Source organism: Chlorocebus sabaeus, chromosome 20 (assembly GCF_047675955.1).
Source record: "Chlorocebus sabaeus isolate Y175 chromosome 20, mChlSab1.0.hap1, whole genome shotgun sequence".
In the NCBI taxonomy this organism is placed as follows: domain Eukaryota; kingdom Metazoa; phylum Chordata; class Mammalia; order Primates; family Cercopithecidae; genus Chlorocebus; species Chlorocebus sabaeus.
The window spans coordinates 103,967,562-104,110,605 of record NC_132923.1 but is presented as its reverse complement, the minus strand read 5'-3'; the positions used below and the strand labels follow the sequence as shown (position 1 = coordinate 104,110,605).

Below are 143,044 nucleotides of genomic sequence, written 5' to 3'. Positions count from 1 at the left end.
TTCAACATGAGGAGTCCTGTCCCTACTGCCCCTAAGACCAGAGACATTTTCTCTGTGAGGTCTGAGCCCAGCTATCGTGGAATGGCCTGATTCTCATGAAAATGTGGAAATAGAAAACATCTGGGGGGGCTGTGGTTGCCAGGCAACAACCAGCCATTCACTGTCTTGCCAGAATCAAGGAGGCTGTCTGATGCTGACAGAGATAGCTGGATCTGAGGTCTGGAGACCTAGATTTTGGTTCTGATTTGCTGTGTGGTCTTGGGCAAGTCCCTGCCTTTCTCTGAGCCTTCGTTTCCCATCTTTTATGTAAAGAGCAGTCAGACTTACAAGTGACAAGATGAACAGGCACCAGGTGGTCAGAATTAGAGTGAGAGTATGGCACAGGCAGAGGACCGGGGCAGGTCATGGGTGAGGGAAGACTCAGTTCTCCCTTTCATCCTGCCCTAGGCTATCCTGACTCTGGTTACTAGCTAGGGGCAAAGGACATTTCCTTTCCCGCCCTGAGCTAATTCAGGCCACCCAGACTCCATCCCAGGCTCAACCTTGCAGCTCAGAGTCTAGGAATTGTCTTCACACCCACAAATTAGCACAGCCACCACCTACTCGGCCAACTTTTCCCCATGGGGAGTTTCCTCAGTTTCTGCTGAAGTGAAGCTACACAGCTTTGGGTGTTTCCCTGGACACCCATCAGAGGACCTTCTGACAGTTTGCAGGGATTGCACTGATGGTAAACCCTGAGGGTGGTGTGTTTCGCAGCAATCAGAAGAGTTAACATTTTCTGTTTCACATCCATTACAAAATATGACAGCAGCTGCCATTTGCTGGGCCTGGCACAGCCTCAAATGCTTTATGTCTGTAATCTCATTTAATCCTCATATAAATCAGGGGGATAGGAATGAAGGTCCTATTGTACAGATGAGGAAATGGAGCCTCAGAGAGGAGAAGTGATTTGCCCAAGGTCCCAGTAAATGGTGCAGGCAAGACTCCCACTCAGGGCCACAGCCTGGGGTTTAACCACTACAGGTCACTGCTTCCTCACAGTCCCACCAGACAGCATCAGAGCTGGAAGGGTTCCACCTGCTCCCAACTTTACAGATGGATAAATCAAGGCCCAGAGGGAAGAAGTGACTGGCCCACAGTCATGTAACAAGTTAATGCTAGAGCAGATTCTAGGACCACTCTGCTCAAAGGCTCACCACACTATTCCAGAAAACAAAAAGTACCCCAGGCTGAAACAGCGGATAAATCAGAAATCTTATTTTAAGAAATCCATAGCATTTCCTAGGAAGTCAAACAGTGCATGAGGTTCACAAGACAAGGATCTCACAGAGGTTCTTGAGGTTAGGGCAGAGTCCCAGCATTCCTCTAGGCAGTAAGGGGCCTGTGGGTGTCACTCTTTTGATCCTACAGATGAAGCTGCAACTCCAGCTACTGGCGGAGGTGATATGTCCAGAATGTCCTCAACTGCCTTGCCTAGCTAATGACTACCTGTTTTCTTTTTTTTTTTTTTTTTTTTGAGACGGAGTCTTGCTCTGTTGCCCGGGCTGGAGTGCAGTGGCCGGATCTCAGCTCACTGCAAGCTCCGCCTCCCGGGTTTACGCCATTCTCCTGCCTCAGCCTCCCAAGTAGCGGGGACTACAGGCGCCCGCCACCTCGCCTGGCTAGTTTTTTGTGTTTTTAGTAGAGACAGGGTTTCACTGTGTTAGCCAGGATGGTCTCGATCTCCTGACCTCGTGATCCGCCCGTCTCGGCCTCCCAAAGTGCTGGGATTACAGGCTTGAGCCACCGCGCCCGGCCATGACTACCTGTTTTCAAGTGTTAGTTCGAGGTCACTTCCTCTGGGAAGGCCTCTGTGAACCCCTAAGCTTGCCCCACTATAGATTCTCATGGCCCCCGCTCTTTTCCATAAGAGCACTGACCTCGGTTTGCCCTGTGGACTCATATCAGAGGCACATTTAACTAACACCAGCTTTACAACTTATCCTCCAACCACTGACCTCCAAAGATGCCACCCCAGAATTTGGTATTATCCTCACAAAACCAAACTCATCTTTTAGCATGCGCTAAGCTGATAGATGCTGAATATAGTAACAAATTGGAGTCACCCCTGCAGATACCAGGAGCACTCCTGAATTCTCTGCTCAACCTCAATGCATCCCTAGAGATGGGGTCATTTTCTTAAAGGCAGAGAGGCTTCAATGTCCAGGTATCTCAAGACAGCCTTTCCTTTAGTTGCTTATTTTAGCATACAAAAGAATGTGAAGATGGAAGAGGGGACAACCAGCCCAGGAATGCAGCCCAAGAAGCTGGAAAAGTTATGAAAACCAATTCTCATTGAGCACACGAAAGAATTATTGTGCAGTACAGGTAATTTAAGGGCTTTATTTTATTTTATTTTTTGAGACAGAGTCTCGCTCTGTTGCCCAGGCTGGAGATGGTGTGGTCTCGGCTCACTGCAACCTCTGCTTCCCAGGTTCAAGCAATTCTCTTGCCTCAGCCTCCCGAGTAGCTGGGATTACAGGCGCCCATCACTATGCCCAGCTAATTTTTGTATTTTTAATAGAGACGGGGTTTCACTGTGTTGACCACGCTGGTCTCGAACTCCTGACTCCAGGTGATCTGCCCGCCTCGGCCTCCCAAAATGTTGGGATTACAGGTGTGAGCCACTGCACCTAGCCCTAAGAGCTTTAAATGTAGTTTTGTCTTTTCTACCTGACTGCTGACTTTAAAACTGAACCCCGTTCAGAGACACCCTCATTATGATTATAAATATGAAAGAGTATTGAATTTCTACACACACCTCTCTCCACAGACCCAAAGTCCCATGATAACTTGTTTGGTTCATCTCACTGTAGCCACACCTAGCATCATGCTGGACACAAAACAGGTACTCAGTAAATGTTTACTGAAGGAACAAATCAAACATGCTTACTTGTGAAAATAAGACCAGAGTGGTTTGTGTGGGTCTAGGTGGCTCCAGGTGCTCTCACTCTTCAAGACAAGAAGCCACATATGCACCACTGTGCACCTGTTCCTCCAAGTACACCAGGCCAGAGGCAGAGTGAAGGTGAATGTGGATTTGTATGTGTTTATTCACTCCACACTATGGGAAAACCGGAGCCAGTTTTCTATAATATTTTTGGCAATTACATCTGTATCAGTTTCACAAATTACCACAAATTTGTGGCTTAAAACAAGACGATTTTATTGTCTTACAGTTCTAGAAGTCAGAAGTCCAAAATGGGTCTTATGGAGGCTAAAATCAAAGTGTCAGCAGGGCTGCATTCCTTCTGGAGGCTCTAGGGGAGAACTGGTTTTCATAACTTTTCCAGCTTCTTGGGCTGCACTCCTTGGCTGGTGGTCCCCTCTTCCATCTTCAAAGCCTGCAACACAGCATCTTTAAATCTCTCTTTGTTCTATCTTCATACACTATCTTCTAAGGACCCTTGTGATTACATCAGGCCCACTAGGATAATCATCCAGGATGATCTCTCCATTTTAAGATCCTTAATGTAATCATATCTGCAAAATCTCTTTACCATCCGAGGTAACCTTCACAGGTTCTGGGGATTAGGACCTGATATCTTTAGGTGGTCATTACTCAGCCTACCGCAGGATATCATATTTTGCTTTGTTGAGCAAGATGCTCAATACGTTTGGTGAATTGCATTGTAACAGAAAGAAAAAGTACTGCCCCAGCAGAGAGCCCACAACCTGAGTACCCTGGAGCTGTAAGAGCTGAGCAATCATGGGCATAGCATAACCCAAAGCTCTCCCAACATACAGGGGAGGAGCTGAATCACTAAGCTCCCCAACACTCAGGGCATTGCTATTTCTCTTTCCCCCGATACTGGTCACTCCTGCTCCAACCTCTTCCAGGGATCAAAATTTCTGTTCTTATATCTTGAAGAAATAACTTGCATGTGTTATTGTTATTAAACAATTTAAATCTTTTTTTTTTGGAGACAGAGTCTCACTCTGTTGCCCAGGCTGGAGCGCAGTGGCGTGATCTCAGCTCACTGCAACCTCCACCTCCCAGGTTCAAGTGATTCTCCTGCCTCAGCCTCCCGAGTAGCTGGGACTACAGGTACACGACTGGCTAATTTTTTTGTATTTTTAGTAAAGACAGGGTTTTACCATGTTGGACACAACAGTGTCCAACAGTGGCTCATGCCTGTAATCCCAGCACTTTGGGAGGCCGAGGCGGGCGGATCACAAGGTCAGGAGTTTGAGACCAGTCTGGCCGACATAGCGAAACCCTGTCTCTACTAAAAATACAATAAATTAGCTGGGTGTGGTGGCATGCGCCTGTAGTCCCAGCTACCCGGGAGGCAGAAGTTGCAGTGAGCCAAGATGGCGCCACTGCACAGCCTGGGCAACAGAGACTCCATCTCAAAAAAAAAAAAAAAAAAAAAAGAGCTGAGAAATCATGGGCATAGCATAACCCAAAGCTGCACTGCCACCTGGGCAACTTCGCCAAGGTCACCTTTGATGCCATCTCCAAGAATTATAGCTATCTGACCCCCAACCTTTGGAGAGACACCATATTCATCAAGTCTCCCAATCAGGAGTTCACTGACCATCTCATCAAGATCCAGACCAGAGTCTCTGTGCGGAGGACCCAGGTTCCAGCTATGTATACAAGATAGAGTTTTGTTTTGTTTTTTGAGACAGGGTTTCCTGGGCTGGAGTGCAGTGGCATGACCTCCAGGGCTCAAGCAATCCTCCTGCCTCAGCCACTCCCCAACCCTAGTAGCTGGGACTACAGGCATGCACCACCGTCCCCAGCTAATTTTTTGTGTGTTTTTTGTAGAGACAGGGTTTGCCATGGTGTCCAGGCTGGTCTGGAATTCCTGGGCTCAAGTGATCCGTATGCCTCGGCCTCCCAAAGTGCTAAGATTACAGGTGTGAATCACTGCCCCTGGTCAACAGAGTTTTTACACAAGAAAAAATAAAATGAATTAAGCCTGCCTAAAAAAAAAAAATCTGGCCGGGCGCGGTGGCTCAAGCCTGTAATCCCAGCACTTTGGGAGGCCGAGATGGGTGGATCACGAGGTCAGGAGATCGAGACCATCCTGGCTAACACGGTGAAACCCCATCTCTACTAAAAATACAAAAAAATTAGCCGGGCGTGGTGGCAGGCGCCTGTAGTCCCAGCTACTCGGGAGGCTGAGGCAGGAGAATGGCGTGAACCCAGGAGGCGGAGCTTGCAGTGAGCCGAGATAGTGCCACTGCACTCCAGCCTGGGCGACAGAGCAAGACTCCACCTCAAAAAAAAAAAAAAAAAAAAAAAATCTGGATTCAAAGATCTTGGTTATACTACTTACTAGCTATAAATAGTAATTTTAACTCTGAGAAGCCTCAGATGATGTTTTTGTTTCATTTTTTTTTTGACCTGGAAAATAGAGATAACAGAACCTCCATTATAAGGTGGGTGTGACAAATAAATAAGATCATGTATATCAAAGTGTAGTCTCCAGACCAGCTGCATTAACATCACCTGTGAAGTAGCCCCACTTCTGACATACTGTATCAGAAACCCTGGGCATGGGGCCCAGCAATCTGTGTTACAACACACCCTCCAGGAAATTCTGGTGTAGTTCAAGTTTGAAAACCACTGATATCTATGTAATACGCCTAGTACCCAATTGGTACTCAACAAATGATTCTGTCACCACTATTGCTTACTACTGACAGTTCTAGCATATTCCCTCTGAGATGTTAAGTTGGTTATCTATCTTTTCCCCCTCATGTCCTACAAATGCTGTCTGTCTTAATATTTGGGTTGTCTGCTAATGCAGTCTATCACCCACACAAATGCCCTTTAATATAAGGTAGTCTTCTGGTCTTTCCTTGAGTACTTCCAGTAATAGGTAGCTCACTATTTATCTGGGCAGGGTAAACCCCCTGGTCAAGCCTGTTCATACAGGCATGCCAACTGCGTATGCACTGTAAAGACCTCTTCTCCAAGGTCCCTCAGCTGTGCTTAGGTCTCTCTTCAGCTTTAGGGTAGCTCTCCTGTATGTCTGAGCCTCAAATGAAGCTTGATCAGCCCTGAGGAGCAGGGGAGGTTTCCTTCTCAAATCTGGGACCGTGTTTCTACTTGCTTGCCTGGTGTTTTGGCAGCCACTTCACCCCGCTGACTCACTCTGGTTTGAGGTCACCCAAAACCCCCAAGCCTTCTTCTCAGGAACTGCAGGCACTTGCGTCGGCTGGGTCACTCCAGTCCTTGATGTGTGCAATTCATTTCTTAAAAATAACATTACTTTCAAATTATGAAAGACATACTTGATATAGTAAGTTAGGAAAACACAAAGGGGAAAAAAATCTCACTGGTAATGGTCATTCTAAAATTGACATCTGACTTTCAAAAAAAGGATCCTGTATTTTTGTATTCAAGAAAAAAAAAACAAAACACCTACTTAGGCAATTTCCATTTCTGGGGCAAAGAAAAGAATCAGAGAAAACGAAACTAATGTACCATAGGAATCATTGTGAATTCCAGCATATATGGACATCTCTTGTCTCATAATTCAAATGTACATCAATGCATAACAATGTAAACTCATCCCCCCAGAGACTACCATTGTTAATCTTTTGGATATAGCCTCCAGTCCTTTGCAGTTACCATCCTGTATTTTTTAACTTAACTCTAGGTCTAAATTTAGCACTGAATTTGGAGATAGACAAACCTGGTTCAAATTCTGGCTTTTGAGTTATACCACTTTGGAAATTCATTTAACCTCTTGGAGCCTCAATTTCCTCATCTGTAAAAAGGGGCTGATAATATCTGCTTCCCAGGTTTGTTGTAAAGATGGAAATTAATGAGGGCCAGGTGAGGTGGCTCATGTCTGTAATCCCAGCACTTTGGGAGGCTGAGGTGAGAGGATCAGCTGAGGTCAGGAGTTCGAGACCAGCCTGGCCAACACGGTGAAACCCTGTCTCTACTAAAAATACAAAAATTAGCTGGGCATGGGGGCGCATGCCTGTAATCCCAGCTACTCAGGAGGCTGAGGCAGGAGAATCACTTGAACTTGGGAGGCGGAGGATGCATTGAGTGGAGGTCGTGCCACTGCACTCTAGCCTGGGTGACAGAGTGAGAGTGCATCTCAAAAAAAAAAAAGAAAAAGGAAAAAGAAATTAATGAGAATAAAGCTTCTGGCACACAGTAAATGCCTGCAGAGTTTGTATTGGGGTTGCTACTATTAACTCTTCATCTGGCCAACTACTGCTCCCTTCTTCCTCCAAGGCAGATGCTGTCCTCCTTTGTATCTTTCCCTGCCTTGCTGCTCCCATACATCACACTCCCTCTCTGTCTTGCTGCTGTCCCATGTCTATCTTTGTGTTATAGCATCAGACACATGACACAGTGCTCCTCTACCCTCTAAGCTCCTCCAGGGCAGGACCATGTCCACCTTATTCATTTCTGTGTCCCCAGGGTCCAGCAGAGGGCATGACCCAGTGTGGCTGTCAGGTTAGAAGGGGCTGGATAAGAATTTGCGATGGAGGCCGGGTGTTGTGACTCGTGCCTGTAATCCCAGCACTTTAGGAGGCTGAAGTGGGTGGATTACCTGAGGTCAGGCATTTGAGACCAGCCTGGCCAACATAGCGAAACCCTACCTCTACTAAAAATACAAAAAAAAAAAAAAAAAAAAAAAAAAAAATTAGCTGGGTGTGGTGGTGCGTATCTGTAATTCCAGCTACTCAGGAGGCTGAGGCAGGAGAATCGCTTGAACCCACGAGGTGGAGGCTGCAGTGAGCCGAGATAATGCCACTGCACTCCAACCTGGGCAAGAGAGCCAGACTCCATCTCAAAAAACAAACAAACAAAAAGAATGTGTTGAAGGAATGAATAAACTTAGAAGAGACTGAATGCATGAATGAGTCAGTAACAGCAGATATCCACCAGCAGAATCCTCCTTCTCCTAACGATAGAATCCTTCACCTCCCAGACTCCATCTCAAAAACAAACAAAAGGAACGTGTTGATGGGAGACCGAGGTGGGCGAATCATGAGGTCAGATCGAGACCATTCTGGCCAACATGGTGAAACCCTGGCTCTACTAAAAATACAAAAATTAGCTGGACGTGGTGGCATATGCCTGTAATCCTAGCTACTTGGGAGGATGAGGCAGGAGAATCTCTTGAACCAGGGAGTCAGAGGTTGCAGTGAGCCAGGATCATGCCACTGCACTCCAGCCTAGCGACAGACAGCGACTCGGTCTCAAAAAAAATAAAAAAACAAAAAACTGTTGATGGAATGAATAAACTTAGAAGAGACTGAATGCATGAATGAGTCAGTAATAGCAGGTGTCATCCACCAGCAGAATCCTCTTTCTCCTAGAGACAGAATCCTCCACCTCCCAAGGTGGGTCCTGCCACGTGTGGGATCAGGGCTTCTGCCTGACACAGGCTGGGATGAGAGGCTCTGCCCCTCATAGCGAGAGCGTCGCTAGGGGCAGAGCCATCCTGGGTCAGGAGTGAAGGGAGGGGGCAGGGTGGGGCTGGAGTGGTGGGAAACTTGTAGCAAAGGTGGGGGGTGCCCTTGCCTAACTAGGCGGGGCTGGAACCCGAGTACTGATGCAACCAAGATGGTTTCCTACTGCAGCCGCACTCCGGCTCCCACAGTCTGTCACCCCATCACTGATGACTGAGGCGTGACCTCCAGGAGGGCCTGGCCTACACAGCAGAGAAACAGAGGCCTTAGGGTGGCAGCCTGGCTGGCCGGCCGATGACTCCAGGTCCAAGCTCAGCGGGTACTTCCTGCCGCCAGGTCCAGCACCAGCCAGTTCACCTGCTGTGCAACTTTAGCTAAGACATGTCTCCTCCCGCTGCCTCAGTTTCCCCATCCTGGGGGACTCTTCCTGCCTTGGCATCATTAGAAGTCTTACCTATTTGCCAGACATCTTCAAAAAATTTTCTGATAGCAGAACAAAAACCAAAACCTGATACTCAATACCGTTTTTGAGTCCACTGAGCAGCCCCTTAAGAGAAGCAGACAGCTCAGAGTCAGGCTGAAAAGCTGTGTCACCCTAAGTTACTTCCCTGTCTTCAGTTTCCTTTTCTGTAAAATGGCCATTGATAATGACTATTTCCATCCCCACAAAACAGCTGTGAGGATTAAGTGAGCGAGTGGATGTAAACTGCTTTGCAAGGGTTGGGAGCATTACTCTTACTCTCAGAGGCGGTAGCTCCAGGCCCAACCTTTACTGAGGCTAGTCCCCGACACGCCCTCAGCTTGTGGCAGCAGCAGAGATGGGAGGGCCTCCTGGGACATTCCTGAGCCTGGTGTGGCCACAGCTGAAGAAGCAAGTCTGCATGTACTCTGTGGTGAGAGCCTAGCTGGTCTCAGGGCTTGCAGGGAAGGGACTTTTTAGAGAAGGAAATGGTTGTGGTGAGACAGAATGATGGAGCAACTTCTTGGGGATCTGGGTGGAAAGCCCCCACTCCTGGTGTGTTCTCATGGTGGGACGTGGAGCAGATAATGCAGCCCTGCACCAACATCAATCACCATCAGAAAGTACCTGGTGTTCGCCGACTGCTGGGTTAGAGCAGAAACAGGTTTTAACGTGAAACCTCAGACCACTTGCCATTTCTAGGCCTCAGAACCTCCCTCCCTGCAAGCAATTACTAGGGTCATCTGGAGGCTGGTCCCACCAGCCAAGTCTCTATTCCACTACTGAAAGGGATGGGCCAGGAAAACAGCCTTTGGAGTTAGCTCCTGATTTGCTGGTGACATGGGATGTCCTTTCCCCTCTTTGGACCTTGGTACTGGATGTGATGGAGTTGTATCTGGTTTGGCAGTGGCATAACCTTGAACCCAAGATACTGTGGCCATGCCAAGTATTTTGTAAACTCTGGGCTGTTGGACAGTAGAAAGGCCAAGTGCTGCGGAGGAATGAAGAAAACACCCGGGACAATCGAGGGCTTGATCACTTTTCACTGAGCAGCTTGAAGGAGACGCAACCTTCCACTTCCTCATCAGCAGAATGGGGACATTTCTTTTTTCGTGGTGGTTGTTTGTTTGAGACAAGCTCTCGCTCTGTCATCCAGGCTGGAGTACAGTGGCACGATCATAGCTCACTATAGCCTCCATTTCCCGGGCTCAAGTGATCCTCCAACCTGTGCTTCCTGAGTAGCTGGGACCACACGCATGCACCACCACATCTGGCAATTTTTGTTTTTGTAGAGATGGAGTTTTGCCCTATTGCCCAGGCTGGTCTTGAACTCCTGGACTCAAGTGATCTGCCCACCTCAGCCTCCCAAAGTGCTGGGATTAACAGGCATGAGCCACTGTGCTTGGCTGGGACATTCCTCTTTAGGTCTCTCCTCCTTTCTCTGTAGAACAGGAGGAATGTGAGCTTCCAGGGTCCTGGGCCCTGTGATTCTGCTTCTCAGCTGTGACCTTGGGCAAGTCACTTCACCTTCACCTCTCTGCATCTTGGTTTCTCCATCTGTCCAATGGGTATTTTCCCCCGCCCCACTCTCGGAGTTGCTGAGGTGAAATGGGGTCATGAGCACTAAGGTGTTTTGAACAGAAAAAGTGAAAAGAGCTTCTGCAGGGCAGCTCCTTTGAAGCCCCAACCTCCTTGCCCTCACCTGTCCTCCCAAGAAGGTGTAAAGCCTTTTGTGGAGTTCCACCTAAAACAGAGGCCCCTGGTTAGCTCCTTCCTCAAGCCCTGCTGGGTTATCTGACAGGCCCATAGCCTAACCTGGCTGGTGTGGTGACTGGCTGCTTCTCTCTAGCTGGCACAACCCTGGAGTCCAGGCTAGGACAGAAGAGGCCTGGGTCTCTGCCCAGTGGCTTCTGCAGCAAAGGGTTTTCTAGTCAGATAGAATGGGGTTTGAGCCCCAGCTATGCCACTTTTTAGCTGTAGTTTTAGCCATTTCACAATTTTGATGGTGTCAGTCCGACTGCACCATGGGATACCCAGATAACTTTGGACTCGGACTGGAACTAAACCACTCTCCTGGGTCTCCAGCTTGCAGATGCACTCTGCAGATCTTGGGACTTGCTGGCCTAGCGTGATAATATATAGAGCCTATTGGCTCTGTTTCCCTGACTGGTAGAGAGGCCTTGGGCAATTTGCTGCTCCTTCTGAGTCTCTGTTTTTAAATCTGTAAAAAATATAATAATTTCTAGCACAAGGACCACTTCCCTGCTTTAGAATTCCCATTATTGGCCGGGTGCGGTGGCTCATGCCTGTAATCCCAGCACTTTGGGAGGCTGAGGTGGGCGGATCACAAGGTCAGGAGTTCAAGACCAGCCTGACTAACATGGTGAAACCCCGTTTCTACTAAAAATACAAAAATTAGCTGGGTGTGGTAGTACCCGCATGTAATCCCAGCTACTCAGGAGGCTGAGGCGGAGAATCACTTGAACCTGGGAGGCAGAGATTGCAGTGAGCTGAGATCAGACCACTGCACTCCAGCCTGGGCAACAGAGTGAGACTTCGTTTTTTTTTTTTTTTTAAAGAATAATTACCATTATTTACCGAAAAGAACTCTAAATCTTCTTTGCAAGTATTTCAAGGCCATGCTCTGCTCTGCCCTACCTTGCCAAAACTGATTTTGTCCATCACTGACTGGACACTCTCACTGGACACCATTCCTTTTCCAGCCTCCATGACTTTGTACAAGCTGTTCCCTCCCTTGAAATACACATATTCTCTTTCGTCTACCTGGTAAACTTTCACATGTCCTCAGGACCCATCTCCAATGTGTGTTCTCAAGGATTTCCCTGACTCCCCTAGGAGTTGTCTGTGCCCTCACAATGCCTGTCACATCCTTTGGCTATTGCATTATCCATGTCACATTGGGGCTTGGGGTCTGTATGTCTGCCTCCCTCCAAACTGTGACCCCTTGGAAGGCCTGGGTCCAAATCACTCATCTCTATATAAAACAATAGAGTGGTAGTTTCCCCTTCCTCGTGTTCTTTCAACATTTTTCAGTTTCTGGAGCACTGTTAAGATCCTTCATCTCACTGAAACTCACTGCAACTCTGGGAAGGAGACAGAGCCAAGATTAAAGCCCCCAGGCCTTCCAGGCCAGGGCTTTTTCAGAAAGGAGATGTCCAGTGGGGAGTGGGGGTTACTTCTTTGGTATCTAAGGTTTCCAGCTCAGCAGGAGGTTGGGACCTGCAGGTTGGTGGATGGTGCAAGGGCAGATGGAGGCGACAGGAAAGGGTCAGGTCTAGGGTAGGTAGGAAACGGCTGGATCTGATTTCAGATGTGTATCTCTCTGTGGGGCCTTAGGCAGCACTCATTTCTTCTTTTCCTTTTCTTCTCTCTTCCTCCTCTTTCTTCTTCTTCCCTTCCTGCCTCCCTTCCTTCTACTCTTCATTTCTTCCTCCTTTTCCTTCTTTTTTTTTTTTTTTTTGGGACAGGGTCTTGCTCTGTCACCCGGGCTGGAGAGCAGTGGCACGATCTTGGCTCACTGCAACTTCTGTGTCCCAGGTTCAAGCGATTCTCCTGCCTCAGCCTCCCAAGTAGCTGGGATTACAGGCATGCTAATCCAGGATTACTGGCTAATTTTTGTATTTTTAGTAGAGATGGCATTTCACCATGTTGGCCAGGCTGGTCTCGAACTCCTGACCTCAAGTGATCCACCCACCTTGGCCCCCCAAAGTGCTGGGATTACAGGTGTGAACCACCGCAGCCGGCCTTCTTCTTTTTTATTTTTTTGAGGCAGGGTCTTGCTCTGTCACTCAGGCTGGAGTGCAGTGGCACAATCTCGGCTCATTGCAACCTTGACTTTCAGGGCTCAAGCAATCCTCCCACCTCAGCCTCTCAAGTAGCTAGGACTACAGGTATATGCCACCACACCTGGCTGATTTTTTACTTTTTTGTAGAGATAAGGTCCCACTATGCTGCCCAGGCTGGTCTTGATCTCTTGGGCTCAAGCAATCCTCCCGCACTGGCCTCTCAAAGTGCTGAGATTACAAGCGTGAGCCACCGTGCCCAGCCTGCAATTTTCATTTCTATCTTCCATCTCTTGAATTGTTTTTAGCTCCATAAAAGGCAGCTCTGAGGGTCAAAGTGGAATGTATAAGATAATCAAAGTGTGGGTGCTCTGGGAATGAAAGGGACTGAAGAAACTATAGACATGGCAAATACATGACCCTAAATATATTCAAACACTTCAACTGCTCCCAGCTTGCTGACAAGTGATCTGTTATTGTTAGAACCCCCTCCCAGGTCCTCTAAAAACTCGTCACCAGAACCCAATTCTTTTCCTTAAGGGCCTAGAGGCCCTCCCAGTACCACAAAAGCTCTTGAATGGGATCAAGACCCTCTTAGGGCCCAAAGATACCCCCTCCCACTTCAGGGCTTCAGGATGCAGTGTTGAAGGGCTTGGAGCTTCCTATAGCTTACAGGTCTCTGATGGTGGCACCCACATCCCTTAGAGAGATTAGAGGGGCCTGCACTGCTTGCCTGGAATGGAGCTCATGCTCCATTTCATCCAAAAGCAGTTCTGTTTGCAATCTCAAGTGCAGAAATACCATAATTTGCTCTGAATGTCTGCTGTGAGCTCTGGGGACCCTGGGCACCCTCGGGATCAGAACAGGGTTGCTCCCAAGTCGAACATATCTCTCAGGCCACTATGGTATTCCTCCAGGAAGTTGTTTTCCAGGAAAGTCCCTGGGAAACAACTGGGAACGTGTGTCTGTCATTCAGGGGTAGCCTGGCTCAGGGCAAGGCTGGGAAAGACAGCAACAATTTTCCTCCATGATCTCACCAGGTTATCCTAGAGCCCAGAGATGTGTGTTCTCATCCTAGTTCTGACCTTGTTGTAACCACGGATGAATCACTTAGACTTCCCAGGTCTGTATGCCTCTGACTAGGGAGAGTGGGCCCTATCTCACAGAGGATCCAGCAATATTAAAGATATGAAAATTCTTTGCTGTTGACATTTGAATAATGGGAGAAAAATACCAGTGGGAGGGAACTGCAAATTAGTGGGCCTTGAGTCAGACAGATCAGAGTGTTGGCCCCAGACCTCCCTTACACTGGCCAGATGACCTGAAACAAGTCATCTTGTACTTGGTAACACTCTTTCTGTGCTGCTTCAGGACGCCGGTCCTCTAGAACCTCATGTTCAAACTGCAACTCAGGGATACCTTCCCTGTCTGTGCAGGGAGGTCAGCTTATTGGTATGATCACATCTTTAGCATTTGTCTTCCCAGCCAGACTGAGGGCTCCCAGCAAGAATTTTGTCTGACCTGTGCTCCAGAGGCCAACATGGGGCCTGGCCCATAGGTGCTCCCTGTTTCTGTATCACCTATAAGTTCTTTCAGTCTCGACTGCCTCACTAGGCTGCTGGAGAAACCCAGAAGGTAGACGATGAGACCCACAAATATGAGGCATACGGAATGCATGGGCTACCCTGTGAAGAACTTTACCTGAGGTTGGAAGGGGGCAGAGTGCCCTGAACAGGAAGGCACAGGGTGGCCTTTGGCCTCCAGGAAAGGGAGGAAGTATGAGACACGGGGAAATGCAAACAGCAGGAGGAACAGTGTTACCAAGCTGGGACTCCAGAGGCTCAAGGCCCTCCCCAGTGCCTGTGAAGCCTGTGTGTGGGCTCTGCTCCTTGTAGCCTTGTAGCCTTGAGCTGTGGCTCAGGAACTTGGTACTCAATCCAGTCCCTGCTGCCTCCCACCTGCCCTGTAGCCCCATCTCCTTGCACTCACACACTCTCCCCACCATCTGCAACACGGAGCTCACCCTTTCCTCAACGCACCTGGTCTTTTCTGTCTCCAGACCATTGTGCAGGTTGTTCCCTCAATAGGAATGCACATCCCCTTCTCTACCTGGAAGATGCAGTAGCTCCATGTCCTTCCTATACGGAAGCCATCCAGGACATTGCAGGCAGTCAGTTGCTCTTTCCATGGAGCCCTGCAGTTCCTTGGGCATCCTTCTCGCTACGCAGTGCAGTACTTCCTTCTCTGTATGCAGTGCAGCATTTCCTTCTCTCTATGCAGTGCAGCACTTACCACACTGGGTTGATGGCTCGTTTTCCTGTCTGTCTCGCTCCACCTGCCCCCTACCCCCAACTCCTATCACCCCCTGACAACCAACTGGGAGCTACTTGAAGGCAGGGATCAGCTCAGCTCCTCTCTGTGGCCCCAGTGCCCAGCAGGGCTTGGTACCAAGGAGAGATCCTAAATAACCTGGGGCCTGGGTTCTCTGCAGGAGGGACTACTTTGTGGTATCCCAAATGTCCAGCCTCTCATAGATGATATGAGGGAGGAAGGTCACGGACAGGAGCAATCTTATTCAACTGCCTTCCAGGAAACTGAGGCCAATGAAGGGGTAGGGATTTGCCCAAGGTCCCGCAGCACATCAGCCATGAAGTTGGGCCTGGAACTCAGGGGTCCTGGTGCTTGGTCCCCAGCTCTGGCTGCAGCAGCCTTGAACAGTGTCCAGGCATTGAGCCAGGGTGTCTGGAGGCCCCAGGGGCCCACCTATGCAGCTGCTCACTCCACTCTGGCTCAGCCCCTCTGGCCCGGCTCTCAGCCAAAGGCAGCACGAGGCTCTGGCTGCCCCTGCCAAAGGTCATGACATCAGGAATTTGAGGAGGGGGCCAGGCCACTTCCCTATGGGCAGCTCAGACACAGCAAGACCTGGAGTAGCGTCTCTATTGGACTGTGGGCTCTGAGGCTGGTCTCCCAGGTGGATAGTGTCCTTGCCAACCTGATTAGAATCTGGTTAAACCCGAGGTAACAATCTGCAGCCCACAGAGCAAAACACAGTATGGAATATGAGTTCGACAAATGTTCATTAGCATATCATTATTACTGTGACGATGATGAGATCCTACCCAGCACAGTAACTAAAAGCACAGGCCCTGAAGTGAGCCAGTCAGAGTGCAGTCAGGCCCACCATTTACCAAGTTATGCTAGTTATTTAATTTTTTTATGCCTCAGTTTTTGAACCTTAAAGTGAGAATAACAGTATCTGTCTCATAGGGCCCTAGGAGAATGAAATCATTTAAAATGCATAAGGTGGCTGGGCATGGTGGCTCATGCCTGTAATCCCAGCACTTTGGGAGGCCAAGGTGAGTGGACTGCTTGAGGCCAGGAGTTCGAGACCAGCCTGGCCAACATGGCGAAACCCCATCTTTACTAAAAATATGAAAATTAGCTGGGCATGGTGGTGTGCGCCTACAGTCTCAGTTACTTGGGAGGCTGAGGCATGAGAATCACTTGAACCCAGGAGGTGCAGGTTGCAGTGAGTGGAGATTATGCCACTGCACTCCAGCCTGGGCAACACAGTAAGGCTCTATGTCAAAAAAATAAAATAAAATAAATGCATAAGGTAATTAGAATGGGGCCTGCAGAGAGTAATCAGAGTTAAGTGTTAACTGTTCTTAATACTATTAAGTGGCCAAAATCCTTGGGCTAACAGAACAACCCTGGCCTCTCTCTCCTACTCCACATTAAAACACAAACTAACTACATCATCCCTTCCCTGCTTGAAAAGCTTCAATAACGGGCTCTAAAATGTGTCCAAACCCTTCGCATGACAGTAAGGTCTGCTATTCCTCGTCCTCTGCCTGCTTCCCTAGCTGCTTCTCCCAACCACTTCCATTCTTCCCAAGTTCCTTCAGCCATACGCATACTGACCCTGGAACCTGCTGTGCTTTTTCATGCTTCCATGCCTCGTACAAGCTCTAGTGTCTTTCTTTCACCACCTAGCAGATTCCTGCTCAATTTCCCGTGTGCCCAAAGTAGCTGATCTCTCCTGTGTCCCCTTCATGCTCCAGATATCCTTTCATCCCAGCACACATCACCCAGTATTACAATGGACTGTTTACATGTGAGTTTCTCTCTGGACTGTGAATGCTTCCAGGGTTGGATTGTACCCTTTGCTTCCTGAATTCTTTTTGCCTGACTTGATGCCAGCAGGCCTGTGGCAGAACCTCAATGTTTGTGGAAGAAGTGAGACTCCTAACTACCCATCCCTGCATCAGAGATGCAGCCCTGATCAGTCGGTGCTAGGCATGGCAGGGTGGAGACTGGGACCTACTCTTTGTCTTTGAAGGAGCCCCAGTCCCCTGGAGAAGATGAGTCCATGTATTTACAAATAAAAGGGTGCAGAGGCTGCATGAGTGGAGTGTGGGCCAATTACATTTCCAGGAGACAAATTAGAGGTTGCCAGGTGGGTGTGGAGAGGAAGGAGACATAGGAGGAGAAACAGGGAGGTACTGATTTCATGGAACTCTAGATGGTTGTTTTGCTTAAACGTAAAATTAAGAGAAACATGAAGCCAGACAGGCCTTGTGTGGCAAGATGATGAGCCTAGACTTTAGCATGCAGGCAAAACTCTTCCCCGGTCCCTAATTCTAGGAACTCTTGGCCCAGGGAGGGGTTTCTAGGGCATTTCTTTGTCTCCTACAGCAGCAATGCAAGCTGAGGTATGAACCTAGAAGGGAAAGGCAGCCCAATTTATAAAACACATTTAATTTGACACAGCTTATCTGATTCTCACAAAACTCTGCCCTCAGTGGCTGCCTGGCAAACTCCTACTAACCCTTCAAGGTGTGGCTCAGATGTTCCCTACTTTGAGGCCTTCCCAGATCCACTTAAGCTAAGTTGATCGCTTCCTGATCTGTTTTCCACTGCTCTCCACAAGTCTCTCCGATTTTATACCCATCTCCTCTGCTAGACTGAGAGGTCCCTGAGGGCAGGCAATGTCTCATTCATCTTTGTTTCTTGGTCTCCCAGGCCCAGCAAAGATAAGGCAAGAGTAAATCTGTTGAATTAATAAATGTGGTATTACTGTGTCTATTTTGCAAATGGAGAAACTGAGGCTCAAAGAGTGTGAGTGATACATTCAAGGCCACCTAAGTGAGGAGCAGAATCAGGACCTAGACCTGGTCTGAAGAATCCATCTGGTGAGGAGGGAAGGCACAAGGTTTCACATAGTTAAGGTCAGAGTTTGGCAAACTTTCAAAGGAACTGTGCTTCGGTTCTGATCCCTGCTGCCCTGAAATCAGCACAGCTGAGGGAAGAACTTCACATTCTGCACTACCTCTGTGATGACCTGAGGTCAGGCCACTTCCTTCACTAATGCAAACTTCCCAGGTGACCACTGTCTACTTTACTCACCAGCTTTATAGCTCTAGGCACAAGCTTCTCAGCCAGACAGGCTGGGTCCCAGTCTCAACCTCAACACTTACTATGTGACCCCTGGGTTTCAGTTTCTCATCTGTAAAATGGGGATAATGATGATACCAAACTTGCAGGTCACTGTAAGGGTTAATTGAGATAATGCATACAGAGAATTTTTTTTTTGAGATGGAGTTTTGCTTTATTGCCCAGGCTGGAGTGCAGTGGCACAATCTTGGCTCACTGCAACCTCTGCCTCCCAGGTTCAGGCAATGCCCCCACCTCAGTCTCCTGAGTAGCTGGGACTAAAGGAGTGCACCACCATGCCTGGCTAATTTTTGTATTTTTGTAAGAGACAGGGTTTCGCCATGTTGGCTAATCTTGTCTCGAACTCCTGACCTCAGGTGATCCACCATGCCTGGCATACAGAGGGTTCAGCATGATGTCTGGCACATGGGAAATGCTCCTTCCTTTCCACCTCCCTACCCCACTGCCCAAATCTTTTATCTCTTCAGGGTTTGGCTCCAGTCTCTCATCCTCCATGAAGCCTCCCTGCTCTGACTGCTGCAACCTTCACTCATTGCCCTCTAACTCCTGCAGCCCTTATTTATGCCACACAATTCAGGGTATTCAATCGAGCTGGATTCCTGTTGGTTACATCCTCAGGATCCGGACTGCTTTCCCCTTCCCCAAAGTCTCAGTTCCCAATAGGAATCCATGTAGTTTCAGGGAAGCTGATTCTACTTTCTCCTTCCCCTATCCCCCCAATTATAAGGGCAAGGCACATGATCTAGGCTAAGCCAGTAAACAACTCTTGCCACTAATTGCTGATTCAGAGGTGGGCATGTAATCTTATTCAGTTCAGTGACTCTCAGGGCTTTTGCTGGGAGTTCTGTGATACAGGGTCTCTGTATTTTCTCTCTTGTTCTGGATGTTGTGGAGTACTGATGTGACGTCTGGAACTGCTGCAGTCATTTTGCTACCATGAGAGAGACAAGCCTGATGATACCAAGGGGGCAGTCATGAGACTGGCACATAAGTGAAGTCCTGACCACACCATGCCTGACTGCTGGGCTCCACTAGACTTTCAGTTGCATGAGTCAACAAATGTCCTTTATTAAGCCAGTTTTCTGTTATTTACAACTCAAAGCATTCTGATTTAAACATCTAGTTAAATGATTTTGTTTAGGTCACCAAGAGATGTATTTATTCACTTATATGTTGACTAGGTCCCTGCTATATACAAGTACTGTGCTGGATGCTAGGATTTAACAATGAATAGCATTAATGTGGTACTATTCTCATCAGGGAGCCCAAGCATGATGTATAGTATGGCAAAAAGAATTGGAGATTAAAATGCCTGTGTTTAGGGGATGGCTCTGATGTTGTATTTAACTTCCTCAGTATCCATCTTACCTCCTTTGGATAGTAGAACCCTGACTTTTCTTTGAGAAGCCATCTAAAGGCCTGGTCAGTGGACCCAAGACTGGCCAAGAGGCATATTCCATGCTCCTGGCCACAGCAACTAATTCAGCGATGGGCATAAAAGTCAGCCCTGAGACTGTAAACTTTAAAAACAGGTCCTGTCCTGCTGGGGTCACTAAACTGGGGAAACATAAGCCTGGGTTTCCTTAAGCTGCAAAAGAGTGCTAAGACTAGTTAATCTCTGAGAGTTGGTAGCAATAAACTTCTCTGACTTCACCCATTATTGAACTAGACATTATCAGTGCCTCCTCCCATGCCTGGCCCTGGGCTGCATGATAGGGAAAGAGGGATGAGGCAGACTTATTCATTTGCCCTCTTTAGCTGAGTCTTGAAAGGACTCAGCTAAACATACACAGTATAGCCATACAAGTGGTAATCAGAGGGCACCACTCAGCCTGAGTTGTTAGTTTTGTATTTTAAAAGTATGTGACATGTTAAACACAGAAAAATTAGAAGACATACTAAAAATTTTAAAACAAAAATCTCCCTTAGTTCAACCACTCAGTTATGATCATTGTTAATATTTTCACCTATATGCACCCGGATGCTTTTCTATGTACATAAACTTTTAAATTAAAAAAAAAAAAAAAAACCAAATGCAATGGAGCCTGGATGGAAAAGACATTAGTGGAAAAGCTAGTGAAAACCAAATACTGTCAGTCTAGTAATGTACCAATGTTAATCTCTTAGTTTTGACAAATGTACCATATTCAAGTAAAATGTTAACATTAGGGGAAACTAGGTGAAGTATATACAGAAACTATACTATTTTTAGAACCTTTCTATAAACTTAAAATTACTCCAAAATACAATGTTTCCTTTTAAAAATAGATCCATTCTTTACCCAGACATGGTGGTGCACAAGACCAGCCTGGACAACATATGGAGATCCTGTCTCCATGAGGAAGAAAAAAAAAAAAAAAGCAAATTCCATTCTGTATTGTTTTAAAGCCTTTGTTTATTCACTTAATACATTTATCATAAAATCTTTCTGTCTTAAAATGACTTATTTCGTGATCACATACGATTCCATCCCATGAATGAATCAGCCAATCTCCCCTTCTGTTGGAAATTTAGGTTGTTTCCAATTCTAACCCTGTTATAAAGAATGCTTTCTGCACATACTTAGTCATTTCCTTGGGGTACATGTACAAACTGGAATTGCTGAGCCGGAGCTGCTAGCTAGGAAACACTTACTGAGCACTATGGGCATCACTGTTCTAAAACACCTGATAGACATGAACTCATCCTGTCAACAGCACGAAGAGAGAGGCACTGTTCTCATTCCCTTACCACAGGACAATTTTCAAAAATTTCCAAAACATGAGCCAACATATTCTCACTAAAGACTCTCTCAGCCCACTCCAGCACCTCACTGGTGTTGAACATGTACCCCATCATGATCTTTTGTGCTCCCTCCTATTTTGGCCTCAAGATAGGAGCAGGTACAGCTAGGCCAAGGTATGGTTTCAGCAGTTGAAGATGCGCCCCTCATCTTCAACTACAGAATGTCCTACTCTCAGTAAGCTTTGCGGGTGACAAGACCATCACTATCTGGTTGGCTGCTGTGTCAGGACCACAATGTCTCCTGCCAGCCTGGAGTAGAATCAGCATCCCTGGGGAAGATAACACTGATTCCCATCTCCACTCAGGGGCACAGTTGGTAGCTCAGGAAACACCCCAGTGAAAAGCAACCTGTTCGGGTTTGGTACAGAATTCCAGGGGGATGAGGTGCCACTGAGGAATAGGAATGGGTAAAGATACCTATTCTGAAATAGCTGGTAGCCATGGTTAAGGTCCTTTTTTCCTCAGCAAATGGCCTTGGGAAACGACATAGAAAGGATCATTTATTGGGTAGCTGCTATTTCTCAATTCATATGAACTTCACCACTCTTCTAGATGAGTGCTATGACCCTCATTTTACAGATGAGTTCATTGAGGCTTACAGGTTAAGTGTCTCCCTCAAGGCACACAGTAAGCTACTGTCAGGGCCAAGATCTAACCACAGACCATCTTTGTCATCCCCAGAACTCATGCCCACACCACTAGACACATGACTGGGAAAGAGAGCTGACAGTAAAACTGAGGCACTTCCCCCACTTCAGCCCCACAGCAAAGGATTGCCTGATTCATGGTCAAAGCACAGACTGTGGTGTGTTTAGGGGAGGGAGGAAGAGTGGCACATGGGCTGAGCTTAAAGCAGCCCATCAAATCTCTATGTACATATCCTTGTCTTTCGCTCTTCTGCATTCTTGACATTATTCATGAGTTGAAAAGCTTCCCTTCTACCGTCACTGTGCTTTGTTTGAAAACTTATCTCTAACCAGATACAGATTTCCCAAGAACTCTGGTAAGGGTTCTCTAGGTCAGCAGTCCCCCAACATTTTTGGCACCAGGGACTAGTTTCATGGAAGATAATTTTTCCACAGACCAGGATGAAACTGTTCCACCTCAGATAATCAGGCATTAATTAGATTCTCACAAGGAGCAGGCAACCTACATTCCTCGCATGCACAGTTCACAATAGGGTTTGTGCTTCTATGAGAATCTAATGCCACTGCTGATCTGACAGGAGGTGGAGCTCAGGCGGTAATGCTCACTTGCCTGTCGCTCACCTCCTGCTGGTGGTAGTCGTAGCCTGGGAGTTGGGGACCCCTGCTTGAGACCCCCGCTTGAGGTTAAAGCAGCCCAGAGCACCAGTGGCCGCTGTACCTTCCCTTGTGCTGTGCCCTCAGCTGGAATGCTGCCACCCTCTGCATGGAGTCACCCAGATCCCACCTCCTTCACAAAGCTACCTTCTTCTCTGCAGTCTGACCTCCTGTACTGCATAACTAGCCCTTCCTTTACACTCTGCTTCCTTCCAAAATAGACTCAAGGCAGTTTACAACACACGAGTACAAAAATGCTAAACACAGAACTAAGATTGGGCTGGCGTTGGAATTTCATTAAGAAACCATGGCTGACGAATGATTAACAACTGAACACAAGACGTAGTTCTGAGTTTCCTCACAGCCAGGGCAAGAAGGAAAACAGTAGAAAATGAAGCATTTCTTTTTTTTTTTGAGACAGAGTCTCACCCTGTCGCCTAGGCTGGAGTGCAATGGTGCGATCTCAGCTCACTGCAACCTACACCTCCCGGGTTCAAGCAATTCTCCTGCCTCAAACTCCTGAATAGTTGCTATTACAGGTGCATGCCACCACACCCAGCTGATTTTTTTTTGTATATTTAGTAGAGACAGGGTTTCACCATGTTGGCCAAGGTGGGCTCAAACTCTTGACCTTGTGATCCACATACCCCAGCCTCCCAAAGTGCTGGGATTACAGGCATGAGCTACTGTGCTCGGCCAAAAATGAAGCATTTCTTATCTAGTAGAAGAAAGACCAGCTAAACAGGAAGCATAATGAACTCCTAGCTAAGCTCAGAGGAATTTGTCTGGAAAACCCTTACAGAACACCACACAATCAAATTATTTGCTCCATAGCAACTTTACCCCCAAAGTGCAGATCTGTTTGGCTTATTGGCTTGAGGACTATCTGCACAGGATCTAGACCCATGTTGTCTTGCCCTTTGATACTTTGTCTTTCCATTCCCACCTGCTTTCTGCTGGGGGCACCTCAATCTGGACTGGGCACCTGGAAGGGGCCCTCTGTGAGAGCAGCTCATCATCACACTGCCATGGATGACTCCAAAGACAGAGCTGCTGCATTCCCAAGACATCAGAAGCACACTGCTCCCTCTGGAGTTATGAATAATGCAACACCATCAGCCACACAGAGCTGTAGTCTGAGAGAGCTGCCTGTGCCTCAAGAGCCTGCATACACACCCTCCCCTGGCCACCTTTTCCAGAACCAGGAGACAGTCGTGGAGGACAGGGGATGGGAACCAGCTCCTTTCCCCCAACATAACTCGCCCCTCTGGCCTTTCTGGAATATGGGTGATTCTAGGAGCTATGCAAATCCAGCACATTGGAGCTTGAGTACCAACAATAAGGAAACAACAGAGGATGACAAAATAGAAAAAGGTCTTCTTACCTGTGGCAGGTCCTTCACTGTAACACAGCAAACCTACTCGAGTTTCTCCTTTTGTTTAGATCCATGGCTCATAGCCTTTTCTGTATCATGAGTGTCTTTGAGATCATTTCCTCTCTCCCCAGCAAAGTGTCAAAGCAATTGGTACAGTGGTAAGAGGTTGGGGTGTGGAGCCAGACTTGGGCTCATGCTCTGGTTCTGCCATTATCAGATGTCTGAACCTCAAAGTCCACAGACATAAAGATAATAGCAGTACTTACCTCCATGGGGTTATTGAGAAGAATAAATGAGATAATGCATGCAGAACCTCTCACACAGTTAGCACTTAATACGTTAGACTATTATTAATTATGAAAACACATAAAGAATTCTGCATATAATTTCAGAGGTTTGATTTCTAGGCGATCCTTAGCCTGGTTCCAGATGGTCAGTAAGACAACTTTCATCAATGCCTACATTTTCCCTCTGAATTCCATCTGTGTTTACCAAGCATCTGCTGTGTCCTGGGCAGTCCAACCCACATGAGTATCTTGGTCACTAGTGTCATCAGCACCTTTGAGGGGTAGGGATCATTCCCATTCTACTGATGAGGTGAGATAACTTGCCCAAGTTCGCATGGTGAAGTTGCTGTTGAAATCTGTCTTCTGACTCGCTCTGTCTTCATCTGAGGAAAGACTTGTGAGGCTTCTGAAGAGGCTGCTCTCCATCCTGCTGTGTTCCATCAGTGACACTTTGTGCACACAGGAGATCCTAAGACACATACCCTAGGCCCTCAGAGCCGGCAGTGACTTCTTTAAAATCAGTTCTGGCAGTGCTGAGTGTCCATGGAAAAGAGCTCTTATTCAGAGCAGCCCTTCCTGTCTACAGAGCTACGCAAGTAATTAAATCACTTCTGCAACAAGGTCAAGGGGACAGATGAGTGTTAGAGACTGTGTTTCAGTCCTGACTGCCTCTTATGCATGACCTCAGGAATGCCACTTCACCTCTCTGAGTCTAGTTTCCTCACCTATAAAAGTGAAGGACAGTTCTGACTCCACAGGGTGCTGTGTGAGGGTTACCTGAAGTCGAGGGTTACACGAAGCCTTTGCATAGTACCTGGCATAATGTCAGTCTTCTGGGAGTGGTAGGACTAGTCTGCATTCTTGGTTTGCAGATTGGAAGAGGAAACCCAGGCCCAAAGAAGCAAACAAACAATAGCTCACCCAGTCTTCTCTGTTTATTCTTCTCACTACACCATGCTGCTTCGCAGGCTGGTTTGACAAACATTTCCCCGCAATTAGATGCATGATGACCGACGGAGGAAAGAAAATTTTCATAGGGCGTTTAAAAAGCTCAGGGAACAAACAGATCAGTACAAATCAGTAAGGCTGACACCTGAAAATGACTCTGCAGAGGTGAGGAAGTGGAGCAGAAGAAGGAGAGGCTGGTTCAGGGAACAGGATTTAATATGTCAGTGAAGATCCTGCCTCTCTCTGTAACAAGATGCCTAAAGAAGAATAGTGGTGCTTCCAGCCAGCTCCCTCTTGTTTTGGGAACAACAGTCATTTCTCAGAAAACTCACTTGCAAAGGCAGCCCTTCCAAAAGCATAAGAGCTTTAGTTTGGACAAATGATTTAAGCTCACTTTTGCTGGAGAGGAAATGAATTTAAACTAGGACACACAGAGAAGCAACAAAGAGTGCTAAAGAAGCAACTGAAAAGGTAGTCAAAGATCTGGCTTAGGGATTAGAAGCACTGGCTTTCTAGACTATGGACAAGTGTCCATTCAACAATTATCCAGTCTGGCAGGAAGCAGGTATTTTTCTGTGTATATCTGGATCCAACTAACATTTATCCATTGTCTGTTGCGTGCCAGGTACTGAGCAAAAACCTTCTTCCTATAAATTTCATTTAATGCCATTAAGGCCAAGAAGGTGGCATAACCAACTTCCTTTTTCAGCTGAGGAAACAGGAGCAGAATGAATAACTAACTGGCTGGGATTTGTCCTAGGTCCCCTAAACTCCAAGCACAGTGCTAGCTCCACTAGACCAAGCTGCCTTGTCTCTGGGCTCAAGAAAAGCCTGCATAGGAGCTGAAGGTCCAGAGGTTGCAAGCTTATCTTATGTGCACATACTTGGACCTCCCTACCACACAGCTGTCAGTGACCATAAGAAAGGGCTTCTTTTCCTTCCAAGCCAGGTCCAGAATTCAGTATCATTTTTCTAGCTTAGATTATCTTAAAAAATGCCACAACAGGGGATACAAATTTTAACATTTTATTGATTAGGGGCCAAACAAGGCAGCATTTGGTCAGTTAAGAAAGGCACCTCATTGAAAATAATACATCACAGTGCTGTTGAGTGATCCCAGTCACAGGATTTGATAATGGAAAGGACAATCTTTGGATGACATAGCTTAGGACACTTGCTCATTTATTTAAAAGAGTCCCTTCACACACTGCAGATAAAAGAAGGCAAGAGCATGGGATTGTGGCATGTGCTGCGTAGCTGTGAGGTTACTCATGAGAGTAGGTAGCCTAGTAAATCAGTGGTAAGTCAGGGGAAGGGAATCAGCCTCCCTTTTCATTCCATTCCCTTCCCCCTCCCCTTGATTCCAGTATGCTTGATTTGTTGAGCCACCATCCCTGTGAATACACCTTACATCTCTTTCAAATGTGGAGATGGTTTTTTGATCTTACAGTGTGTGGAACCAGGGTCAGTAATCAAAGCCTCCCTGTTGCAAGCTATAGACACACAGGACAACAATTTGATTTCCTGTACTCTTGGTCTGGAACCCATGGGGTTCTGAGATAAAAGCTGAGGTCTTAGTGCACTGGCTTTAAAAAATATTTTCACCAGTCCAGAGTAAATGAAAACCCGATTCCTTAGAAATAATACTGTATCTCTCTATTTCTACCCCCACCCTCCAAGTATGGTATTTTTTAAAAAATTAATTTTTCCCTTACACTTTAAAAACTCCCACCTATGTATAAAAGAAACTGCCACACTACAATAACACTGCTGGTGTTCCAACTATTCCTTTGAGCCCCTCACCAGCCCTCCCTCACCATCCTCACCCTGACCACCCTTCCCTTCTGCCCAGCACCTAAGAGCAGGGATCACGCCGCAGGGTGATGAGCAGTGGTGTAGTCTCGCCTGGCCTTCTGATACTAGGCTGAAATAGAGAGGAAACAAGAGAGAACAAAATGGGTTTTTAAAAACCAAGTACATATCAAAGGAGGCTGGCATGTAAGCCCCAGCAACCAAATGCATTAAACACTGGACATTTCTCTGACAGGTAAAAGCAGAACCTGCTGAGGCTAAGACTCTGGAATTAAACAAAGTAAAAACAGAATTCTAACCATTCTGAGAAGGGTATATGCATTCCCTATGAATCTTCTAGTTCTCATGGGCAGCCCAAATATTACTTGCACATGTTGTATGCACACATGAATCTATGTGGATGGATGACAAATATTTGGGCAAGGATCATGCATATTCAATTAGCAAACATTCAGGGACCTCAACTTTGAGGCCAAGTGCTTACAATTGTCCCTAGTTCAAGGGAAGCTGATTCCAAGATTCATGATGCCACTGTCACCCAGAGAAGGATCCCAGGCCAGGCACACATCGCTGACAGTTTTTGTTTCACTCCTCTTCCTTGCCCATTCCCAGAAGTCATGTGCTTCCCAGAAACACACAAAGCCAGACTGAGTTTCCATTAAGAGTGGGTGGAGTTTAGAGCCAGGAAGACAAGGCAGGACAGAGGCAGCAGACATTCACTTGGACCAGGCAAAGAGGGAAGCAAGGTGGCCACGTACTCATGCCCAGTTGCCATGTGGACGGTAGATAAGACAAGACCTCTGGTAGTCTCACAGATGGCAGGAGAGCTCAGGTCAGAAGGAAGCTGGGCACTTTAGAGCCCACTAAATCGAGTCAGCAGCAGATTATGCTGAGGCAGGCGACATTATTTACTGGATCTGCCACTGACTTTCTAATGGTTTTTCCAGAGGCTGCTGTTTTTGTGGTCCTTCATAGTAGTCTGTTACTTCATCTGTTTGCCACAAATCAAACCAGAGACCAAAAGACATAGCAGGGAACTTAGAAAATGCTCAATAGTTGGGAAGCTAAGGTTATGAATAAAAGCTGGTTACTGTCACAGGTGGTCTTATTTCCGGGTGATCTTTTCTCGGGGAAGTCCATGGCTATAGCCATCATAAAATTAGGGGTGAAGGGTTGGATCTAGAAGGCAGAGGGTTTGGGCTTAAAAAGAACATATCTGATTTCAGTTTTATGTCCTGGAGAGAGACTGGGTTTGAGTAAATACTGATCAAAATAAATCCAAGAATAGATCACACACTGTTTTGTCGACACTTGGAAACAGGCAAACATTAAAAATAAAAGCAAATAAACCTACCCTGGTCTCTCTTTGGGGAAGTAGATTTGACTGCTCTCAGATGCTCAGCCTCCATGTTCAGAAGACAATCTGAATTCAAAAGGACCTTTCACCTGGTTTAATTCTCTGGCAACAATTCAGTTTTCAAACCCAATTCCCAAATAATCGCTACTTTTCAGCATCATGATGCAGATCACAAAAACATTCTAATTTGGCCTGGCTCTTTTTATGACGTCTCCCAGTAATTTCTATAACCTGCAACGTAAGCGCCTTTTTCCTTCCACCTAGGGGGAAAAAAATTTATGATCCCTGTTCACATGTTGACTCATATGGGTTTTCATTATGGGTTAGAAAACAAATGGAATTCTCTGTCCATAATGTACCATCAGGAACTGAGACCCTGCCTGACTTCACATGATCCTGGACTTCTAATCAGCTGCTGGAAATGGAAGAAATACTATGAGGTTTTGGAATTGTGGCCCCTGGAAGATTACCTGGGTTAGTTTATTTTGGTCAAAAAATAAAATCAAAAGTATGGTTAAAGTAAACAGCTGGGCCGGATGTGATGGCTCACATCTGTGATCCTGGCACTTTGGGAGGCCAAGGTGGGTGGATTGCTTAAGCCCAGGAGTTCAAGACCAGCCTTGGCAACTTGGCAAAACCCTGTCTCTGCAAAAAGTACAAAAATTAGCCAGGTGTTATGGCGTGCACCTGTAGTCCCAGCTGCTCAGGAGGCTGAGGCGGGAGAATTGCTTGAGCCCCAGGAGGCAGAGGTTGCTGTGAACCAAGATCACGCCACTGCACTCCAGCCTGGGTGGCAGAGTGAAATCCTGTCTCAAAACAACAACAAAAAAGAAGTAAACAGCTGGTAAAGCAACCTAGCCTAAAACTTAGAAAGTAGGAGAGTGAACACATATGTACACACACACACACAACACACATACACACAGATGAGATGAGAGTAGCACACATGCCAAAGATAAATCAAGCAAGTGCTTTTTTAATCAATACATCAAATGATATTTTTGCTAGCGGGAGGAAGCTTCTCTTTGCCTGTCCTATCATTCCCACCCATTCTCTCACAGAGATAGGAAGAAATTCCTTCTTGGACCCAACATTAGATAAACATAACCAAGTCTTTACATGTGGCTTTGGAGAAGGCTGCTAGGATGCTTGCGAACACGACATCAGGGGTCTGGGATGCATCGATAGCAGAGTGGATCCCCCGTTTCCTGTAGTACTCTATGAGCGGGGTGGTTTGAGTGTGGTAAGCTTGCAGGCGGATTTTCAAGGCCTTCTCATTATCATCTGATCGACGAATCAAGGGTTCCCCAGTGATCTGAGAATAGGAAGACAGCAATGAAAGGCTGGGACTGTTAGCAAGGTTTTCTTATTCCATGCCAGATGCAGATTTGAGATGGGACCATTCTGCCCAGGATGCTGTCTGTTCCCAAAGCCCATAAGAAGCAAAGACAGGCAATCCAGACCTTCTCCAATGAAGAACTTGCTACTCCCAGGAGCAGAGCAGCTGGTGAACAGAAGTCAGAGAGTTTGTCAGAAACACCAACTGTGAGGAAAGGGGCTCATGAGGGGAAGATAGGCAATGACTTTCTCATCTTTGTGCTCAGGTGATCCAGCTTCAAGATAAACACTTCTAGGGTCAAAAGTAAGGAAGTCAAAGGCCCCTAAGACCAGGAGAATACATCAAAATCAAAGATACATTAGCAGTTGTAATCTTAGTTGCTTAAATATTTAGCATATGTACTAGAGTGTCACCCATCAACATTTTAAAAGTGGCAAGTAAAATGAGAAAGAACTTTGGATGGTAGAATTAGCAGCTTTGCAAAATGTGACTATGTTGCCATAACGGCTCTGGAACCTGTATTTATAGAACCTGGATGACCTAATGAACTTGTTTCATAGGACGAAGGTAAACCCAGGAAATTCTTACTGTTGTCTGCATGCTTTAAAACAGACCATATAGACTCTTTATGGCAAATGGTGCAGTGACCATGTATGAAACCCCAAGACAGAGTACAGCCGCAGTAACTATAAAAAGAGAATATTTTTCTGGAGGACTGGTCATCAAACTTCTCTTCAGTGCCACACTCTTCCCACTCTCCAATTCTAGGCTTTTAAGAAACCTTCTCCTGATTAGCTGATCACTTAGGTGGCCATGATGCCAGAAAGGGGCTGCTCTTGACAGAAGACAGGTACAATCTGGGCACTGCAAAAAGCTGGCACCACTGGTAGCAACCTTGAGGCCAAGCAATAAACCACCTAAGGAGACACTGAACAGATCTGACACAGGCCATGATTTACTTGATAGTGTTATTTTTCATGACTAAGTTAGCAATATTGGTAGAAATAAAAGGAAGATGGAACGAATAAAGGAAAAAGAAAACAGTGAAGAAAGGGGAAGGAAAGAAAAGGAAATTTTTTGTCTGAGTTTACATACGTCATCTTTCATGGGCTCTTTTGGAGGGTTGAACTCCTCATGGTAGGAACGGCCACTCTTGGGGTGAATCAGCCTGAAGGACAGCAAATGAATATGAGTTAGGTTAACTGATAGTACGCACCTGCACTCCACTCTAGGGGGCTCCGGAATGACAAGCAGAGACAGGGACCCTGGATGCAAGGACCCAGCACCCAACAGAAAATCCAGCTAAATAACTGGGCTTTCCAGAGAGCTTATGCCAGTGGCAGAGTATATTTTCTATTTTGACCAAACATTGTCATGAGTATCTGGTTGAAGAGCAAACGGGCTGGCATAACTACCTAATTCAGGACTTGAGAGAAGGAACTCTGGTGCTGGTCTCACACAGCCATCTATTCTATTCACCCATTTACTCGACAAACATTAATAAGTATCCCATTCAAGCCTTAAGCTGAATTCAGAGGCTACAAAGCAATGAGTAATGATCCCTGTTCACAAGTAGTGCTTAGTGGGAGACAAATGTGGAAATAAATAACAAACGTGATAATCCTTTAACAGATTTGTACAAAGTGCTATGGGGGACAGAGGACAAATAAATGAACTCTATTTCCTAACCTAGTTTGGTTACAAAACCAGGAAGGTACTAACAGGAAAAATAATTCCCATGGATGCAAACACTGCCAGATAATGCAACACATCTTTTCGATCACACAGATAAAAGATAGGCTAACCCTGATGACTTGAATTTTGGTTGGTACTTGAGACCAATCCCATTTTGAGAACTTGGAGAGTGGGGTTTCTTTCATTTACCAAAAGTGGTATTTGTGAATGGCAAAAGAGCAGTGTGTGGGAGTCATATTTATTGCAGCCTGGCTGCTATGTGCCTGGCTGCTAACCCTAACCCAGGGTTAGCAATATTCAAGTCAGCAGGAAAAATGACTTATTAAACAAGTTATGGAATATAGAGTTCAATAAAAGGCATTTATTTGGCACTGAATGTATAGCAGGTAGCTGCATCTCTGCTGAGTCCCCACAGGCAACAAGCCCATGTTCCTGACTGGGAATGGCCACACCACAGGAGCCTAGCAACCTAAGGAAAGGAGGCAGGCCAAGCTCTGCTCAGCAGCCAGGCCTTGCTTCAGTTCTGTGGTTTCTCAATTCTCTGCCAACCAAGTGTTTGTTTGCTTATTTAACTAATGGTTGCTCTTCTCATGAAGGTCTATTAGACTAGAGCTCCCTAATATTTTTCACCATTTGGCAGGCATAGCAATATTATGCCTGTGATGCCAACACTTTGGAAGGCCAAGGGGGGCAGATCACCTGAGGTCAGGAGTTTGAGACCAGTCTGACCAACATGGTGAAACTCCGTTTCTACTAAAAATATGAAAAATTTAGCAGGGTGGCAGGCACCTGTAATCCCAGCTACTTGGGACGCTGAGGCAGGAGGATCGCTTGAACCTGGGGGTGGAGGTGGCAGTGAACCGAGATCACACCATTGCACTCCAGCCTGAGTGACAGAGCAAGACTTTGTTTCAAAAAAATGAAATAAATAAATAAATAAAAAATCTATTCAATTCTATTTAGGTTATTGAAGTAGCACCTCTGTAAAATGTGCTACTTTCTTTTATGTTAACCACAGCATATTTTGGGGGACAAGATGGTCCATTTATGGCATAAAGTGGCACTGGATTATGGGCAGGAGGGAGGTGACAGTAGAGAAAATAAGCTATACAGTCATCCCTTGGTATCCACGGGGGAATTGTTCCAGAAGCCCCCTCTGTGGATACCAAAATCCACAGATGCTCAAGTCCCTGATATAAAATGGTACAGCATTTCCATATAACCTATGCATATCCTCCTGTGTACTTTATTTATTTTATTTCTATTTATTTTTGAGACAGACTCTCGCTCTGTCACCCAGGCTGGAGTACAGTGGTGCGGTCTCTGCTCACTGCAAGTTTCGCCTCCCGGGTTCACGCCATTCTCCTGCCTCAGCCTCCCAAGTAGCTGGGACTACAGGCGCCCACCACCAAGCCTGGCTAATTTTTTGTATATTTAGTAGAGACAGGGTTTCACCATGTTAGCCAGGCTGGTCTCGAACTCCTGACCTCGTGATCTACCCACCTCGGCCTACGAAAGTGTTAGGATTACAGGCGTGAGCCACCACGCCCAGTCTAATTTTTTAATTTTTTGTAGAGATGAGGTCTCATCATATTGCCCACGCTGGTTGTCCTGCATACTTTAAATCATCTCTAGATTATTTATACCTAATACAATGTAAATTCCATGTAAATAATTGCTATACTGCATTTTAAAACTTGTATTATTTTTTATTTTCTTCAGCTTTCCCACGTTATATTTATTGGTGGTTATGTTCTGAATTTTTTTTTTTTTGAGACGGAGTCTCACTCTGTCGCCCAGGCTGGAGTGCAGTGGCGCCATCTCAGCTCACTGCAAGCTCCACCTCCCAGGTTCATGCCATTCTCCTGCCTCAGCCTCCTGAGTAGCTGGGACTACAGGCACCTGCCACCACACCCACCTAATTTTTTGTATTTTTAGTAGAGACAGGGTTTCAGCGTGTTAGCCAGGATGGTCTCGATCTCCTGACCTCGTGATCCACCCGCCTTGGCCTCCCAAAGTGCTGGGATTACAGGTGTGAGCCACCGCACCCAGTCTGGTTCTGAATATTTTTAATTCACAAACGCTTGAATCCATGGATATGGAAGGCCAACTGAACAATGGAGAAAAGGTTCCTGTGACTGCAGTCATGTACTGTGAGGTTGCACTTTCCAGTATTTGAGTGCCTGGAAGGATTCCTCTGACGCATTCATTCAGAAATGGCATCCACTGGGAGACCCAGGGAGAGGAGAGAGCAGGCTGCTAGGCTCAGCAGCAGCAACTTTGGGAAGGGCTAAGGGCATGAGATGTGGACCAGGATATTTTTTTACCTTCTAGAGAGCACAGGGCACATAGCAGCCAGGCTGCAACAAATATGACTCCCACACACTGCTCTTTTGCCATTCACAAATACCACTTTTGGTAAATGAAAGAAACCCCACTCTCCAAGTTCTCAAAATGGGACTGGTCTCAAGTACCAACCAAAATAGCTCCATGGGCCACTGAGTCTGGCTCGGCGGTACCATCAGGGCTGGGAATCTACAATCACTGCTACTGTGAGTATAATACTTTATTTTTATTTTTTTTGAGATAGAGTTTTGCTCTGTCACTCAGGCTGGAGTCCAATGGCCTAATCATGGCTCAGTGCAGCCTCGACCTTCCTGGCTCAAGCAGTCCTCCCACTTCAGCCTCCCAAGTAGTTGGGACCACCAACACAGGTGCATACCACCACACTTGGCTAACTTTTTTTTGCTTTATAGTAGAGACGAGGTCTTGCTATGTTGCTCAAGCTGGTCTCAAATTCCTGGCCTCAAGTAATCCTCCTGTTTAGGCCCCCCCCCCAAATGCTGTGATCACGGGCATGAACCACTGTGCCCAACATTCAGTGTGACACTTTAAACACCTGTTTTCTCATCCACAAAATTGGGATGCACCAGGTATTAAGATAATACCAGAGAGCCAACTGGTAGGATAATTAGGATATGAGAGAGACAATATAGAATAAGTTTAAAAACAAAAACAAAAACAAAAAAAAACCACCAACTATTCATATTCAAGAAACAGAACAATGACTCAAAATTACTAGAAGTGATGTCAGAACTAATTCAGAAAATTGTTACAATGGGGTCCGTATCATCTCAGACTTGAAAAAGATCCTGTGTGAGGTCTGGGGTTCATTCCCCAGCATCTCCAAACAGCTAACATCTGTGTCCAACCTGGGCAACAGAGTGAGACTCTGTCTCAAAACAAACAAACAACAACAACAACAAAAACAAAAATCAAAAAACAAAAACAAGATCTGTATTAAACTGACTAATTCCTGCCTCATTTTCTTCTAATCATCAACATGTTTGACTAGGAGGCAGAAAGCAGGCTTCCAGGGCTAACCCTGCCACTCATCTGCTGGGTAAACTTGGAAAAACACCTTCAGCAGTGACATGCTCTGTGAGGAAGGAGGTCCTTTTCTCTGTGAGGGAGGAAGTTACAGTAACTACCTACTTCCAAATGGAGGGACTGAGTCTTCTCTCTTTCACCCTTTACAGCAACCCTGCTGTTTGTTCTTCAGAATTTCTCTGTTCTCTCCCACCCAACCTCAGTTAGAAACCTCCATCACATCATGTGGATCATAAACAGGCTCCTAGATGGTATCCCTATCTGTTTATCCTTGCCCTAATTTACCTTGTACACCAGGACCAAGCTAATGTTCTTAGAATACTGTTTTTGCCACAACACCCAGTGGCTCGAGAATATCTCATGAGTCCTGAACTCCATCAAGTCTACCCTCTTTGGTTTGGCAGATCTCCCCAGTAAAGCTCTTCTCAACAGCATTCCTTCTACCATCCTGCCCCCAAGGCCACTGGACAGACACATCTGCTACTAGCCTCAGCGAAAGCCTAACCCATACTCATTCTGGCTTCTACTCCCTTCTGGGAAAGTCTCACTGAAATACTCTTCATCCAGGAAGAGTTTGATGTTATCTCTATCCCAGGCAGCCTTTCCTCCCTGTCCCCAGGCTTTCTTCTTGGACTTCCTACTACACTGAACAGCCAAAGTTTCATACACGACTCTCTGAGGTCAGAGATGGGTATCACTATATGGTTATCCTAGAGCCTCTTGTGGTCCTCTGCTCCCAGGGTCTAGTACTGTGCTATGCAGGAAGCAGGTACACAGGAAGCTGGGCCCATAGAATCAAAGGTCCCCAGTGTCACCTGGTTCTGCTAATATGTGCTTGGTGCCTCAGAGACCCCAGGCCTAGTGATGTCTTTACTGTTAACCCTACTGCTTCTTGACCTACATCAACTTTGTCTACTGTGTGCCCAGTAGGGATACAAAGAAACAGAAGTTCCTGCATTAAAGGAGCCTGTGGAATAGCCAGAGACATGTAACCTGGACATTTGAAAAGAAAATGAATACAAAGTAGAGCCCACTGTATTTCATATTGCTTTCCAGGATAATAGTGCTAACCTTGTACTGTCTATTCACATGTTTGTCTCTGTCCTTGAAGGTGTGGACTACAAACACATGGAAAAGACATTCAACCTCATTAGGAAATCAAAGTAATAACGTCTGAAATAAGAAAACATTTTTTCCCTAATCTAAAAATTTACATGCATTATGATGGCCATAGTATCATTTTAACAGTGGCTAACTGGAAGAAACACAAATATACAACAATAAGGAAATAAGTAAACAATGTTTTGCCTACTGTGAAATATCACACAGCAATTAAAAGTAATGGTCATGGATGCCTGGTTCAAGATGGTGGGCTGACCACTTTCCTGAGACACCATTAAAATGACAAAGACATAAAAAAGCTACAGCCCATGATAAAGAGGGGAATGGAGGGTCCATTTGCAGTTGAAAGCTTCTGACATACTTATGGAAGGCACAAAGCACACTGCAGTGATTAGTGAAATAGGGTAAAGAAAACCGTAGCCTAAAGCAGTGTTGGTCTGTCAGAACAAAGGAATCCAGAAGCAGAGGCATTTCTGTGTTCAATGCTATTATAGAGAAACAAACATGTTAAAACACACACACACACACACACACACACACACAAAGTGGCTGTACTATAAGCAAATTCTTCCTCCATTTTCTAAACTTTGCACAGATGGTTATATGATTTTTATAATTAATAAAAAGCCAGCAAAGTATGGCAACTCCAGCTGAAATCAGATTTAAGCAGCACTAAAATGGAGGAGATACACATGTAAAGAAATTAACATTTCTTAAGCACCTAATATAGGCAAGGCTTTGAACTATGCATTTCATATTACCTAACACGTGCAATACCTCCTCAAAGCAGGTGTTATCAACCCCCTTCTACAGATGAGGAAACAGCCTCAGACAGGTTAAGAAATGTGCCTAGTTAAAAAGTGACACAGTTAAAAAGTGACAAGAAGGGGGGTGCAGTGGTTCACGCCTGTAATCCCAGCACTTTGGGAGGCCAAGGTGGGTGGATCTCTTAAGGTTAGAAGTTTTGAGACCAGCATGGCCAACATGGTGAAGCCCTGTCTCTACTAAAAATACAAAAATTAGTCGGGGATGGTGGCGCATGCCTGTAGTCCCAGTTACTTGGGAGGCTGAGACAGGAGAATTACTTGAACGCGGGAGGCAGAGGTTGCAGTGAGCCAAAATTGCGCCACTGCACTCCAGCCTGGGTGACAGAGTGAGAGTCTGTCTCAAAAAAAAGACTAAAAAAAAAAAAGCGACAAGAGTTGGGAGCAGTGGCTCACGCTTGTAATCCTAGCACTTTGGGAGGCCGAGACAGGCAGATCACTTGAGGTCAGTTCAAAACCAGCCAGGCCAACATGGTGAAACTCTGTCTCTACTAAAAATACAAAAAAATTAGCCAGCCCTGGTGGCAGACACCTGTAATCCCAGCTACTTGGGAGGTTCAGGTAGGAGAATTGCTTGAACCCAGGAGGTGGAGGTTGCAGTGAGCCGAGATAGCGCCACTGCACTCCAGCCTGGGAGACAGAGTGAGACTCCGTCTAAAAAAAAAAAAAAAAAAGACAAGAATGAGATGCTGTTTGACTTCAAATCCCTTGCTCTTCTTTCCATATCCCAATCCCATCTCACCACTTCAGTGGATGTCACCAAATAAAATCAATCCGTGTTGAAATGGATATGGCACTAAGCTTCATGGCTGGGATTAAGCACGAGCAATTCTCAGAGTTTGACAAAGCTCTGAGAAGCATGAAAAGGGACCTTCAAGGGACAAATACCTTCCTGTGATTCTTCGGATCAGCAGAGAGTCTGGGATGCTGAATTCAATCACAGAATCAAGCTTCTCTTTCCGCTTCTCCATGAGGTCATCGAGCTGTAAAAGAATGTGTGGCCCACCTAAGTTACCAGAGCTTGGTCAGACCCATCTCCTTCAAAGGAATTAAGAGAAAACAAAGGGCAAGAGTGTGCTCTCATACAGAAGTAATATAAAAACTAAGCTACCCACCATTTCTGCCTGCCTCACAGTCCGAGGGAAGCCATCCAGAAGAAAACCATTTTTGCACAAGGGGGTCTCCAAATTCTTCTCAATGAGTTCCACTACCATTTCATCACTCACCTGGAAGTTAGGAACAAAATAGCCTTGGGTTTAAATCCATTACCTAGGTGACTGACATTAGCCCAACTCCATAGCCAAAAGTTTGTGTATATAACCTTATTACTAAATAGCAAGTTTTCTTGAACCCAAAGAAGCAAAAATAAGAGCAAATGTGAAATGGCTCCATTTGGAAGATCCAGTTTCACAATTTTATCTCTGTGGTTGCCAAATGCACATTCTCATCTCTCGAAATTCCCCTGTATCCCAAAAAATCTGGGTGAGGGAAGACAGATTCCATTACTTGTTACCTCACCAGGAGAGCTTTGTATCTCAGGTCCTGAAGGCCCCTCCTGCCACTAGAGTCCAGAGTCCAAACTGTCAGATAACAGTTCATCAGCAATCAGTAATCCTCAAGGCACAAGAAATGTGAGGACAAATGGCTGAGAGACCACCTGAGAGAGTGCCAGGAGAGAATGGGGTTGACCAAAACACAGGCATCAGCTTTCCCTGTTTCACAGCTGTCATTAGGCTAACAGTAACGTGACTGATGTGTGTACTTGGTTACACATCTGGGCCATCCTGGACATGAGGAAAAATAGAAGTTCACTGAATTGGCAAGATTGGGTCAGAACCAAGGAATTAAGGAGCCAAGCCAACACTCTTCCCTCACTTTTTTTTTTTTTTTTTTTTTGAGACAGTCTCATTCTGTTGCCCAGGCTGGAGTACAGTGGAACAATCTCCCCTCACTGCAACCTCTGCCTTCCAGGTTCAGATGATTCACGTGCCTCAGCCTCCCAAGCAGCAGGGACTACAGGTGCGCAGGACCATGCCCAGCTAATTTTTTGTATTCTTAATAGAGACGGGGTTTCATCATGTTGGCCAGGCTGGTCTCGAACTCCTGACCTCAAGTGATCTGCCTGCCTCAGTCTCCCAAAGTGTTAGGATTACAGGAGTGAGCCACTGCATCCAGCCCAAGGCCAACACACTTCTGAGTCTCTCTAAAACCCCAATGAGGACCTCTTCCAGTTTTTAGAAACTGGTTTTTCTTTTCTTTTTTTTTGAGACGGAGTCTCGCTTTGTTGCCCAGGCTGGAGTGCAGTGGCGTGATCTTGGCTCACTGCAACCTCCGCCTCCAGGGTTCACTCCATTCTCCTGCCTCAGCCTCCTGAGTAGCTGGGACTACAGGCGCCTGCCACCACGCCCAGCTAATATTTTTGTATTTTTAGTAGAGATGGTGTTTCACCATGTTAGCCAGGATGGTCTTGATCTCCTGACCTCGTGATCCACCCACCTCAGCCTCCCAAAGTGCTGGGATTACAGGCGTGAGCCACTGCGCCCGGCAGAAACTGGTTTTTCTCTTGGGCTGTTATAGAAAGAAAGGTCTCCAGCCTGTAGTGAAACCTGCCCATCTTGGCAGCTAATGGTCTTATTTATTGGTGCTAACTGTGAACTTGGGGACAAAGTACATGCTCTGCAACTAAGTGAAGGTTGGAGATAAGCAATTTCATTGCCACATCTCAATTTTTTCTTAGTACAGAGTCTTCTGTCAAGACTCAAAGTCCAAAATATCTAGCTTTCTGGTTTGACTCAGAGATTCAGTTACATGAAGGGAAAACTAGAGAAATGGGCAGGCAGGTGGGCAGGCAGAGGTATCATTTGATACAGCTACAGAATCTCAAAGCCTAACAGAAGGTAACTTGAGAATTAAAGCAAAGCCCAGTTCCTTCCCCAACTAACATTCTAAGATAAAAAAAGACCAGAAGACCAAGCACAAAATGACATCTGAAGGTGATTCTCAGAGGCCAAGTTCCAGAATAACTCAGTTATAATTAATCTAGAGATCTTCTTTGATTAGTGCCAGAAAATAATAGATTATATTTGTCCAATCAGGTCAACTGGCTTAAAGAAGAGAAAATGTGGCTGGGCATGGCAGCTCACACCTACAATCCCAGCACTTTGAGAGGCTGGGGCAGGAGGACTGCTCCTGGGTTAAGCTCAGTTTAAAACCAGTGTGGGCAACACAGTGAGACCCCGTCTCTACAACAATAACAAAAAGTAGCAGGTCGTGGTGATGTGTGCCTGTAGTTCTAGCTACTCATCAGGCCGAAGTGGGAGGATCACTTGAGCCCAGGAGGTTGAGGTTGTAGTGAGCCATGATTGCGCCACTGCATACCAGCCTGGGTCTCAGGAAAAAAAAGAGAGAAAATGCAATTATAGTCCCCAAAGAGAAAGGATTACCTTTGTCACAACTGCAAAGTAATTGCTTTGGTACAGAAACAGAACACAGCCACAAAGCAGGTTAAAAAAACACTTCTGTGACTTCCTAAATCCTCTCTTGAATACATCTCTGAGTTCTGGCCTAGGATAGCAGTTTCATTTCTGGCTCTAAAATTTGGGTATATAACAAAATACATCAGCACAGAAAAACTTCAAGAATACTATGAATGAGTGCCATAAATTCAGAACAAACAAAGTAACTTGCGCTCTAAAAAGTCTTATAAGGCCAAGCGCGGTGGCTCACGCCTGTAATCCCAGCACTTTGGGAGGCCAGGGCAGGTGGATCACCTGAGGTTAGGAGTTTGAGACCAGCCTGGCCAACTTGGTGAAACCCCGTCTCTACTAAAAATACAAAAATATTAGTCGGGCGTGGTGGCGGGCGCCTGTAGTCCCAGCTACTCAGGAGGCTGAGGCAGGAGAATGGAGTGAACCCGGAAGGCAGATGTTGCAGTGAGCCAAGATCGCGCCACTGCACTCCAGCCTGGGTGACAGAGTGAGATTTTGTCTCAAATAAATAAATAAATAAATAAAATTCCTATAATCTGCCACTTTGTTAAAACACCCTCTAGCACATGGTTGTCCAAGAGAATTTTGTTTGATGATGGAAAGTTCTGTACCAGTGAAGGCTGGTAAATACTTGAAATATGGCTAGTGCAACTGAGGAATTGATTTTTACATTAATTAAATTTAAATTAATCTAAATAGCCACCTGTGGTTGGTGGCTACCATATTGGACAGTGCAGATCTAGATTCTGAGGAATATCAACACTCATTGGTACCACCAAACCTACCAGTTTCCCAGCATCCATAGTTGCCTTCAGCTTTTTTCCTAGCTCTGAGCCAGAAGCCACCATGGCCCTCAGCATGTCCCCAGTAGCCAAATGGCAGACACAGAAGTTTTCAGCCAATCTGGGTGCCTATGGAGAGGAAGACAAAAACCAAGATTCAGTTACATTACAGGCTGTGGAGTCAGACTACCTAGGTGGGAACCTGGCCCTGCAACTTACTGGCTATGTAAACTTGGGCAAATGCCTACTTCCTTACCTGTAATGGGGATAAAAGCACCTTATGTTACAATCTAACGTACAATGATTATAGGGTGATGGTAAGAATTACATGAAATAATATATGTAAAGCACTTGAAACAGTACAACTAGCACACAGGAAGCAGTCATAAATATTAGCTATTATCACTATTTCCACTCAACACACTAGTGACAAGTAAGTTTCAGTTTCCCTATTATAAATGGGAAGACTTGCCAGGCATGGTGGCTCACACCTGTAACCCTAGCACTTTGGGAGGCTGAGATGGGCGGATCACGAGGTCAGAAGTTCGAGACCAGCCTGACCAACATGGTGAAACCCTGTCTCTACTAAAAATACACAAATTAGCTGGGTGTGGTGGCGTGTGCCTGGAATTACAGCTACTCAGGAGGCTGAGGTAGGAGAATTATTTGAATCCGGAAGGCAGAGGTTGCAGTGAACCGAGATTGCACCACTGCACTCCAGCTCCAGCCTGGGCGACAGTAAGACTCCGTCTCAAGGAAAAGAAAGAAAAAAAAAAAGGGCAGGGGGGTTGGCGCTGTGGCTCACGCCTGTAATTTCAGCACTTTGGGACGCCAAGGCAGGTGGATCACTTGAGGTCGGAAGTTCAAGACCAGACTGGCCAAGATGGTGAAACCCCATCTCTACTAAAAATACAAAAGTAGCCAGGTGCAGTGGCAGGTGCCTGTAATCCCAGCTACTTGGGAGGCTGAGGCAGGAGAATCGGTTGAACCTGGGTGGCAGAGGTTGCAGTGAGGCAATATTGCGCCACTGCACTCCAGCCTGGGTGACAGAGTGAGACTCCATCTTAAAAAAAAAAAAAAAAAAAAAAAAAAAAAAAAAAGGAAGAATAAAAATAGTACCAACAGGCCGGGCGCGGTGGCTCAAGCCTGTAATCCCAGCACTTTGGGAGGCCGAGACGGGCGGATCACGAGGTCAGGAGATCGAGACCATCCTGGCTAACCCGGTGAAACCCCGTCTCTACTAAAAAAATACAAAAAACTAGCCGGGCGAGGTGGCGGGCGCCTGTAGTCCCAGCTACTCGGGAGGCTGAGGCAGGAGAATGGCATGAACCTGGGAGGCGGAGCTTGCAGTGAGCAGAGATCCGGCCACTGCACTCCAGCCTGGGCGACAGAGCGAGACTCCGTCTCAAAAAAAAAAAAAAAAAAATAGTACCAACATTTCACATGGTTGCTGTGAGGTTTAATGAGGTCATGTATATAATGTACTCGGCACACTGCCTGGCACATAACATGTGCTGAATAAACATTTGCAAAGGGATGAATGTGTAACTGCCATGTACTACAGTTACTGGGTCAGGGAGGCAACTAGGAGCTGTTTGCCCCCAGGCAGAACTGGGTTTTCCCCCTTCCCTGTCACTAAGCAGCTGTATTATCTTGGCCACCTCACTTTTCAGTTTCCTTATCTGTTTAAAATGAAGGCAAAAAAGGCTCCATCTCATAAGGTAGCTGTGAGGATTAGCTGAGATATATACAAGGAATACTTGGCATACAATAAGCACTTACATACTAGTTTTAGGAGGCATTATAGCATTTTGGTCCAGAGCATAGGCTTGAGAGTTAAACTGCCTGGTTTTCAGACTCCACGTCCACTAACCATTACGTAAAATTGACTTAAGAAGTCACTTCACCTTTCTAAGTTTCAAATTTCCTCTAAGTAAAATGGAGATGGTAATAGTATCTATATCACTGGGTTGATGAGATTATATAGAATTCAGTATTTGCAGGCCCTGGCACATAGTAAGCACTCAGTGGGCACTGACTGTTACCATAACCCCTGTCCTAATCCTACATTCATTCATACAGAAAGAAAACATTTACTAATGCCTTTTCCAAGAACCCTGTTGGGAGCCTGGGAAACAGATGAATAAAAGGCATAGACTATGTTCTTAAAGAGCTTATATTTGGTGAACTGTATATGAGAATGCAGAATTAGAACAGGGAGAGAACCTAGACAGCTCAACACTGGCTTTGCAGTGGGAAAAAAAAATGCAGAATTCACAAGGAATAAAATCAGTTCAAGGAGCTCAATCTTAGCTTTTTCCATCCAATTGTTTTATAAACTAAGTAGGTTTAGATCCCGATTCAAACAAATCAGTTCACTGGGAGTTTTCTTTTCTTTTCTTTTTTTTTTGAGACAGTTTCACTCTATCACCCAGGCTGGAGTGCAATGGCACGATCATGGCTCACTGCAGCCACAAACTCCCTGGGCTCAGGTGATTCTCCTGCCTCAGCCTCCCAGTAGCTGGGATTGCAGGCACATGCCACATGCCTGACTAATTTTTATATAATTGGGAGTTTTCTTAGGTGCATGCTTAGGTGCACACAATAAAAGGTACATAGATAGGGTTGGTTTCTGATTCACGGACTGATTCAGTTAAAGCAAAGAAATGACTTTGTAGCAAAATGGAATCTAGAGAGAAGGCATTAAAAACTCTGTACTTTGGCTCAGGCGTGGTGGCTCATGCCTGTAATCCCAGCACTTTGGGAGGCCAAGGCGGGTGGATCACCTGAGGTCAGGAGTTCGAGACTAGCCTGGCCAACATGGTGAAATCCCATCTCTATTAAAAATACAAAAATCAGCTGGGCTTCCTGGCATGTGCCTGTAATCCTAGCTACTTGGGAGGCCGAGGCAGGAGAACTGCTTGCACCCAGGAGGTAGAGGTTGCAGTGAGCCGAGATCCAGCCCAGGCGAAGCAGCAAGACTACGTCTCAAAAAAAACACAAAAAAAACCAACAAAAAACAAAACAACACCAAAATTCTGTACTTCGCAAAACCAGTGAATGTCAGGAGCCCTGACAATGAAAAACCAGGCTGGCACTGTGGCCATATATCCAGAGAGTGCTTTTTGCCAATCTTTCTCATTGCTGTTGAAATTAACCTGGGTAAACAATTTGGAGGTCAGGCTTGCTCAAGTGGAAAGGCTGACCAAAACACCAGAGAAGAGCTGTTAGCACAGAACCTGTTCTATTTTTGTCACTCCCAAACTGCAGGACTCTTATGCACTGTTCCAGGTGATTGGATTCTACAGCTGGATGAAAGAACACACACCAATAGGGAAGAAAACTAATTCCTGGCTGGGCACAGTGGCTCACGCCTGTAATCCCAGCACTTTGGGAGGCTGAGGCAGGTGGATCACCTGAGGTCGGGAGTTCAAGACCAGCCTGGCCAAGATGGTGAAACCCCGTCTCTACTAAAAATACAAAAATTAGCCGAGTGGTGGTGGTGGGCACTTGTAATCCCAGCTACTCAGGAGGCCGTGGCAGAGAATTGCTTGAACCCGTGAGATGGAGGTTGCAGTGAGTCGAGATCATGCCATTGTACTCCAGCCTGGGTGACAGAGCGAGACTCTGTCTCAAAAAAAAAAAAAAAAAAAAGAAAAGAAAAGAAAACTAATTCTTTCATTTCCTGCTTGTTGCCTGGGAGTCAGTGTGGTAGGCTGTAAAGAGCATGTACGGGTTTCAAAGTCAGACAGATATTTATACTTGATTCCTAGCTAAGGCACCCAGTAGCTGTGTGATCTTGGGCTCAGTACTTAACTTCTCAGAGTGTCAGTTTCCTCATCAGTTGAATGGGGATAATGACTACTTCACAGGGTTTTTATGAGGATAAATGAAATAAAGTACCAAAAACATCAGACATGCAATAGGTATTCAATAAATAAACGGCTCCTTTCCATGGTCTTTCTTCTTTGCATTACTCTTTATTTACAGACTACAGAAACTTAATGAAATAACTTTATTATAGTGCCCTCACACTTCAAACTTATGCTTTAGAGCAGCCATTCACAGATTCTAAATCACTGGAGGAATGTTGTTAAAATGCAGATTCCGGCCAGGCACAGTGGCTCACACCTGTAATCCCAGCATTCTGGGATGCCAAAGCAGGCAGATCATCTGAGGTTGGGAGTTCAAGACCAGCATGACCAACATGGAGAAACCCCGTCTCTACTAAAAATACAAAATTAGCTGGGCGTGGTGGCACATTCCTGTAATCCCAGTTACTAGGGAGGCTGAGGCAGAACTGCTTGAACCCGGGAGGCGGAGGTTGTGGTAAGCTGAGATTGAGATCGGGTCATTGCACTCCAGCCTGGGCAACAAAAGTGAAACTCCGTCTTAAAAAAAAAAAAAAAATGCAGACTCTGGTTCAATAGGGTACGGCCTAAGTACCTGCATTTCAAGCAAACTTCCTGGCCTGGATAAGTGGCTAGGCTCTAAACTACACTTTGAAGAGTAGGGGTCTGAGTCCACACTCAGTCACAGTCTGTTGCTGTGAGTCAAAGACTGTTGCTGAGCCCAAGAAACAGGCTCATCACCTCTATGAAAACTCTGTGGGGTGGAGGACTCTGGGATAATTGATGGGAATGCTAAAACCACTAGAGAGACAGCATGGTGGGCTGAGTGGTTCTCAAATTTCAGTGTATTATCAATCATCTGGGGCATTTGCTAGACCCACCTTTAAAGTTTATGACTGAGTGGCTCTCAAGCAGCACCTCAGGTTCTGATGCATATACAGTTTATGAAGCCCTGATGTAGTGGCAGAGACTGAGTTTTGTAGTGGTACAGATCTAGGTTAGGAAACAGGCTCTACTGTGTATTCACTGCGTCATCCTGAACAAATTACGTTACCTTTCCTAAGGTCTCGGTTTCTTTATCCATAGAACAGAAAACAGTGTCTATCTGCAGAACTGTTGAGGGGATTTAATAAGATTATATATGCAAAAACATCCAGCATGACCTGACAATTAGGAAATAAAGGAAAAGTATCAGTCCTAGAGATTTGGTTTAATCCCAAATTCACCTGTCTTCTGATCTTGCAACCATCATCTTTTCCTTAGGTTTTTTTTTAGAAATGAGGTCTTGTTATATTGCCCAGGGTGGAGCACAGTGGCTTCACAAGTGTTAGCCCACTACACATCAGCATGGGATTTTTGGCCTGCTCTTTTTCTGACTTGGGCCGATTCACCTCTCCTTAGGCAACCTAGTGGTCTCCTGCTCCTGGGAGGTCAACATATTGATGGTGAACTTTTTTTTTTTTTTTTTGAGATAGGGTCTCACTCTACTGCCTGTTGCCCAGGCTAGAGTGCAGTGGCATGTTCATAGTTCACTGTGGCCTCAAACTCCTGGACTCAAGCAATTTTCCTGCTTTAGTCTCCCAGGTAGGTGGGACTACAGGCATGTAGTACCATGCCCGGCTAATTACTGTATTTTTTGTAGAGATGGGGTTTCGTCATGTTGTCCAGGCTGGTCTCCAACTCCTGAGCTCAAGCGAGCTGCCTGCCTCAGCCTCCCAAAGTGCCGGAATTATAGGCACAAGCCACCGTACCCGGCCTGATGCTGAATTTAGTGCAGATACCTGATCAGCATAGCACACCACAGCCCCAAACTCCTGTGCCCAAGCAATCCTCCCACCACAGCTTCTGGAGTAGTTGGGACTATAGGCGCATACCACTGTGCCTGGCACAATCACCTTTGTGCCTCCAGTCTTTGTCATTCCTGCTGTCAATGTTCCTACACATGCAGCTAGAATCGGAGGATGAATGGGAGACCTTCAGCAAATTGTAGTTCTTATTTTATCCCTGAACTAACCCAACATTCATCAAAATCACTCATCTGATATCTTAAAACACTGTTGGATATGCTACCTGCCCCCCAACACATACACATTCCAAAGCCTTCAACATCTCTGTGGTGCAATAGGGGAAGAGCCCAAATATCTTAGCCTGGCACTCAGCTGTCCTCCACAATCAACTTCTAAAACCTGCCAAGCCCTCCCAACTTACTTCCACAAGTGCCCTGTGTTTACGTACTGCATCACTGCAGACAAACTGCTTTTATGCATGGTTCCCAAATACATAGCATAAATGCCTCTCCAAGGACCTCAACTCAAGCTCCTCACTCCACAGGAATGCCCTCTCTGCTCCAATATTGGTCTAAGCCTTTTCTGTACTACACTTCTGAGTACATTTCTCCCATCGAAAGCCTAACTGGGCTGGAAGCAGTGGCTCACGTCTGTAATCCCAGCACTCTGGGAGGATCATTTGAGGCCAAAAGTTTGAGACCAGTCCAGGCAACACAGTCATACCCCATTTCTACAATTTTTTTTTTTAATTAGCTGGGCATGGTGGCAGGTACTTGTAGTCCAGCTACTTAGGAGGCTGAGGTGGGAGGACCGTTTGAGCCCAGGAGTTCGAGGCTTCAATGAACTATGACCGTGCCATTGCACTCCAGCCTGAGTGACAGAGTGAGACCCTGTCTCTCTTTTTTTTTTTTTTTTTTTTTTTGAGATGGAGTCTCGCTCTGTCGCCTAGGCTGGAGTGCAGTGGCCAGATCTCAGCTCACTGCAAGCTCCGCCTCCCGGGTTCACGCCATTCTCCTGCCTCAGCCTCCCGAGTAGCTGGGACTACAGGCGCCCGCCACCTCGCCCAGCTAATTTTTTGTATTTTTTAGTAGAGACGGGGTTTCACTGTGTTAGCCAGGATGGTCTCGATCTCCTGACCTTGTGATCCACCCGTCTCGGCCTCCCAAAGTGCTGGGATTACAGGCTTGAGCCACCGCGCCCAGCCAACCCTGTCTCTTAAAACAAAAACACCTCCCCAACTACCCCTTCTCCCGCTGAGGAATCATATTAACATTAACTAACTTTCAGCATCTGCATCATGCCAAGCAATCTTCCATGCACTGTTTTACGGTACTTAGCATGCATAATACATAACAAACCCATGAGGTAGAAACTATTTTTAACTGCATTTTACAGATGAAATTCAGGGACTAAGTTGCCCAAGATCACAGAGCTAGTAAAAGAACTGGCAACAGGCCAGATCACCAAGCCCTAGCTCTTAGCCATGACACTATAAGGCTTTAAGACAAACAACCCACAGAGCCTTAGTGGCTATCCTCCTGGAAGGGAGCACAAGGAGGACTTCAAAGTGCTGGCAATATTCTGTTTCTTGATAATGGGTGTAAGCTACACAAATGTGTTCACATTGTAAAATAAATCAAGCTGTTCACTTATGATATTTGCACTTTTTTCTAGGTATCTTATAGCTTAAGTTTTTTTTTTGTTTTTTTTAAATCCCAGAAACCTGTGTTTGCATTTCAGCTGTCTCTTAACTTATTGGAGAAATCATTACCAGCCTCACTGGGTGAATAGGAGGATGAACGGGAGACCTTCAGCAAATTGTAGTTCTTGTTCTATTCCTGAACTAACCCAACATTCATCAAAGTCACTCATCTGATGCTTCCCACCTGGCACCCTGCACTTGTATGTATTTTTCCATTCATATTCATTTCTGCCTCTGCATCTAGATTACACAGCAACAATGTAAAATAATGACTACTCAAGAGTCAGATAGACATGAGTTCAAATCCTACCTTTGCTACTTACTACATGTGTGTCCTGGGGCAAGATACAGCCTCTGAGCCTCAGTTTCTCTGTCAGTAAAAAGGATCTCTCTCCTAGTGTTATAGGATTAAATGAGATGATGCATGTAAAATCTTTAGCTTGGGGGCCTGTCACATAACTGAGCAATGGGTGACTATGTTGAAATTATTACTCCCTCCTGACATGCATAGGGTAGGAGAAAAATCTAACCTGGGGCAGTAGATAGCAGCAGAAAGAGCAGGAGCTTTGGAGTCATTCAGATGCAAGCTCTGTAAATTACTTGCTATGTAGCCTAGAGAACAAGCCATTCAAACTTCAGTTTCTCCAACTGTAAAAGGGGAAATAAGAGTGTGGGTCTCAGAGTTGTTGCGAGTATCACTGCAATGACATAACGGATGCGTCTGACCCATAAGACTGCCTAAGCATGCCTGGCCTCGAAGAATTGGGCCTAAGTTTGACACATGGAAGAAATGAGGAGGCGCTGGCAAAAAAGAAAAACAAGAAACATACCTTTGGTTTTGACCACACTGAAGGAACATCCAACCCCAAAAGGGAGGCAAGGAAATAAAGTTATTTAAATAAAACAACAAACCCAGGTATTATAGATGTTTTAAAACATTACATTGATGCATAAGCGGGTAGTTTTGAAATATTTAACTACTTTAGTTAAAAGTAAGGAGTTTTAAAAGGAAACTATTTCAGCCATGCAACATAAAGCATATAAAATACTGAGTTACGCAGGTATAACAAAGTATAGCAAGAAGAAAACAAACATTACTGAGCAGGCACTAGGCACTAACCCCAGGTTAGGGATTTTTCATGTAAGATTGCAAACATCTGCCAATGGGAGCCAAGCAGGCAATGCAACTGTGTGAAATGAGTCAAATGTAAGCAACAGGCAGTGAAGAGGACCGTGCAGGGGACAGGAAGACACATAGACCATCCAAAGCAGCAATGCCATACAACTGCAAGTGACTGCTGCCACACTGGAATGGAGGCATCACTGCCAGGTCTTCTGGTTTCTCAAGAGAAACTGGAGCTCTGGATTTTTAAGAGAAATTGCATAACTGAAAACACTCTGTGGTCAACTTACTATTTTGAAAGCTGACAAAGAGAATAAATGAAGCATTTATCCTGACTTTTCTATACCAACCACATCACAGGGTAACCAAACAGTAGATGAGGGGAAGTTTCTGTTTATAGAAATATTTCAGCTAATAAATGACCAGGGAACAATAAAAGTATTAGAATACCACCATTTCACCATCCATAATGAATTACTGAACCTAGACACTGAACAGCATGACTATAAACACCACAGAGACAAGCAAATACCATGTGCCTCCTCAGGGAGAGCACAGCACCCACCACCTGTGAAGTAGTTGGGCCAAAAAATTGAACCTGAATTGAATTAAGTATATAGTAATTAAGAATAAACCACCAATTTACAGGAAATAGAGAGGGCAGAGGAAGATGTTAAGTACACCAGAGAAATACAACTGAAAATTTCCAGACAGTGGTATAATACACCCAGGAAAAATAATCCCATTTCTTTGGCAAAACCATAAGAAAAAAGAGAGAAGGGGAACTTATAAATTAAAAGAAAGGATGGGCACAGTGGCACATGCCTGTAGTCCCCGCTACTTGGGTGGCTGAGGGAGGAGCCCAATAGTTCAAGACCAGCTTGAGCAACATGGCAGGACGACCATCTTTAAAACACTAGAAAAGTTAGCCAGGCATGGTGGCATGCACCTATAATCCTAGCTATTCAGGAAGCTGAGGTGGGAGGATTGAGGCTGCCATGAGCTATGATTGGGCCACTATACCCCAGCTTGGGCAACTGAGCAAGACCTTGTCTGTAAAAAAATAAATAAACAAAAGAAACGTAAAATTATCACATTGGTAACACAAAAGAAAATTTGAATAAAAATTGTTAATTTTTTAAAGGATATTATGCTTATGTTTTAAAAAATTATCTTTTAGCAATACATACTAAAACATCTACAAATGAAATGTTATGATGCCTGGGAGGTGCTTTATAATAATTTGTGAAGGGAGAATGGCTGGAGAAGCAATGACCACCAGTTAATGGTTGGGGCTGGGTAAGGGCTCATTATACCATCCTGTCTTCTTTTGTGTATTCAACATTCTTCATAATAAAAAGTTAAGGTGTATGGAACGTCTCTGCAGGCTACATGTTATTGTAGGCTACCATTTGCAACCTCTGATTTATGATCTTTTTTTTTGAGACAAGGTCTTACTCTGTTGCCCAGGCTGGAGCACAATGGTGAGATCTCAGCTCACTACAACCTCTGCCTCCAAGGCTCAAGTGATCCTCCCACCTCAGCCTCCTGAATATCTGGGACTACAGGCATGCACTACCATGCCTAGCTAATTTTTGCATTTTTTTGTAGAGATGGGGTTTCGCCACGTTGCCCAGGCTTGAACTTTTTTTAAAACTCCACAAAAATACATACAACCACCAATATTCCTATTGTTACAACTCTGGAAAGTGTACAGAGGTTAAATGACTTGTGTAAATCTTATCCTTTCAACTCCCAGCTCTAATCACATCTCCTCTATTTCTAAAAAGCCTTCTCTGACCAACTCTCACCATCATGCACCCTTATCAATCAACTCATTAATATAATGTTCTTCTAAACTTCCTGATAAATCATGTCTTACACTGAAATACATCCAAGTTGAAGGAGGGGAGGGGAGATGTGTTACTAAGATAAAAGGGAGTCAAAATTTACTGAGTACTTACTATATAATAGGTTGTCATCTAGGTTGTGGGTGCTTGATACACACACACACATATATATATCATAATCTTCCAGTATCGTTGTGAATGTTTAGTTGATGAGGACAGGAACTTTATCAGTCTTGCCCGATGCTTTATCTCCAACGTTAGGTGCTCATGAAATGTTGAATGAGCAAGGTAGGTATTATCCCCATTTTTCAGGTAAGAACACTGAGGCTCAGAAGTTACATAGCTTGCTAGATTATAAAACCCTTGTACCAGTACTATACTAGGACAGGTTGTTCATTCCATAATTACTGAAATTATTAACTTCAATATGAGTTAAGGAAAAAAAATCTCAGGGCACAGTGGCTTGTGCCTATAATCCCTGCACTTTGGGAGGCCAAGGCAGGAAGATCACTTGTGTCCAGGAGTTCAAGACCAGCCTGGGCAACATAGCAAGACCCTGTCTCTATAAAAAATTGTTTAAAAATCAGCTGGGCGTGGTGGCATGTGCCTGTAGTCCCAGCTACCTGGGAGGCTGAGGTGGGAGGATGGCTTGAGCTCACACCACTGCACTCCAACCTGGGCAACAGAGGGAGACCCTGTCTCAAAAGAAAAGAAAAGAGAAAAGGAAAGAAAAGAAAAGAAAAACAACGAAGCATTTGAGCTACTCTGATTATATTTGATCACTCACAGTAAAAGTCTGCAGAGTCTAATATTAAACATCCCGAAGCTGCAGATTACCCAATAAATGAGTGTGGCAGCAACAGGAAAGAGATGTCAACAATGCTGAGGATAAAGGATAAAGGGATCAGGTACAGGTAAGCTCCAAAGAATCATCATCTCAGTCTGTGGAGAGAAAAGAAAATTGTCTTTTCTGACCTAGTGCCCAGGTCACAGGAATGAATGAAGTGTTCCAGAACTTCTTTCCTTAACACCCACATTAATCTGTGACATTCATCCGCTTCCACTAACCCCCCAAGAGACAAGTAATGTGCCATAGGGGGTACCAAGAATGAGTAAGATGGTCTGTTTGCCAAGATTTTTAAAACTTGGCAAGTGCTAGGAGGAGAAAAGCGGGCATAGGGCAGTCCCCAGATTCCCTTTCATTTGGGAGTTGACTTCCCTCTTTAGAGCCTAACAACAGGCAAGAGACAGAGGCTTAGGGCCCCAGGGGCCATGCCAGACCCCAAGCAAGAAGGGGACATCGATAATCCAACCTATGGGCTTCCAGATCCTAAATGAGATCATCGATCCCAACCCTAACCTATGGCCCCATTATGTCCCAGATCTAGAAGGGGCCCAGATGCCAAGTGAGGCCCCTGTTGCCTGTTAGGGCAGACGGTAACTTCAGACTCTAACTCCATGGCTCCTGAGGTCTCAGGCTCATGAAACTCATTTCACTAACTTGGGAAAGCCACCTGACCTTTCTGGGCCTGTTTTTTAACCTGTTGATTGATAAAGTTAAAATTTCAAGTTCCCTATAAACAACAACAACAAACAACAACAAAATTTTTTTAAACAGGAAAAAAAAAATTAAAAACCAAAGGGAAAGAAGATATAAACAAACAAAAATAATAAAATAAAAAATAAAAAAAATTCAAGTTCCTTCTCATCTAAAATCATTTGAGTCATCCCAAACTGCTTAGCCTCAGTAGCCTCAGGTCCTAACTCCAAGCCAGGTCCCATGAGCACTCCCAACCCTTATTGTGGACACTACTCAAAGTGCGACTCATGGCTCTCCAGGCTATAAACCAGTTCTACACATTAACCTGCAACTTTCAAACAGGGGGAGCCTTAGGTTTCTTCCCATCTCTATTCAACTGGCTCACACAGCACATGTCAGCTCTCCGCCCCACGTGTTGGAGATGCTCCTCCTCCCCTCCCCCTAAGTCATAAATCATTATCAAAATCTCCCGACCTCCAGTCCCTAGAATGTAACCCTGATTCTGGACAATTCACCTCCAACTCGCAGGGAACCTGGGCCATAAAGCTAATTGCCTCCATTCAGCCTGTAATCTAGATGCTTCGGCCCAGGGCTCACTCTACCCCTCAAACCTTTCCAGTCTCCGGCCCCTTAGTGCAACTAATCGGCCCTTAGATTCCCTAACACAACACCTCAACACTGAATCCCTCGGCCACTCCAATCCTAACTCAGACTGCCTCGACCTCCAATTTGGACCCTCCCGGAAATGCCTCACCAGAACCGAGACCCCGGCCAGCATTCCCCGCAGGCCTCAGTGCCCGGCCCGCTCCAGGCAGGTCCAGGGCTTCTGGATCTCTGGCCGCCTTGACCTTGGAGTTGGGCAGGCTCCGCCGCCAAGCCCAGTCCTGCCGCTCACCTGGGTGCCTTTACCGGCCCCGGGAGGCCCCAGCAGCACGGCCCGGATGCCTTTAGGATACTCGGGTTCTGCCGCTGGCACGCTGGGAGCCATGTCCGCCGAAGTCTCTCACTGCTACCAGCTCGCACACCTCACAAGTCCAGTGCTTCCCAGGCCAACGCACGCACGCCACGCACGTTCCACTCGCCGCTCACACTGGCCCATCGCCGCGTCCGTCAGCCCGTTCCACCCGCCCCTGGGCACGATGGACACTTCACCTTACCAACTGCACGGCGATACTGAGGAAGTTTGCTTTTGATTGGACAGAATTGGTGCGTGTTAAGGAAGGGGCGGGCCAGCATGGACTGAGGGCGGTGGGTGTGCGGAGTGGGCGGGAAAACGCGAAGGAGGACAGGAGGTCTGGCGGAAAGGTATAGTTTGTCGTTTGACGGTTGATGACACCAGCAACTCCATCGAAATCCTATTAAATTGCGCGTGGGAGTTTAAATGGGTAAAATCACTCTTAGAAGACAAATTGGCAATATGTTTCAAATACTCTTTGGTCCGGCAATTCCACTTCCACGAATTCAATGGGTAAAATCAAGGATACGAGTAAAAGATTCGTGTAACAAAGATGTTAATTGCAACACTTAGCCCAAAAGCCTGAGACAAACCATAAAACAAAGGCAATTAAATAAATTACAACACATTTGTATCCTGGAATACCCCTGTTGTATAAGATAATTTTATCATGCAGGAAAATGTTCGCCAAGCAAGATACAAAATTGCAGTTACAACAAAATCCGAATTTTGGCCGGACGCGGTGGCTCACGCCTATAATCCCAGCACTTTGGGAGACCAAGGCAAGCGGATCACCTGAGGTCAGAAGTTTGAGACCAGCCTGACCAACGTGATGAAACCCCATCTCTACTAAAAATACAAAATTAGCTGGGAATGGTGGCGCATGCCTGTAATCCCAGCTACTTGGGAGGCTGAGGCAGGAGAACTGCTTGAACCCGGGAAGCGGAGGTTGCAGTGACCCCAGATTGAACCATTGCACTCCACCCTGGGCAACAGGAGTGAAACTCCGTCCCTCCTCCAAAAAAAAAAAAAAAATCCCTATTTTGTTTGTTATAAGTGGAGACGGTTGTGTAGTGTGATTAGAGGAGCACCTCTGCTTTGTACATTTTATTTTAAAAAGTTCTATAGTACATTCTTAATAAGTTTAAAACAAGTTTTACCTTTATAATAAGAAAAACGTTAACCTTTTAAAGTCAGGAAAAGATAGTTTTTCTCAAAAGCGATTACCCTCTTGGATAGGGAAATAATTTCTACAGCTTTTTGGTATGTGAAAGTCCCATCTAGCCCCGAGGGCCCCTTTGAACCTTTAGTTAAGAGTGTGTAATGAAACCATATGCTTCCCCACAGGCTCCTAGCAACTCATTTTCTACATCTTAGTGATGAATTTGCTATCCCTTCAGCTGTGGTCTCTCTCTTTTTTTTTTTTTTTTTTTTTTTTTTTTTGAGTCGGAGCCTTGCTCTTTCGCCCAGGCTGGAGCTCAGTGGCACGATCTCGGCTCACTGCAAGCTCCGCCTCCCGGGTTCACGCCATTCTCCTGCCTCAGCCTTCTGAGTAGCTGGGACTACAGGTGCCCGCCACCACGCCTGGCTAATTTTTAAAATATTTTTAGTAGAGACGGGGTTTCACCGTATGAGTCAGGATGGTCTCGATTCTTCTAAAGAAGAAATTTTACCGGCTTCTTCACCAGACACTCCCTTCAAGGCAAGTTAACCTAATTCCTGGAAAGTTAACAGACACCACGTGTTTCTTTCCTCTTTCTTAACTCTTACACTAGCTACTTGGGAGGCTGAAGTGTGGGAATCACTTGCAGCAGGCGGTTGAGGCTGCAGTAAACTATAATTAGGCCACTGCACTCCAGCCCAGGTGACAGAGCAAGACCCTGTGTCTAAAAACAAAACAAAAGCAAGTTTTCCACCTTTAGAAAACTCTCCACTTTGGGCTGGGCACGGTGGTTCACACCTGTAATGCCAGCACTTCGAGAGGCCGAGGCAGGCGCATCACCTGAGGTCAGGAGTTTGAGACCAGCGTGGTCAACATGGTGAAACCCTGTCTCTACTAAAAATACCAAAATTAGCCAGGTGTGGTGGCGCATGCCTGTAATCCCAGCTACTCAGGAGGCTGAGGCAGGAGAATCGCTTGAACCTGGGAGGCAGAGGTTGTAGTGAGCTGAGATTGCACCACTGCACTCTAGCCTGGGTGACAGAGCGAGACACCATCTCAAGAAAAAAAGAAGAAAAAAGAGAGAAAGAAAACTCTCCACTTCTACAGAACTTGCAGTCAAGGGGGGAAAAAAATAAGACATTGATGGAGGCTGTGCTGGGGAAGGTACAGGCTTCAGTAACAATACAATAGAGGAGCCCCTAGCTCAGATTTGCAGGGAAATGATGTGGAAGTGAGACGAAACCTTAAGAACAAGGAGGATTTGCTTAGAGAAGAGAGGGAAGAAGGGTATTCTAGACAAAGGGAATGGCATGTGCAAAGGTCTGGAGTCAAGAAAGATTAGGACAAGAGGCTGGGCGTGGTGGCTCATGCCTGTAATCTCAACACTTTGGGAGACCGAGGTGGGCAGATCACCTGAGGTCAGGAGTTCAGGACTAGCCTGGCCAACATGGTGAAACCCCATCTCTACTAAAAATACAAAAATTAGCCACGTATGGTGGTGGGCATCTGTAATCCCAGCTACTCGGGAGGCTGAGGCATGAGAATCACTTGAACCTGGGAGGCGGAGGTTGCAGTGAGCTGAGATCGCGCCACTGCACTCCAGCCTGAGGGATAGAGCAACACCCTGTCTCCGGAGGAAAAAGAAAAAGAACGAAAGATTATAGAAAGTTGAGGGGAACTGTGATATTCAGCAGAGGAACACCCCTCTTGTGTTGTGGAAACCCTTTATTGCAAGGAATTTGGGGAAAAACAGAGCCACCCTGAAGAAGCTGAAAGGGCAGACTCTTGCCTGCCTTCTTGGCAACAGGGGAGTTAGCACGCAACCAGGCTTGGCCAGTGGGGTGTCCTACCCAGGACTTTGACTCTTGAGGGAGAGAGAGGAAGGGACAGGGCCTGTTCTTGGTGGGGAGGTGAGAGTCCAGCCACAGTGGGGGGACCATGGACAGTGGTGGCTGTCCAGGTAGGCTTTTACTGTGCCATGTCTTTGGCTGTGTTCTTAGCCTAATTGCTTTTGGTTCCTACTCATGTTTGGAATTGGTGAGAACCTCACAGTATTCAATAAATTCCTTCGCTGCTTAGGTTTGCCACCAAGACTTCTGTTTGGTACAGAGTTGAAAGAGGGTCAGTCTGGCTGGAGTTACAACTCAAGAGGGTAAGGAAAGAAAAAAGGGGGAGAGGAGATAGGGTCCTATAGGAAATTCTCTTGGGGGCTTTTGTGGGAGGCTTTGCTTTCCAGGAAAAAGGGATCCACAAGAAGAAAAACCCCCTTCCTGCCCGGCTCAGGGATGATGCAGCGCTTAAAATGTAACAGCTATCTTGGGAGCAGGAGGGGAGAGCTGTGAGACTCAGAGGGAAGCTGACCTAGGGTCTGACATCACTGAGCTGCTGAATTAAGCAACTCAGATGTCACCTTCTTCCACACCTCTTGTGATGAGAGATGAACCCCTAATGTTCAAGCCGCATCAATGTCGGTATTCTGATACCCACTGCCCAAAGCACCTTATGTGACACTGCAAGTCACTTAACCCTGCTGGGCCTCAATTTCTCTTCGCAAAATCAGGATGCCAATACCCTCTGCACAGGATCACTGTAAGTATCAGATTAGATAACGGATATAAAGTACTTAGCACAGTGCCCTACTCATGGTAAGCACTCAGTAAATGTTAACTATTACTACCTGTGTCAAAGACATAGAGGAGATGAGTTTGTTTTGTGGGAGGGTAGAGAGAAGAGAATGACGACTAAAAGCTGGGAAGCCAATACTTGAGGGGAAAGAAGTCAGAGAATGACTAGAGACTAAAGAAGAAAACCTGAAATTTCATTCTACCCACCACATCCTTTTTTTTTTTTTTTTTTGACACGGAGTCTCACTCTGTTGTCCAGGCTGGAGTGCAGTGGTGCCACCTCGGCTCACTGTAACCTCCGCCTCCCAGGTTCAAGCAATTCTCCTGCCTCAGCCCCCTGAATAGCAGGGATTACAGGCACCTGCTACCATGCCTGGTTAATTTTTGTATTTTTAGTAGAGGTGGGTTTTCACCATGTTGGCCAGGTTAGTCTTGAACTCCTGACCTCAGATGATCCACCCACCTTAGCCTCCCAAAGTGCTGGGATTACAGGTGTGAGCCACTGCGCACGGCCACCACATTCTTTTTCTTTTTCTTTTCTGAAACGGAGTCTCACTCTGTTGCCCAGCCTGGAGTGCAGTGGCTCAATCTCAGCTCACTGCAACCTCCACCTCCTGGGTTCAAGCGATTCTCCTGCCTTAGCTTCCCGAGTAGCTAGGATTACAGGGACCCACCAACAGACTCGGCTAATTTTTGTATTTTTAGTATAGACGAGTTTCACCATGTTGGCCAGGCTGGTCTTGAAAACCTGACCTCAAGTGATCCACCCACCTTGGCCTCCCAAAGTGCTGGGATTACAAGCATGAGCCAATGCGCTTGTCCCATTCTATCAATTTTTATCTGCCCTGGGTAAGGCCTTTGTTGATCTCTCCTTCCTTCCCAAGCCTGGCCTTTGTCCCATCTCTTCACTTAACTGTGTTAAATGTGGGGTTCATGATATCAGCTTGACAATCCCAGATTCTTTCATTCAGGAATTCTCTGGACGTGTATCAAATATATCTCTTGGAGACACTCTCATTTCCAGGAGTTCCCAGTTGATACGCAAATTAGGCTTCTATAGTTACTTCCAGACACTTGGAAACTGTGAGTAAAGCTTCTCCAGTCTGCCTTTCCTGTCTGTACTATTAACCACTATGCTATGTTGTCTCTCATATGTAGTGGGACACTGATTAGTGTTTATTGATTGAAATGATGAAGAAGGAGTGTTACCAAAGCCAAATAAAAAGTTTCAGGGAGTGTATTAGTCAGCTTCAGCTAAGTTATATTGTAGCGACAAATAACCCCAAAATATCAGCTTACAGAAAGGGTTACATGTTAGCTGCAGGTCAGTTATGTCTCTGCTATACACTGGGGATGCAGGCTGAAGGTTCTGTTCTTGAAAGAGAGGGAAAATGGTATGCTGGTATAACTTGCATTAGAGAAAGCTGATAGTGTATATCTCTTCCCAACTTTGTGCTCAATGATGTAACATTGGTAGCTTGAAATCAGTCATGGTGGAAGTACTTATACTACAGCAAGTGGCAAATATTTTCCCCCCAGAAGAGCTGGTTGTTAAATGTTTACCAGCACAGTACTGGAAAAAAGGAAAATGATGGGGATCTCTTGTTGACCCTTAAACCTTCTGCCTAGAAATGGCATAGGCCATGGAATTGCTACAGGTCACATGCACTCACACTGTACTTGTCAAAGCAATTCTCATGGACAAGCTGCAGTCAATGGGGCCAGGGATGTACTTCTTCCACTGAGAGGGACTCAGTAGGGGAGGCAGGGAATATTCATGAACGATAACACAATCTGCCTTCGTGGAGGAGTCAAAGGTGAGGACTGAGAAAAGTCCCTTGGAATTGGCCTCAAGGAGTTTGCCCGTGACTGGGCAACATGAGAGCAGTTTCAGCTGAAGGAAGTGACTTATTTTACCCTTGCCTGTGGTGATCAGAGTTCTCCACAGATTAATTTTTAAAAGTTACCATTTACTGAGCAAGGATTGGTACCAAGCCCTGTGATCAGATCTCTACATACAGTCTCACTGAGTCATCACAATACTCTTGCTATGTCAAAACTTTTTTTTTTTTTTTTTTTTTTGAGATGGAGTTTTGCTCTGTTGCTGAGGCTGGAGTGCAGTGGTGCGATCTTGGCTCACTGCCATCTCCACCTCCCAGGTTCAAGCGATTCCCCTGCCTCAGCCTCCTGAGTAGCTGGGACTACATGCACGTGCCACCACACCCGGCTAATTTGTCAGAACTATTATATCCCTATTTGATGCATGGGAAAACTGAGGCTTAACTCAGCATAGTTAATTGGCTTTCTCAAAATCACACAGCTAGTGAAATCTCCCACCACACAGCATTTTCTTTTGTGGCAGACTGTACTGTTTTCCACAAGTTTTTGATGTCTCTCCCTATGAAAGGATTATTTGTTTCTGTTCTGTTGAACTTGGGTGAGGGCATATGACTTGCACTGGCCAATGAAATGCAAACAGAAGTGTTGTGCATGACAATTCAAGGGAGAAGCTTTTGAGAGCCAGAGCAGGATTCACATGTTCTTTTGGCCTCAGCAGTCATGGCAGACTCTGTTGCGATGGAACCTCCACCAGACTAGGTCCCTGAGAGACAAACCACCTGCAGCAGAGCCCCCTGGTCAATCCAAATGAGCATGTAGCATGAGCAAGGGTTTTATTTATTTTTATTTATTTTTTATTTTTTGAGATGGAGTCTCGCTCTGTCACCCAGGTTGGAGTGCAGTGGCACTATCTCAGCTCACTGCAACCTCCGCCTCCCGGGTTAAAGCAGTTCTCCTGCCTCAGCCTCCCGAGTAGCTGGGATTACAGGCACATGCCACCATGCCTGGCTAATTTTTGTGTTTTTAGTAGTGACAAGGTTTTGCCATGTTGGCCAGGCTGGTCTCGAACTCCTGACATCAGATGATCCACCTGCCTTGGCCCCTCAAAGTGCTAGGATTATAGGCGTGAGCCACTGTGCCCAGCCTTATTTTGTTATTTTTAAGCTACAGAGGTCCAGTAGCTTAAATTTTCCCTAGTTGTTTCTTCAGCGAAACCTTACCCATCCCAACTGTTCTATCCCTCGTGAGGGTCAGACCAAGAGGCTGGACAGGAAGCTCTTGCTGAGTATGGCAAGACCTACTTACCTTGGTCAGTAGAGATGTAGACTGAGTTCCAGGGGGTTTGTGGACTTTAAGTTCCAGTTGCCTACACAGACCAACTCCCTCCCACCTGGCAGAGTGCATCTCTCCTGTGCCTTTTTTGGGCTTCACAAACCCACTTGACCTAGGGCCCCTTCCCAATCTCTGTAACAATCTCTTCCTGTTCCTTTGTCTCCCGAACCACAACCATGAGATGTGGTTTTCTAAAGAACTGGCTAAGCCCAAGCCACCTCAACAAGCAAAGCCTTTCTACTACTGTTTTGAGGTCACTGTGGCCAAATTCTGATTTCCATAAAAGTCACCAGCTTCCAAGAAAAGGCTTATGATATTAACAGCAACAAAAACACCCTCAGCTGGGAAATGTTACATATTGGACACGGCCCATGAGGAAATCCTTGTGGAGGGAATCAAAGTGCTGGGAATACAGGTGTGAGCCACCATGCCTGGCCTAACATTTAATTTATAAATTAGGGCCAGGCATAGTGGCTTGCAGCTGTAATCCCAGCACTTTGGGAGGCTGAGGAGGGAGGATTGCTTGAGGTCAAGAGTTTGAGACTAGCCTGGGCAACATGGTAAAACTACATCTCTACAAAAAACACAAAAGTTAGCCAGGCATGGTGGCATGGACCTGTAGTGCTGGCTACTCGGGAGGGTTAAGTGGGAGGATTGCTTGAGCCTAGGGGGTTGAGGCTGCAGTGAGCTGTGATTGTGCCGCTGCACTCCATCCTGGGCAACAGAATGAGACCTTGTCTCAAAAAGAAAAAAAAATTATGAATTGGGCACAGCAAGAGATTAATAACAATAACTAATAATAAAACAATTATAGCAATACACTATAATTATGTGAATATAATCCCTTTCTCTCTCAAAATATCTTACTGTGCTCTGCTCACCCTTCTTGTGATCTGTTGATCTGATAACTAGGACAGCTACTAAGTTATTAGCTGGTGGGTGGTGTATACAGCATGGGTATGCTGGACAAAGGGATGATTCACATCCTGGATGAGATGGCTCCAGATTTCATCATGCTGCTCATAAAAGCATGCAATTTACAACTTATGAGTTGTTTATTTCTGGAATTTTCCCATGTAATATTTTTGGATCACATTTGTCCTTGGGTAAGTGAAACTGCAGAAAGAGAAACTGGATAATAGGAAATTACTGTGGTTAGGAAACAGGCTCAGCTACTATAACAGGGACTCCAAAATAACAATGACTTAGACAAGATAGGCGTTTACTTCTTGCTTATGTCAAAACCCTGGCAGGCAAGCGGGAGTGGATATGGTGGCTCTACCATCAGGGAACTCTGGCTTTTTCTGTTCTCCCTTTTTTTTTTTTTTTTTTTTTTTTTTTTTTTGAGGCGGAGTCTTGCTCTGTCGCCCAGGCTGGAGTGCAGTGGCACTATCTCGGCTCACTGCAAGCTCCGCCTCCTGGGTTCACGCCATTCTCCTGCCTCAGCCTCCCGAGTAGCAGGGACTACAGGCGCCTGCCACCACGCCCGGCTAATTTTTTTGTATTTTTAGTAGAGATGGGGTTTCACCGTGTTAGCCAGGATGGTCTCGATCTCCTGACCTCGTGATCCACCCATCTCGGCCTCCCAAAGTGCTGGGATTACAGGCTTGAGCCACCGCGCCCGGCCTTTCTGTTCTCCTTAGTTTGACATCAACATGCAGCTTCCTTCCTGTGGTCCAAAAGGGCAGCTCCAGCTCATACCATCACTTCTGCATTTCAGCCAGCAGGAAGGAGTAACAGGGCAGTGGGGGATGTCCCCCTTCCCTCTAAAGGCATAACCTGGAATTGCACCACTACTTTCATTCTCATGGCACTGGCCAAAACTTAGTTACAAATGCCACAACTAGTGGCCAGGGTGCTGGGAAATGTAGCTTTTATTCTGGACAGACATGTGCCTAGCCAACAAGGTAGAGGCTGTATTACTAAAGGAAGAATAGATGCTGGGGAACAATTAGCTGTGTGCAAAAGAGAGTTTACCTTTTGGAAAGATCTCTTGGGGGAAGGGTAGAGAAACGGCTGGATGGTAGGAGATCAGAGCCAAGGAAATAACCTGAACCAAGGCAGACATCCAGGATGGAGAGAAGCGGCAGAAGGCTTAGGAGATATGGAAGTTGAATGGACAGGATGTGTGACTAATTGGCTATACTTCTAATTAACTGTACTTATCATAGCCTGTATTTGTGTGATTAGCTATTTAATATCTCCCTCTCAGGCTGGGCTCACACCTGTAATCCCAGCACTTTGGGAGGCCGAGGTAGGCAAATCATGAGGTCAGGAGATAGAGACCATCCTTGCCAACATGGTGAAACCCTGTTTCCACTAAAAACACAAAAATTAGCTGGGTGTGGTGGTGTGTGCCTGTCATCAGGAGGCTGAGGCTCAAGAATCACTTGAACCCAGGAGGCGGAGGTTGCAGTGAGCAGAGATCATGCCACTGTACTCCAGCTTGGCGACAGAGCGACTCCATCTCAAAAAAAAAAAAAAAAGGCTGGGCGCGGTGGCTCACACCTGTAATCCCAACATTTTGGGAGGCCAAGGCGGGCAGATTACAAGGTCAGGAGTTTGAAACCAACCTGGCCAACATAGTGAAACCTCATCTCTACTAAAAATATACAAAAAAAAAAAATAGCCGGGCATGGTGGTGGGCACCTTTAATCCCAGCTACTTGGGAGACTGAGGCAAGGAGAATAGCTTGAACCTGGGAGGCGGAAGTTGCAGTGAGCCAAGATTGCCACTACACTCCAGCCCAATCAACAGTGCAAGACTCTGTCTCAAAAAACAAAAACAAACAAACAAACAAAAATCTCCCTCTCCAAGAGGATTATAAGCTCCATGAAGACAGAGATTGAGTCTGTTTTACTTATCACAGATTCCCAGGGCCAGTGTATGCACAGTGCCTGGCATACACTAAGTGCTTATGTGTGAGTGAATGAATGAGGTAAAAGAGGAGCAGCCAAGGACAGTAACAACAATAACTCTGGGGATAAGTTTGATTGAGACAAATCAAAATCTTAAAGTAAATATCAAACAATTTTTTTTTTTTTTGAGACAGGGTCTTACTCTATTGACCGGGCTAGAGTTTAGTGGCACGGTCACAGATCCCTTCAGCCTCAACCTCTCCAAGTAGCTGGGACTATGCTACAGGTGGGCACCGCCACCTCCAGCTGATTTTTGTATTTTTCTTTTTCTTTTTTTTTGAGACGGAGTCTTGCTCTGTCACCAGGCTGGATGCTGCAGTGGCTTGATCTTGGTTCACTACAACCTCCCCCTCCCGGGTTCAAGCAATTCTCCTGCCTCAGCCTCCTGAGTAGCTGGGATTACAGGTGTGTGCCACCATGCCCAGCTACTTTTTGTGTTTTTAGTAGAGATGGGGTTTTGCCATGTTGGCCAGCCTGGTCTTGAACTCCTGACCTCAGGTGATCCACTCATCTCAGCCTCCCAAAGTGTTGGGATTACAGGCATGAGCCACAGCACCTGACCTAACAGTTATTTTTAAAAATAATTTCTACTGACTGTAATCTGTCATCCCCTTTCCTGATGGACATTTGTCCCCCTTGGTGACATCTCCAGCTGGTTCCAAAACTTTTCAGTCATTTTTAGTTATTAATGCAGTCTCTTGTTTCAGCCATTAACTTGGTCTTTCCATTTTCAAAGGTCAGTCTCCTTTGGGACTCACAGTCCAGCAGGCAGGCCTTGTGGCATGGAGAGGAGATAGGTCTGCTCTCTCTTCTCTGCCCTCTGGTGGGGCAAAACAAGAAGGAAAAAAGGGACTTGTTTCCTTAGGTGTCCCCTGCTGGCCCTTGGCTGATCTCTTCTTTGCTTCTTGAGAGGTGTCTGTGTTCCTGACCTCTCGGACATCATAGCTGCTCAGCTCCTTATCTATAGACACAGGGTGATGGAGTAGCACGCTGCGAAAGGGCTTGCTGCCAAGTCACTCTCTTCTGCAGGTGGCCTCTGGCTCACCCTTCACAGTGCACCTCTTTGCCCCCCACAGGCCTGCTCCCCCATCACATCTACCCTCTGCTGCCCCAGCCCTGGGACCTGTGGACAGAGGCCTGTCTCAGAAAAAATCTCAGAATCCATCTTTCTGCCACTCCTTGCCACCTGATCACATCCTTGGCTTTCCCTTTCCATGCCCTTTCCCCTATTTCCATAGCACCAGGGCAGGTTGGCAACTGTAGTCGCTCAGCAAACATCATCAGGGAAGGAGAAGTCAGACGCCCTCTGGTGGCACCCCACGCCTGATGAATGATTCTTTTGGCTCTGTTCCAGTTAGCTACTGTCCTAGTTAGCTCTGTTCCAGTTAGCTTGTGTAACTGTAACGGATCAGCCTCAACTTCGAGGTATAACACAATCACCATTTCATCATGGTCATGGAATCTGTGGGTCACGAGTTTCACAAGGCACAGTGGGGATGGCTGGTCTCTGCTTACGGTAGGTGGCCTCCAAGATGGCTCCCAAAGACCCCTCCCCGCTGGTATTTACCCCCTTGTGTAGTCCCCTTCCACACCATATCAGGTTGGTCTGTGTGACCAACAGAATATGGCAGAAGTGATAGTATGTTGCTTTTGAGGCTAGGTTGTGGAAGATATTGTGAAGCTGGGCGTGGTGTCTTATGCTTATAATCCCAGCACTTGGGGAGGCCAAGGTAGAAGGATCGCTTGAAGCTGGGAGTTTGAGACCAGCCTGGGCAACATAAGGAGACCCTGTTTCTACAAAAAAAAAATTTTTTTTTTCTTTTTCTTTTTTTTTTGAGACTGAGCCTTGCTCTGTTGCCCAGGCTGGAGTGCAGTGGCATGATCTCGGCTCACTGCAAGCTCCGCCTCCCGGGCTCACGCCATTCTCCTGCCTCAGCCTCCAGAGTAGCTGGGACTACAGGCGCCTGCCACCACGCCTGGAAAATTTTTTTTTGTATTTTTAGTGGAGACGGGGTTTCACTGTGTTAGCCAGGATGGTCTCAATCTCCTGACCTCGTGATCCGCCCACCTCGGCCTCCCAAAGTGCTGGGATTACAGGCATGAACCACCGCGCCCAGCCTCTACAAAAAATTTTTAAAAAATTAGCCAGTGCAGAACAAGACTCGGTCTCAAAAAAAAAAAGAAAAAAAGAAAAGGTAGCCAGTGCAATGACTCACACCTGTAGTCCCACCTAGTTGGGAGGCTGAGGCAGGAGGATTGCTTGAGCGCAGGAGGTAGAGGCTGTAGTGATCTGTGATTGTGCCACTCTGCACTCTAGCCTGGCTGACAGAGCAAGACCCTGTCTCAGAAAAAAAAAAAAAAATTGTGGCTTCTGCCTCTCTGTCTCTTGGATCACTCCCTGGGGGAAGCCACATGCCGGGTTGTGAGGCCAGCTGCCTCTATGGAGAGGCCCACCTGGAGAGGAACTGAGGCTTCCTGCCAATGGTCACATGAATGAGCTTGGAAATGGATCCTGTGGCCCCAGAGAAAGTAGATGACTGCATCCCTGGTCAACAGCTTAACTGCAATTTCATGAGAGACTTCGAGTCAGAATCACCCAGATATGTTGCTCTTGGATTCCTGACTATCAGAAACTGTGTGAGATGGTAAATATTTGTTGTTTTAAGCTGTTACATTCTGAGGGTAACTTGCCATGCAACAGTACATAACTAATACACTGCGTCATGATGTCTGGGACCTTAGCTGGGAAGACTCAAATGGCTGGGGGCTGAAATCACCTGGAGGTTGCTTCACTCATATGACCGGTGCCTGAGCTGGGACTGTCACCTGGAGAACCTAAACGTGGCCTCCCCATGTGACTTGGCTTCTCACAGCATAGCACCTGGGTACCAAGAAGGAGTGCCTATAGGTTGAGCTTTCTAAGAGACCAAGGAAGAAGTTACAAAATTTCTTTTGGCCTAGCCTGAGAAATTGTGCATTGTAACTTCTGCTGCATTCTCTAGGTTAGCGGCAGTCACCAAGGCCAGCCCGTATTCAATGGGAGGAGAATTTGACTGGTCCCCTTGACAAAGTAATAAGGTCATATTGCAGAACCTGTCTTGCGGGAATTGCCTGCTGTACCCTGAGGGAGACAGGGACAGGTGGCTTCTTTTCACAAGCCCTGTATAGCTCCAGCACTGTACGTAGTGCTAGTTCTGCTGAAATAGCACTTCCTATCAACCCTTGAGGGGAGCTTCTGAGCTTGGAAGGTGGAGAATTTCTCAGCTTTTGTTCTCAGTTGTGCACTCTGGTGTTAATTCTTTTTTTTTTTTTTTTTTTTGAGACGGAGCCTTGCTCTGTCACCCAGCCTGGAGTGCAGTGGCGATGTGATCTTGGCTCACTGCAGCCCCCACCTCCTGCGTTCTAGCAATTCTCCTGCCTCACCCTCCCAGGTAGCTGGGATTGCAGGCATGCGTCACCATGCCCAGCTAATTTTTGTATTTTTAGTAGAGACGGGGCTTTACCATGTTGGTCAGGGTGGTCTCGAACTCCTGACCTCAGGTGATCTGCCCGCCTTGGCCTCCCAAAGTGCTGGGATTATAGGCATGAGCCACCTCGCTTGGCCCTCTGGTGCTAATTCTACCTTTCTGGAAAAACAGAGAAGGTCTCACAGGCTCCTCCCACCACCAAGTCACCCCATCCTTTCTCAGCCACTGCACTTAGCCCTCTACTTCTGTCAGGTAAGTAGCCCTTTACCTACTCTGCTAGCTGGAATTATGGCCCTGTTTTACAGAGGAGGAAGTAATCTGGCCAAGGTCACACAGACAGAGGGTGATAGAGCAGGAACTCAGTGCCAGCTCTGACCCCTAGGTCCATGCTTTAGGGCTTCTGGGATTCCAGAAAGCCTGCAGGTGTTGGAGCCTCAACCCTCATCTCCTCATGGCCCTGCTGAGGGTGGGACCAGTGTGAGCAGCATGAAAGGGTGGATCTGGAGGGGTCAGGGGCTTCAAACTGTGCCTGAGGGTTGGATCTAGTTGTCAGGTGCACTCTCTGGGTGAAAGGGGAAGAGAAGCAAGTGAGAGAAAATAGATTTTTACTTTCTTTTCAGGCCCATCCCCAGTTGGTGAGTTTTCCAGTGGCCGGAAGACGGAACCCTAGAGTAACAGCTGTGGACTTACTGCCCACTCTGTGTTTCATTGGGCTGGAACCCCCTTTCTGTCCTGGAACTTCTGGTTGGAGGGTCCTCTGAGCTCGTGGGGCCCATGGATGGTGGGTCTTGGAGTGATTTCCAGTCCCAGTGATCAGGTCTCCTGTCAGTGCCCCTCAACTCCCTGAGGTTCCCTACTCCCCATCACACCAACTCTCAAGTTCCAGGATGTGACAGTTTCCAGGTCTACTGCCTTCCAGGCACTGAGCTTATGTTGGGGACCCAGAAATAAATGAGATACACACAACCTCTGTCCTTGAGCGGGTCACAGTCTAGTAGGTCACAGTCTAGTAGAAGTAGAAATGAAGAGTTAACTGCCAGATGTCATGTTATAGAGCACATTTAATAAGGGTGAGAACCACACAAAGGTGGGAGTGCCTACCCAACAATCAAAAGAAATGAACCATTGATACACAATGACATAGATGAATCTCAAATCATTATGTGAACAAAAGAAGCTAGACACAAAAGAGTATATACTCTATGACTCCAATGTTATCACATTATAGACCAGGCAAAACTGTGGATTATACAGAAATGGAAATAAGGTCAGTAGTTACTTGGGGTGAGAGGGGATTGACTGGGAAGGGGATGAGAGAACGTTCTGATGTAACAAAAATGTTCGAAACCTTGCTAGGAGTGTGGGTTATATCAGAATATTCCATTGTTGGGCTGGGGCACGGTGGCTCACGCCTGTAATCCCAGCACTTTGGGAGCCTGAGGTGGGTGGATCACGAGATCAAGAGTTCGAAACCAGCCTGGCCGACATGGTGAAACCCTGTCTCTACCAAGAATACAAAAATTAGCCTGACATGGTGGCGCACTCCTATAATCCCAGCTACTCGGGAGGCTGAGGCAGGATAATTGCTTGAACCTGGGAGGTGGAGGTTGCTGTGAGCTGAGATTGCACCATTACACTCTAGCCTAGGAGAAAAGAGTGAAACTCCATTTCAAAAAAAGGAAAAAAGACACTGCAGTTCTGTCTTGGTCTCAATCTCTCTTTCCCTCGGGTCACTTATTCTGGAGAACCCATGTGTTGGGCATCCCTGTGAAAAAATCCAAGGGGCAAGAAACTAAAGCCTCCTGCCAACAGCTATGTGAGTGAGCTTGCAAGTGGATTCTTCAGCTCCAGCTAAAGCTTTCAGATGTTGGCAGCCCTAGCTGTCTGTTTGACCACAAACTCATGGGAGATCCTGAGCCAGGCCACGTGGCTAAGCTGCCTCCTGATTCCTGGCCTTCAGAAACTGGGTGAGGTAATCAATGTTTGTTGTTTTAAACTACTAAGTTTTTAGGTTGTTATGCAGCAATAAATGATGAATATAATATTTCACTAAAAGAGACATGTAGGGAAAAATATTTAAGTGCTCCTGGCCCAGATGGCTTTCCCAGGGACTTTCAAGTGCTTTCTATGACTCAGACTTCTGGGCTCAGCCTCTATGCTGGGGAGATGGTGGCCTTAGGGAACTCTGTCTAGACAATAGGACCAAAATAGCCACAGACTCTGCCCACCAAACCAGCCCCACAGCAGCTGTACACAGGGCTCAGGCCCACACTTGCTATGCAGAGAGGACTCCAGAAATGCTCCCTGACCATGTGGTCACAGCTGCACCAGGAATCCACTCAGAGCTCAGATGCTGCCATGGTTTGAATGTTTGTCCCCTCCGAAGCTCATGTTGAAGGTTAATCCCGAGTGTGGCAATACTGAGAGGTGGGGCCTTTGAGAGGTGATTGGGCCATCAGGCCTCGGCCCTAATGAATGGATTAATTCATTCATGGATTAATGGATTGAGGGAGTAATGGGTTCTCAGGAAATGGAACTGGTGGCTTCATAAGAAGAGGAAGAGAGACCTGAACTGGCTTGCACAGCCCCCTTGTCATGCAATGCCCTGTACCACATTGAGACTCTGCAGAAAGTCCCCACCAGCAGAAAGGTCCTCATCAGATGCAGCTCCTCCACCTTGGACTTAACAGCCTCCATAACTCTAAGAAATAAATTCCTTTTCTTTATAAATTACCCAGGTTCAGGGATTCTGTTATAAGCAACAGAAAATGGATTAAGACAGATGCTAATAACAGCTGCTATTTTTGGAACCTTTCTGTGTCCCAGGTAATAGGCAAAGTGCTTTGCATGCATCTTTTTTTTTTTTTTTTTTGAGACGGAGTCTCGCTCTGTCGCCCAGGCTGGAGTGCAGTGGCCTGATCTCAGCTCACTGCAAGCTCCGCCTCCCGGGTTCACGCCATTCTCCTGCCTCAGCCTCCTGAGTAGCTGGGACTACAGGCCCCCACCACCGCGCCCAGCTAATTTTTTGTATTTTTAGTAGAGACGGGGTTTCACTGTGGTCTCGATCTCCTGACCTTGTGATCCGCCTGCCTCGGCCTCCCAAAGTGCTGGGATTACAGGTGTGAGCCACCGCGCCCAACCTTGCATGCATCTTTTTATTTACTCCTTCCAACAGCCCTCCAGAGAAGATATTATTTAATCTACTTTACAGTGGAGAAAACTGAGACTCAGAAAACTGAAGCAAATTGGTAGGGTCATAGAACTACTAAGTGATGTGGCAGCTTTAGATAGAAATCCAGATTTGTCTAGTTCTCAAACCCAGAGGCAGGGAAGCAGTAACCATAGACTTGAAAACACTTCTTTCATCTATTCTCTGTGATGCTTTTCATGGGAGAAGGAGCCACACATTCTGCTATCAGGGAAAAGTCTGCAAATCTCAACCCAGACTCCCTAGGTCAATGTATAAAGAGATTAGACTGGCAGATGCTATCAGAGTCACCAAGAGCCTCAGAGATCATGGGAATCTCAGAGTGGGGAACTGAGACCCAAAGAGGCAAGTGACTCCTTTCTAAGGACTCCCTGCCCAGTGTCTTTGCACCACTTTGCCCTGCCTCTTGCCACATGAGACGGAAATAGTTGCCATGTGGGAGAAACATTAGGGCAAAGAGTGGTTTTGGAGTGGGGAAAGCGGTGAAAAGGGGAAGTCAGGCTGGGCGCAGTGGCTTATGCCTGTAATCCCAGCACTCTGGGACGCCAAGGTGGGCAGATCACAAGGTCAGGGGTTCAAGACCAGCGTGGCCAACATGGTGAAACCCCATCTCTACTAAAAAAAAATACAAAAATTATTAGCCAGGCGTGGTGGCACTTGCCTGTAATCCTAGCTACTCGGGAGGCTGAGGCAGGAGAATCACTTGAACCCAGGAGGCAGAGATTTCAGTGAGCCGAGATCACACCAGGGCAACAAGAGCGAAACTCCATCTCAAAAAGAAAGAAAGAAAGAAAGAAAAACACCCCAAAAACAAAAATTAGCTGGGCATGGTGGCATGCGCCTGTAATCCCAGCCACTCGGGAGGCTGAGGAAGGAAAATCGCTTGCACCTGGGAGGCGGAGGTTGCAGTGAGCCAAGATCACACCATTGCACTCCAGCCTGGGCAAAAGAGTGAGACTCTGTCTCAAAAAAAAAAAAAAAAAAAAAAAAGAAAAGAAAAGAAAAAAGAAACATCAGAGGTAACAATGACAAAATTGAGAGCTCATAATTTTGTTTTGGGTCACCCCCACAATGGCTAGAGGCTACGTAAAAAAGTGTCATGGATGGGCCCATTGAGAGCCTAGGCAGCCCCAGAGGAGGTCACAGAAGAGCTCTGAGGGCAGTGACTGACCTGTGATAGGTTCAGATGAAAGCACTGTGCCACTCACTCACTATGACCTTGGGTTACCCCATTTATTCATTCATTCAATAGGTATTTATGAACCATCTGCTGTGTGCCAAGCACTGCATTAGGAGCTTGGGATATATCAGTAAACAAAAAGTTCAAAGATTCCTGTCCTTAGGGAACTTAAATTATATACAGATTTAACCTATAAATTTTACAGTATCCTAGAAAGTGAAAGGTGTTGTTGAAGAAGAAAAAGTAGAGAGCAGTAAGAGGATTGAGAGTGACAACAGTGCACAGAAAGGCGGGTTGAAATTTTAAAGGGGTGATTGGGTAGGCCTCCTTGAGAAGGTGACATTTGAACAAAGACTTGCAGGAAGTGAGGGTGTGCTGTGTGCAGAGTGAGCCATAGGATATCTGGAGGAGACACATTCTAGATAAAATACACATGGACGTATTTAGGTGTAAAGTGGCATTATGTCTGCAACTTACTCTTTAACAGTTTAGAAAAATAATTTATATCTCTATCTGTCTATCCATATCTATCCATCCATGTATTCATACACACACACATACATATATTATGTGTATATATATTTTATATATATATATGAATGGAAAGCAAAATTGTTAAAATGTTAACATTTGGGGAATCTGGGTGAAAGATATGTACTATTTTTGGAAAGTTTCTGTATGAATTTCAAGATAAAACTTTTTTAAAAAACAGGATTTATAGGCCGGGTGCAGTGGCTCATGCCTGTAATCCCAGCACTTTGGGAGACTAAGGCGGGCAGATTGCTTGAGGTCAGGAGTTCAAGACCAGCCTGGACAACATAGTGAAACCCCATCTTTACTAAAAATACAAAAACTAGCTGGGCTTGGTGATGTGAACCTGTAATCCCAACTACTTGGGAGGCTGAGGCATGAGAATTGCTTGAACCCAAGAGACAGAGGTTACTGTGAGCTGAGATCATGCCACCTTACTCCAGCCTGGGCGATAGAGCAAGACTCCGTCTCAACAACAACAAAAAAAGCAAAAAGGATTTATATTATTATATATTTTTAAAAAGCATTTCAGGCAGAAGGGGTAGCCTGTGCAAAGATCCTAAGGCAAAAGAGTGCCCCGGGGCTGGGTGCAGTGGTAGGGGGATTACTTAAGCCCGGAAGTCCAAGACCAGTCTGGGTAACATAGGGAGACCCTCTGCTCTACAAAAAAAAAAAAAATTCAAAAACTAGCTAGGCATGGTGGTGCATGCCCGTAGTCCCAGCTACTCAGGAGGCTAAGGTGGGAGGATCATTAGAGCCTGGGAGATAGAGGGTGGAGTGAGCCGTGATTATGTCAGTGCACTTCAGCCGGGGGAACAGAGCAAGACCTTGTCTCAAACAAAAACAAAAAGAAAAAACAACCCCCAAACAACAACGACAAAATAAACAAACAATAATAAAAAATGAAAAGAGTGCCCCAGTATGTAAGGGCAACACTCAGGGTGCTGACAAACAGAATAAGCAAATCCATTGGCACTTTTTTCCTGGCTAGAATTCATCCTCCCTTTTCAGGTTACAATACCCCATTTTTCTACTGGAGAACCATACCTTCCCCACTCTCATTCCATATGGTAAGAATGGGCTGATCTCATCTTGGGCAAGGGGCTCAAGCCCCAGGTCTGGCCAATCAGAGATGTGCACGTCGAGGAACCTGGCTTAGGAGGCAGTGGCTGGGGTCCAGGGTGGAGTGGAGGATAAGGGTGTGTGTGTGTTGGGGGGGGGGGCGCGCTGAGAGCCTGCCTGAGGTAGAAGCCCACTCTAAGGAAGGCAGCACTGAGACTTGAAGCAGAACAGATCCCCAATGACATTTTTGAGCTCTTGGATTTAGTCTTTGTGTCAACTTTTATCCCTCAGTGACTTTGTCACATAAGGCAATGAATGCCCTTTTTGCTTGAGACAGTTTGAGTTGGGTTTTCCTCTACTCAAAATGAAGAAATGTATTGAGTGATCCAAATCATCAGGGATAGTCTCTCTGAGGAAAGGACATTTCAGCCAAGACCTAAAGGATGAGCAGCAGTTGGTCAGATGAAGAGGTGGAAAAAATGGTCCAGAGGAACAGCAAGTGCAGAGGTCCCAGGAAAGGAAGGAGCATGGCAGGTTCAATAAATTGGAAATGCTGGGTGCGGTGGCTCGTGTCTGTAGTCCCAGCTACTTGGCAGGCTGAGAGGGGAGGATCACTGGAGCCCAGGAGTTCGAGACCAGCCTGGGCAACACAGTTAGACTCTCATCACTAAAAAAAATTGCCAGGCATGGTGGCACATGCCTGTAGTCCCAGCTACTTGGAGGCTGAGGTGGAAGGACCCTTCAGCCCAGGAGTCTGAGGCTGCAATGACTTGTGATTGCATCACTGCCCTCCAGCTTAGGTGTAGGTGAGGGAGAGAGGCCTATCTCAAAGAAGAAGAAGGAGAAAGAGATGAAGAAAAGTAGCAGCAGCAAGAAGAAGAAAAGGAAGAAGAGAAGAAGAGGAAGAAGAGGAAAAGGAGGAAGAAGAGGAAGAGGAAAAAGAAGAGGAAGAGCAAGAGGAAGAAGAGGAAGAAGAAGGAAGAAGAGGAAGAAGAAGGAAGAAGAGGAAGAGGAAAAAGAAGAGGAAGAGCAAGAGGAAGAAGAGGAAGAAGAAGGAAGAAGAGGAAGAAGAAGGAAGAAGAGGAAGAAGAAAAGAAAGGAGGAGGAAGAGGAAGAAGGAAGAGGAAGAGGAAGAAGGAAGAGGAAGAAAGAAGAGGAAGAAGAGGAAGAAAAGAAGAAGAAAGAAGCAGCAGCAGCAGCTAGAGGAGGGCTGGGAAAATGGTGGCCGGGGAGAGTGTCCGGTAGAGGTGAGGCTCGGGCAGGGTCCCGGATGAAGGGCCTTGTAGGCTTTGTTAAAGATCTGAGACTTTGCCCCAAGAGCAAAAGGAGGTCATTGCAGGGTTTTTAATAGGCAAAATCTTTATTTAATTTGCATTTTGATATCACCTTCATAAGAACACCCTGTCTGCAGTGTTTGGGCTAGATTGGTGGAAGGTTAAGAGCAATACAGGGAAATTATTTAGAAAATTATTGCAGACCTCCAGGCTAGGGATGATGACTTTGACAGGGTAGGGACAGTGGACACATAGACATTGGATGGATTTTATGGCAGCTAGTCTCCAAAAATGAACCGCGCCTCCCAATATATGTGCCTTGTGTAGTCCCATCTCACATTGAATCTGGGACAACTCTCTGACCCACTTTAACCAGTAGAATGCAGAGAAAGTGATGCTGAGCCAGTTCTGAACCTGAGATTTTCAGGAGACCTGGCAAGCTCTGCCTTTGAGTTCTTAGGGGTCCTGTTCCGCCAGATAAGAGGTCCAGCTCCCCTGCTGTGAGACCAAGTGAAACCCCATAGTGGGGCCCTGACATACATAAAAAGGGAGAAAGGCCCAGCTATCCCAGTGTCCCAGTTGAGCCTCTAGGTGACTCTAGTTCAGGCTGCCATCTGATTACAACCACATAAGAGTCCTGTCTTAGTCTATTTGTGCTGCTATAACAAAATGCCTGAGGCTGGGTCATTTATAAACAACAGAAATGTATTGCTCCCAGCTCTGGAGGTTAGGAAATCCAAGATCAACATGCCAGCAGATTTTTTTTTTTTTTTTTTTGGACGCAGGGTCTCGCTCAGTTGTCCAGGCTGGAGTCTAGTAGCACAATCATGGCTCACTGCAGCCTTGACTTCCTGGGCTCAAGTGATCCTCCCACCTCAACTTCCCCACCTTTTTTTTTTTTCTGTATTTTTTGTAGAGACAGGGTTTTGCCATATTGCCCAGGATGGTCTTGAACTCCTGGGTTCAAGTGATCCACCCGCCTCTGCCTCTCAAAGTGCTGGGATTACAGGCGTGAGCCACCACACCCCAGCCCGTGCCAGTAGATTTGATGTCTGGTGAGAACTTGCTCTCTCCTTCAAAGATGACACTTTCTGCTGCATGCTTACATGGTGAAAGACTCAAGGACCTCCCTTAATGATTTAATCACCTCTCAATGGCTCCCCCTCTTAATACTATCAAACTGGGTATCAGTTTCTAACATATGAATTTTGGGAGGACACCAACATTCAGACTAGAGCACATGGTTACCTCTTTGCTTACCATATCAACCCCATGAAATAGGCAGTTTTATTATCTCCATCCTACAGATGAGGACAATGAGGCACAGAGAGGCTAGGTAACTTCCCCAGGGTCACATTATTGGATAAATGGTGGAGCCTGGGTTGAAGAGTAGGAAGCATGACTACTTGTGTCCTTGTGGTTGAGGACTCTGCTGTACTGCCTCTGTGAGGGAGGCTTCCTGAAAGGACTCAGAATCTCTCAGGGACACCAGGAATGGCTGGAAGCCTCAGAGACAGAGGCAAACTCTGGCTCTCTCTCGAGGGGACTCCACTGACCCCAGATCTCACTCTATCACCCGACTCCAGTCGCTGTGTCACTGATTGGTCCGCTAACTGGAGGCATAGGGATATGGTGCCCAATTATGAGTCCATCAGCAGTGGGGGAGGTGAGCAGAGCATCTGTAGACATGGATGCCTGGGTCTGCTCTTTCTTGGCGTGAGTGAACAGCTTTCCGAGAGAACATGACTACTATAGCAGTTTAGAAAGAGGCCCAACTTGGGTCGGGCTTGCATGACTCAGTGCTCTGCACATCAACCTCTGCCCCTGTGAAAACGCAAGGGGAAATGGAATTCTACCCCATCCCATACTGTGCTGTCCCACTTCCTGAGCATCTGGGCCCTGCTGGGTGTTTCTCAGCTCACCTCCTAAACCTCTCTATGGGGCTGTTTCTCCCATCCTGCCGCTGCTGGGTATGGTGGTGCGCCTGTAATCCCAGCTACCCGGGAGGCTGAGGCATGAGAATCGCTTGAACCTGGGAGGCAGAGGCTGCAGTGAGCCGAGATCGTGACATTGCAGTCCAACCTGGGGTGACTGAACGAGACTCTGTCTAAAAAAAAAAAAAAAAAGGAATGCATTTGCTAGTGTACATGCCAGGCACTAGGCAGGGGATTTTACATGTTCACAAATTTCTTACAGGAGCCCTGGGAAGCAGACAGTCTTATTATGCTCATTTTACAGATGAATAAAGTGAGGCTCACAGAATATAAGTGACTTTGCCAAGGTCACACAGTAAATGAGGTTGCCCCAAGAGATGGATTCAAGCTTATAGAGCCCTGAAGTGTGTATTCCTATTTAAAACAATTTTTTTTGTTTTACATTCCTGTGGGTACGTAGTAGGTGTGTATATTTATGGATGTGCTCCTATTGTCTAGAGATAGTATAGCCTTCCAGCCCAGGTTGGTTTTTGGCCCACCAGACCTCCTTGCCAGAGAGGGGCTGGGGCAAGGGCTTGATGCCTTCATTCAAAGGTACACAGCTTTGATCTCTTCTCCTGCTGTGCTTCAGTCTATTTAGGTTAGGGCTCTCAAAGTGTGGTTCCTGGACTGGTAGTATCAGCATCACCTGGGAACTTGTCAGAACTATGTATTCTTGGCTGGGCGTGGTGGCTCACACCTGTAATCTCAGCACTTTGGGAGGCTGAGGCTGGTGGGTCACCTGAGGTCAGGAGTTCAAGACCAGCCTGGCCGAGATGGTGAAACCCCCGTCTCAACTAAAAATACAAAAATTAGCCAGGCGTGGTGGTGCATGCCTGTAATCCAGCTACTTGGGAGGCTGAGGCAGAAGAATTGCTTCAACCCGGGAGGCGGTGGTTGCAGTGAACCAAGACCACGCCATTGCACTCCAACCTAGGCAACAAGAAGAAAAACTTTGTCTCAAAAAAAAAAAAAAAAAAAGAAATACATATTCTCAGGGCCACCCCAAACCTATTGAATTGGAAACTCTGGAAAAGGGCCTGGCAATGTGTGCTTTCACAAACCCTCCAGATGATTCTGATGCAGGCCCAAGCCTGAGAACCATCAGAGAATGTGGAACAGAGCTGCAGTCAACAGCCTTGTTTATTCCCCTCCCAGGTGGCTCTGAAGACAGCAGCTGGAGAAAGTGAGAATTTTCAGCTGAGTAATTTTTTTTAAATAGTTGTTTTCTCATCACGTTTGTTAGAAATGACTCAGGTCTGGCTTCAGAGAAACTGTATGAATTCCTTAATTGTTACACACTATTATTATTTTGTTTACATTTGTGTGTAGCCTAAAAGAGAATGAAAATAAACACAAAGAAATCCAAATACCACATTTAGCCTCTTAGCATCTTGTCTGTCCAGGGAAGGGTTGTGAGTATAATCCCCAATTCAGTCAACACACTTGAGCTTTGTCTTCTCAGTGCTGGGTCCTAGGCTGGGTTCCAAGGTACAGGCAGGGCCTCTGCCTGCCTGTTCCTGTATCAAGGGGACAGAGACAGCTCTAACAGTTAGAATTCAGGATTCGAAGAGCTGGGGCCCCAGGGTTTGCTCTAACATGATCCTGGGCCTCTCCATTTCAAATTTCTCACCAGTGCACAGCCCTGAGTTTGACTCCAGGCTCTGCCACTTACCTGCTGTGTGATCTTAGTCAAATCAGTTGACCTCTCTGGGCCTCAGATTCCTCCATTGTGGAATGAGATAATAGTTCCCACCTTGCAGGCTTGTTGTGAAGATGGGGAAAGTGTATATAGTGCAGTGGTGCCCCTTATTTTCTGTGTGACCTTGAGCAAGTTAGTTAGCCTCTCTACGTGTGTTTCCTCCCTTGCAACACAGGGTTACTAAACAGCACATACCTCTTAGGGTTATTGAGTTAAAAATTATATAAATTTTTTTTTTTTTTTTGGAGATGTATCACTCTGTGACCCAGACTGGAGTGCAGTGGCGCAATCTCGGCTCACTGCAACCTCCGCCTCCTGCGTTCAAGTGATTCCCCTGCCTCAGCCTCCCCACTAGCTGGGATTACAGGCACCCGCCATCATGCCCAGCTAATTTTTTGTATTTTAGTAGAGACAGGGTTTCACCATATTGACCAGGATGGTCTCAACCTCCTGACTTCAGGTGATCCGCCTGCCTTGGCCTCCCAAAGTGCTGGGATTACAGACATGAGCCACTGCCCCCGGCCCAGAGTTATATAAATCTTAATACAAGGCTGCATGATAGTAACCTCTCTAGGGTTCTTAGCTGTTAGTGCCTAGAGCATAGTAGATGCACAATAGATGGTGGCCACTGTTATGATTCATTTCTATCCTTAATTTGCAAGTAGCTCTGACCTTGCAAAGGCTGCTTTCCTATTTTGGGTTTCTAGTTACTTCAGGATTTCCATTTCACTGGTGCCTTCAAAGAGTTTGCAGTGGTGACTTTGGGTTGGTGCCTGTTCTGCCAGTTTATCTGGCGTCTGAACCTGGGTTCCAGCCACTGCTCAGGTCTTCTGCTGTTTGCTTTTGGCCTGGTGTTGGCATTCTTTGTTCTGAGCTTCATGCCTTATTCTCAGAGCCCATCTCACTGGCATAGTCAGACAGACCAGAGTGAACTTTCCACTCTGATACTCACTAGCTGGGTAACCTTAGACAAAGGATTTAATCCCAATTTTATCACCTGTAAAATGGGGCTAATAATGCCTGTCTTAAAGGCTTATCTAAAGATTAAATGCAGTTATGTGTTTGTACACATTCAGTATGATGTCTGTCACACAATAGGTGTTCAAATAATGTTTGTTTACTTCTCTGTCTACTTCTCCCTGTGGGATAAATTCCATAATCACTCTGAACTGGTGTCTTAGTCCATTTTGTGCTGCTGAAACAGAATACCTGAGTCTGCATAAGTTATAATGAACAGAAAATTGGCTGATGGTTCTAGAGGCTGGGAAGTCCAAGACTGAGGAGCTGCAACTAGTGGAGGTCTTCTTGTTGCATAATTTCATGGTGGAAGGTGGTGGAGAGGGCAAGAGAGAGCAAGAGGTTGAACTCACAGCCTTGAGCCCTTTTATAATTGGCATTAATCCATTTATGGTGGTGGAGCCCTCATGACCTAAACACCTCCCATTAGGCCCCACCTCCCAACACTGTTGCATTGGGTGTTAAATTACAACCCAAGCTTTTTGAGAGACACATTCAAACCATCGCAACTGATACACTGATCTTTATTTATTTGTTTATTTATTATTTTTTTTTAGAGATGGAGTCTTGCTCTGTTGCCCAGACTGGAGTGCAGTGGTGCAATCTTGGCTCCCTGCAACCTCCACCTCCTGGGTTCAAGTGATTCTCCCACCTCAGCCTCCCCACTACCTGGGATTACAGGTGCCCACCACCATGCCTGGCTAATTTTTTGTATTTTTAGTAGAGATGGGGTTTCACTATGTTGGCCAGGCTGGTCTCGAACTCCTGACCTCAAGTGATCCACCTGCCTCAGCCCCCCAAAGTGCTGGAATTATAGGCATGAGCTGCCGTACCCTGTGATATGCTGATCTTTAAAAGGGAGAAATAATCTTCCCTACTAGTTATCACAAAATATCTACTCTCCTTGTCTTCATTAGTATTTTGATTTTATTGGTGGGGTAGGAGGAACAGCAATGTACCCAACTAAAGACTATGTCTTCCCACTTCCCTTGCAACTAGGTGTCATCATGGATCTATATTTTGGTCAACTGTATAAAAAGAAGTGTTTGGTGGTGTTATGGGTTGAATTGCATCCTTGTAAAAAGTTATTTTTAAGTCCTAACCCCCAATGCCACAGATTGTGACCTTATTTGGAAACAGGACTTTGCAGAGGTAATCAAATTAAAATGGGGTAATTACGGTGGACCCTAATCCCATGTGATAAGCATCCTTATTAAAAGGGGAAATTTGGACCCAGAGACAAACACATATAGAGGGAAGATCATATGAAGACACACAGGGAGAAGATGGCCATGTGACTGGAGTGATGCATTACAAGCCAAGGAACGCCAAAGATTGCCAGCTAACACCACAGGCTAGACGAAGCAAGGAAAGATTCTTTCCTAGAGCCATCAGAGAGAGCATGGCCCTGCCAACTCCCTGACTCCAGACTCCTAACTTTCATAACTGGAGACAGTACATTTCTGTTATTTTAAGCTACTCGTTTTTGGTACTTTGTTATGGCATCCCTAAGAAATTAATACTGGTGGAATTTTGGGAAGCCTGAATAAAATGATGAACAGGAAAGTATTTTTCAAACTCTCCAGTTTTATGTACTAATAAGGCATTTTTATTATTGCAGCGTTTGTGACTATGATTACTCTTGGTTTATGAAGGATAGATTGACTTGGCTGACATGATTCTGACTAGAGATCAGAAGATTTTTATCCTGCTTCTGCTCCATGTTCTTGAAGGCTCAGCACAGCAATCATAGATGCTAAGACAGAGGTAGCATGAGAGACAAGCAGAAGAGAAGCTACCGGCCTTTGGGTTGGAAGTTGGCAGTGATGAGTGTGTAACTTTTGCTGAGCTGGGGCCAGAATTCTCAGCCACTGACTGGCAGTCATGCATAAAGGTTAAAGGTCAGGATTGGCTTGTATTTAAATCTAGTCTTTACCCTTACTTGCTGTGTGATCCTGAGCAAGTTACTGAACTTTTCTGAGCTTTATATTCCTCATTTGTAAAATGAGAACAAATGTGGCTCCTATGACATAGGGTTGTCATGGAGTTTCAGTGACATCACATAACAATCAGGGAAAAAAGAAAAAGCCACAGCCTATCTGTACTCAGTCCAGGGTGCAGATTTTTCTGCTCTGATTACTTACCCTTGATAGACTCCAAATGGACAGACTGGATTCTGGTTCGTTTCTTCTTACCTCTATTGATTCATTCAGTAAACATATTGAATGTACCTATTATGTGCCTACTAGGTGATGAAAAAAGCCGGTAGGGCAGACCCAGACCATGACATCCAAATGCATCCAGCTCAAAGAATGATTAAACTAAAAGTAGAGCCAAAGTTATTCGGGTGCTCCTCTCCTCTCAGTCTAATCTTTAAAGGTTTCTGCCATGGCCATCCTAATCTACCCTTCCTGATTGGTAGATACTTGTTCTCATACTGTGTTGCAAATGACTACTAATCTCAAAGAAAGGGCCTACAAATGACTGTCCTATAAAGCTGCCTCCTGAAATGCTGCTCCTATGTATAGAAAACAAGAAGGTTCCAGGCAGAAGGGCCCAGAGAAATCAGTCTGAAACCTCTCAGTTCACAGGGGGAAATCAAGCCAGGCAGAAGTGACCCAGATCCAATTAGGGTGACTCAGCCAAGGACACCCAGCCATTATATGTCCCAGCTGGGTAGGCAGCAGAAAATGGCTCTCCCTGCCTCTGGTCCCTCCCTGCCCTGCACCATCGGTGTACTGAGCATGTTCTAACTAGGTTGTGCAGAGTGTCCTAGGGAGACACTAAGGCAGGACAAGAAGTGCCACTGATTAAAAAGAAAGTCTACAGCTCACTGGGCACAGTGGCTCACGCCTGTAATCCCAGCACTTTGGGAGGCTGAGTCAGGCAGATTGCTAGAGCTCAGGAGTTTGAAACCAACCTGGGCAACATGGTGAAACCCTGTCTCTACAAAAAATACAAAAATCAGCATGGCATGGTGGCATGCACCTGTAGTCCCAGCTACTTGGGAGGCTGAGGTTGGAGGATCACTTGAGCCTGAGAGGTGGAGGTTTCAGTGAGCTGAGGTCATATAACTGCACTCCAGCCTGGGTGACACGGCCAAACCTTGTCTCAAAAGAGAGAAAAAAAAAAGCCCACAGCCTAGCAGGGGACGTGAAGACACGGTAGACCAAAACCCCTTTGGCTTCATTGATTTGAAATGCTGCCTTCATTGTGTACCAATCTCCAATGTATACGGGACTGCTGTAGACTCTGTTGTTTTACCACTGTCTCTTCCTGCTCCAGCACCATACTGTTTTAAAGACTGTAGTTTTGGCCAGGCGCGGTGGCTCACGCCTATAATCCCAGCACTTTGGGAGGCCGAGGTGGGTAGATTACTGGAGGTCAGGAGTTCAAGACCACCCTGGCCAACATGGTGAAACCCTGTCTCTATTAAAAATACAAAATTAGATGGGTGTGGTGGCATGTGCCTATAATCCCAGTTACTTGGGAGACTGAGGCAGGAGAATCAGTTGAACCCAGGAGGCAGAGTTTGCAGTGAGCTGAGATCGCACCATTGCACTCCAGCCTGGGCAAAAAGAGTGAAACTCCATCTCAAAAAAAAAAAAAAAAAAAAAAAAAAAAAAAAAAAAAAAACTACAGCATTATTTAAAAATTTTTGATATGATAAAGGAAGCCCTTTTTTTTTTATTTTCCAAGAACGTCTTGACTCCTCTTGCACGCTTACTTTTCCAGATGAACTTTTGAGTCAGCTTTTGAGTAACACAGCTATTGAATCTTCTTCAGCACTCTTGTCTATGCCATGCTCCAGGCTCTTGAGTAGTGTATTCAGTCCTTGCCCTTGGGAAATCACAAACTAGGTGCAAAGTGTAACCAACCAAGAAGTGTAAAATAGCAACACGAATCTCACACTATAGGTAACAAGGACTAAATGAGTGAGGGGTCCAGACAGACTAAGTGCTGTGTTGCTTGGGGCCAGGCAGGTCATGGAAGGTTCAACAGAGGTGACAATATACAGGACTTTGATGGGTGAGCAGCAACTTGTCGGTATAAAATAAATGCTTTGAGTTGAGGAAGTCCGGGAAAGCTTCTTGAAGAAGGAGACACATTTCTCTTGAGAGGTGAGTAAGAGTTTGCCGGGTTCAGAGGATGGGATAAAGGGAGGGATTGCCTTGAACTGGGAAAGTCACAAAAAGGTTCTCTGAAGACATTTTAGATGCCTTTTGAGTTGGAGTCGGGAAGATGCCTGGAAGAGACAATTAAATAAAAAGAATTTTATTACAAAAGTAATACAAGGACATGTCATTTGAACTGGGTTTTGAGAGATGAGTGAGCAGTTCCTGCGGCAGACAAGAGCGGTACCACGAAGTAAGTTGAGGCAGACGCAGAAAAGGCTTCCCGGTCCCGCTCACTCTTTAAGACCTAAGATGCAGGGTCTAAGTGTCCCACCCGTGTGGCTGCGCCCTGTAGTTCCGATTTCCCAGCGTGGGGTAGTCACCGCCAGGTCTCCGAGGGAGAAGACTGCGGCACGAGCGGGCAGAGCTGAGTGCTTTATGTCGGAATCGACCAATGGGATGGCGGCACCCGGTTGCCAGGGCTACGGCCAAGCGGAGGCAGGGCCTCGGCGCCATGGGCGGGGCCTGGCTGGGGTTATATAAGCGTGCTGCGGGCGGAAGGCTGGGCGTGGGGGTCGGTGGCTACTGGGCGGGCGGGGCGCAGGCCGCGGGACCCGATCCCGGGGGAGCGAGAGAGCGGAGGCACCGAGGAGCCGATTCACTCGCTGGGGAGACTTATGGGCCGAAGCCGTGTAAATGCGTTTTAAGGCGAGTGCGGAAAGTGGCTTGGGGAGCCTCGGGGAGCGGACGCCCTCCGCTCTGGTGCTGACCTGCCCCCCGGCCCCTTCTGCCTCCTGTCAGCAGGGGCCTCGGCTCCGCAACTGCCACTCCTCCTCGGGGTGTTGCACAAGTTCCGAGGTCACCGGCGACCCCCCCTAGCAGCGCGCCTGGCTCTGGCCCCCGCGAAGGAGGACGGAGCTTGGTAAGGGGCCCTGGGGGATGGGGGGACCTCGGCCCTGCACTCGGTAGGAGTCACTGCACGCGGTAGGAGTCACTCGGACAGAAAAAACCTTGGCCTTCCGTTCAGTCCCAGGAGCTTGCGGCCCCCACCCACCACGTGGCGCCCCCAGGCACGCCTAGAATTCTAGCATGTCAGGATCAGTCCAGCCCCCATTTACAGTTGGGGAAAGTGAGGCTCCGAAGAGGGTCAGAGGGTACCCGAGGTCAAGCAGTAGAGAGCGGACTCGAACTTAAGCTCTTACTCTCAGGCTGAGACTCCTTGGCATGGCCACCGGCTACCCTCTGGGTGGGCGTGGTCAAGACTGGGGGCGCCCTGGAAACTTCCCCACCCAAGTTTCTCAGATTTTCTGTTCCATCTCTCTTTCACTGTTTCCTGAAATCCAGAATTTCAGAACTGAGAAGGCTCTCCAAAACAATTCATCCATTTTACTGGTGGGGCACCTGACTCGGAGAGGCAGTGACATTTGGACATACAGTGCCTTGTCTCCGTTTGAAATCCGGGATTCTTTATTTTCTCCACCCTTGCCTAATGAACCCCGGGCTTGTGCTGGGGGCGGGTTGTGACGGGATTGGGTTCCCTGGCCTGGGGAGGCGAGTGGGGCAGCGGAGCTGGCCCCCCAGCCGTTCCCTTCATTTCCCCCCGCCCCGCAGTGTGTTGCATACTTTCTAAGGCGGCGGCTGCAGCAGCGGCTCCATCCAGCCCGTCAGCTCCTCCTGCAAGGCATGGCTGGCTACCTGAGTGAATCGGACTTTGTGATGGTGGAGGAGGGCTTCAGTACCCGAGACCTGCTGAAGGAACTCACTCTGGGGGCCTCAGAGGCCACCACGGTGAGGGGCTGGGAATGGGGGTGGGTCCCCGGTCCCCTGTACAGATCAGCTGCCTTCTCAGGAAGGGTCCCTAGGGCCCTCATCTTATCCTTTCGCTTATTTGGTACGCAATCCTTGCTATTTGCAAGAGAGGGGCTCAATTTATCCCCAATTCTTGGTCCTTGCCCCCAAACCTGCCCCTCCTATGTTGCCTTTCTACCTAGTCCTCCAAGGTCAGAAACCGGCGATTCCTGTCCTGCTGCCCCCTCTCCCTCACCGCCCACATCTGGGCATTACCAAGCCCTGTGAATTCTGCCTCCTTAAATAACCCTCCAATGTGCTTATGTGGAACCTCATTTTCTAGCTTAGTCTTCCTCTCTCCAAAGGCCCCCTGATCTCCTCCCTGTCTCATGCCACCCCCTCCAAATGTATCATAGTCCTGTTCAAAATCAGAATTTGGCATTTCCCCACTGCCTACAGGATCAAGTCAGAGCTTCCCTGCCTCCATAGCCCCATTCCCAGTTTTCCCCACTCCCAGTTTTCCCCACAGTATATATTATGCTCCTTCGAGCTGAATGACTCATTTTGCGTTTCCCAATGATGTCGTGTGCCCTATTATCATGCCTTTGCCCAGGCTATTCCTTCTGCCTGTAGCATCCTTCTCTCAGCCTTTCCCCTCTTTAGCCCTTTCTAGTCAATCCTTGCTTCTCATCAGTGTTGCCTTTTCCTGATCGCCCCAGGCAGATTTTGTATTTTCTTTCTCCATGCCCCTGCACTGCACCTTGTAGAAACTGCCATCTAACATCTACTGAGTGGACTCGTAAGTACTTAAGGGGTTCCTTTTCTTCCAGACCCAAGCTCCTTCAGAACAACAGTACTGTTTGGTCATCTCTGTCTCTTAGCATAATGTTTGGCACCAACTGGGCATGAGTAAAAAAGTGTTGCATGAAAGGGAAACTGAGTCTCAGGGAAGGAACTCTGGAAGGGTCCCTTCCACATTTAAGTAATGTGGTCTCACCCACAGCCTCATACATGTTTGGCCTTTAGCACATCTGCAATGAACAGTTGTCCATAGGCATCGGTTGCAGTGTCAGTGGGATGAGCTTAAGGCTTCATCGAACACCTGTGTTTGGAAGGCCATGAGCTGTAGGTCACAGCTTCTGCCTTTAGGGAATTTACCCTTTTCTAGAATGGACGGATGCATATGCAGTTCTGATACCTTGGAAGCACGTGCAAATGCTGTGGGAGCATCTAAAAGCAGAGTTGCCTTATTGGTTTGGGGAAGGTGGCATTTGAGTAAAACTTTAAGGATTTTGCCAGACACAGGAGTGGGAATGGTATTCTGCAGAGGTCATGGTGGGAACAAAGGTTTGAACGTGGGAAAATGATCCAACCTACAGCTGGAGTTTTAGCCGCATTGAGGGGAGGGGTTGGGGCTAGATCACAGAGCCTTGAATGCCAGACTGAGGAGTTTGCCTTCTGTCGTGTAGGCTTGGGGAGGCCCAGAACACTTTACAGCAGGGTAGCTCTGTGGCCAGAACTGAACCTGGGTCAGGTACTTGGAAGGATCATGGATGGCATGCACAGGGTGGGAGCTGGATGGGGTCTCATATTCATCCACTTCTTGTCATTCAGGATGAGGTCGCTGCCTTCTTCGTGGCTGACCTGGGTGCCATAGTGAGGAAGCACTTTTGCTTTCTGAAGTGCCTGCCACGAGTCCGGCCCTTTTACGCTGTCAAGTGCAACAGCAGCCCAGGTGTGCTGAAGGTTCTGGCCCAGCTGGGGCTGGGCTTCAGCTGTGCCAACAAGGTGAGCCCCGCCCCCACGGTGCACTGACCCTCCATGCTCACTCAACACAACATGGCCAGGCTAGTGCAGGTGGGCTCTGGGGAGCAAGAGGTACCTGCAGTTGGTCCTTGCCCTCTGGGAAGACCACCCACTCAGGAGGGATCTCAAGGGATGAGGGAGGGAGAAACGAGCATGGAATTTGTCAGCCTTGAAGTTCCAGATTGGAATCTTCTGCGTCCCTGGTAGAAAGCTCATCTTTTTAGTGGAGATTTGCAAATTTGTTTGGCACAGAGCTATACATGATGTTCTTCTAATTAAAACAAAACAAACATATCTCCATATTGTTGGTTTCTTTTCTTTTTCTTTTTATAATCATAATAATATGTGATGGTGCATTTTCTTAACTAGTCCTTGTAGTTTTTTTTTTTTTTTTTAATGTTGAAAAGATATATATATATATATTTAGAATTAGGCAGCTGGACTCAGTTTAGATGATCCCAATTTTGTTGGCAACATCCAAAGCATCGTAATCAGGAGCCAGTCGAACATACACCTTTTTCTCTCCATCAGGCCGAATCAGAGTGTTGACCTTGGCCACATCAATGTCATAGAGCTTCTTCACAGCCTGTTTAATCTGGTGCTTGTTGGTTTTAACATCCACAATGAACACAAGTGTGTTGTTGTCTTCTATCTTCTTCATGGTAGTTTTGTTGTTGCCACCAATTCTGTCTTTCTAATTTGATTTCTGCTGTTGTCTTCATTCCCTCCTGCTCTCTTTAGATTTATTTTTTTATTTTTTTCATTTTTTGAGACAGAGTCTTGCTGTCACCCAGGCTGGAGTGCAGTGGTGCCATCTTGGCTCACTGCAACCTTCACCTCCTGGGTTCAAGCGATTCTCCTGCCCTCAGCCTCCCAAGTAGCTGGGATTACAGGCATGCACCACCACACACGGCTAATTTTTTGGTATTTTCAGTAGAGACAGGCTTTCAGCATGTTGGCCAGGCTGATCTCAAACTCCTGACCTCAGGTGATCCACCCGCCTCGGCCTCCCAAAATGCTGGGTTTACAGGCGTGAGCCACCGCGCATGGCCACTTTAGATTAACTTTGCTTATCTACTGTTGTTCAGTATCCACTGAACTCCTCTAATGTGGTAGTCACTGTGCTAGGCAGGGCTAGCAATACAGAATTGATAGACTGCTGTCCTTGAGTTGAATGCTTAGTTTATTTCCATTCTGTCCTTGCTAGATAAAAGCCTTTAAGCTATAAAGTTTCAACTAAGTAGAGCTTTGAAAGTATCTCATTTATTAATTCAGCAAATATTAATTGGGCATTTCCTCTGAGGCCAAGTGCTATTCTAGGTGGGGATTTGGCAGTGAGCAAAATAAAACAACAAAAGCCCTTCCTTCATGGAGCTTGTTTACAAAAAAAACAGATTAAATAATGAAAATATGTAGTATTTTAGATGGAAAATGCTGTAGAGAGAAAGCAGGAAAGGGAAGTAAGGAATGTTGGGAGAGAGGATTGTACTTTTAGATAGTTTGACCAGGGAAGGGTTCACTGAGACTTGAATACAGAACCAAAAGAGCCAACGGATCAAGCCAGGTGGTAACCAGGGAAAGGGCATTTCAGGCAGCAGGAACAGCAAGCGCAAAGGCCCTGAGGTGGGAGCAAGTCCAGTGGGCACTGGTTTGTGATAGTGTCCTTAGCACCATTTTCTTGGTGGTTAGTAATGGTTGCCTAATATGGCTGGATGTTGTGAGGAGAGTTCTAGAAAGGACTCCTGGAGTCCTGGGCAGGATGACAGGGCTGGAGCGACTCCAGATTGGGGAGAGGTGTGCATTTGGCTGGGATGGTTAGAATGAGCAGGTTAACCTGTAGCAGGGACCGAATGTTAACGCCTTTCATGGTAGATGAGGTACTTCCCCTTGTCTTTGGTTTAGTTCAACCTCTGCACACCTCGTTTTGTGCATGTCTTCCATGAAGCTCTGTGAGGCACACAGGGGGAGAGACTGCTGTTCTACAGTTGAGGAAACCGTGGGGTCAGCCATCTGTGGGTAGCAGAGCCAGGACGTCCACGCTTCCCATTTCTTCCTACAGTGCCCTGGACCGCCACGTGGGATGAGAAGGAGCAGTATCCTTTCAGTTCCCGAGGTCTAGGGTGAACAACAGGACCAAACCCCACTGCCTAGAGTTTTCTGCTTCAGGAACCCCAGGGGGAGGTGCTTAGTTCTCTAGAAGAAAGGGCAGAGTGGAGTGTTAAGGCTCAGAGAGACCTTGATGACAACAGGGACTGGAGAAGCATCTGCCCTTTGCTGAGTGCGTCTGTTGTGTCAGGCACTTTGCCAACTGCTTTCTGTACATGATCTCATTTTACTCTCGCAACAGCCCTGTGAGGTAATTATTATTTTTTTAATGGGGATTCTGACCGTAGCCTGGTGAGGACACATTTAACGTATAAGGAAATAAGAGATGGAGGTTCCGTACCAGGGTGGTGGCAGCTTGAGTCCTGCTGAGTTGCCTTGGACTCTGTCTTTTCCAAGGTCGCTAAGGAGAGGATAGTTGAGCTGCGATTCAGCCAGCGATGGATGCCCTCAGCCAACTGCAGGGGCAAGGAGAGACCTAAGCCCCCTCCCTGCGATGGGATCACACAGACCTTTTGGTGCACTTCTGGAGAGGTGGCTCCTGGACTTAACAGCTTTTCTTGGAAGGCCAAGTCTGCCCTCTTCTGGTTGGCCATAGCAGGTGGCCATGCTTAACAGCGTTGTGCCTTAGTGGACACTGACCAAGGGCCTGGCGTGAGCTAGGGCTGGATGTGCAGACAGGCATGCATTGGACAGGTGCCGGGGCCACGGCTTGCTCAGGGACTCTGGTCTACCTATGCCACCTGCCCGAGGACCACTGTGTCATCTTCCCTGCCCCCATCCCTTGCTCTCTCTTTCTGTCTCCCTCAGTATCCTCCCATCTTAAGAAGGCTTTGCTGGATACCACATCCTCTTCCAGCCCAATCCGTTGCTCTCTTTTTGTGACCAAACTCGACCGAGTTGTCTGCAGTCACCTGTCCGCCCCCATTTTTTCTTTCCTTCAGCACTCCTTCCATAAGCCATTGCGTCTCAGCCTCCACTTTCACTACTCCAAAGAATTTTCTCTTACCAACATCCCCAGTGACCCGCAGGATCCAGTGAGCACTTTACTTTAAACATGGATTGTCAACTAATAATACATATCAAATAACACATTGATTCATTCACCCCAAAATAAACTAGGATATCAGCTTTATGTCTCCATAGATAATCACCAGGATGGTTTTGGTGGATACATAGTATTTTTTTTTTTTTTTTTTTTTTGAGATGGAGTCTTGCTCTATCTCTCAGGCTGGAGTGCAGTGGCATGATCTTTGCTCACTGCAACCTCTGCCTCCCAGGTTCAAGCGATTCTCCTGCCTCAGCCTCCCGAACAGCTGGGATTACAGGTGCCCGCCACCACGCCCAGCTACTTTTTTGTTTCTTTAGTAGAGACGGGGTTTTACCATGTTGGCCAGGCTGGTCTTGAACTCCTGACCTCATGATCCACCTGCCTCGGCCTCTCAAAGTGCTGGGACTACGGGCGTGAGCCACCGCACCTGGCCAGCAAGGTGTTCTTTAAAAAAAAAAAAAAGACTCAACAGTAACATATGGTCCTACTTTTAAAGGCTTCAGAAGTGTATAAGATGAAAGAGAACACGGCTTCGACCCCACCTCATCAGGCACTTCTTACAGCTGAGACAGCTCCTTCCCATCCAGACACAAGCTGTGAGACAAGATTTGCATTTACAGGAATAGCTTTCTAATCTGCATATTGTTCTTCATCCCCTGGAAACGTTCTCCATCCTCACCTCTGCAGGTCCTGGGCACCATCTCTCCTCGTCTTCTGCCACTCTCTAAATGGTAGCATTCTTCTGAATTCTTAGACCTCCCTGTCTTGTAAACCCTCCTTCTTCTCAGAAGAAGAAGGGTTATCTCCTCCCATGGCTTTAAATACCATCAATATGCCACTGCTTCCCACATTTTAATCTCCAGCTCAGACCTATATATCCAGTTGACTTGATACGAGGAGATGCCTGGAACCTGGCATGTTCAAATGCGCTCCTGATGTCCCCCTTCCCTCTCATGAAGGGCCCCCTCAGTCTGCTGGATGTGGGAGTTCCCTCTGACGTCCTCCTCCTCATCACCACGTGCAATCTGTCACCCAGCTTGCCAGCCCTGCCTCCAGAACACATCTCCCCGCTTTTCTGGAGCTGGCTCTGTCATCTCTCCCAGGGCGATGGTGATAGCCACTGACTGTCACAGTCTATTCCTCCAGAATCCCCTTGGGCCCTCCCTCAGGTAGCCAGATAGGCATTGTAGACGTTGTATTTAAAATGCAAATCTGACCATGTCATTTCCCTTCCTAACCCTTTAGACTCTTTCCCATCATATACAGGGTAAAACATGTTTCCTTGGCAGCTCTGCCCCCCTCCCTCTGACCTCATTGTCCTCACTGTGCTAACTTGCTCTGCTCGAGCCACTCCAGCATTCTCTGTTCCTTGATCAGGCTGAAGTGCTCAGCACCGCTTGCCTCAGAACCTCTGCACAGGCCACTTCCTCTACTGGAAACATTATTAGATTCTTTCCTTCCCTCTTGGCTTGGCTGAGGCCTCCTGCAGGGCTCAGTTTAAATATCTGAGCCTGAGGTTGTCCTTTGCCCCTCACACCCAGGTCTCTTGCAGCACGTACTTTTTCTTCCCAGCTTTTAACCACTTGTAATTCCATCATTATTTGGTGCTCATTTGGGACTGCCATGCCTGTCTTCCCCACCAGCCTGAAAGCTCCATGGTCTCAGAAAGCCTCTGTGCTTTAGTCACCACTTGTTTTATTAACACCTATCACAGAGCCTGGCAACTCAACAGATGCTCAAAAGATACCCGTCAGTGCAGCATTGAGGTTGCATTCCCCATTCTAGCAGTGAGGTTAAGAGCTGGTGTGCTAAGGGCTGACAGTTAGAATCCCATCTGTGCCACTTAAAAGCTGTGTGACTTTGGACAAATCACTTAACCTCCCTGAACCTCTGTTCCCTACCTTATAAGATTATTAGTAAGGTTAAATGAGAATGTATATAAAATACTTAATGCAGTGACTGGCACAGGATATGCCTACAGTGAATGACAACACTTATTTAAATATTTATAATTAGGCTGAGTGCCGTGGCTCACACCTGTAATCCCAGCACTTTGGGAGGCCAAGGCAGGAGGACTGCTTGAGCCCAGGAGTTGCCCAGCCTGGGCGACGTAGTGAGACCCTGTCTCTATTTAAAACATATATATATTTTTAAAAATTTAAAGAATTATAATCAAAGCTCAATCACAGGTCCCCAAAGTGCTAACACTGCTTCTTCCTCTCACATCATGTGGTAAGGCAGGGAACAAAAACGCAGGTCCACATCCACTCAGATTTGGGGTGGGCCACATCTGCCCCTGGGAAGCAAGCTGTGGTGGCAGCAAGCCCAGCTCTGGAGCTTGACCTTTGTGTGCCACTCTGCTACTGATTGACTGTGTCACCACAGACAGGTGGACCTCGCTGAACTCAATTTCGTCCTCCATAAATTGTAGCCAGTAAATATTTCATAGCATAGTCGTTGGGATTAAATGAAATAGTGCTTATAAATATCTAGTGCTGAAAAGTTGCTAAATTAAAATTAGACTCTTATTACAAAATGAGAATGGCTAAAAATGACTCTTATGCCTCTCACCATGTTTCAAAACTGGCTCTCTCTTCTCTTGTTTATTCGTGGAGAGTCAGACTTGAATTCGAAAATTCATTCTGCCACCTATTTGCTGCATAGCCTTTCTGAGCATCAGTTTCCTTCTCTGTAGATTGGAGCTAATACCCATCTGAATGGGTTCTTTCCAAGGACTGAATAAAAGGGTGAATCCAAAGTAGGGGTTGGCAGACTATGGACAGAGGGCCAAATCCAGCCCCCCACCTGATTTTATGAAGTTTTATTGGCTCACAGCCACATTCATTCAATTATGCTTTGGCTGTGGCTGTTCTGGTGCTACAAAGGCAGTTGAGAAGTTGTGACAGAGACTGTGTGGCTCGCGAAGCCTAAAATATTTACTCTGGTTCTTTATAGAAAAAGTATGCTAACACCCGATGTAAAACATCTAATTCAGGGCCTGCTTGTGGCAGGTGCTGAATGAACACAGTTGCTGTCATCATCGTCATGATCTTCATCATCATCATCATCATCATTTGTTCGTATCATTAATGCAGCAATCAGGTGCACCCATGTTCTGCAAAGGGGATGAGGAGGAGCCCCCAAGAGGAGCAGGGCTGAGCCAGCACACCCTGCACACTCAGCACAGGGCCGTGCACAGAGTAGGCCTTTGGAGTGGGGTGATCTCTGTCCAAAAGACCCTTGGTCTGGTGGACTTTCTAATACACCAGCAGCATATTTATTATTTATTAAGTTGACAAATAAAAAATAAAAATTGTACATATTTATGGTGTACAACATGATGTTTTGATATATGTACGTGTTGTGGAATGGTTAACAAGCTAATTAGGCATTCACTCACATACTTACCTTTTTTTTGTGGGGAGAACCCCTAAGGTCTACTATTCTCTTAGCAATTTCCAAGTGTACCATATGTTGTTATTAACTATAGTCACCACGATGCACATTAGATCTCTTGAGCTTAATTTTCCTGACTAAAACTTTGTATCCTTTGACCAACTTCTTCCCACTGCCCCTTCGCCATCGACCCCAGCCATCGACCCCAACTACCATTCTAGGCTGCTTCTCTGAGTTTGACATTTTTAGATTCCACATATAAGTGAGGTCATGCCTGTTTGTCTTTCTGTGCCTGGCTTATTTCACTGAACATGATGTCCTTCAGGCTCATCCATATTGCTGTGAATGACAGGATTTCCTGTGTTTTTAAGGTTGAATAATATTCCATTGTGTATGTGGATCACATTTTCTTTATCTGTTCATCTGTGATGGACACTTAGGTGGCTTGCATATCTTGGCGATTTTGGATAATGCTGCACTGAACATGGGAGTGCAGATATCTCCTCTACACATTGATTTCCTTTCCTTTGGATGTATACCCAGTACTGGATTGCTGGATCATACGGTAGTTGGTAGTTCTATTTTTTGAGATGGAGCCTGGCTCTGTCACCCAGGCTAGAGTGCAGTGGCGCAATCTCGGCTCACTCCAGCCTCCACCTGCTGGGTTTAAGTGATTCTCCTGCCTCAGCCTCCTGAGTAGCTGGAACTACAGGCATGCACTACCATGCCTAGCTGATTTTTGTATTTTTAGTAGAGATGGGGTTTTGCCATGTTTCCCAGACTTGTCTCAAGCTCCTGGCCTGTAGTGATCTGTCTGCCTCGGCCTCTCAAAATGTTGGGGTTACAGGCGTGAGCCACTGTGCCCTGTTCCTATTTTTAGTTTTTTTTTGAGGAACCTCCATACTGTTTTTGAAGTAATATTTAAACATTTAAATTTGCCAGGAAAATGTGTCAGAAGCCTGTTGTCAGGGCTACCATGAATCCATATAACGCCTTTGTGAAAATTAGAAAACGTACCCTTTCCTTAAGACACTTAATTGTTATAATAAATATGCTGATTTTCTTAGAATGAGATGCCTTACTGCCAGGAAGTTGTAATAAATATACAAATCTACTCTGTATTCATTCTGAATGGGACCCCCCATCCCCCAGGATTGTGCAGTGCACCACCTGCATGGCTGTACATGGCAGCCCTGCTTATCAAAAATGGTGAATCCATGTAACTCCTGATTTCTATGTATCTGTTGTCTTAGAGCAAGGCCCACCTGTTACGGGCCTCCCTATGCATAGCTATGACTTTGCCCTCATCTGTGCTTCCTTGGGTTCCATGGGCCAGCAGGCTCTGGTGCCTCCTTACCACCACCTTTGGGGCCCCATAGGCAGAGATGGAGTTGGTCCAGCATATTGGAGTCCCTGCCAGTAAGATCATCTACGCCAACCCCTGTAAGCAAATTGCACAGATCAAATATGCTGCCAAGCATGGGATCCAGCTGCTGAGCTTTGACAATGAGATGGAGCTGGCAAAGGTGGTAAAGAGCCACCCCAGTGCCAAGTAAGCTGAGAACCACTCATGGGGAGGCTGGGCTATGGGGAGGCTGGGCTGTGGAGAGCCTGGGCTGTGGGGAGGCTGGGCTGGCGAGGCTGGGCCGAAGGGAGGCTGGGCTGTGGGAAGGCTGGGCTGTGGGGAGGCTGGGCTATGGGGAGGCTGGGCTGTGGGGAGGCTGGGCTGTGGGGAGGTGGGGCTGTGGAGAGCTTGGGCTGTGGGGAGGCTGGGCTGGGGAGGCTGGGCTGAGGGGAGGCTGGGCTGTGGGAAGGCTGGGCTGTGGAGTGAGGGTGGGGGTGGGGTGAGGGGGTGGGGCTGGGGCAGGTCACCCTGTCCTGGACCCAGTCACAGTTGCAGGAGGTTGGGGTAGGTTCTCCTGGGTTCAGTCCAGCTGGAACAAAGGCAGAAATAACTGGTTTAAAGCCCCAGGTGGAGTGAGACCCATGTGTTATGGAAGCCAAAGTCACAGGCTTGAGAGAGTTGAGGGAATGGTCAGGAAAGCTTCACGAAGCAAGTGGCATTTGAAGCGGGCCTTGAGGAATGAATAGAATTTGGAGAGGGCATAAAAGTGAACTGCATAAGCAAATGCACTAAGGTTGGAAACAGCATGGGGCATTTAAGAGTAAGCAGAAACTTAGTGTGGCTGCAGCATGCTATGTGCAGGGGGTGAAGGAGATCCTGGTCGGGGGTGCGGACCCGATGCAAATGGACTTTCGAAGGGGTCAGTGCTGGACGTTTTGCTCTGACTATGCCTTTTACAGGATTACTGGACACCCTTGGACTTCCCAGGAGGGGCCTTCGGGTGAAGGGTTGGGGGGCAGGTGATGGGCCACTCTAGTCCATCCAAAGCAGCTTCCATCGTGTTAATGGGTCCTCCTTAAGGCTTTGTTTAAAAATGGTTCCTCTCATACATGACAAGTTTGAAAGCTCTGACTGGTGTGGAGACTGATTTGGAGGGACTGGAGCTGCCCCAGGAGAGTTGGTGAGGTCTGGACAAGGGCAGGGGCTGCAGGAATGGGTCCAGGGACATTTAAGGAATGGATTGGATAGGACTTGAAGGTTGATTGGCTGTGTAGGGAGAGGGAGGGGTCAGGGAGCCTGTGGGGTTGGGTGGCTCTGAGCCATGTAGCTCATAGCCCTTGATTGAGAGATGTGGCTGGGGCGGGGTGACAGGGTTTGTCCAGCAGAGGGGCACTGCGTATCTCATCAGGATGGTTCTGTGCATTGCTACTGATGACTCCCACTCCCTGAGCCGCCTGAGCCTGAAGTTTGGAGTGTCACTGAAATCCTGCAGACACCTGCTTGAAAATGCGAAGAAGAGCCATGTGGAGGTGGTGGGTGTGAGGTGAGCACTGGGAACCCCTGCCATCCCCTGCCACACCAGGCTCCCTGCCTCTTTCCCAGGAATTAATTCTGTAAGAGACCTTCCCCAGGGCCTCCCTGCAGGGCCTGTCCCTGGGCCTGGAATTCTGCCATTTGAGAATTTCCTCTGTTTGAAAAGGAAGTTTGGAATGGTCCCTTCCCCAGCCCCAGGGTCCCCAGAAGGTCTTGTCCTAGGAAGTTCCATCCAGGGACCTGGCTTTGAGGGAGTTTTACTAGCCTGTAGGACAAAGGTTTTGCAGCTGCACTCTTGAGGGGCTCGTTTTCTTTATCTTTTTTTCTTTTTTTTTGAGATAGGGTCTCACTCTGTCACCTAGGCAGGCTGGAGTGCAGTGGCATGATCATGGGTTTCTGCAGCCTTGACCTCCTAGGCTCAAGCAATTCTCTCTCCCACCTGAGCCTCCCAATTAGCTGTGACCACAGGCATGCGTTACCACACCTGACTAATTTTTATTTGTTGTAGAGATGGGGGCTCACTCTATTGCTCAGGCTGGTCTCAAACTCCTGGGCTCAAGCAATCCTCTTGCCTTGGCCTCCAAAAGTTCTGGGATTACAGGTGTGATCTGCACCCAGCTGTGTGCCTCTTTTCTTACAGGGATATGGAAGGGTAATAATGAACTACCTAATGAATAATGAACTACCTAATATAGGACTTTGTTTATTCTGTACTTAGGATGTGCCAGCTGCTGTGCTAAGTGCTTCATGCACATTATCTCTCAGCTTTGTGTGGTGTGGGTCTTGTCCCCGCATTATAGGTGGGGAAACTAAAACAAAGCTGAGTAAGCTGCCAAGGCCACCCTGCTGACTGGGAGGCACAGCCGGATCTGGTTGACTTGGGGGTCCTGGCTCTCATCCCAGAAGGAGGGATGGGAGGAGCACCAAGTGCCAGGAGACCTTGGATCGAGCCTCCTGTCCACTCTTCCCTTGCCATATGGCCCTTGGCAACCCATTTAACATTTCAGGCCCTCAGTCACTGCATCTGTAAAATGGGTATACTGTCTCATGTGCCTGCCCAACGTCACTCTTGGCTGGGGCTCAGGTGGTGGCACTTGGAGCCCTGCATGTCAGCCGAGGCTCTTCCTCTCTTCCCAGTTTTCACATTGGCAGTGGCTGTCCTGACCCTCAGGCCTATGCTCAGTCCATCGCAGATGTCCGGCTCGTGTTTGAAATGGGCACCGAGCTGGGTCACAAGATGCACGTTCTGGACCTTGGTGGCGGCTTCCCTGGCACAGAAGGGGCCAAAGTGAGATTTGAGGAGGTAACCCTGGAGCTGGGAGTGTCGTGCTGAGCTCTATGGTTGGGGAGGGGGATATGGAGGGATTAGATGATCGGAGGGAGACGACTGTGCGTGGGTCCTATGCACTGCATGCCGTGCTTGGTGCTTACCTGGGTGATCTCACTGCTTATTAACCCTGTGCTACAGCTGAGCAAGCCGAAGCTCACAGAGCTTACATCACTTCCTAAGCCCAAAGCCACCTGGTCGATCTCACTACTTATTAACTCAGTGCTACAGCTGAACAAGCTGAGGCTCACAGAAGTTACATCACTTTCCGAACCCAAAGCAGAACCTGGTTCTGCCTGCCATGCACTTCACCAGCCAATTGGAGGCATAACCAGGACACATTTACATAAGTCATAAGGTTCTTTAAGGGGCGGGATAGGCCTCTTCACCCTCAGGTGGACTGATGAGAAATCGGGTGGGAAGGCAGGGAAAGGAAAACCAACCTTTGGTCTGCTCCCTGTCCATTCTCCTCCATTCCCTTTTCCTTACCCACTGTGAGGTGAAGCCAAGAAAAATGTGTCCTAGCAGTTCCCACTGCAACCACTAGAGGTCGCCTCTTCTTGGTAGGCGCCTCGTTCAGGAATACCGATATCTAGGAATTGACTTTACAGAAATAATTTGGGATAGTCTCAAAGAATTTGCCTCAAAGATGACAGTTCTAGCTTTGTTCATAACAGAAGTCCAGTGGACTTCCCTGGTCCATCTCATACTCAGGATTGGTTAAATTATGGTACATTCTTTTGATGAAAACATTTACTTAATGTGGGGAGGTCATTCACAGTCTATTAAGTAAAACAGGTTCTAAAAACATGTACAGAGACCTATCATGGTTATAATAAAAAATAGCGTTTGTATAAAAAGTAATTAAAGACACTACTCCAAAAGGTTAACAATAATTAGATTCATCTAGGTGATAGAATTAGGAGTGATTTTTATCTTCTTTTTCCTCTTCCGTATTTTCTGAATTTTCTGTAATCAAGTGTATTACAGTTGACCTTTGAACAATGTAGAGCTTAGGAGCAGCGACCTCTACACACTCAAAAATCTGCATGTAATTTTTGATTCCCCCAAAACTTAGCTACTATAGCCTACTGTTGACAAGAAGCCTTAGTGATAACATAAACAGCCAATTAACAGATATTTTATGTGATATGTATTACATACTGTATTCTTACAATAAAGTAAGCTATAGAAAAAAATATATATATATATTTTTTGAGACAGGGTCTCACTCTATCACCCAGGCAGGAGTGCAGTGGCACCATCTCGGCTCACTGCAACCTCCGCCTCCCAGGTTCAAGCGATTCTTGTGTCTCAGCCTCCCAAGTAGCTGGGATTACAGGTGCAAGCCACCATGTCAGCTTTTTTTTGTATTTTTAGTAGAGACAGGGTTTCACCATGTTGGTCAGGCTGATCTCGAACTGACCTCAAGTGATCTGCCCACCTCAGCCTCCCAAAGGGAGGGAGATTATAGGCATGAGCCACCATGCCTGACCAGAAATAAAATATTATTAAGAAAATCATAAGGAATGGAAAATGTATTTACTATTTATTAAGTGGAAGTGGATCATCATAAAGGTCTTTGTCCTCATTGTCTTCAAGTTGAGTAAGCTGAGGAGGAGGAGGAGGAAGAGGAGGGCTTGGTCTTGCTGTCTCAGGGTGGCAGAGTCAGAAGAAAATCCATGCATAAGTGGACCCACACAGTTCAAACCTGTGTTGTTCAAGGATCAGCTGTATTTAACAAACTGGTTATTTATGAAAGAAAGATCCACATCAGGGCTTCTGGAATCTGAGTACCAAGTGTGATATGAAGAGTGCCCCTTCCCATCGTGGGGCCATGAAGGAGGGTGATTTACACAAGCATGAGGCTCTCTACCGGAGGGTGATTTACACAAGCATGAGGCTCTCTTCCCCGCTCTGTCCCCCTCCTACCTTCTTGGCCAGCTGTCCACAGTTACCAGCTGGAGCCTTAGCAGTGCCAAATCCTTCTTCCGGAAATCAAAGCAGCTTTCAAGAAATAGACTTGGATCTGTAGCAAGTCTTCAGCATAAAGCCCACATTTCTTTTCTTTTTTTTTTGAAATGGAGTCTGTGTCACCCAGGCTGGAGTACGGTGGCTGTAACCTCCACCTCCCAGGTTCAAGTGATTCTCCTGCCTCAGCCTCCCAAGTAACTGGGACTACAGGCATGTGCCAACACACCCAGCGAATTGTTTTTTAGTAGAGACGGGGTTTGGGGTTTCACTGTATTAGCCAGGATGATCTCGATCTCCTGATCTCTTGATCCGCCTACCTCGGCCTCCCAAAATGCAGGGATTACAGGCATGAGCCACCGCGCCTGGCCATAAAGCCCACATTTCAAACACATAATTGTCTCCCCATTCTCCTCCTACCAGATTGCTTCTGTGATCAACTCAGCCTTGGACCTGTACTTCCCAGAGGGCTGTGGTGTGGACATCCTTGCTGAGCTGGGGCGCTACTACGTGACCTCGGCCTTCACTGTGGCAGTCAGCATCATTGCCAAGAAGGAGGTTCTGCTGGATCAACCTGGCAGGGAGGGTAGGTGCCAGGTGGGCAGCGGAGCCCTGTTCTCCCCTGAAGCTGGAGACAGTGGTTGGCTGAGCAGGGTCTGGTTTTAGACCCAGTGGCAGAGGATGGGGGAATCTGGAGAATGAATGGGTTCTTGCTTTAGGGAAACTTACAATCAAGTCACCCCACCTCAAGACGTTTATTTAGTATCTTTTTTCCTAGGCGTGTTCATATTTTGTGAAGATTGAGAGCAAAACAACCTTAGAGAGAATAGATACTCTATTGACCCCATTTTACAGATGAGGAAACTGAGAGCCAAAGAGAATACAAGTGAACAGCTTAATAGCTAGTAAGAGCCTGCATTTGACCCCATGTCTGTCTCCTCTCCAAAGTATAGACTCCTACTCATCCTACTGCTTCTCATAATATAATAAAAATAATTAGTGACAGCTTACATTTGTTTGAGTCCACTTTACAGATGACAACATAGGCAGTGGGAGGCTGAGTCATTAGCCCAAGGTCACATGGCTGATAAGGGGCAGTGCTGGGATTCAAGTTCAGGTTAGGCTGACTCAGAGCTTCTGGGCCCACATCACCAACATCAATGCTCTTCCCTGCCCTTCCAGATAGGTCAGGGACAGCAGCCTGTGAGTGACAGGTGTCAGGGACTCTGATCTTGAGGCTTTGCCCTCTGCTCTGGGACCCGGGGAGCCTCAGGACCATGCACTCCTCCCCGGAGAGAATTCATGTGAAGGGCGGTGGGCTCCAGGCAGAATGTCCTGTGTTCGTGTGTGGCATTCTTCTGGCTTCCTTTATAGACCTGGGGGATTGTCCCATCTGATCCAACCAAGAGACCTGGCTTCTCATTGTGGCTCATCCACTGCCCTATCACGTGCCTCTGAGCAAGTAGCTTAACCTTTTGGGGTCTTGAGTTTGGGTGGGCTGCACTTCTGCCTTTGCTGGGGCATCTAGGGGCTCAGATGCAGGCAGGGGAGTGCGTCCTGGGCAAGGTTGCTTGGCTGCAAGGGTGAGTGTTTCCAACACGGCAGTGAACCCATGTCCTTGGGGGGATGACCGCTGATGGCTTTTGTTGTAGGCCCCACCTCATGGTTGAGGAATGGGCAGTCATTTTGCTTTCTTGCTGAGCCCACTGTTGTGCCAGCCCCACTACCACCCCCTCACATTGCTATTTGTGCTGCCCTGACCCCTCCTCTCCTGCAGAGGAAAATGGTTCCACCACCAAGACCGTTGTGTACCACCTTGATGAGGGAGTGTATGGGATCTTCAACTCAGTCCTGTTTGACAACATCTGCCCTACCCCCATCCTGCAGAAGGTGAGCTTACCCCATGTGGGCCTGTTTTCAATTATGTGTGTGTATTTCAATAACATTTGTTGTGTTTTTATCTAATTTTTAAAAAGTCAAACATATTTATTGTCCATAATAGACAACAAGGATGATGAAGTTTATCCCACATAATCCTACCACACAGAGAAAGACTCTGAGCATTACATACTTTAAAAAATGCCTTATACTTTTTTCATGACATTGGAATCATGTTGTTTTGTAACCTACTTTTTCCATTTATATGGGGTGTAGCTCTTTCCATGCCATTAACTGATCTTTGACAACATGATTTTTGATGACTATATAGTATTTTAACCAATCTAACTCTAGTGGTTGGCCATTTGGTTTTCTCTTTTTGAGCCTTGTGAATATATGTTGAGGTTACGGCTCTATGGTAAATTCCTGGAAGTAGAAACACTTCATATACAGTGGATTTTTCTGTAATAACAGGGGAACAGGAATACATAAAACATTCCTCCTAGCCTGTGGAACCCAGCCCAGGGCCTCCAGCACCTTTAATGGGCATCTTTGAGAAAAGAAAGAAAACCAGACATCATTGTATCTTCCCTTCTCCATCGTGTCTTCCCATCTCTGTCTCTCTCTCTCTTTTTTTTTTTTTTTGAAATGGAGTCTTACTTTGTCACCCAGGCTGGAGTGCAGTGGTGCGATCTCAGCTCACTGCAACCTCCGTCTCCTGGGTTCAAGTGATTCTCCTGCCTCAGCCTCCCAAGTAGGTGGGACTACAGGTACCTGCCACCACTCCCGGCTAATTTTTGTATTTTTAGTAGAGGCGGGGTTTCAACCATGTTGTCCAGGCTGGTCTCGAACTCTTGACCTCAAATCATCCACCCACCTTGGTCTCCCAAAGTGCTGGGATTTCAGGCACGAACCACCGCGCCCGGACTCTTCCCATCTCTTGATCTTTGTGAAGCCCCTCTTCCTGGAAAGAAACTTTCCTTGCATGCCTTGAAATGCCTAACTAGCACTGAATATGTTTTTCCTTCCCTTCCCATCCTATCCAGTTTTTCTTTTGCTTTTTCTTTTTTTTTTGAGACAGAGTGTTGCTCTGTAGCCCAGGCTGGAGTGCAATGGTGCGATCTTGGCTCACTGCTGCCTCTGCCTCCCGGGTCCCGGTTCAAGCAATTCTCCTGCCTCAGCCTCCAAGTAGCTGGGATTACAGGCACATGCCACCATACCCAGCTAATTTTTGTATTTTCAGTAGAGACGGGGTTTCACCATGTTGGCCAGGCTGGTCTTGAACTCCTGACCTTGTGATCCACCTGCCTCGGCCTCCCAAAGTGCTGGGATTACAGGCGTGAGCCACTGTGCCCAGCTCCTATCCAGTTTTTCAAGACTCAATCAGAGGGGTCTTGAAAATCAACTCCACTTTTTGGCTCTTCCTGCCCCTTATCCCTGTGCTGGCCTAGGGAACCCCTCTCTCCCTCCCTCCCTCCCTCCTCCAGGTGCCCAGGCACCCTGGATGTGCTTGATGGAGCCTCGCTCCATGGTTAAATGTGGTTACATCTGCTGGTCGGAGTAGGCCTCCCCAAGGCCCTGAGGAATGCTGAGCTCTCTACTCTGACGCACTAGCATTGCCTGCATTCTTGTGGCAGCCCACATCCTACTGCATTGAGAAGGGACCAGGCCGGCCAGGTTACAAAGCGGGCAGCCACTGTGTCCCTGTTACTCTGCCTCTCCAGTCCCTGTCTTCCTGTTGCATGCTGGCTCTCACCCACTCCACTCCCTTCATCGGCTCCTCAGAACAGGAGATGGTGGTCCCAGCCCACTGCCACGTCCCCCACCAGGATCTTTGCTTTGGCTGATCTCTAGTTGGCATTCCTGACTTGGGCACTGGGATGTTTGACTCTCTTTGTGGTCTGTGCTGTTTCTCCTCTGGACGATGCTGCGGTTTCTTCCTTTAGGCTCTTAACTGCTTTCCAAGTCTGGCCACTGAGCGCCTCCAGAGTGGGGCCCACAGCCTGGCGGTGGAGTCAGACATTGAATAGATGACAATACACATGATAAGTTCACTCCTGTGGTGCTGGGAGTGTGTGTAAGAGGGATTCAGCCTGGTTGGGGGTATCTGCACCTTCTTTCCCAAAGAAAGTCCCCTTACAAGTATAATAGTTTTGGCATCTTTCTTTGCATACCTGCTCTTCCTTCGCAGGGACTTTGTGTTTACACCTCGGTATAAAAAGTTGTATGAGGCCGGGCATGGTGGCTCAAGCCTGTAATCTCAGCACTTTGGGAGGCAGAGGCGGTTGGATGACCTGAGGTCAGGAGTTATGAGACCAGTCTAGCCAACATGGTGAAACCCTGTCTCAACTAAAAATACAAAAATTAGCCGGGCATGATGGCACACGCCTGTGATCCCAGCTACTTGGGAGGCTGCGGCAGAGGTTGCAGTGAGCCGAGATTGCACCATTGCACTCCAGCCTGGGCGACAGAGTAAGACTCTGTCTCAAAAAAAAAAAAAAAAAAAAGAAAAAAGAAAAAAGTTATATGAAACATAATCCTTGGCTCTGGGTATACTTCTTATCATTGCACCATGCATGTTTCTTTTCTTTTTAATTTTTATAAATTCAGCAAATCATTCAGTACTCTCAAAGTACTACTCTCAATATTCAAAGCACTGTGCTGAGGTCTGCAGAGGAATTGTCTGTGCTTTGGAAGTACAGTCCTGTTGGATAGAAACACGTGTGTGTGTGTGTGTGTGTGTGTGTGTGAGATTCGTATACAAGCTACAACCATGTATGAGAAAAGTACAGAACAAATATTATTGGAGCTTTTAAAAAATATTTTAGTACTGTACATGTTTCTAAAAAATAAGGAACTTAAAAAATCACAATTCCATTATGAAATTTAAAAATGAACAGTTCCATACTGTCCCCCATCATTGGTGTTGAGCTGTCCCCAACTGTCTCATAACGGTTTTTATATTGATTTGCTGAAATCAGGAGGCAAAGAAAGTCTGCATGGTGCATTTGGTTGCCATGTTGCTCTCTCTTTCTTTTTTTTTTTTTGAGACAGTCTCGCTCTGTCACCTAGGCTAGATTTCAGTGGCGCGATCTCAGCTCACTGCAACCTCTGCCTCCTAGGTTCAAGCTTTTCTCCTGCCTCAGCCTTCTGAGTAGCTGGGATTACTGGTGTGTGCCACCATGCCTGGCCAATTTTTGTATTTTTAGTAGAGATGGGGTTTCGCCATGTTGGCCAGGCTTGTCTCGAACTCCTGACCTCAAGTGATCCACCTGCCTTGGCCTCCCAAAGTGCTGGGATTACAGGCATGAGCCACTTAGCCCGGCGCCATATCTCTCTCTTAACCCATTGGTTTCCCCATGCTCTTTTTTTCTTTTTCTTTTTTGTATAGATGCAATCTCCCTGTGTTGTCTAGGCGGGTTAAGAATTCCTGGCCCCGAGTGATTGTCCAGCCTCACCCTCCCAAAGTGCTGGGATTACAGGCGTTAAACCACTGTTCCTGGTCGCCACCCTCTTTTTAAATCTGTTTTTTTTTTTTTTGGTATTTTTAAACTGAGTTGTTTTTCCTGTGGCGTTTCCTGCATTCTTGATTTTCCTGATCAGTGAATTTCCTGAATTTCCCCTTGGTGCTTTTGAACATGTTTCTCTGCCTGGTATTTTTGTTTTGTTTTGTTTTTTGAAATTAGGTAGATTTAGTGGTTCGAATAGCATCTCAATCAGCTTTGGAATAAAAATGCTCCATGGAAGATCTTGTCTTTGTTTTCTTTTTAGCATAATAAGTGTTATTGTCATTTAACCTATGTTGCCTTCCATGCAGTCATCACTATCTTGACTCATGCATTATCATTCTCTGGCTTTCTTTTTCGGTATAGGTTTATCACATCTAAATCTATTCCTCGAGTGTATTTATAATTTATTGTATTTGTTTTTTTGCTTTATAAAAAGGTATTTTGATGCATGTAACCTGTTTGGGCTTTTTCTCCCTTCATATCACAGTCTAAGAGCCACCCACCCTGTGCATGGCTCTAGAGTCCATTCATTTCATTGCTGTGTAGTGCTCTTTTGGTGAGTATGCTGCAGTTTATTTGTCCATTCTCCTCTCAGGGCATTTGGACTGTCTTTGGGTTTTTGCTACTGTGAATACTGCCACTGTGAATTCTTGTTCCTCTCTCTCTGATGAGTGAGCAAGGAGTGGAATGGTTGGGCACAGGGCATGTGAATGTTTGGCTTCAAGAGACAGTGCCAGTTTTCTGAAGTGTTGACTGACAATCCCACCAGCAGTGTGTAAGAGACTCAGTGGCTCTGCGTTTTCCCCAGCACGGGGTATTGCCAGACTGAAAACACTTTCTCAGTGGAATGGATGTAAAATGGTATCTCACTGTGTCTTGATTTGCATTTCCCTCATCACTAGCAAAGCTGGACATCCCTTTGTATATTTACTGGCCAAACGTGTTTCCAGGAACTTCTTCCAGGGACTTTGTAAGTTGGCGTTGCCCTTCATGTCTGAATTTCTCCACTGAGTGGTCTGTACCCACTTCCCCTGCTCACTCAGCTCCCTTAGCCCTCCAACCTCTCCAGTTGGGTACCTGCTCCATGATGCCATGGAAGATGCTCTTGAAAGTCACTTCCATGCTGCTAGCTCTTCCATGTGGCTCTTCTGTCCCAGCAGCTGGTCCTCCTCTGTTTTCATGCTCACCTCTCCTGGCTTCTGTGGCAACATCCTGGGCCTTGGCTACTCTTCTGCTGTTCTCACCTTGTCTCCTTGGCACTTCTCCTGCTCACCCTTTAAGTGTTGACTGTCTCGGGCCTCAGTCCTTGATCTTCTCTGTCTATGTGCACTTCCTAAGTAAATGCTTCCAGACTGAGGCTCTTAGTATCTTCCATACTATCATCACTGCCACATTTCTATCTCTACCCTGGATCGCACCCCTGAGCTCCAGACTTGTACATCCAGCTACCCACTTGACATTCCTACTGGGATTTCACAGACATCTCAATTCACTTGTTCAGAACTGAACTCTTGATTTCCAACCCCAAACTTCTCTCGGTAAATAGCACTGCCACTAGCCAACTGCTGAAGCTAAAAAAATTGGCATTATTCTTGATTCTTGCTTTCCCTCTCCTTCCACATGCAGTCCACCTGCAATTCTTGAGTGTAGTTCCAAAATAAATTTTGAATTCAGTAAATTCTTTCTCTGTCACCACCCTAATGCAAGCCACCATTGCCTCCTGCTTGAGCTACTGCAGTAACCATTAACTGGTTTTCCGCCCCCTACTCCTACCTGCTTACCACCCATTTTCCATGCTACAGACAGAATGATCTTTTAAAATCCCAAAGACTATGCCCCTCCTCTGCTTAACACCTTCCCACTGCTCTCAGAATAAAACCTACACTCTTTACCACAACCAGCAAGGCTCCCGCCATCTTCCCAGCCACCTCTTGCCTTACTCCTGTCCCTGTTTTCAGCTCCACTTACCAGCTCCAGCCCCACTCCCCTCCTTTCTGTTTTTGTAACACCTAAGTTGTTTCTGCTCTCAGGGCCTTTGCATTTGCTCTGCCCAGAGTGCTCTTTCACTCGCCCCTGAGACAGCTGCTGTATTCTCTTTCTTATGTCTCAGCTCAGATGTCACCTCGTCAGGGAGGCGTTTCCTGACTGCCCTCTCTAAAGTAGGCTCACCTCCCTCAATCAGATAATTTTGATACCCTGCTTATTTTCTTCACAGCCCATCATAATCTGTTAATTTTCATGTTTTTGTTTACTTGCCTATAGTCTGTCTTCTCCATTAGCTGGTAGGCTCTATGAGGGCAGCCACCTTGTCCAATTAGTTTCCTCTGAGTTCCCAGCACTAGACACAGTGCCTGGCACATAGTAGGTGCTCACTAAATATCTGTTGAATGAATTGTGAATGAATGAATCAATCATTCAATAAACTGTGAGACCCTCGAGGGTCTCATATCTGTTCATATCTGTTTCCCTAGTACAGAACTTGGCACACAGTAGGTTTAGTATATGTTGGAATTGAATAGATTTTTTTTTTTTTTTTGAGATGGAATCCCAAGCTGGAGTGCAGCGCTGCAATCTTGGCTCACTGCAACCTCTGCCTCCCAGGTTCAAGTGATTCTGCTGCCTCAGCTTCCTGAGTAGCTGGGATTACAGGCGCCCGCCACTACGCCTGGCTAATTTCTGTATTTTCAGTAGAGATGGCATTTCCCCATGTTGGTCACGTTGGTCTTGAACTCTGACCTCAAGTGATCCGCCTGCCTTGGCCTCCCAAAGTGCTGGGATTACAGGCATGAGCCACCGTACCCAGCCATTGTTTCTTTCATTTCTATGTCTTTGACAAGGATAAAGCATTGTGTTTTTGTTTATTGTTTTATTTCTTTTGGTGTCAATGCCTTTTTATATCCTCTGTTCACTTAATTTGGGAGGTCTTGAAGTTTTTTCTTGCGCATAGAGATGAGCTTGCATATGCATGTGTGCATGTATTTAATATGATGTTTGATACATATATTTTTAACTCTATTGGTTTATTATTTTAGTTTTGTAATTCTTTGTTATTCTTTCATAGAAATTTTGACACACTATTGTGTTTTAACTAAGTTTGCTGTAATTTTTTTTTTTTTTTTTGAAACGGAGTCTCACTCTGTCACCAGGCTGGAGTGCAGAGTGCAGTGGCACAATCTTGGCTCACTGCAACCTCCACCTCCTGGGTTCAAGTGATTCTCCTGCCTCAGCCTCCCGAGTAGCTGGGACTACAGGTGTCCATCACCACACCTGGCTAATTTTTTGTATTTTTAGTAGAGATGGGGTTTCACCATGTTGGCCAGGATGATCTCGATCTCTTGACCTCGTGATCCATCTGCATCGGCCTCCCGAAGGGCTGAGCCACTGGGCCCAGCCTGCTGTAATTAATTGTAAGGAAATCTGTTACTTTCTTTTGTGCTCTGCTGTTATAAATTATCTTTATTTTATATAAATATATACACACACACACATACATATATATATATTTGTCTTATAGAAATAGAATGTTTATTAGAAGAAATTTAACACAAATAGTAAAATAAAATGATTCACTAATCCCACCATTCAGAGATGACTGTTGTTAAATGTACTTTGATTTCTACTTTTTTTGGGTTTAATGACAATTTTATTTTATTTAAGACAGGGTCACACTGTGTCACTCTGGCCAGAGTGCAGTGGCACAATCATGCTCACTGTAGCCTCCACCTCCGAGGCTCAAGCCATCCTTCCCACTCCAGCTTCTGAATAGCTGGGACTACAGGCACATGCCACTATGCCTGGCTAATTTTTGTACTTTTTGTAGGGATGGGGTTTTGCCATGTCACCCAGGCTGGTCTCACACTCCTTGTTTTGTTCAAGCAATCCTTCCACCTTGAGATTACAGGCATGAGCCACCACGCCTGACCTGATAATTTTTTTAAAAAGTTGTCTAGTCTTTTGCTAAGAATAAGCAAAACTTTTTGTTTACTAATGTCATGATTTAACCAATTTTAGCTGCTCTGATGTTAAAAGGTGTTTTCCTTAATATACTTCTAAAATATTGGAAAAAATCAGAGCTGGGTGTGGGGAGAGAACTAAGCCCAAAAGCTCTAATTTACAATGCTGTAACATTTTGAAAGACCAATCTTGTTTTTGATTTCTACTTTTAAAAGAAGTGTCATAGTGCACTTTGTTTTTCACTTTAAAATTTTAAATATTGTGAGCATATGGTTTTCTTTAAATACTGAGGTGTTAGGTGGACTTTTTAATATATAAACATTTTAAATGTTCATTGAGTGCTCTAAAATGATACATATTTAGTGTGTGTATTAGTTTGTTCTCACACTGCCATAAAGGAATACCTGAGAGTGGGTAATTTATAAAGGAAAGAGGTTTAATTGACACAGTTCTGCATGGCTAGGGAGGCCTCAGGAAACCTACAATCATGGCAGAAGGGGAAGCAGGCACATCTTACATGGCCACAGGAGAGAGAGGTGTGAAGGGGGAACTTCCAAACACTTTTAAAACCATCAGCTCTCATGAGAACTCCCTCACTATCATGAGAACAGCATGGATGAAACTGCCTCCCATGATCCAATCACCTCCCAACAGGTCCCTCCCTCAATATCTGGGGATTACAATTCAAGATGAGATTTGGGTGGGGACACAAAGCCAAACCATATCAGTGTGTAAAGATGCAGTTCAAAAAATGTATATCAGCACTTCACAAATGCAAGATATGATTGAGTATAGGGTGGAATTGAGAGGAGGCAAGTATCGTGGGTGTTTTATGAGAATCATGGGGGGCAAAATTCAGGACAGTTATCCCAGTCCATGCAGAGAGATCCTCCTTTTATTTCTAGGATGGGGCTTTCTTACTTGCCATTCCATTTTCTAGTTTTTTATGCTTTCAAAAGTGTGAATCTGTCTGGAATGTATTGAAATAGCACTTACAAAGAGTGTACCTAGACTAAGAAGAGAGAAGACTCAAAATTATAAATGAAAGAGGAGACATTACAAGATACCACAGAAATTCAAAGGATCATAAGAGACCACTACTAGCATGAATAATTATACACCAACAAATGGATAACCTAGGCAAAATGGATAAATTCCTAGATACATATTACCTACAAAGACTCAATCATGAAGAAAGAGAAAATCTGAATAGACCAATAATGAGTTAGGAGATTGAATCAGTAATCAAAAACCTCCCAACAAAGAAAAGCCCAGGACCTGAATGGCTTTACTGGTGAATTCTACCAAACATGTAAAAAAGAATTAATACCAATCCTTCTCAAACTCTTCCACAATACTGAAGCAGAGGGAACACTTCCAAACTCATTTTACAAGGCCACAATTACCACCAAAGCCAGACAAATATACCATAAGAAAAGAAAATTATAGGCCATGTTCACATAGATGCAAAAATTCTCAACAAAATACTAGCAATCCAAATTAAATAGCACATTAAATGATCACACACCATGATCAAGTGGAATTTATCTCTGGGATGCAAAGATATTTTAACATGTCTAAATTTATAAATGTGATATACTATAATACCACAAAGAAGTATAAAAATCATATGATAATCTCAGTAGATGGAGACAAGCATTTGACAAAATTCAGCATCCTTTCATGATAAAAACTCTCAACAAATTGGGTACGGAAGGAATGTACCTCAATATGATAAAGGCTATATATGACAAGCTCACAGCTAATGTTATACTCAGCAAAGATCCTAAGGTCCGGAGCAGGACTAGGATGCTCACTCTTACCACTTCTATTTAGTGTAGTACTAGAAGTCCTAGCCAGAGCAATTAGGCAAGAGGAAGAAATAAAAGGCATCCAAATGGGAAAGGGAGATGTAAAATTGTCTCTGTTTGCAGATAACATTATCTTATATACAGAAAACTCTAAGGCTGGACGTGGTGGCTCATGCCTGTAATCCTAGCACTTTGGAAGGCCAAGGCTGGTGGATCACTTGAGGTCAGGAGTTCAAGACCACCCTGGCTAATGAGGTGAAACTCTGTCTCTACTAAAAATACAAAATTAGCCAAGCGTGAAGGTGTGTGCCTGTAATCCTAGCTACTCAGGAGGCTGAGGCACGAGAATTGCTTGAACCTGGGAGACGGAGGTTGCAGTGAGTCAAGATCACGCCACTGCACTCCAGCCTGGACAACAGAGTAAGACTCCATCTCACACACACAAAGGCTGGCACAGTGGCTTACGCCTGTAATCCCAGCACTTTGGGAGGCTGAGGCAGGCAGATCACTTTAGGTCAGGAGTTCAAGACCAGCCTAGCCAACATGGTGAAACCCTGTCTCTACTAAAAATGCAAAAATTAGCTGGGCATGGTGGTGTGTGCCTGTAATTCCAGCTATTCAGGAGGCTGAGGCACAAGAATCGCTTGAGCCTGGGAGGTGGAGGCTGCAGTGAAGCGAGATGGTGCCACTGCATTCCAGCCTGGCGACAGAGCCAGACTCCATCTCAAAAAAACAAAACAAAACAAAACAAAAACACACACACACACACACAAACAAAAACCTCTAAAGACTTCACTGAAAAACTATTAGACTTAATAAGTTCAGTAAAGTTAGAAGATACAAAATTAACATGTGATGTTTCTATATGCTAACTATCTGAAAAAGAAATCAAGAAAACTATCCCATTTACAATTGCATCAAAAAATTACTTAGGAAATTTAAGGAGGTAAGAGATCTGTACACTGAAAACTAGAAAACATTGATGAAGGAAATAAAAAAGGACATAAATAAATGGAAAGATATCCCGTGTTTGTGAATTGGAAGAATTAATACTGTTAAAATGTTCATACTACCCAAAGTGATCCATAGATTCAATGCAGTCCCTATAAAAATTCCAATGATCTTTTCCCCAGAAGTATAAAAAAATCCTAAGATTTGTATAAAACCACAAAAGATCCTAAATAGCCAAAGTATCTTGGGCAAAAAGAAGAAAGCTGGAGGCATCACATTATCTGATTTCAAAATATATACTAGAAAGCTATAGTAAGCAAAACAGCATGGTACTGGCATAAAAATGAACATACAGACCAGTGAAATAGAACAGAGAGCCCAGAAACAAATCCATGTATTTACGGTCAATTGATCTTTAACAAACGTGCCAAGGACACACAATGGGAAAGGACAGTTTCTTCCATAAATGGTGTTAGAAAAACTAGATATCCACATACAGAAAAATAAAATTGGACCCTATCTCACACCATATACAAAATGAATTAAAGACTTTCAGATTGACTTTTTTTTTTTTTTTTTTTGGAGATAGTCTCACTCTGTTGCCCAGGCTGGAGTGCAGTGGTATAATCTTGGCTCACTGCAGCCTCTGCCTCCTGGGTTCAAGTGATTCTGCTGCCTCAGCCTCCCGAGTAGTTGGGATTACAGACATGTGCCACCATGCCCAGACATTTTTTGTATTTTTAGTAGAGATGGGGTTTCACCATGTTGGCCAAGCTGGTCTCGAACACCTGAACTCAAGTGATTCGCCCACCTTGGCCTCCCAAAGTGCTGGGATTACAGGCATGAACCACCATGGCCCAGATTGGCTTCTTTCACTTAGCAATATGCACTTAAGTTTCCTTCATGTCCTTTCATGGCTTGATAGCTGATTTCTTTTTAGCACTGAATATTCCATTGTCTGGGTATAGAGCAGTTTATCCATTCACCTACTGAAGGACATCTTGGTTGCTTCCAAGTTTTGGCAATTATGAATAAAGCTATTATAAACACCTATGTGTAAGTTTTTGTGTGACATGCATTTTTAACTCCTTTGGGTAAATGCTAAGGAGTAGAATTGCTGGATCATATGGTGAGAATATGTTTAGTTTTGCAGAAAATTGCCAAACGGTATTTCAAGTGGCTGCACCATTTTGCATTCCCACCAGCAATGAATGGGAGTTCTTGTTGCTCCACATCCACACCAGCATTTGGTGTTGCCAGTGTTCTGAATTTTGGCCATTCTAATAAGGGTGCAGTGGTGTTTGTTGTTTTAATTTATATTTCCCTGATGACATATGTTTATTTGCCATCTGTGTATATTCTCTGGTGAAGTATCTCTTAAATTCCTTTGACCATTATAAACAGAGTTTTAGTTGTTTGTTTTCTAATTTTTGAGTTTTAAGAGTTCTTCATATATTTTGGATAACAGTCTTTTATCAGATGTGTATTTTGCAACTATTTTCTCCCAGTCTGTGGCTTGTCTTCTCTTAACATTGTTTTTTTTTTTTTGTTTTCGTTTTTGTTTTTGTTTTTTTTTAGGTAGAGTCTTGCTCTGTCACCCAGGCTGAAGTGCAGTGATGAGATCTTGGCTCACTGCAACCTTCACCTCCCAGGCTCAAGCGATTCTCCTGCTGCAGCCTTCTGAGTGGCTGGGATTACAGGCGTGCACTACCAAGCCTGGCTAATTTTTGTATTTTTAGTAGAGATGGGATTTCACCATGTTGTCCAGGCTGGTCTCGAACTCCTGGCCTCAAGTGATCTGCCTGCCTCGACCTTCCAAAGTGCTGGGATTACAGGTGTGAGCCACCACACGTGGTGATACTGTCTTTTGAAGTGTGGAAATTTTTAATTTTAATGAAGTCCAGTTTATCAATTCTTTCTTTTATAGATTGTGTCTTTGGTGTTGTGTGTTCTTTTCTTTTTTTTTTTTTCAGTAGTGCTTGTTACCTTCTAACATACTATATAATTTTTGTTTTTTTTTTTTTTGAGACAGAGTCTCGCTCTGTCACCCAGGCTGGAGTGCAGTGGCACGATCTCGGCCCACTGCAAGCTCCGCCTCCCAGCTTCATGCCATTCTCCTGCCTCAGCCTCCCGAGTAGCTGGGACTACAGGCACCCACCACCACGCTCGGCTATTTTTTTTGTGTGTGAATTTTTAGTAGAGACAGGGTTTCACGTGTTAGCCAGGATGGTCTCGATCTCCTGACCTTGTGATCCGCCCACCACAGCCTCCCAAAGTGCTGGGATTACAGGCGTGAGCCACCGCTCCTGGCCCTAACATACTGTATAATTTACTTGTTTACCTTCCCCTGCTAGACTGTAAACCCCATGAGGACAAGGACCTTTGTGTATTTTGTTCATTAGTGTTTCCCAAGCATACAAAACAGTGATTATCTAAATATGTGCTAAATGGCAACCTAATTCTGAAACTGGATTTTTGTTTTGGAGTGTATGCTGAATCATGGTAGCATTGGCCTTCAATTTTGATATCTGTGTGGGTTCCTAGGGCCTAGTCAAGATGGAGAATCCAATAGGATACCCTTACATAGAGCTGAGAACCCAAAAGAAGTACATCCTTAGTGTAAGGGTCAACTCGAGAAAAGAGCCCATTCTACAGAGAAGGACAGCAAGAAAACTTCCCTGTTTTGATCTTGGTAGTGATTGGGAGAGAGCAAAAAATTGAGATTTTGCAACCACAAACCAGCCTTCTCTTGGGCTTGTGGCCAGACCATTAACTATGGTCTGAAAAACCTTAAGCCTCAAAATAATTTCATCTGGCAGAAGCAAACAAATTCTCTCTGGAGGAGGAATCTTCAGATTAGGCTTCTCAGAGATAAGGTTTCAAAGATAAGAATGCTCACAGATAAGATTTCAAAGTACATGAGCTCACAGTCAAAAATCACAACATACAAAGAAACAGGCTGGGCGCAGTGGCTGACGCCTGTAATCCCCGCACTTTGCGAGGCCGAGGCGGGCAGATCACGAGGTCAGGAGATCAAGACCATCCTGGCTAACACGTGAAACCCTGTTTCTACTAAAAATTAAAAAAAAAAAAAAAAAATAGCCAGGCATGGTGGTGGGCACCTGTAGTCCCAGCTACTTGGGAGGCTGAGGCAGGAGAATGGCATGAACCTGGGAGGCGGAGCTTGCAGTGAGCCGAGATTGCACCACTGCACTCCAGCCTGGGCGACAGAGCAAGACTCTGTCTCAAAAAAAAAAAAAAAAAAAAAGAAACAAGTCACCGTGAGGAGGAACCACAAAAGCAATAGGTAGCAGATCAGACCTGCATTTACTTCATATATTGGAATTATCAGGTGCCAACATTCTTTTACAATGTTTGAAGAAATAAGAAATTGAAAATATGACCAAAGAATAAGTGAATATAAAAATATGTTGCAGCAGATTTTAAAAAGGATTAAATAGAACTTCTAGAAATGAAAAATATGAAAATTGAAATTATGGCCAGGGTAAGCAGCATATTAAAGACAACAGAAGACAGACTGAGAGAATGGATAGAGTTGAAGAAAGTATCCAAATGTAGCACAGAGACAAAAAGATATAGGAAAGGCTAAGGAAATGGTGCATGGAGTGAGAAGGCGTAATGTCCAATCATCGTTTCAGGAAGAGACTGTATCAGGATACAGATGCCACACTAGTAATTTGAACAGGGAAATTTTAACATAAAGAATAGTTAATTCTAAAGGTGGTTAATTACAATTACTAAGGCTGGGCATGGTGGCTCATGCCTGTAATCCCAGCACTTTGGGAAGCTGAGGCGGGTGGATCACGAGGTCAGGAGATCGAGACCATCCTGGCTAACACGGTGAAACTCCGCCTCTACTGAAAATACAAAAAATTAGCCGGGTGTGGTGGCGGGTGCCTGTAGTCCCAGCTACTCGGGAGGCTGAGGCAGGAGAATGGTGTGAACCTGGGAGGTGGAGCTTGCAGTGAGCCGAGATCATGCGACTGCACTCCAGTCTGGGAGACACAGCGAGACTCCGTCTCAAAAAAAAAAAAAAAAAATTACAAGTACTAAAAGGAGTAAAATCAGCTACCACTGCTGGTCCTGGAGGAGAATGAACAAGGGAGGAACTTAGAAACACAGAGGACGAGGGCTCCTCCCTCCAAGGCTGATATTGAAATCTTTGAGGAGAGACTGTAGTGTCACAGAAACAGCAGTCTACCAGTGGCAAACTTGTCAGAGGGTGACTACCTCAACAATCCATGCAGCACAGAAGCAGCCTGCTGCTGAGTGGGGGAGAATCTTGCTGGAAGGTGCAGGCCAGGGCTGAACTGTGAAGGCCACTAAGGTGAATGCTACCATGTACTTGCTGGGTAACCTTAGGCAAGTTACTTAATCTTTCTGAGTCTTATTTCTCTAGCTTCTCCAGTTGGAAAATGAGGGGGCTGAACTTTAATTACTAATGTTGCTTCTTGTTTTGAAGTGAGGCCATTCCAGTGTATCTCCACGAAGTTAGAGTTGGTTCCTTATTGAGACGGTCTGTCTTCATTGTGGGGTTTTGTTTTGATTTTTCTGTAGTTTTGATCAAGAATAGATGGTACAGCTATTGAATGCCACATTGAGATGGTAAAATGTAAATGTCTAGAGTAACCACTATAAGAATAGAAATAAGATAATATAACTTCTAACACAGAGGGTAATTAAAATAGTTTAGTTTTGATACCAGCATAAGAAATAGACCAGCTAAGGCAAACTGGGAGGAATATTGAAACACACATATAATTGATAAGAGATTAGTAGACAAAATATATGAAGAATTCTTTTTTTTCTTCCTGAGACGGTGTCTTGTTCTGTAGCCCAGGCTGGAGTACAGTGGCTCGGCTCACTGCAAACTCTGCCTCCCAGGTCCAAGCAATTCTCCCACCTGAGCCTCCCAAGTAGCTGGGATTACAGGCACATGCCACCATGCCCAGCTAATTTTTGTATTTTTTTTTTAGTAGAGACGGGGTTTCACCATGTTGGCCAGGCTGGTCTCGAATTCCTGACCTTGTGATCCACCTGCCTCGGCTTCCTAAAGTGCTGGGATTACAGGCGTGAACCACCGCGCCCGGCCTGAAGAATTCTTAAGTAAGAAATAGAGACAAACAAGAATCTCAAGAAAATAAGGAAAAAAGCACCTCAATAGAAATACAGGCAAGATACTTTGCCAGGCAATCCACAGAAGATAAAATGAAAAGGTGCTCAGTGGTAATCAAGGAAATGCAAATAAAAGTGAAAATGAGATACCATTTTATACCAACTAGATTAGAAAAACATTAAAAGCATGATAATGCCAACTGTTGGTGAGGATATGGCATAGTTGGGTCCTTAGGCACTGCTAGGTGGGAGCTGGTGTATCACTACTTTGGGAAAGAAGTAGGCATTATTCAGATAAATTTAAACATATGTATGCCCTACATTACAGCAAGTTCCTAGGGCTATGTTGCAAAGAAACTCTTGGCATGTGTGTTTGAGGAGCTATATCAGAACGTATATATCTTTATAATATAAAACATTGGAAATGACCTTAATGTTTGTTGGCAGGGTAGCAGATACATGAATTATGGTATATTCTGTATAGTGAATTCTATGCAGTGTATTGTGAACTTGTAGAGATTACACACTCTATAATTTCATTTATATAAATTTTAAAAGTGTGCAAAACTAAACAATACATTGTTTAGGGTTAGGTATACTCATGGAAAACAAAGTAAGGAAATGATGAACATGAAAGTGAGGATGGTGGCTACCTCTGAAGAGGTTAGGAAAGAGGGGACGTCATTGGAGTGGGCACATAGGGAGTTTCAAAGATACTGGAAATTTTATCTTTCTTCAGCTGGGTGGTAAGTATACAGATGTTCATTTTATTGTCATTTGTTATATCTTAGACATGATACAAATGTTCTTTTGTATAAATTATTTAACAAAAACTGAGTTTGTCATTTGCTTTATTATTATTCTCTGACAGGCTCACATTTATTCTTTTATCACATTATTTCTAATGTTTAAAAAAAATCCTGGGGATTTCAATTAGTAATAGTTTATTTAATCTAGTTATTAAATTAGGGAGAATTCTCTTTTTTGCTTTACTAAGTTTTCCTAGCTAGGATAGTGTAAACTTTGTATCTTTTATTTCTTCCACGAAGGTTTTGTTATTATTATTTTTTTGAGACGGAGTCTCGCTCTGTCGCCCAGGCTGGAGTGCAGTGGTGCAATATCGGCTCACTGCAACCTCCACCTCCCGGGCTCAAGCGATTCTCTTTGGAGGCCTCATCCTCCCAAGTAGCTGGGACTACAGGTGCATGCCACCATGCCTGGCTAATGTTTTGTATTTTTAGTAGAGATGGGGTTTCACCGTGTTAGCCAGGATAGTCTTGATCTCCTGACCTCCTGATCTGCCTGCCTCCCAAAGTGTTAGGATTACAGGCGTGAGCCACCGCGCCCAGCTGGTTTTATTATTTTATTTGAGTAAGTACTACTGTGGCCCAAGTACATCCAATAATGTAATAGCTTAATGCTTTCACTACTATTGTGAGCGAAAACTTTTCCCTGTGTTTTTGAGCTGAGATGCTGGCTTGCATTCTAAAATTCATCGATTTCCTCTAGTAACCATACCCACCCCGTTAAGATTTCCCAGGTGGGCAAATACGTTATCTGCAGTGTAATATTTTATTTCTTCATCTTCTATGTATTATGCTTTTTTGTTTCTTTTATTCTGATAGCTATTGCTGGCATTTCTCACGATATATAAAACAGGAATGATGACATAAAGCTTCAGACTTGGATCAGAAGACATGGGTTCGAGACCTGGCTCTGCCATAGACCAACTGAGTAACCTTAGTCAAAACAAACTACTTATTCTCTCTGAGCTTTATTTCTCTAGTTTCCCCATTTGGAAAATGACGGGGCTGAACTTTAGTGTGTCTCAATGAAGTCAGAGTTGGATCCTTATTTAAAATAGCCTCTCTTCATTGTGGGGTTTTGTTTTGTCTGTAGTTGTAATAAAGAATAGATGCTACAGGCTACTGAATGGTATGTTGACATGTATTGGGAAAATTAAACTTGAACTGCAGATCTATATTTTCCATGTTATGACGCCAGTGACCGACTTCTCTCCTATTGTCTGCACCTTTCATTTTAAAGATAAATTATGTAACTGTTGAAGATGATTCTTTGAATATGACTGTGAATTTGGTTAGCTAAGATTTTGTGTCAGGTTTTTGCCTATATATTCATATATTCACAAGTGAGATTTTGGCCATAGGTGTTTGTGTATGTGTGTGTGTGTGTGTTGTCTTTGTTTATCTCATTGTTGTCTTTTAAAATATTTTTGTACGAATTATTGATTTATTTTTATTTATTTATTTATTTATTTATTTATTTATTTATTTGAAATGGAGTTCTGCTCTGTCACCCAGGCTGGAATGCAGTGGTGCGATCTCAGCTCACTGCAACCTCTGCCTCTGGGTTCAAATGATTCACCTGTCTCAGCCTCCCAAGTAGCTGAGGTTACAGGCGCCTGATACCATGCCCGGCTAATTTTTTTGTATTTTTAGTAGAGACAGAGCTTCACCATGTTGGTCAGGCTGGATGATTTTTTTTTCTTTTCTGGTTTTTTTTTTTTTTTTTGAGACAGCGTCTTGCTCTGTCACCCAGGCTGGAGTGCAGTGGTGCCATCTTGGCTCACTGCAAGCTCCACTTCCCGGGACTACAAGCTCCCGCCACCACGCCTGGCTAATTTTTTGTATTTTTAGTAGAGACGGGGTTTCACCATGTTAGCCAGGATGGTCTCGATCTCCTGACCTCGTGATCCACCCGCCTCAGCCTCCCAAAGTGCTGGGATTACAGGTGTGAGCCACCGTGCCCGGCTTTTTTTGGTTTTTGAGATGAAGTTTTGCTCTTGTCGCCCAGGCTGGAGTGCAGTGGCACGATCTTGGCTCACTGCAATCTCCGCCTCCTGGGTTCAAGTGATTCTCCCACCTCAGCCTCCTGAGTAGCTGGGATTACAGGCGCCCACCACCACGCCCAGCTAATTTTTGTATTTTTAGTAGAGACAGGGTTTTGCCATGTTGGCCAGGCTGGTCTCAAACTCCTCACCTCAGGTGATGCACCCACCTCTGCCTCCTAATGTGCTGGGATTACAGGCATAAGCCACCGTGCTTGGCCCATTGATTTATTCTTTAAAAGTTGAAGAATTATTTAGGGATTCCATCAAGGCCATGCACCTTTTTCAATGTTTGACCTTGTTTTTTCTGTGGCTCTGTCAGACATATGTGCCTTTGAAGGAGGCAGCTAGGTGCAGCCAGGAGGCTCCTTGTCTAGGACTGTCTGGAATTCTACTAACTCCCAGTAGAGCCTGGGGCAGGTCACCTTCCCTTTCTGAGTTTTCTCATCTGTAAAATGGGAATGCAATCATGCCACCTGCCTCCCATATAAGGTATGAAGTGGTGGTGGTATGCTTTGTAAATGAGGGACCCCCTGCCCTCTCTCACAGAGGGGCCTAGTGGCTGGGAGACTGGGCATCTTGGATTTTTGCAGATGCTTGTCCATTTCCACTCAATTATCAGACTTGTAAAAATAGCTGAGATTTATAAGCTTGTTGCCACAGCTTTTAGAATATTTATTTCACAGATTCTTTTTTTTCTTTTTTTCTTTTTTTTAATAGGCTGGGCGTAGTGGCTCACAACGGCAATCTCAGTATTTTGGGAGGCTGAGATGGGGGATCACCTGAGGTCAGGAGTTTGAGACCAGCCTGGCCAACATGGCAAAATCCTGTATCTACTAAAAATACAAAATTTAGCTGGGTGTGGTGGCGGGTACCTGTAATCTCAGCTACTCAGGAGGCTGAGACAGGAGGATGGCTTGAACCCAGGAGGCAGAGGTTGCAGTGGGCTGAGATCGCACCACTGCACTCCAGCCTGGATGACAGAGTGAGACTCTGTCTCAAAAAAAATTAAATAGATACATAAATAATAAAAGCATAGCTTTGCATTATTTCATGTAAACTTTTAAAATCTTTTTTTTCACTTTTTAAAAAAAATTTACAACACTAATAACAAGTGAGGGAATGCTAACTTCTTTTTTTTTTTTTTTTTTTTTGAGACAGAGTCTCACTCAGTCGCCCAGGCTGGAGTGCCGTGGCTCGATCTCAGCTCACTGCAAGCTCCACCTCCTGGGTTCACGCCATTCTCCTGCCTCAGCCTCCCGAGTAGCTGGGACTACAGGCGCCCGCCACCTCGCCCAGCTAATTTTTTTGCATTTTTTTAGTAGAGACGGGTTTCACCATGTTAGCCAGGATGGTCGCGATCTCCTGACCTCGTGATCCGCTCGCCTCAGCCTCCCAAAGTGCTCGGATTACAGGCGTGAGCCACCGCGCCCGGCCGGGAATGCTAACTTCTTATAATCCAAGGGTGCCTTTTCTCTTTACCATGGAAGAATCTTTAAAATTGATTTTCTCAAAGATCCTTGTAGATTCATTTATAGAGCATCCCCTCCACTCATCTTTAAACATTAGCTTACCGTTTTTCAATGAGTGGGGCTAAGGGAAATAATTCAGAGAAATTGAAGTTAATTTTATTCATTAATGAAAAGTTTATAAACAAGAATGTTCAGTTATATGAACAAGGATACAGTATTCCTTTGTCTCCCCTTCTTAGAATGTGAACTTCATGACCACAGGAATTTTATTTTGTGTGTGTGTTTACTGCTGCATTTCCAGCTCCTAGATCACAACCTGGCAATTAGTAGGTGCTCAATAAGCACTTGTTGAATGAATGAATTCCTGAAGATTGGATAGCTATCATTCTTAACTTACATAATGTACATATTTTTCTTTATTAATGGGACTAATAGATTATTAATTAACTTTTTGTCAAACATATGAACATTATTTCTGCTTATGGAAACTGTGACTTCTCTTTCTCAATTTTCCTCATTCCTGCTCTGGCTAAGGTATTGAAATGCCTTTCCTTTTTCTCTGCTGGTTTTCTCTGTTGCTTCTGTCTATGCCCTTTGGATGACTTCTATTCATATCCTTTTTCTCCCCTTTCTCACTCTTTTTCTTTCTCATCACTCATGTATTCCACGTTCTTTAATTCATTTATTTACAAAATATTATTCGAATAAGCACCTAATGGATGCCAGCCTGCTAGGCATGGAGGAGATGGGGATGACAAGACCTACATGTCTCCTGGGCTCATGGAATCTATAGTCTTCAGGGAAGACAGGCCTGAGCAGATATTTCACAAATATTTATGAGTTATGGTAAATACTATGAAAGCAAAGCCTGAGGGAGCATGGAGCTTTAGGAAAGGCTTCCCTGAAGCCATTTTAGCTGGGATCTAAAGGAGAAATAGGAATTTGTAGGTTTGGGGCCTCAGGGAATAGCAAGGAGGCCGGTAGGAGGTATGGGAAGGGAAGTAGGGTTTACCTGGGGAGCCCAGAGCAACTGGAGTAACTGGAGCACAGCAAGTGCAGTGATGGGAGAAGAGGCCCCTCAGAGGGCACAGTCATCACCATCCACATTTCAGCGGTGACTCTAGGACCTGCCTGGCAGGATCCCTGCCGACACTGTGGCAAATGGCATTGATACCTTGGTTGTCCACAGTCTGTTACAAATTTCTGGATTTGGAAATCATTTAAGAAAAAATCTTATGTCATTGGTAGTTGTGTCTTTGGGCAAGTCATTTAAGCTCTCAGAGCCTCAGTTTTTCTGAAATGGGAGTAATTGTGTCTACTCCATGGGGTCCGTGACCTCTGCCAGGTCCCCCTGTGATTGTTGTTGGAAGTCCATCTTTCTCATTAGACTGAGGGCCTGAGGGAGGGTGAGTCTAGCCCACCAGTGTACTGCTGGCTCCTGTTGCTGGGCCTGGCATGGAGTGAGGACATCTGGGAGGGCTTCATAGACAAGGGAGCCCCAGGGCTGGGCTCAGAGGACAGGCTAGATTTGAGGGTCGGGGAAGGGCTGTAGAGGTGTGGACATACCGACGTCTGGAAAGAGGCCAGTGAAGACCGAAGTGCAGAGATGGTAACAACAACAATCACAACAGTAACAGTTACAATTGTGCTGACTTTCCGTGCACCCTCACCGTGTGCCGGCCACTGTTCTACATGCTCTCCATACACTAACTCATTTATCCTTGCAGGAACCTTATGAGGTAAGTACTGTTGTTATTCCCATTTTACAAATGAGCAAACTGAGACATGGAGAGATTAAGCATTTTGCCCAAGGTCACACAGCTAACAACTGCTGGAACCTGGATTTAAGACCAGGCATTTGTGACTTCAGAGTGTAAGAGGCAACGAATGCAGAGAAGTCGGAAGGGCCTTAAATGCTAAGTTAGGAGGCCCACCTAGACTTTATCCTGTTGGCTATGGGAGCCGTAGAAGGCTTTAGAGGGAGGGAGTGGCAAGGCTGTTGTATGCCCAGGAGAGCTGGCATGGCCATCCCTTTTTCCTACAGAAACCATCCACGGAGCAACCCCTGTACAGCAGCAGCCTTTGGGGCCCGGTGGTTGATGGCTGTGACTGCGTGGCTGAGGGCCTGTGGCTGCCGCAACTACACGTAGGGGACTGGCTGGTCTTTGACAACATGGGTGCCTACACTGTAGGCATGGGTTCCCCTTTTGGGGGGACCCAGGCCTGTCACATCACCTATGCCATGTCCCGGGTGGCCTGGTAAGAGGGCCCTGCTGGAAAATGGGGGTATGGGGAGGAACTGGGCAGAAACGAGGGAAACCTGAGATTTGAGATTCTGCTTCTGTGTAATCCAATTTGACAAGTAGCTGTTGGCTGCTGATCCCACGTGAGGCCTGTGCTTGGCACCTGGCTGTGGCGGTGAGTGAGGCTGGGCTTTCCTAGAGGAGCTCATAGCTCTGAGGGAGACACAGAGAAGCAGACAGGCCCTCGTGATAATACTGTGCCTGGTGGAAGTGCAGAGCCCTCCCTGAGGCCCGGGCCTCCCTGAGGAAGTGGGAGTCAACTACAGGAGGGGGTGATAGGGCTTCCCTGAAGAAAGGAACAGAAAGCAAGTGTGGTGCATTCAAGGCTCTCATGGAGGGTGGCTGTGACTGGAGAGGGAGGCAGGGCTAGATCTGGGAGGGGCTTGAAGGCCGAGTGACATGCTTTGAGAGCAGCGGGAGGCATGGACCAGTTTGAAGCAGGGGCATAACACGGTCTGATTTGCACTTTGGAAAGACCACCCTAGTTCCTGTGCAGATTGAGGACAAGGGCAGATGCAGAAAGAGCTGACCAGTTGGGTGGCTGCTGTGTGACACAGGAAAGACTTGGTCTGCCTGCTTGCTGAGCCTAGGTCTTTCCATCTACAAAATAGGCATAACAGTAGTCCTGCCTGCCCCACCAGGCTAGTCCTGGGATCCAGTGAGGCATGCAAGAGGCATGCAAGATGGGGGAGTCACATCCAGTGAACCCTGACTCAGGTCTTACGTTAGGCATCGCATGACTATTTCACCACACAAAACTGTGTGGGGGTCAGCGTTATCACAGAGGGGTCATTCTTCGGAGGTCACACAGCTAGTCAGTGGTGAAGTCCCTCTTTGGGGGTAGGGAGAGGGCTACAGAAAGCAGGAGCAGTTTGCCCAGGCACATTCAATTCCTCTGCTGTGTCCAGTCTCAGGACTGTCACCAAAGCTGAGACCTGAAGGCTAAGGAGGAATTAGGGGAGGGTTGATGATGCAGGGAGAGAGACAAGCATGGGTCCAGGCCAGGGAGAAGACATGTGTAAGAGCCCAAAAGATGGCCATAGTGGATGGCCCAGGTGTGTGGGCCAGTGTGGCTGGGAGTGTGGCGGGAGAGGCGGGTAGCGCTGGATCTTGCAGGGCCTGAGAGCAGAAGGAAACTGCTGGCAGCTCAAGGGCAAGGATTTACTTTTGGAAAAGATGAGTCTGGGCCCTGGCTGAGAACTGTCTGGAGAGGGCACGAGCTGATCAGGGAGACTGAAGTGGTGTTACCTGTGGGGATGGAGACCACTGGGCACAAGAGGATGTTCAGAAGCTGGGCTCAGCAGGGCTCGACTGGGTGTGGGAACAAGATGGCCAACTGTTTCCAGCTCTGATGGTGGAACCATTTATCAACATGGGTGTGTAGGAGGAGAAGCAGTTTGTGGGATTTTTTTGAGAGAATGGGATATGATTTTGTTGTGTTTGAAGTCCTAAGCCTGGGGTATGATGAATATGGGCTTTGGAGTCAGAGTTGGGTTCAGTCCTAGTTCTACCACCTACTAGGGATGTGATCTTAGGTAGGTCACTTCTCTCTCTGGGGAACTGACTGATTACATATCAGTGCAATGGGGATGGTAATGCCTCCCTCATGGGGTTTTTGGGAAGATACAAATAGATAATATAAGTGCCTGGCATGATGTCTGGCACATAGGAAATGCTTGATACATGTGAATTTCTTTCCCTTGTTGGGGGTGGGGACCACATGGGAGTAGGAAGCAGTTGAGGAGGGGTGAGCAGCCTGTCCTTGCCCCTGCCCTCAGCTGAGCTCGGGCTCAGGTGAGAGCCCTCTGCCCAATCGGGCTGCGTCTCCAGGTACAGGGGCCTGCCAGCCCCATGCTGGCTACTTGCAGCACCCCTTTTTCACCCCTAGGGAAGCGCTGCGAAGGCAGCTGATGGCTGCCGAACAGGAGGATGACGCGGAGGGTGTGTGCAAGCCTCTATCCTGCGGCTGGGAGATCACAGACACCCTGTGCGTGGGCCCTGTCTTCACCCCGGCGAGCATCATGTGAGCGGGCCTCGTTCCCCCTGGAGAACCCCAGCGGGGCCTCAGAGATGCCTCTGGGAGAGGTGGGGAAGATGGCAGGCAAGGGTACCCTTGACCAGGACTCTGGTGCCCACCCTGCCACCCCCGTGCTCCACCTGTAGTGTTTCTGCCCTGTAAATAGGACCAGTCTTACACTCGCTGTAGTTCAAGTATGCAACATAAATCCTGTCCCTTCCAGCTGTGTCTGCCTCCTCTGCAGCGCAAGGGGCCTGGTCAGCCAGGTGTGGGGGTTTTCTTGGGGTCTCCTCTGGTCTCCTTCCACCTTTGTAAATATAATGCAATAAATAAATATTTAGGTTTTTTAAAACTGCAGCGGAATCTGGCAGTTTGATTCACAAAGCAGCCTGGGCTAGGCCTGGTGCAGGATTTCCCCACCACGCACTGATGAGCCCACACCCTCTGCCTCGGTCCTGAGCTCTGGCTGCAGCGTGCGCCTCCCGCGCTGGCACTCACCGTCTCTGACTCATCTCTCTCAACCTCATGGGCCTCCAGTCCTGGTGCCATAAGGAAGGGGCTGCCGTCAGGGACTGAGATGGGCAGTTACATAGCTCATAACTGGTGAATGGCCTTTGTGTTAGCCCAACACCCAGCCTAAGGCCTGACCCAGAGTAGGGGCAATGGAGTATTTAACACAGCTGTGGAAATTCATACCGAAGATACAGAGCCAAGAAATGGGTGTGCGGGAGGTTTTGAGTGCACCCTGCACCTTTGCTCTCCCTGCAGGTTGGCAAGGCAGTCAGAGTAAAGCAAACACCTGGTAGTCGGTTTTGCTTCTTTGGGCAGTGCCTGTTAGAACAGGGCTGGCCACGGAGTATTGCTGTGTCCAGTGCCGACAGCCCTGGCATCCCCTGAGACTGGCAGTGCTTATCAGGACAAAGTTATTCACACTGCCGGGTTCCCAAATTATGCACCTGGGGTGTGTGAGCTGTTGAGCAAAGGAGTTCAGATTTTAGAGTCCCCCCACAGTGACTGCAGGGGAATCTAAATATTTTCTGCTGCAATTAAAAGATTTGAGATATAATTAACATGCAATCAAATTCACCCTTTTAAAGTGCAGAAGCCTTGGCGCGGTGGCTCACACTTGTAATCCCAGCACTTTGGGAGGCTGAGGTGAGTGATCACCTGAGGTCAGGAGTCTGAGACCAGCCTGGCCAACATGGCAAAACCCCATCACTATTAAAAATACAAAAATTAGCCGGCTGTGGTGGTATGTGCCTGTAATCCCAGCTACTCAGGAGGCTGTGGCAGGAGAATCGCTTGAACAGGGAGGGGAAGGCTGCAGTGAGCTGAGGTTGCAGTGAGCCGAGATCACACCACTGCACTCCAGCCTGGGCGACTGAGGAAGACTCCATCTCAAATACATAAATAAATAAATAAATAAATAAATAAATAAAGTGGAGAAGTCAGTGGTTTTTAGTGTATTCAGAGTTGTGTAACCATCACCACTATTAATTCTAGAACGTATTTATCACCCTAAAAAGAAATCCCATACCCATTAGCAGTCACTCTCCATTTTCCCCATTCCCAAGTCCCTGATGACACAAATCTACCTTCCATCTCTATGGATTTGCTTATTCTGGACATTGTATTGTGATGGATTTTCTACCTTCACTTGACCTTCTCTCTGGGTAAGCCTGGCCATCCTGCTTCAGTATCTCAGCCAGTCCTGGGAACTGCACGTGGCTTTGAGGTCATCTCATGAGGCAATGTGGCATGGTTTGGAGTAAACAAGGTGCTTTCTCAAAGCAGGGGTGTCTCCCTTTCCAGGGATCTAGTTTTTGGTATCTTGACAATAAACAGGCTGAAAGCTTGGGATATCAAGAGACTCCAGGCAATCAAAGGGTTACTCTACTATCCCATGATCCACCAAAGCCATGATTTACAGGTGTTACCATGCCTGTCATCGTCTATCAGACTCTGTCTGAGACTTCTTCCATCTCAGATTCCAAGCACTCACACTTCTTTTCAGGGGAGGGACATAGGTTTTTCTGCTGGAACCAGGTATCTGCTGTGAAAAGCACAGGAATCCTGGGGAGATCTCATGGCTGGCTGCAGTGAGACCCAAGTGTAGCTGATTCCCTCTTCTGAGCAGGTCCACTGAGGGGGCGTTCTGTGGCTTTTGAAATGACAGTGGCCACCGTGGAGTTTGAACAGATTTCTCACTGGAGCCTTTCTAGTGTTTCATGTTCCATTTGCAGTGAGGATGTGAAATTTACTTTTCGAAGAAAGATATGCACAGAATTTGATGTGGCTTGAGGATAATAGTTAATAGTCATTTTTTTCCCAGTTATTTGTTTTTATTTCTTATTTCAATCTTTTTCTAAAGAGAAGAAAAAAGCCTGAAACGTGGAGAATGGTAAGAGGCTTCAGGCTTGTGCAGGTGAATCTAAGCAGGGGTCTCCCGGCCCCCTGGCTGCATGGGCACTGCCTCCTCTAAGCTCCCTGCTAAGCAACCCACTGGCAGTGGCTCCTCATGCCTCCTGGCTGCCTTGGAAGCCAGATGTTCCTGTTGGCCTGTCACAGATCCATCCTTCCCCGGGGCCTCACCTGAGGAACATTCTCTTCCCAATGCCTCCCTACAACCCACCTGTGCCTCCCTGAAGCCCCTCCTGTGCTCGTGCTCACTCTCTCTCATTCTCTCCCTCAAGGAGTTAACAGACCTGAGCTTCCATCTTCTCATACTCAAGCCTGGCCCCTTCTTCCCCTTTCCCCTCCACAGTCCATCCTCCACTTAGCAGCCAGATGCCGTACCTCCTGGGATTCCATGTCACCAAGAATGAAATTTAAAGTCCTTGGCCAACTGGCTCTCCAACTCCCACACTTCCCTCTCACACACTGAGTCCTGGCCACACTGGCTTCCTCCCTGTTCCTCAAACACTCCACTGCTGGGCATGCATTTACTGTCCCCTCTCTAGAATGATCTTCCTGGGTTATCTGTGGGCCTCACTCACTTCATTCAGGTTCTGTGCCAATGTTTTCTTTAGGTGAAGCCTTCTGGATCACCCTTTAGAAAACAGCATGTCCCAGTCTCTCTCTTTTCTCTTAACTGGTTTTCTTTTTCTTCATAGCACCTACCACCACTCAACATACTCTATAACTCCATAATGTGTTCCATAACACAAGGGCAACTGTCAGCCCTTCTAGAATGTGAGCTCTAGGCTCTTGGAATAAACCTGATTTATTTTTTCACTGCTGTGTCCTTATCACCTAGAACGGAGTAGGTATTCAAAAAGCATATGCCGGATGGGCAAATGAATAAACATGTCTGAATCTGTCTGAATAAACATGCTGTTAACCTGTCTGAATCTGTTTACTCATTTGTACAATGTGGCTGATAACTATATTTCCCTCAGAGGGTTATTGTGAAGATTAAATAAGAAAATGGGTATAAGGCCGGGTGTGGTGGCTTACGCCTGTAATCCTAGAACTTTGGGAGGCCAATGTGGACGGATCACGAGGTCAGGAGTTTGAGACCAGCCTGGCCAAAATAGCGAAACCCTGTCTATACTAAAAATACAAAAAATTAGCTGGGTGTGGTGGTGGGCGCCTATAATCCCAGCTACTTGGGAGGCTGAGGCAGGAGGATCACTTGAACTGGGAGGCAGAGGTTGCAGTGAGCTGAGATCACACTACTGCACTCCAGTCTGGAAGACAGTGCGAGACTCCATCTCAAAAAAAAAAAAAAAAAAAAAAGAAAGATACAAAAAATTAGCTGGGCATGGTGGCACACACCTGTAATCACAGCTACTTGGGAGGCCGAGACAGGAGAATTGCTTGAACCTGGGAGATGGAGGTTGCAGTGAGCCGAGATCATGCCACTGCACTCTGGCCTAGGCGACAGGGCAAGACTCCATCTAAAAAAGAGAAAAAAAAAAAGAAAAGAAAATGGGTATAAAGTACTTAGTCCAGAACTTTGCACGTCATGAGGTGCTCAATAAGTGAGGTTGAAAGGTAATTCCTGAGCATTTAGTGAGCACTTACTGTGGCTATAGCCCATGGTAGATGTTGGTGATGCAGAGGTGAGTCCCTCTGAGTTCTCAGGGAGCTCACAGTGCAGCGTGGTCACAGAGGACCTTGAATTACAGAGCCAGAAGTCCGAACTTAATTCTGTAGGCAGTAGGGAGCCCTCTATGCTTCTGGAGCAGAAGCAGCACGTCAGGATCTTCGGGAAGATTAATTGAAAGTGTATTCAAAATAAAAAACAAAAGGAAAAAAAAGTATATTCAAAAGGGGTGGAGGAAGGAGACCTTCAGGGCTGGTAGTGGCATGTGCTTCCTTCACCTCTGCCCACAGTCTGAAAGGCAGACACAGCCAGGACACTTTTTTATTTATTTATTTTTATTATACTTCAAGTTCTAGGGTACATGTGCACAACATGCAGGTTTGTTACCTATGTATACATGTGCCATGTTGGTGTGCCGCACCCATTAACTCGTCATTTACATTAGGTATATCTCCTAATGCTATCCCTTCCCTCTCCCCCCACCCCACGACAGGCCCTGGTGTGTGGTGTTCCCCACCCTGTGTCCAAGTGATCTCATTGTTCAGTTCCCACCTATGAGTGAGAACATGTGGTGTTTGGTTTTCTGTCCTTGTGATATTTTGCTGAGAATGATGGTTTCCAGCTTCATCCATGTCCCTACAAAGGACATGAACTCATCCTTTTTTGTGGCTGCATAGTATTCCATGGTGTATATGTGCCACATTTTCTTAATCCAGTCTATCACTGATGGACATTTGGGTTGGTTCCAAGTCTTTGCTATTGTGAATAGTGCCGCAATAAACATACGTGTGCATGTGTCTTTATAGCAGCATGATTTATAATCCTTTGGGTATATACCCAGTAATGGGATCCAGCCAGGAAACTTTGAGGAGGTCAGAGACACAAGTTGTCAACTCTATTCACACCGGCTCAGAGGGAGATGGTGGCTCTCTGGGTGGGAGTCATCCCTCACCTAGGAAACCCACCTGCCCAAGCCATCTCATTCAAGCTGTAAGGGGAACAAAGGGGAGGCAAGAGGACAGGGGTTCCACTCATCCCTTTGCTCCATTTTAAACCCTCTTCCTGGCACCCTTCGGATAAACAGATAAGCCTGGGTAAATTCAATCAGTAAAATGATCTGATTGTCAGTCCTCTGCTGAAAGCCCTTCAGTTGATTCCCACTGCAATGCCAATAAAAGCTAATTTGCCTGAGACCGCTGCCCATCTCTCCCACTTCATCTCATGCCACTCTTTTCTCACATTTCAGTTTCTCACATTTACTGACTTCTTTCCTGCCTCCAAGTGTCTGCCTTCGCTGTTCCCTTAGCTACTCCAGCGTTGGCTCATTCTCATCTTAAAGGCCTCAGCTTGAATGTTGCCATCTCAAGAGGGCCTTTTCTAAACATCCTGTTCAAAGTAGCCCCCACCAACTTATGTAGTCATATTTTACAGGAATTAGGTTCTAAAGACAATATTTAAGGCAAGAAGCATATGGTCAAACTTATCATTGAAAATCCCTTAGAAAACTATCATATTGGAGTCTTGTTCATCACACCCTCTTTGCTTTTTGTAACGTGCCAGACACACTTATAACCCCAAATCTCTGCATAGATCTCTCTTCCTCATCCCTTCAGGTCTTTGCTCAAATGTAATGTTCTCATTGAGGCCTTCCTGACTACCCACTTCAGGCTGGGAGTGATGGCGCATGCCTGTAATCCCAGCACTTTGGGAGGCTGAGGCAGGAGGATCACTTGAGCCCAGGAGTTTGAGGTCAGCCTGGGCAACATAGTGATACCCCATCTTAAATCAAACAAACAAAAAAACTGTAACATTTCCATTCCCGCCCCAGCATTCTATAATCCCCTTCACAGCCTTACTTTTTCCTCCATAGATCACCCTCTAACATATTATACATTTTACTTAGAATTAAGTTCTGAGAGCAAAGGTTTGTTTATTTTGTTCACTGCTGGGTCCACAGTGCCTAGAATACTGCTGTTCATATAGATGTTCAAGAAATAATTACTGAATGAAGGAATGAATCTTTCAGGCCTCAGCTTGGGTGTCTCTCTCCTTTCTCTTTCTGTGCCTTGATTAGGGGTTCCATCTCTAGGCTTTCATGCATCCTGTATTTATCCCTATTAAAGAACTACTGATCACAACGTACTGTAGTTTTCCTCTCTACATACTTGTCCTCCTGCATATCTAATCCTGTTGATTCCACAAAGACAGGGAGTGTTTCTCCTACTTTCTAGTGTGATCTGGAACCTAAGACTGCTTAGCACAGAGTAGATACTTAGTGTCTTTTGAATAAACCAGTTTGGGTGGTGGTGGTGCGGTATCCCTGAATGAGAGTGGAGGATGTGGCTCCTTGTCAGTTCCTGAATAGGTCTAGACCCTGCAGTGGGAAGACTATTGACTGGAATGAGCTGTGGGCCTTTAAAATAACCTCAGGATTACACTTGGGAACAACCCAGCTCCATATACTAGTGAGCCCCAGGCAGGAAGGCATGTAGGACCCCCCAATAGCGCTTTCTGTTTTTCCACTCAGTTAGCTGACCTTGGGGTAGGATCATCAGATAAAATACAGGATATCCAGATAAATTTGAATTCAGAAAAACAATGAGTAATTTTTTAGCATACGTGTCTCACTGCAATATTTGGGATAGTCTTATACTAAAGCATTACTCGTTGTTTACCTGAAATTCGACTTCAACTGGGCATCCTGCATTTTATTTGCTAAATCTGGTAACCCTATTGTGACAAGTCCCTGTATGCTGCATGTCCCTCTCTGGGTTTCGCTTTCTCCATCTGTGGAATGGGCACAGTTCTGTGAGACTTGCCTCAGGGATTCCTCAGGCCGAGCAAATACCCTCAAGGATCGTCCCTTTGTCCTGGTGAATCGTATGGGAAGCGCGCATGTCTGAGGAGTTTCTCGCTGTGTAAATACGAGAAGCTTCTTCCTCCAAAAGCCTCCGTTTTCTCATCTGAGCATATGAAACCCTCAGAGGTGGAAACGACTGCCTAGCGGAACTATGACTGCTCAGCTTCCAGCCACCGGAATCCCATCTCACCATCCCCATCCCTTGAGGCCACGAACTTCCGGTAGCGAAAAGTCACTTCCGTATTCAAGAGCCTCCTAAGCTTCGAGCCATGCGATGTCTCGCCCTCTGGCGGCTGGGAGGAGGGAACGACTTTACCAAACAGTGAGAAGGAACAGGGAAGTCCATTGGTTGAAAAACGGAGAGGCACAGCTCCGTCTTCCAACCTCCACCAATGTTAAACCGAACCTTCGCCGAGGGCGGGGCTCTCACGGGAAAGCGGTCAACCCGGGACGGAGGCGGCGTGGGAAGAGGGCGACTTTGTCTCTGCTCAGCTGGAAAAAGGCCCGGCGTAACACCGGAAGTGGACTCCTTTGCGCATCAGCTACTTCCTCTTCTACTTGAAAAGGAGGATCTGGGTAAAAGAACCGAAAGGCTGTAGAAACTTGACTTGTCTCTGATGTCCTTCTCAACCATCCATTCATATGTGAGGGAAAACACCTGCTGGGTTCACACAGAATATAAGGGACTTCGAAATAATTCTTGATCTCTAAGTCAAGGAGTTTTACATTTTAAAATAATCAAGCGTGCCTACTGCTTGCCAGGCCCTGCCCTCACCTTCACTCGCATTATTCAATTAATCGACACAGGCCTGTGCAGTGTGTCTTATGACAATGACCCTGACCCTCCACTGCCTGTGTTGGAATCCTGGTTCTGCCAGTTATTAGCTGTGTATCCTGGCCCAAGTTACTCTCTGGTACAGTTTCTGACTCTGTAAAATGGGATAATAGTACCTACCTTATACCATTGTTCTAAAGATAAATAACATATTTAGGCTGGGCATGGTAGCTCACACCTGTAATCCCAGCACTTTGGGAGGCCGAGGGTGGAAGGATTGTTTGAGCCCAGGAGTTAAAGACCAGCCTGGGTAAAATAGTGAGACTCCCTGCCTCTCCAAAAAAAAAAAAAAAAAAAGAAAAAGTAAAGTTAGCCAGGCGTGGTGGCAAGCAGCTAGGGTCCCAGCTACTCTGGAGGCTGAGGTGGGAGGAGCATTGCTTGAGTCTGGGAGGTCGAGGCTTCAGTGAGCCGTGACTGGGGCACTGCACTCCAGTTTGGGCAACAGAGACCCTGTCTCCAAAAGAACAAAAAATTTAACATATTTAAAGCACTCGGAACAGCACCTGACACATGGTAACCACAGTAACCAGGTAAGTTATTTTCATTTACAAATTAGGAAATTGAGGCTTACATATGAAGTAACTTGTCTAGAACAGATAGCAACTAGTGGAGACAGGTTGGGAAAAGTCTCTGCCTAATCTGAGGGGACTTCTTAATCACTATACCCGCCCAACCCTCTTCCTGTGTCTACAGGAAACCTGTGACGATCCTAATTGCCTTTAAAGCATCACATATATTTATTTGGTAGCACCCTATTACCAAGTGGCTGCTCTCTGGGCATTTTTGTAATTTTAATGAAGTTGGTAAGGTTCTGTAACTTGTCTCTCAGACCAGGGGCAAGGCTTCTGGGAGAAGTCAGAATGAATGGCTTCAAGATCTACCTGCTGCTAAATCCTACTTATAGAAAAACCAGTAGAAATGAACTTCTGAACATGTTAAATTTGAGATCTTGTCAGATATCCAAGTGGAGATAATTGTGATTTGATGTGGTAAGTGCTGTGTTAGTGGAAAGCACAGGGCACCAAGGGAGGTCTGATTAAGGACAGATAAAACTGCTGGCCAGGATTAGGACAGGCATGGCAGAAGCAGCAGGTCTTGGTGAATGAGTAGGAGTTGGCCAGGTAGAAAAGTCTGGGGAAGTTGAGGGGAGCATTCCAGACCAGGGGACTGGCGTGTACAAGGGAACAGCAGTTTGATGATTCAGAGCCCTTTCTGGGAACTGGAGTATAGGATGGAAGGTAAGAATGGAATGGAGATTGGGGGCATATTACGAAGAAGTGATCTGAGAAGCCCCCTTATCAACTAAGACAGACTCTAAGATTAAGGAAACAAAAGTAAAAGTTACCTATGGGTTGGGGGTTCATCATATCCCTCCTAACTCTGATTTACAACCCAAGACTGCTACAACTCTGATTGGACAGAGGACTGGCCTTACAAACATTTTTTTTTGAGATGGAGTCTCACTCTGTCGCCCAGGCTGGAGTGCAGTGGTGCGATCTCGGCTCACTGTAAGCTCCGCCTCCTGGGTTCACGCCACTCTCCCTGCTTCAGCCTCCCGAGTAGCTGGGACTGCAGGTGCCCGCCACCATGCCCGGCTAGTGTTTTATTTATTTATTTGTTTGTTTGTTTGTTTGTATTTTTAGTAGAGACAGGGTTTCACTGTTTTAGGATGGTGTCGATCTCCTGACCTCATGATCCACCTGCCTCGGCCTCCCAAAGTGCTGGGATTACAGGCATGAGCTACTGTGCCCAGCCACAAACATTCTTTTCTGATAAAGAACTGCAGACCTGAAGCCAGTTTCACCAGCTGATAGAGGCTGTACACAAACTGTGTCCTGTGGTTCATCTTTTGATATAAAAAGCCAAATTCTACCTCATTTTAATGCTAAAATTCTGCCCCAAAGTGAGCATGAGATGATTGTTCCATATATGTTTACCCATTGTGCATGCACTCAACCCCCCCTCATAAATATGTATAGCTCTCCCCCAAAATCTGCTGAATATATATGACTCTGTTGTGTAATATGGACCCTGTGAGGCATAAAACTCAACCTGCTCCTTCCTTCCTTGAAGAGAGAACACATTTGGTCCACACCTCCTGGTTTGCAAACTAATACACCCATAAAGCTCTCCTTTCTACTATTTACCCATTCTGGCGATCTTTTGCACAATAAAGGCTGATGTTCTGGAAGTATCAGCAAGGCATCAGAATTTCTGAGCAAGGAAGAGAGGAAGTGAGCTTTGCACATTATTTATTTATTTATTTTGAGATGGAGTTACTCTCTTGTTGCTCAGGCTGGAGTGCAGTGGGGCAATCTCAGCTCACTGCAGCCTCTGCCTCCTGGGTTCAAGCGATTCTCCTTCCTCAGCCTCTTGAGTACTTGGGATTACAGGCGTGAGCCATCACACCCAGCTAATTTTGTATTTTTAGTAGAGACAGGGTTTCACCATGTTGGTCAGGCTGGTCTCAAACTCCTGACCTCAGGTGATCCACCCGCCTTGGCCTTCCAAAGTGCTGGGATTACAGGTATGAACTGCTGTACTGGGCTGCAGCTTTGCACTTTAGATGATATACTAGGAGGCAAGGAAGAGGATGTGATAGGCAGTCTCTGAATTGTCCTTAATGATTTTACATCCCAGTATTCACACCCTGGTGTAATTTCCTCCCCTTGAGTATGGATGGAATTTATTAATTCCATTCTAATGAATGGAATATGTTAGAAGTGATGGGTTGTCATTTCTGAGATTTGATTACAAAAAACTCCCTGTGGCTTCTGTTTTGGGCACCTTCTCTTGTTCTCTTGCTCACTTGCTCTTAGGGAAGACAGCAGCCATCTTGTGAACTTCCCTGTGAATAGGTCTATGTGTCAAAGAGTGGATGACTAATCAATGGCCAGCAAGGACTTGAGGCCTTCTAACAGCTGCGAGTGAGCTTGAAAGTAGATCCTCCCCCAAGCAAGCCTTAGAACGACTGCAGCCTCAGCCAACACCTGATTGCAGCCATGTGAGAGGCCCTTAGCCAGAGGACCCAGTTAAGCCATACCCAGATTCCTGACCCACAGAAAGGGAGATAACTAATATTTGTGGTTTTAAGTTTTACCTAATTTTAAGGTAATTTGTTATGTAGCAATAGATAACTAATACAGAGGGATTAGAAGCAAACAGAGAAGTAGGGAAATTAGGAGGGGGTAGTGGTTGTAGCCCATCTCTCTAATAATGAGAATCTGAATTGTGCTGTGGCTGTGCAGGTGAAGAGTAGAAGATGAATTTGAGATAGGTCTGGAAAAAGAATAGAAGACATTTGGCAAGGGAGTTGGATGTGGGAAGGAGGAAGAAGGCAGAGGAGAGAGCAATGCCAGTATTTGGTAATGTGAGGGATGGTATTTGCTAGAGTTGCCGGCATGCAGGTCACTGGGGATGAGTTTTAAAAGTGGCTCCTTGAGATTTCTGGCAACAACAAGATAGATCAACAAAGCAGACTCAAGGTTGGTCAAAGAAAACAGCCACTGTGGTCTGGGGAAGAAATAATGCAGAAAAATGGAATCAAGGAAGAGCTGGAGGGAATGCTCTTTCCTTAGTTTGATTTACTTGTCAAAGTATATGGTATGCCATTCTCCTCTTCATCTAGCCATTCTCTCCACAAATGTTTACTAAGTGCTTTCTCTGTGCCAGGCACTGGGGACACACAAGTCAACACACAAGTCCCTGCCTTCATAGTGTTCCTCACTTGGTTGCAGAGAAACAGTAAGATTGAGGCTAGGACTTTTTAGCCACTCCTGCAGGGCTCTGAGGGTCTAAATCTGTGCTGTCTGTTATGTTAGCCACCGGCCTCCTGTGACTACGAGACACTTGAAATGTGGCTGGTCCAAATTGAATGTGCTGTAAGTGTAAAATACACCCTAGCTTTCAAATATATAGTTCAAAAGAAAAGATTGTAAATGATTTCAATAATTTTTAAATATTGAATATTGATTTTAGTATTATCACTGGATAACATTTTTTATGTTTAAAATAAATAAAATAATTAAAATATATTATTTAAATTAATTTCAATAATATATTTTACTTATTTTGGCTATTAGAAAATTTAATAGCCAAAATATAGCTATTAGAAAATTCAAAATTAAAATTATATATTAAATATATCTCACATTATATTTATGATGGACCTCACTGACTAAACCTGTATTCCCTACCAGCTTTATCTCTCAGTGACTTTAATTTTAGTTAATGAAAGGTTGTTTTTGGTTTTTGTTTTTTTTCGTTGAAAGTAACAGAAACTTTGAGGGGAAATGAAAATTAAAAGTTAGGGGAATTGATTGCAAGCATCTTCTGAATCAAAGGGATGGTTGATTGAGCAGTCTGGGCAAGGAGCGGGCTTGAGGGGCCTCCACAGCAGAGCTTCACAGGCGTTAATGTGACCGGACTCCATTTTTGAATTTGACATCCCACATTCCAATTTCTGAGAAGACAGACTCTGACCAGCTCAGTTTAAATCAGGTGTATCCACTCCAGATCCAGCTGCTATGGCTACGGGAAGAATGCACTGTGAGCTGCCTACTGCTTTTTTCCCACCCTTACCCTCTAGCCACTATGTTCCCTAAAAGGCAGCATGAGCTCTCACATCTCTAGGGGTCAGCAAACCTTTTCTGTCAAGGGCCAGATAGTCAATACTTCTTTCGTTTTGTAATTCATAGGGTTTCTTTTGCAACCACTTCATTTTGCCCTGCAGCGCAAAAGCTGCCAGAGACAATACATAAGTGATTGGACATGGCTGTGTTTCAGTGAAACTTCATTCCCAAAACCAAGAGGTGGGCCATAGTTTTTCAACCCCTAAACTATACTTCCTGTTCCCTCTGCCTGGACTATCCTTTCACTCCTTCCTTCCAGAAAGTGCCTAGTCATCCTTCTGGTCTCAGTTCAGATGCCACTTCTTGGAGGTTTCCGCTAACCTTCCTCTCCTGACTGGTTAGTTGCTCCTTCTCTATGCTCCCACAGACCCCTGTATCCTATGCATGCACTTCTTATGTTCTGTTGTCATTGTTCTTTTCTAACCACTACCTTACTAGTTCTGGGTCTCATTTGTTGTAAATGTACCACCTGGCATTCCTGGCACATGGCACACGCTTGAGTGTCATTGGATGAGTGGAAGAAACCACGAACCTTGTGGTTGACACATAGTCAGACTAGATGTCCTGAGATCTTGGGTAGTGGTGAGAATTCTGGGCTTTTAAAATTAGCGGCATGAGAGGCACCTCCTGTAACTCCAATACTTTAGAAAAGCATGGGTGAATGTTTTAAGACAGGAGAAGTGGAAAATTCTAAGGGCTGCAAGCCCTGGATAATGTGATAAGCCACACCTCAGCTGGGGTGAAACCAGGAGTGCACCCCTTGGAGGAGGCTTTGTGCTCCTTGGTAAGGTTCCCTGTGGAGGCCCCATCAGGCCCAGTGGGTCATTAGAGAGACAGTGTTGGGTTGAGGGCAGCCTTGGCCCACAGTCACTTACAGTCACGGTTACAGGGCAGCAGAATGGACCTTCCTTGACCCAAGGGCTTGGTGAGTAACATCCAACAGATCCTGGACAAGGGCAAGAGAGGCAGTGAGGCCAAAGACAGTGTTCATGGCCTCTGCAAGGCTTTATCCAGCTAAGCACATTGTCCCCGTTGCCTCAAGAGAGGAAGGAGAGTTTCTCCTTTTAATGTCACACTTAAATGAGACACCTTTGGGCAATACAGACCTGATAGGGCCTTTCCTGGATGTTTTGCAAAAGAAAACCAAGAGTAAAAGAGCAATGGATCTTCCATGTCATTGTGGACCTTGAATGGCTTACCTGGGCCCCTCCTGGGGATGGTGGGCTGGGGCAGGTGACCCGGGACCACTGGCGGCATGTTTTCCGTCTGATAGAGCTGATGACCAGCAGAGTGGATGAGGAGAGCAGGGCCGGGATGGTGATCACTGCAGCTTGCAAGCCACCCATACCTGGCCAAAGGGATGGGGCATCAGGGCACTGCAGCTTGTAAGCCACCCACGACTGGACAAAGAGATGGGGTGTCAGGGCAGCGGCAGTGGACCTCTCCCCCAGGGCAGGCTGTGCTCCTAGCCCTCAGCAGCCTTGGCCCACACAACATTGGGCTCCCACGACATGGAGGAGGCATGGTGCAGAGCAAACGCAGGCTGGGAGGCAAAGATTGAATGACCTTGAGCAAGTGGCCAATTGTTCTTCCCGTAGTGTTTGGCACTTAGAAAGTGCTGGGGACCTGCTTATGGACCCAAAGGGAGAGATGTGATCCAAATACCACCAGATGCTTTACATGCCTTATCTTACTCAACCTGGCAAGCTACCTCTACTGTTACCGCTTACCAGCTGGTGAAACTGTGATGCAGAGGCTGGCTTCTCTGAGGCTAAAATGTTTATAAGGGGCAGAGGCAGGATTTGAACCCAGGTCTGCATGTTGCCAGGCCTTCATGCTATCCATGTGCTTCCCCACAAGCATGCTGTGAACACTTACCACGAGCCATGCTGTTCCTCCTTCCTGGACCACTTTGCCCAGTGCTTACTCGGTGTGCACGTCTCAGCTTCAGCAGAACCTCCTCCAGGAGGAACCTCTTCTCTGAGTTCCTGAGAGCCCCTCTTATTCTCCTGAGTCCTCAGCCTATGTGCTATGTTTGCCTGGTCACCATCAGTTCTTTAAGATAGACCTGGGATGCGGCTGTTGTTGCCTATCTTAGTGCCTAGCAAGCTGTAGGAATTGTTGGGTAAGCGACTGAACGAGGGAGTGAAGAGCACAGTGAGGCTCCCCAGGCCCAGCCCTTCCTCCCCACCCTGCAGGTAATGTGTTTCTTTCTTTGGGACTTGCCCCAAACCAATACTTGTCTGGACTGAGCTGGGGAAGGTAGACCTGAGTTAGGCTGAACAAACACAGCCTTCTCTTCCTGGCTGCCCCCATCCCTGTTCAGTTCTGGGCGTTTGACTCCAGCCCAGGGGCCAATCCCTCCCTCCCTCCCTTCCTTCCTTTCTTTTTTGAGACAGTGTCTCGCTCTGTCACCTAGGCTGGAGTGCAGTGGCACGATCTTGGCTCACTGCAATCTCTGCCTCCCAGGCTCAAGCAATTCTCATGCCTCAGCCTACCGAGTAGCTGGGACTACAGGTGCACGCCACCACACCCAGCTAATTTTTGTATTTTTAGTAGAAACAGGGTTTCACCATGTTGGGCAGGTTGGTCTTGAACTCCTGGCCTCAAGTGATCCGCCTGCTTTGGCTTCCCAAAGTGCTGGGATTACAGGCCAGAGCCACTGCGCCTGGCCCCAGGGGCTGTTTCTGGTTCCCCAACATCTGTCTATGAAAATCAGCCAGGCCAGGCACAGTGGCTCACGCCTGTAATCCCAACACTTTGGGAGGCCGAGGCAGGTGGATCACAAAGTCAGGAGTTCGAGACCAGCCTGGCCAATATGGTGAAACCCTGTCTTTACTACAAATACAAAAATTAGCTGGGCATGGTGGTGCACACTTGTAGTCCCAGTTGCTTAGGAGGCTGAGGCAGGATAATTGCTTGAACCCAGGAGGCAGAGGTTGCAGTGAGCTGAGATCATGTCACTACACTCCAGCCTGGGCAACAGAACAAGACTTGGTCTCAAAAAAAAAAAAAAAAAAAAAAAAAGAAATCAGCCAGTGCTTGTGCTTGGTTTGGTGGGAGTGGGGGAGTGACAGTTGGCCAGGAGGCACAGAGCCAGGCTTCACACAGCTGTGCCATGAACTTGCTGTGTGACCCTGAGGAAACCATCTCCTCTCTCTGGCCTCAGTTTCCTCAACTGTAGCAAGGGAAGAATGATCCCTACACCCATCGCAGGGTAGTATGGGGACTAGAGGATAATAAGGAGCATGGGTTTGGGAGTCACACAGCCCTGGGTTCAAATCTGAGCTCTGCCACATAAGTGGAAAGTCATCCTAAGTCTCTGGACCTTGTGTTCTCATCAGTAAAAAGGGGATAAAAATGGCATCTCCTCTTAGGCTTGTTGTGAGGATTAAATGAGACGACAGCCCATAATAATTATTATGTTAATGATATTTCAAACCAGACCTGGTCTATAATTGGATTCATCTAATCATAAGGTGTACAGGGACTTTGAGAGAAAACAGAGCATTTGAAAACATGGATTCCAATTGGGTTTTAGAGTTTCAGAGCTGGGAAGGTGCCTTAGAAACCACCTGGCTATATTTCCCCTTTTATAATTGGTAAGAAGACTGAGATCCCCAGAGTGGGGATCTTGCCCAACACCACACTTAACCACACTATTTGGCTAGTAAATTCCTTGGGCAGAGTATGGGCTTGGGCTGGGAAGCTAGGTATTTGCTTTGGGAACCAGAAAACTTTCAAGTGGCTCAGCACCCACCTTGGCCCACCTCTGGTATCTACCTGCCCCTGTCCCTTCCTCAGTCCCATCATTCTGAGGGAAAGCTGGCCACGGAACAAGGGCAAGTGGCACTGTCCCTTGCCCAGCTTGAGTCCAGAGGCCTTCCCTTGCCTCACAGTCAGGACCACCCAGGCCCCCACCTCTATCCTCCCCACTCTGGGTCTTGGGTTGGCAGCAGAGCTGAGAAGCCCAGGGTCCAGGGAGGCCAGGGAGGTGGCGGGGGAAAGGGGCGGGCTTCTACTTACTGCACCGATGGGCGGTGCTGGAGAAGTTGCAGGGGGACTACATAACCATCAGTGGGGTGTGGGGTGCTGGGATTTCAGCTCAGGGGAGGTGGAGGAGGCAGGTGCTCAAAGACTTCTCAGGGCATTTTATTCCTGAAAGGGAGCCAGCAGGTTACACCCTGGAGCAAGAGCATTCTGGTCATCTGCTACGGTGGGTTCCCTACTCAGAATGGGGGTCAGGAAAAGTGGGCTTCTAAGGGACCCTGAGTTCGCACAGCATACTAAACTGATGCTGTAGACTAATATGGAATAACAATCTTTTATTAAGTGGAAAAAAACAGGTTATGGAACAATAGGTAAAGTGTTTTGATTTATGTAGAATATGCTCACATAGAAAAAAGGCTGGGCTAAGTGCAGTGGTTCATGCCTGTAATCCCAACACTTTGAGAAGCCAAGTGGGGAGGTCGCTTGAGACCAGGAGTTCAAGATAAGCCCAGGCAACATAGTGAGACCCTGTCTGTGCAAAATTTATTTTAAAATTAGCATGCCCAATAATAGTCCTAGCTACTTGGGAGGCTGAGGCACTATGATCGTGCCACTGCACTCCAGTCTGGGTGACAGAGTGAGATCCTGTCTCAATAAAAAAAAAAAAAATGTAAACCTTATAATCAAAATGTCAGCAGCAGTTATCTTTGGACAGTGGCTGATGGATGATTTTTTTACTTTGTGTCTTGACTGTATTTTCCAAATTTTCTATAATGAGCATGTTACAAGAAAATAAAACGACCCAGGAAAGCAGTACATTTTAAATGAGAAAATCTTTTGACCAACAATTTCATTTGTAGGAGCCTGAGGAGCCTGGGGTCCAGGGAGGTGGCAGGGGAAAGGGATGGGTTTCTACTTACACCACAGAACACATAGAAAGACGAACAGTATGTGAAGGATGATCATATTTTTTGTAAAAGAAAATGACATTTGTTTATATGTAAGCAAAAATGCCTGCAGGACTGGCACTGACTGTTAATAACTGCTGACTTCTGGGACTGGGGAAGGAGAATGAGGAGAATTTCTACTTTCTACTCTGTTTATTTTAAATTTTTAAAATGAGCACAAGTTATATTATAATTTGTTTAAAAAGCAAACAAATAACTTTCCTAGTCTCTGCCTCTTTTCCCTGCCTCTCCCTGCACAAAATCTAGGTGTAGGGGGTGGTCAGTGAGGGTCGCTCTGGGGGCTCAGCATCATCAGGGAGGGGTTCTCTCTGGTCTGTAAGTTCCCTCCCATCTTGGAGATGTGGTAGTTTCACAATTACAGCTTGACATTAGCCAGTTTCAACCAGAAAACATTCTCTGGCATTCTCTCTGCACCCAGCATGCAGAACCATAGGACAGGATCCCCACTTTGAGATGCTTATGCCTGGTGGCGGTGGGAGACCCAGAGTCCTTCTTGGAAAGCCCAGGATCAGTGAATCTCCTGGACCTGAATGACTGACACAGCCTGCCTTGAGTGGGACATGAAGGATGGGTAAGATTTCAACAGTAAGGAAAAGGAGGGCATTAGGTAGGGGGAAGAGGATTCCAAAAGCAGATTCATT

General features: G+C 46.1%; 2 protein-coding genes and 1 long non-coding RNA gene across 16 annotated transcripts; 1 reads left to right on the top strand and 2 right to left on the bottom strand.

The window, feature by feature from the left end:
- Positions 1-25,861: 25,861 nt before the first annotated feature.
- AK2 (adenylate kinase 2) lies at positions 25,862-53,564 on the bottom strand. 4 transcript variants are annotated; one of them, XM_007979532.3, is made up of 7 exons: positions 53,409-53,562; positions 40,664-40,789; positions 37,506-37,616; positions 37,279-37,373; positions 30,455-30,527; positions 29,140-29,335; positions 25,862-26,775 (listed from the first exon to the last, which is right to left on the bottom strand). In XM_007979532.3, the coding sequence occupies exons 1-7, from the start codon at positions 53,499-53,501 to the stop codon at positions 26,771-26,773; spliced, it is 699 nt and encodes a 232-aa protein (XP_007977723.1). In that variant the 5' UTR covers positions 53,502-53,562; the 3' UTR covers positions 25,862-26,770. The 4 variants fall into 4 exon arrangements, with proteins under 4 accessions (XP_007977723.1, XP_072863637.1, XP_072863639.1 ...); XM_073007536.1 differs by lacking the exon at positions 25,862-26,775 and adding an exon at positions 26,800-28,086 and having other exon boundaries at positions 53,409-53,563; XM_073007538.1 differs by lacking the exons at positions 25,862-26,775; positions 53,409-53,562 and adding exons at positions 26,800-28,086; positions 48,531-48,638.
- Positions 53,565-83,437: 29,873 nt separating this feature from the next.
- On the top strand, positions 83,438-125,428 carry AZIN2 (antizyme inhibitor 2). Of its 11 annotated transcripts, XR_012089733.1 has the most exons (12): positions 83,438-83,580; positions 83,674-83,794; positions 84,484-84,660; positions 86,275-86,448; positions 94,396-94,568; positions 95,770-95,904; positions 97,032-97,197; positions 99,616-99,778; positions 100,970-101,082; positions 105,067-105,135; positions 105,482-105,549; positions 107,119-112,862. XR_012089733.1 is itself a non-coding variant. In XM_073007527.1 (11 exons), exons 3-11 carry the CDS (start codon positions 84,556-84,558, stop codon positions 125,079-125,081), a joined length of 1,368 nt encoding a protein of 455 aa, XP_072863628.1. In that variant the 5' UTR covers positions 83,438-83,580; positions 83,674-83,794; positions 84,484-84,555; the 3' UTR covers positions 125,082-125,428. The 11 variants fall into 11 exon arrangements, 10 of the variants coding, with proteins under 10 accessions (XP_072863628.1, XP_007977716.2, XP_072863631.1 ...); XM_073007527.1 differs by lacking the exons at positions 105,067-105,135; positions 105,482-105,549; positions 107,119-112,862 and adding exons at positions 122,796-123,010; positions 124,943-125,428 and having other exon boundaries at positions 97,032-97,182; XM_007979525.3 differs by lacking the exons at positions 105,482-105,549; positions 107,119-112,862 and adding an exon at positions 122,796-122,903.
- LOC140709264 (uncharacterized) lies at positions 125,284-132,786 on the bottom strand. Its single transcript, XR_012089734.1, has 3 exons — positions 129,098-132,786; positions 128,849-128,970; positions 125,284-125,378 (listed from the first exon to the last, which is right to left on the bottom strand). It is a non-coding gene; the product is annotated as an uncharacterized lncRNA (long non-coding RNA).
- Between the last annotated feature and the right edge of the window lie 10,258 nt (positions 132,787-143,044).

Excerpts from the sequence above, each read along its gene's own strand:
- AK2 (XM_073007536.1), bottom strand. The coding sequence starts at position 53,501 with ATGGCTCCCAGCGTGCCAGCGGCAGAACCCGAGTATCCTAAAGGCATC. Across the intron at positions 37,617-40,663 it reads CTATGGATGCTGGGAAACTG|GTGAGTGATGAAATGGTAGT; the intron begins GTAGGTTTGGTG and ends CCTAACTTCCAG. Across the intron at positions 37,374-37,505 it reads CTGTGAGGCAGGCAGAAATG|CTCGATGACCTCATGGAGAA; the intron begins GTGGGTAGCTTA and ends ATTCTTTTACAG.
- AZIN2 (XM_007979520.3), top strand. The coding sequence starts at position 84,556 with ATGGCTGGCTACCTGAGTGAATCGGACTTTGTGATGGTGGAGGAGGGC. Across the intron at positions 86,449-94,395 it reads GCTTCAGCTGTGCCAACAAG|GCAGAGATGGAGTTGGTCCA; the intron begins GTGAGCCCCGCC and ends GGGGCCCCATAG. Across the intron at positions 95,905-97,031 it reads GTGGAGGTGGTGGGTGTGAG|TTTTCACATTGGCAGTGGCT; the intron begins GTGAGCACTGGG and ends CTCTCTTCCCAG.